The following is a 120,955-nucleotide window of genomic DNA, read 5'->3' as shown; positions in this document are numbered from 1 at the left end:
CCCTCCCTGCCGGACCAAAATTCAAACTTCCCGGATGTAGCATCTTGGGCAAGTTATTTCCTGTCTGTCTGAGTATTCTCAAACATTAAAGAGAAATAGTTATCAGCTACCTCGCGGGGCTCTTTCCACATATCAATGATGTAACCATGAAAAAAAAATAAAGCCTGATGAAGAGGAGACCCTGAGTTTCAAGGTTTCTAACCTAATGTCCCTTTTAAGGACAGGGATTGATTATCCTCGAGATTAAACCATTCTCTCCTGCATTTGAGAGACGGCCAGAAATTATTTAATTACTTGTCAGACTATGCAGAATGTGGTCGCCGGTGAGCTGAGGCTGGTCTGGGCTCCTGCCAGGTGGCAGCCAGAAAGGCACTGGAAGCTGGTGGGGCACAGACGGGCTTACTCGTAAGGGGGCTGCTGTCTCCCCTTTCCACCCCGGGAAGTCTCCCCTCCCTTCCCAGAACGAGCACCTATTAGAAGGGACTGCTGTCCCTGGGGCTGCCCCTCCCGTCACCCAGTTACCACCGCACACCTATTCGTCTGGCCCCGTGGGGAGGAACACTGGTCAGTAGTCATCGAGAGGCCTTCCACCCAAGGTGCGGGCATTGCGTCTGACCGGAAGGCTCCCATTAGAGCTCAGCAGTGAAAAGAAAGGTCTTATGACTCAGCCGCATCAAGCCCCAGCACAGGACCCAGGGTGTTCACCACCAGCAGGTGGCCCAGGAGGGGGTATTCCAGGGCAAGGCTGGGGCAGGGCTGTGTGGGAGTCGAGAGGCCTTGAAGCAAGAGGGACTGAAGATGAGATTCAGCGCCCTGGGGTGAGGAGCACAGGCTCAGCTGCCACGTGCACGCTGCCCGCCTCCAGCAGGCGTCATTTTCCACTTCCCCCAAGCGCAGACTGGAAACAGACAGCTATCTCTTCTGCAAAACTTTTGCTGAGTCTCTTGGTTATTATTCATTCTTCTGCTAAAATTTCAAAACACCTTATGCAATCTCCTGTCATCGCATTTATAAATGCCTATTTTCGTGATTCTCTCCCCTACTTAAACTGACCTACTTGGCACAGTCCAGTAGACTGCTGAACAAATGACTGACGGAGGACTATTCCAATTAGCCGTCAGCCTGGCCCTAAAATGTCAGTAAATAATATAATAACATGAGGGTAACAATAATGGCTACGATAATGGCTACCATTTACGAAGCATCTGCCCTATGCTAAGCCATGGGCAAGGTGTTTTAAAAATATATTATCAAGTTTATGCTTCAAAATAACCCTATGAAAAAGGTATTATTATCCTCATTTTAAAAGGGGTTGAGACTCAGAGAAATGAAGTGACAGAAGCAGGATTCATTCAGCCCAGGTGTCTTTCTCAAGCCCAAATAAGCATGCTGTTAGTCTCTGACTCCAGTCAATAACTGGTGCCCCTCAGAGTCACCTGGAATCCCTTTTGAGATGTTGGAAATAGCCTCCTGCGAGAGCAAAAGGCCTGAGACCATGGCACCACCAACTCCCCACACCATGCACGACCTCCTCCAAACGGTTCCCGAGGAAGACTGCACACCTCGAACAGATCAGGAGTTGGGCTACAGGTGCCTAGTTACAGCGAGAACTACCCTTAGTAGTGAGTTTTACACGTAAGTGCCCTGAGCTTATCCAGTGCCTTTGCCGAAGCATTCCAAGTGCCATTAGCTTATTAATCCTCCCAGTGCCCATGTGAGGCAAATGGGTGGTATTCCTGGCTGATTTTATAGAGCGGAGCCTTAGCCCCTTTATAGCAGGAGCTGTGTGGGCCTGCCACACATAGGAGTTAGAAAAAGAAGTAATGGTGGTGTGACAAAGAAACCAAAATCCTGGGAGAAGTGGTTTGATACAGAAGTGGGGACACAAACCAGCTGCCTGGTTCATACTATGGGGCTCCAGACGGTTCCATCTGGCATCCTGGCATTGCCATTTATTTGCTGGGTAACTTTGGGAAGTTACTTAATCCAGTTTTAATTTCCCCATCTGTAAACTGAAAAAGGAAACACTACTTAGCTCATAATGCAGTTTTGAGTGTGTAACTCAGCACCATACTGGACAGAGTAAATGTTCAATAAATGTTAACTATTAATACAGTTATTAGACTGGTCTCTGGCATTGTGGAATAAATAAATGGGATGAGTTTTGCTACAATTGGCTCTATAGAGTTTATTTCAAAATTGCAGGCTCTGCTACTTACTATTAGTTTTGTGACCTTGGACAGGTAGATTGCTTAACTTCATGAGTGAACCTCTATTCTCCTCTGTGAAATAGGGTTGCTCTGAAATGAAGATCTTCAAAGTGCTTTATAAACTGCCAAGCACTATACAAACATTAACTTGGTTTGTACTATGACTGTACAGGAATTCCAGGTCTGCCCCTTAAATTCCGGACTTCTAAAGTTTCCTCTTGTGTAATATGGGCAAGGTGATCACATCTCTCTCAGGGAGGGTGTTGTGAAAAAAATTAAATAACTAAAGACAGTATATTTAAAGTACCTAGCACCGTGGGAGGTGGTCCATACATGTTACTTCCCTACCCTTGATAAGTGTTGTTTTCCGGTGTCCTAAAGTCAAGGAGGCCACAGGGTGTGGTGGGAAATTAGTGGAACCAATAGAGCAGCGATCACTCCTGGCTCTGCTACTGTGTGACCTTGGGCAAGTTACCTAACATCGCTCATCTTTCAGATTCCTTGCCTCTAACTTGAGACAGGGCATGCCTACATTGCAACGTTTTAGGAAGATAAGACAGACTGACCCAGCGCAGACCTTACCTCACAGTAGGGGCTTGCTCAGTATGTGGGATCCACTCTCAAGGAAAAGAGCCAGTTGGAAGCAACGACCAAAATTCCCCAACCCGAAACCAAATGGGGTCATGAGCTGCAAAATAGGGGATCCAGGCTCTACAAAGTTCAGCTGAGCTTGGAAGGGCCCGACGAGGATCCAACCCAGGACTACTTCGCTTTCCCGGACCCGGCCAGTGGAGTGGTCAAGAGAAGGCCCTGAGCGGACCCAACCCTCCCCAAGTGATAGCTGGAAAGGAGGAGGCAGGGGGGGAGGGGGGGCGGGAAGGAATGTACTGATTCACCGCCCCACCCATCCCCTGCCTCTAATCTCTCTTCCGGCATTTACAGCCCTCTTGCACTGGGTGGAGGCGGAGGGGCAGGGCGTCGGTTACGGCCGGCTGCAGGAAGCCCCCTTGCCAATCAGCTTCTGCGGGAAACCCCTGGGAGTCGTGCACACACCCCGGCAGTTAGCTCCTAGCAACCTCCCTGCACGAAATTGGTGGGGAGCCCAGCGGGGGATGGAGAGGAGCTGTGAATTCCGGGAGACTCCGGGGTGCGGCCGCGGGCGGAGAGTTCCCTCCCCGGGTGCGGGTAGGAGCTGGAATGCTGCGGCTCCATCTCCGATCTCCGAAGGGCCTGAGCGCCGGGAAGGCCGCGACCTCTTTGGAGACGCTTCCCGCGGCCAATCAGCTATTGGGATCCCATCTCCACCGCCGTCAGGTGCAACTGGATTTCAGCCAGAAATCCAGAAGGGAAACGACCTCAGGAACTGGGAGCGAGGGAAGGGGAAAAGTTGAGAAACGTGGCTCCACTTCCTGTTTTACCTCTGTAAAGAGGAGGCAACCGCGGCTCGGAGTGCGGCATCTGCTCTAGGAGGTACTGGGAATTAGCAGCGCACTCCAGTCTGGCTACGCTGCCTTCTGGGTTCAGTTCACAGCATTGTGCGATACCTCCAGACTTAGTTTCCCCATCTGGACGTTGGAAAATATCAGAGAATTTATTAACAACGGAAACAAAAGCTGTTGGAAAATCTCCCTACACAACGAAGGGATTAGGAGGTAATGAGGTTCACAGCTAACATTTTACTAGTGCCAAGCACTGTTCTAAGCACTTTATATGTATTAACTAACAGAATTGTCACAATAATCCTAGGAGGTGGAAATGATTATCCTCATTTTACAAATGGGAAAACAAGTGAATAACAGCAGAGCCAGTTAAGCGAACTTGACCAAGGTCACCCAGATAGTAAGTACATGATAGAGGCAGGATTTGATCCCAGGGAGTATTTATCCAGGACCACCCCCCCACCCTCGCCCCACCCCCCCCCCACACACACACACAAACACACACAGCCTCAACCACTGTGCCCTCTACTTCTCAAATGAGAATGTGGTTACAATCTACCTACATCCTGGATGTTAGTTTAACAGTGTAAGCTCTTTTCATTATGGCAACCTGTTTCAGAGTGACTTAGATTATCTGTTTGTGTATAAATGTTTAATATATGCTCTCTGCCTGTGATAATGTTTCTACACACTGAGACATCAAAGCACCAGGTTAAACGGGGCAATCAAGGTCACGTTGTGAAATTGAGAGCACTCCTTCCCTGGCAGGTGCACAGTTGTCTTAATTCTGTCAGGTGCTATGGCCAGAATCTTGACTTTTCCTCCACAGTGGGTTCCATTTTACCTCACAGAACCTCAAGTACCCATCTCCACACCAGTGATCCTAACTCGCCTACTGCTGTGTTTTTCAAGGATACTGAAAAGATGGCCCTGCCCGCCCTGCCCCCACCCCCCCAAAAAAAACAACATCCTCAGCTTTGTGTGCATATAAAACTGCACAGTTCAAGGTTTCTTTCTTGGTTTAAAGCCAAAAAATATTTCATCTTTTGTTCAAATGTAAACATCATGAGAGAGAAAAAAATAAACTGGGCCTCACCAGTCATTTTTATGGAATGAGAATGAGATGATCAGATCCTCCCTAAAAATGAGGAAGAGCAGAAGGACTATGAACTTACCCAAATTAATGTCTAAGAGAACCTAAGAAGTCAGTTAGTGCAACCCCTCCTTTTATAGGCCCAGGTGAAGCAAAAGAGTTTTCCAGGCCAAGCAGAGCTATTGAGAAGGGGGGAGGGGAAAACCATTGTGGGAAGGGAACAGAAGGCAGGCAGAGGGACGAAAGATTAGATGAGCTTCAATGTCAGAAGGCTTTCCTTCTAGTTGTGTTTTAAAAAATTTCCCCTGCTCCCAGCCTTAAAAATGGTGTGTGCATTTTATGATACGTAAATTATAGTTTAATAAAGCTATTAAAAAATAAGATGAGTTCTTTTTTATTGATTGATTTGAGAGAAATATCAATTTGTGGTTCCACTATTTATGCATTCATTGGTTGATTCTTTTTTATATATATCCTAGAGGCCCGGTGCACGAATTCGTGCATGGGTGCAGTCCTGATGGGGTGGAGGCGGGCCTGGACTTGATAGGCCCTCAGGGCAGGCGGTGGGAAGCCCTTGCTGGCCGGGATTACAATCCATTCCGCTGACATTCGCTCAGGTTGTTGGGAACCACCTGGTGGCCGCTTTTATATTGTTTCTTCCTTGCGGAGTGTCTATGGAGGGGAAGCGGCCATAATGCTCCAGGCTGACTTCCAGGAAGCCTGTGGGCTGTTAAGATCCCTCGGTGCCTGGCCTGTTCTCTGGAGATTGGACTTGCAGGAATACTGAGGGAGTCAGTGGCTGCTGCCGGGCTGGTGGGCCACCAGGACAGGTCTCAGCTGAGTGGCGCTCCTGCTATCAGAGTGCACTGACCACCAGGGAGCAGCTCCTGCATTGAGCGTCTGCCCCCTGGTGGTCAGTGCACATCATAGCGACTGGTCATTCCAGTCATTCTGGTCATTTGGTCACTTAGGCTCATATATATATATATATATATATATATATATATATATATTGATTTCAGAGAGGAAGGGAGAGAGATAGAAACATCAATTATGAGAGAGAATCATTGATTGGTCACTTCCTGCAGGGATGGAGTCTGCAACCAAAGTACATGCCCTTGACCAGAAATGAACCTGGGATCCTTCAGTCTGCAGGCCAACACTGTATCCCCTGAGCCAAACCAGCTAGAGCCATTGGTTGATTCTTGTATATGCCCTGACCAGGGATCGAATCTGCAGCCTTGACATATTGGAAAGACGCTGTAACCAACTGAGCAATCTGGCCAGAGCTAATAAGATGAGTTTCTTATAAATGTTTTTATTTATTTATTTTTTTTAATATATTTTATTGATTTTTCACAGAGAGGAAGGGAGAGAGATAGAGAGAGCTAGAAACATCGATGAGAGAGAAACATCGATCAGCTGCCTCCTGCACATCCCCCACTGGGGATGTGCCCGCAACCCAGGTACATGCCCTTGACCGGAATCGAACCCGGGACCTCTCAGTCCGCAGGCTGACGCTCTATCCACTGAGCCAAACCGGTTTCGGCCTTATAAATGTTTTTAATTAGAGAGATGAATGCTTAATAAAGTAAAAGTCCCTAAGATCATACCCAGAGAAAGAACCACTATTAACAATTTGTATTATATTGTTCCTCCAGACTTTTCTCTGTACATTCATAGGTTTTCTGTGTATTTATATATGTGTGCATGTGTGTGTTGAAAAGAAATGGGTTTCTCTTAATATGTCTTGGACAGTTTTCTATGTCAGTACATTTATATCTACCTTATTCTTTTTTTTTTCTTTTAAATTTATTTATTTATCTAGAAAGAAAGAAGGGAGAGAGAGAAACATTGAATTGTTGCTCAACTTATCATGCACTCATTGTTTTCTTCCTGCATGTGCCTGGACTGGGGATTGAACCCAAAACCCTGGCACATTGAGACAATGCTCCAACCAACTGAACCACCGACCAGAGCTACCTTATGCCTTTAAAGGCTGCCTACATAGTATGGCTGGACTATAATTTATTTAATAGGTTCTCTAGTGATAGATATTTGGATTTTTTCCAATATTTTACTATTATAAGCAATAATGCAGTGGACATTTTTTGCATATACATTATGGAACTCTTTTAGGGGAGTTCTGTAGGATAAGTCCCCAGATAAACTGTTCCTTTTAAAATAACATGCTTCATAAATTATCACTTGCATCCTATTCCAAACGGCCTGACATAAAGCCTGATTCTGATCAAAATCCTATAAAGTGCCTAGAATATAGTACACATTAAATATACAGTATGTTAGTTATTTTCATGATTAGTATGACAGTTATTTCACAATATTATTAGACTGGTGGGTAGAAGTCCATTCCTTCAGTCAACAATGATTGATGAGCTTCTGCTATGTGATGAAGCCTGAGACTCCAACAGTGAAAAGATGTAGACCCTGCCCTCAAGAAGTTGAGAGTCTAATTGTTGATGAATGTATTAACTGGCAATTACAACATTGTGAGATAAGCACTACAAAAGTGATCACCAGAGGGAGATAAGGAAGCAGAGAAAAGGGACCTTAACCAGCCTGAAGGAGGGGGGCAGGCAAGAGAGGGGCAATGAAGAAGAAGCAACAGTCTGAATCATCCCAAGGGATAACTAGTGAGCACCCCAGCCATCAGAGGTCTCCAAACAGAGGCCAAGACATCATCTCAAAGAAATACCGGTAAGAACAGTAAACCAAATCAGTGGTTCTCAAACATTCACCCTCAGACTGGGGAAAGGAGAAGAATAAGGATGCAGAGGCGACTTTTCATATGCTAAGTTTATTCAGTTTACGGGACAGTCTTTCATTCTGAGAGTATACCCTTCTTACTTTTTTTTTGGTATTAAAATGTCCTTCCTTTTATGAAGCAGTGGTTGTAACATGATAGTTGTTTTCTTTCATGGTGTTGTTTGGCCAAACTAAAAGCTGACAACTATATCTCAGTGCCCCTTCCTCATTTTTTGAAGTTTTGACTACTGATGGTGTCTAAAAATCAGAGGACCTCTGAGCCAGGTGGCTTCTAAAGTTCTTTCCATCCCTGTGGCCATAAGATACTTTGCTCAAAAGAGATTAAGACGTCCTGGCCAGTGTGGCTCAGTGGTTGAGCATTGACCCAAGAGGTATCCGGTTCGATTCCCTGCCAGGGCACATGCCATGGTTGTGGGCTCGATCCCCAGTAGGAGTGCATGTAGGAGGCATGTTCCTCTTTCATCCATGTTTCTATTTCTCTATTCCTCTCTTTCTAAAAATGAATAAAAACTTGTTTTTTAAAAAAGTGATTAAGGCTGACGCTAAATTGAGTTTGGAATCTGTGAGCCAAATCCTTTTCAACAGGCCTTGGGGTAAAAATAAATATGTATGACTCTAGCCAGTTTGGCTCAATGGATAGAGTGTCGACCTTCATACTGAAGTGTCCCGGGTTTGATTCCGGTCAAGGGCATGTACTGTGTTCAAGGGCATGTACCGCGGTTGCAGGCTCGATCCCAGCCCTGGTCGGGGTGCGTGTGGGAGGCAACCAATCGATGTGTCTCTCTCACATTGATGTTTCTCTCTGTGTCTCTTCCCCTCCCCTTCACTCTCTCTAAAAAAATCAATGGAAAAATATCCTCTGGTGAGGATTAACCAAAAATAAAATAAATACAAATAAGTATGTATGTATGTGTGTAAGTAAAAGAAAGAAAACAATTTAGTACCCTCTCAAATACTTTTACTTTTTGGTTCCCAAACCACATAAGAGTACCTCAAGTTTCCATATAGACTTGCTCCCCTGCCCCCTGGGAAATGCAGCAGCGAAGGAGAGAAACCACAGAAATAACAGATAGAAGTGATATGGGAAAAATCAATTTGGTGCAGTTTTCACAGACCTTTAAAACAGAGGAGTGATTTCAGCGATGATGGGGTTTCATGACCAGCGGCGGCAGAGCCTCTGATGGGAATGCGGGTGTTTTTTTGGCCTTTCTCTGAGTGGGTTGGAGGGGAAGGAAAATGGTTTTTCCCCTCCCCTTTCACTTATAAGAAGATGGAAGCAATGAAAAGCAAAGTCTCCTGTAATGTCCCATTAAGGAGGAACAAATGAAATGCAGCTCCCTGTAGCCAGAAAATGCAAGTCCTCAAACAGGCTCTGGGCAGGCTTTCCCTGCCCACGGCTGCAGGAACTAAATATTCACCAACACACCTGGTGCTGCTGTTACCATGGCGACTCCTCACCTTTTGCATTCCTTGACTTGGGGGTTGAGACTGGTTGGGGCACCTTTGAGTTTTCATGTTTTCCCTTGGCTTCTGAACAAGAAAAGGGGAGGAGAGGGAAGGACTCTAAATCAGTGTGCCTGCCGCCTCGGCCATTTGCTTCTCAGCTTGTGTAACTAGGCCTCCCTGGGTGAGAGGGCCCTGAAGCAGGTGAGGGAGCGGAAATAGCTCTGGCAGAGCCCAAAAGACCTAGGTTCAAACCCCAGGTCCTATTGAATCCATTTACTCATTCAACTAAGCCCTCCTCTGGGTCAGGCACTAGTGAGTACTGACAGAAGACTGAATAGCCAGCGTTGGCCCTCAGAGGCTGGGACAGCAGATGACCGACCACAGACCGATATGAAAAGTGATTTCACAGAGGCAGGTGCTGATTCTATCACTGCCTAGAGATAGGAGAGGGGAGAAATGATGTGAAACCCACACTGCACTGAGGACATTCTCAGGAAACTCCAGAAAGGATTCCTTCCCCTTGAGCCCACTATAGTTCAGCACGAATGCATCACATTAAAGGTGACAGGAATTGAGACTTGCACTTTGACCTCAGGCAAATCGGTTCACTTTCCTGAGCCTCAGTTTCCCCATCTAAAAACCAAAGCTAATAATAACTACCCTTGTGGAGGAAATTACATTAGTTAATGATGCAAAGAGCAAATCCACCCAGGTCCAAACCCCGACTCTCCAATGCCCAGCTGAGTGATCTTGAATAATTCTGAACTTTAACCCCTCTGAGTCTGAGTTTCCTCACCTGTCAAAGGGTAATCATAATCATACTAACTCTTTTTTTAATTTTTTTTATTGCTTAAGTTATTACATATGTGTCCTTATCCCCACATTACCCCCTATCCCCCCCACTCATGCCCTCACCCCCCTGGTGCCTGTGTCCATTGGTTAGGCCTATATGCTTGCATAGAAGTCTTTTGGTTGATATCTCCCCCTTACCCCCACCCTCCCCTACCTTCCCTCTGAGGTTTGACGGTCTGATCATTGCTTCTCTGTCTCTGCATACTAACTCTTAAGAGTGTTGCTAGAATTAGCTGAGATAATTCATGTAAACCGCATAGCACCAGCGTACAATAAAATGCTAGTTGCTTCTTATTACAGAATGAGAGCTGCTGATCCAGTGCCTAAGGTGTCCTGAGTCAGATATTAATTATTGTTACATGGCGCCTGGTTGGCACTGTGTAAATATTACTTTTTCGCCTTAACCTTAGCCTGTCTCCTAGGCTGAATGAAGGGGAGAGGGCCTGGGCCTGGTCCCATGGGCTCCTCTGGAGACTGAGATGGGGTAAAGGCAATGGGAGTGCGTCAGCCCTGATGCAATCGCAGGCTCATTGCTTGGCCCACTTCCTCCTCTTTGGGTGTTTACGGGAGATTGGATTCCACAGAAACCCTTGGAAGTATGCACTGACAGAAGGTGCGGGCAGCACACCAAATTGTCCCTGCTTTGGAGACAGTTTAGGAAGAAAGTGATACTGTACCTACCTGGGCCTCACGCGCCCTGGGCTCAGGGACAGAAGAAAGAGATACCAGGTGTTGAGTCCAGAAGGAGGGGCAGGGGAAGCAGGCTCAAGGAGGGAGGGACTAACCACTGGCTGATTGGTGCCAGGGCCGGCTTCCAGACCCAGGTCTTGGAGGCCCAATGAATAGGCCCTTTATCACTGAGTTTAGAAGCTCAGGGGAGGGAGCCACGGATGGGGTCTCAGGTAACCAGGAGCCTCAGAACAAGTTCAGAGGATCCTGTCCCTTCCTTTCCAGTAGAAATCCTAACTGGAGAGAGGGTTCTTTTAAGAACCTTGTTTTCCAGCCATTTGCCTGGGATCTTCATCAGTTCCGCAGCCTTGCTAGGTCACCCAGAGACATCCTGAGATGTGCCGTGTCAGTGGTAAAGAACATGGGCTTGTGTCCTGGCCAGATAGCACAGTTGGTTAGAGCATTGCCCCTCTCCACCAAGGTCGTGAGCTCAATCCCCTGATCAGGGCACATACTAAGAACCAACCAATAAATGCATAAATAAGTGGAACAACAAATCGATATTTCTCTCTCTAAGATCAATAAGTAAAAAAATAATAATAAATTTTAAAAATAACATGGGCTTGTGGCAGTCCATTCTCAGCTCTTTCAGGTACTGGGAGTCATGTCACCTCTCTAACTCTCAACTTTCTCATGTCAAATGGGATAATAAGAGTACGTAATGTCAGAGATAAAGCCCCACAGAACAGGGCCTGACAATTATAAAAGAACTCATTAACTATTAGATATTGTTATTTTTATTAAGACTCCGGGAGAGGCAGAGAAGAAAAGCACTCCAGCATCAGCTCCCAGATCCAAGCACTGGAATTCTCTAATGTTTAGAGACCCCCCTTTTTTTTCCCCTAAAGCTGGGGCTAATTGTCCTTCTTGCAATATCTAATGACTGTTTCTTGGTTATCAGGAAAGAATCAGACTTTCCCTCCCCCAGAGCTTTGAAACCCAGTATGCAAAGGTTGCTCAAGCTCCTGAGTCATTCAGCAAAACCGGCCCAAGATAATCAGTGGATCAAGGAAACTAGATGCAGAGTGGGGGAAACCCAGCCACAAAGTCTGGGCCTCCTCTTAGGGTAGTTCCCTTTGCTGGCCCCTAGGATGAGCTTTCATTCTGGTTCCATAAACAAGACAGCACCTGGCAGCTGAGCCCTTCCTAGACCCCCCAACCCCCATATACAAAATAAGACATTAATTATACCTGGGTTCCTACCCGCAGCCAGGCCTTCCCATAGAATCTTATTTGACACACACTCTTTGCCCTTGGACAAGCCCTCTTCTTCCCTCCACACCCCAGTCCTAAGGAGAGTTGACACCCTATCTCCCATCCTCCCTACCCACTCCTTTCTCAGCCCCTGTAACTTCTGCCCAACCGCTCCACTCCCATTACACTCATCAATGATCTTAATTGCCAAATCCAAAAGACTGTCTCCAGGCCTTTCCTCCTTGTCTTCTCTAAACACCTGCTGACACTCTCTTCTTTAAACTCTCCTTCCTGGACTTCTGAAGCCACAGCCCCCTGGCTCTCCTTCTCTCTCTGCGACTGCACTTTTTGGTACTGGCTGCTTTCCATCCCTTAAATGTTGTTCCTCAGCGGTTCTGCTCTTACTCCCCTTCTCTTCCTATTCTTCATGGCCCCTCCCAGGTTTAATCGGTGCCCAGGTCTTTTAACACCCACCTCTTTGCTGTTCCCAGACCATATCTCCAGCCCAGATCTTCCCCCAAAACGTCACCTGCCTACTGAGCAGCTCTTCTTGCATGACCCCAAGCACAACATGCCCAAAACTGAACTCTTTATCTCCCCGCAAAACCTGCTCTTTCTCCTGATCTTGATGAATGACACCACCTTTTACCCTGTTACGTAAGCCAGAGGCTCAAAGGTCACCTTGCCCTCTCCCCGCCCTGCCTACAAATCATGATGCTCTCAACATTGTATAAATCTCCCCCTTTCCCTTCCATCCCTGTTTCTGCTTCAGCTCAGGCCTTCATCATGACTTGAAGCCTAGACTATTACACACCTTAAAAGTGGGCTCTAGGTCTGAACTTTTTCCCCTTTCACTAGACTTACCTTGGAGTGCCTGGCCAACTACAGTCCTTTTCCTGAAAACCCACTGTTGCCCACAGATCTTGCTGAAGAGGTGCCCCTAGATTCCATGTTGACCTTACCAAAGCTTGCCCTGCTATCACCATGGTGTTTTGAACCAGAGGGGTACACTTGACCCAAGCTGGACTGAATTCTATCTCCTGGAACTCTGGGACATAGTGACTCTATTTCATGTTCCCAAGGGTCACATCAGCAGTGAAAATGAATGAAACAGCACAATGAGAGACAATGGGGAATGTGGCAAATGGAGAGTCTGTTCCATGTCTAAAAGTAGCAGCTGCTACTCTGCTTAGCAGATGGTTGCCATGGGAATATAGGTCCAGACTTGACAGATATTCTGACTTTCCAGATTTTTATGTGAAATTTCCCCATTTTTGAATATTGGGCACTAATTCATTCTTTTAAATGCCACAAGCTAAGAATATCTTGTGCATCATATTTGGCCTACAGGGCTGCCAGTTTACAATCGGCATCAGAGTCAGGTTTAGGCACTGGACCCAGAGCTGGGGACAGCCACTTTCTGCCATTTGTATGGAGAAGCAGAGATAGCCCTCTGTGTAGAGGGGAAAAACAAAGCCTAATCCTGAGGCTCCTTGTCCCTCAGGTTTACCACATGCCCACGTTTCCTGACCCCACACCTCCTGCCCTTCTACTTTATAGGCCCAGGACTATGAAATAAAGTTACGGCTCAGAAATCAGACAGACCTAGGTTCAAGTGCTGACTCTGCTGTGTGTTCTTGAGCAAGTCACTTTATCTCTCTGAGGCTCAGTTCCTTCCTCTGTCAAATAGGGTATACACACACACACACACACACACACACGTAAATTTCAGAGAGGAAGGGAGAGGGAGAGAGAGATAGAAACATCAATGATGACAGAGAATCATTGATCAGCTGCCTCCTGCATGCCCACACTGGGGATTGAGCCTGCAACCCAGTCATGTGCCCCGGCCGGGAATCGAACCGTGACCTCATGGTTCATAGGTTGATGCTCAATCACTGAGCCATGCCCGCTGGGCAAATAGGGTACTTTCTTTGTAGGGTTGTTAGTGGTATTAAAGGAGATGCTCAGGAATCTCCCCACAGTTCCTGGCACCCAGGAAGCACTGAATGAATGCTAGCCATTATTATTATTGCCATTAGCAGTGGAAGTAGTATTGTTCCCCAGCCCAGTCCTCTCTCTCAAAGCATCTTCTTGTTTATGTAATTCTCTGGGCATTTACCATTTGCTCTTATTACTTATCATAATTTTATTTGCTTTGGTATATTGTAAGATCCTAGAGGAAAAGGCAACATTTTCTCTCTCTTTATATGGAGAGGGAGGGAAAGGAACTGGAGTTGGAGCACAGTGCTTTATATATAGTAGGCGCTCAGGAAACATTTATTTGTTGGTACACTACTGGAACTTAAGCTCCGTGAGAACAAAGATCCTGCCTCTCTGATTCACTGTTGTATCCTGAGCCTAGTACAATACTGAGCACATATAGGAACCTCAATAAATGTATATTGAATAAAAGAATGAAAAGCATCTCCTCACCCTTCTCCAGGATTATTTACCATATCCTAGGCGGTTATTGGTGCACATTTCAACTCACTGTTGTTTTGGGTTTGTTTGTTTGTTTGTTTGTTTGTTTGTTTAATCAACTGATTTGAGAGAGGGAGAAAGAGGAAGAGAAGAATGGGAAGACAGAGAGAGAGAAATGGATTTGTTGTTCCACTTATCTATGCATTCATTGGTTACTTCTTGTATGTGCTCATTGGAGATTAAATCAGCAAGCTTGCATATGGGGACAATGCGCTAACCAACTGAGCTACCCGGCCAGGGCTCAATTCACTGTGTTAAAATAGTAGTTTCTGGAACATCTGGTAATAGCACCCCATTTTTCCTTTAAGGAACTGTCCTTCCCCCATTCCACTCAATGTGGCTGAATCATGCCAGCTCTAGAAATGGTTGTGTGACCCAGGGCTAGCCAATCAGATGAAACTATCCCCTGGTCACAGTGATTGGTTCAGAATGGGCTTATAAGTCAATCAAACCCAATCAGAGCTGAAATGATTGGAAAGGAGAAATTTGCTTTCCACAGAGGAAGCTAAGTCATGAGAATATAAGCCTCGAGCTACTAGTGGCCATATTATCACCGTGAGGAGAAAGCCTATCTAGGAATGAAGCAAAAACAGAAAAAGATGTAACTAAAAAATGGAAAGAGATAGGTTCCTAATAGTATTTTTTGAGCAAGTGGCTCTAGCGGTGCCTGAAGCCAAACCCTTGACTATTCTCTTGGAGGCAATAAATTCCCGTTTTGTGTTTAAGTCATCTTGAGTTTCTGTCACTTCTATCCCAAAGAGTGCTAATTAATGTTGGGATTTTATAGATAGGGATTTATAGTAGACAGACAGAGACATACACTTTTGTAGGAATCTTCCCAGCCCACAATGATCCCCTTTTTCAAAGATCCGCCCCTGCCCAGACTAACAGCCGTATTTGTACTCCTGAACCCCGAGTCCCAAGGCAACAACTGGTTGAACCAGAAGTGGACACGCATTGCGGCATAATCAGATCAGATTCTCTCTCCTGGGGTTTCAGGTTTAGCACTGAGAGATCCTAGTTCGGCCTGAGCTGCATGCTTAAACTTGTAAATATAAAATGTAAAATTGGAAGCAGGGGGAAGTCACAGTCATGGAGCAGCAGAGAAGCTGATCTGCTGAAGGAGAAGAATGAGGCTGACACATACATGGAAGCAGAGGCTGGAGGCTGTGATTTCCGAGAGAGAGAGAGAGAGAGAGAGAGAGAGAGAGAGAGAGAATAAATAAGAGAGAAGAGATCAACAAAGAGAGTGAGCTACCTCCTTATCCCTCATAAGACTAATTACTTCTCCTCTTGGGTTGCATGAGATTTCTCTGTGTGCATAGAATTCTCTCCCCACCATCACCCTCCCTTTAAAAAAAAAAGCTTTAATGTTTGTGGAGGTTTTGTTTTGTTTTGTCTTGTAACTGAAAGGTTTTTAGACAACTGTCCTAGGAACAAGTCTGCAGCCATGATGTCCTATTCACTAAGCTGACAAAGACCCTGGCTTCCTGCATTGAGACACCCCCACATCTAATTACTAGCTGTGTAACCTTGGCCAGAACACCTGGACTCACTGTGTTGGCTCCCACTCTGTAAAACGGAATAAGAATGCTTACGCTCCCAGGTCGTTGCGAAGACTGGATGGGATAAGGTGGGAAGAAAGGCTTAGCACAGCAAGGGTACCAAGAAGCCAGTATTCAGCACATAATGTAACCAGCATGTGCTAAGTACTGGAGAAGCGTTGGGTCCAGCCCTACAGCCAGTCCACCCTTCAGTCCCAGCCAGGACTAGAAAAGGAAGCTTAAAGGGACAACCCATCAGCACCTTTTTTTCAATTTCATTTGTGTCAATTTTTCAAAAGCATTGAGGAGGAAGAGGATATTTTCATTTTTTTAAAGTGTCCATTCTACGCCTGGCCAGCATGGCTCAGTGGTTGAGCGTTGGCCTGCGAACCAGGAAGTCACGGTTCAATTCCTGGTCTGGACACGTGCCTGGGTTGTGGGCTTGATCCCCAGTGTGGTGCATGCGGAGGCAGCCAATCAATGATTCTCTCTCATCATTGATGTTTCTATCTCTCTCCCTCTCCCTTTCTCTCTAAAATCAATAAAAATGTGTTTTAAAATAACAAAACAATAAAAGTGCCCATTCTAGAACTCTATTCTAATAATTCATGTACTCAGACCAGAGAAAATATCCTATCTAATAAAAGAGAAACATGGTAATTAGCCATACATTCGCTACCCTTCCCATTGGCTAATCAGGGCGATATGCAAATTAACTGCCAGCCAAGATGCGGCCAGCAGCCAGGCAGCTTGAAGTTAATATGAGGCTTGCTTGCTTCAGTGACGGAGGACTCCAACGTTCCCCGCCTGCCTTGCCGGCCTCTGAGCTTGCAGTTTGAAACACTGTTACAAATATAGAAGCTAAACAAAACCCCAGAAACCTGCTTTCAGCCGGCCTGGGATCTCAAAGCTGGAGTTGATACAGTGTTTCGATTATAGAACCCAAACAAACCAGATACCTGCTTTCAGCAGCAGAGGCCTCAGAGCTGGAACCAGAGCTAAAGCTGGCCCAGAATAAAAAAGAAAAAGAAAAAAAGGAGCAGTTGGGAGCTTCAGTCACCCACCAGCCTGAAAACAGCCCTCAGCCCCTCACCCAGACTGGCCAGGCACCCCAGTGGGGACCCCCACCCTGAAGGGTGTGTGACCAGCTGCAAACAGCCATCATCCCCTCACCCAGGCTGGCCATGCACCCCAGTGGGGACCCCCACCCTGATCCAGGACACCCTTCAGGGCAAACCAGCCAGCCCCCACCCGTGTACCAGGCCTCTATCCTATATGGTAATATGCCTCCCAGCACTGGGGTCAGCGGAGCCGCAAGGCCTCCCGGCACCAGGATCAGCGTGACAGGGGGCAGCACCCAAACCCCCTGATCGCCCTGCGGCTCTGTGTGTGACAGGGGGCGGGGCCACAACCTCCCTATCTGCCCTGCTCTGTTTGTGACAGGGGAAGGCGCCCCAAATCCCTGATCAGCCCTCCTCTGTGCCTGATAGGGGGAGCTCCCCAACCCCCTGATCGCCCTGCAGCTCTGTGTGTGACAGGGTGCGGCACCCTAACCCCCACCCCTGCCACGGGCCCTGCTCTGTGTGTGACGGGGTAGAGCCATAACCTCCCCATCGGCCCTGCCCTGAGTGTGACAGTGGCGGCGCCTCAACCCCCTGATCATCCCTGCTCTGTGGATGATAGAGGGCGGTGCCCCAACCCCGCCCCCCCCCCCCACAGGCCCTGCTCTGTGTGTGATGGGGTAGAGCCATAACCTCCCCATTGGCCCTACCCTGAGTGTGACAGGGTGCGGCGCCCCAACCCCTTGATCCACCCTGCTCTGTGCGTGATAGGGTATGGAGCCCCAACCCCCCTGATTGGCCCTGCTCTGTACGTGACAGTTGGTGGCGCCGCAACCTCCCCATCGACCCTGTCTTGAGTGTGATAGGGGGAGGTGCCCCAACCCCCCAATCGACCCTACCCTGAGCGTGACTGAGGGTGGCATTGCAACCTCCGGATCCGCCCTGCTCTGTGCATGACAGGGGGCGGCGCCCCAACTCCCCAATCAGCCTGCTCTGAGCCCGACCAGGGGCTGCACCTAGGGATTGGGCCTTCCCTCTGCCACCTGGGAGCAGGCCTAAGCCAGCAGGTCGTTATCTCCTGAGGGGTCCCAGACTGTGAGAGGGCACAGGCCGGGCTGAGGGAGCCCCCCCCCCACCCCCGAGTGCACAAATTTTTGTGCATCGGGCCTCTAGTATATACATAAGAATGCTCATTGCAATAGTATTTATATTAGAGAAAAATTGGAAATGATTTAAATGTCGAACAGTGCATTTTGCTTAGTAGATTATGGTGCATACACACAATAGAATGTTATAAAAAGATTTGAAAAAGACAATATTTTAAAATAAAAATAAACATGGAATAGAATGCGAAATGTTATGAAGTACCCTGACCGGTGTGCTCAGTGGTTAGAGTTTTGGCACTTAAGGTTCACGGGTTTGATTCCCAGTGAAGGGCACATACCTGGTTGCAGGTTCGATCCCTGGCCCTGGTTGGGGCACATGTGGGAGGCAACCAATTGATGTCTTTCTCTCCAATAGATGTCTCTCTCTCTCTCCTCCTCCTCCCCCTCCTCCCCCTCCTCCTCCTCCCTTCCATTCTCTCTAAAAATCAATGGAAAAAATATCCTTGGGTAAGGATTTTTAAAAATTGTTTTTATGTTATGAGGTATAATACAAAATTTATCTGAATTTTAAAGGTAAAATCCCAATAATTTCAAAGAAGTTTTTCCCTCTGTCTTACATTTCAGCACCACACACTATCTCACACACCGCCCGCCCAGCAATGCATTCATTCATCTTCTCTGCCTTTGGGGTAACACAGGTGGAAAAATTTAAGAAGCATTATGTACCTACAGATCCTGAGGCCTCAAACATTAAAGGTATTGACAAGAATAGATGTCCACATCTTCCAGGTTAAAAAAAAAAAAAAATGCAGGTTACAAAAATACTCCCGAAAATGTGAACAGTGGTTATTTCATGCCATGGGATTCAGGCAGTTTTTCATTTCTGCTTTGTACTTCTTTGTATTGTTTGAAGTTTTTATAGTGTGTGTACATTATATTTACGAGAAAAAAATAAAGCTATTTTCATGGCGGGGGGGAGCTACCTTGATTTTATTTTCTCCTATATTATCCTCAACGCATATTCTACCGAATTTCCTCTAACACATCTTCCTTCCTCAAGAATAAAGGGATTTAGTGGCGCTGCTCCAGGCAGAAACAACTTGTACTGGGAGAAGGGCCTTCCATGAGCCTGGCAGAGTGCTAGGCAGCTTACTACTGCCCTCTCCTGGTCAGAAGACATCAGAGCCTGATACAGCAAAACAGCAGCACCCAGTGCACCCTGACAGCCAAGGTCATCCCAGAGGCATGGCTCTTGGCTACTCCTGCAGTCATCAATGTGCTGCACAGCAGCATCCGTAGCTCAGCACTCCAGACTAAAACAGGCCATGACCTGGGAGCAGCCAGGCTGAATCTAGTAACTGCTGGACAGTGCTGTCCACTCCACGCCAGTGTCCCAGGAGACACTCTATTCCAACTGCTAGAGCCAGTGAGGGAGAGCTTCCTGTCTGCTGAGAGCACTGATGGTCAAGACTGGGGGTGCCAGAAAGGAGAAGGTAGAGCTGCAGAAAGATAACAGCAAACCTCCTAATCAGAAAAACCCTTGTTCTTATATGGTTCTTTTACTTTTCAAAGTTTTTCCCAAAGCAGCGTGCAAATAAATTAATATAAGGATGTTTCTTGCAGAATTGATGGTAATAGTAAAACACTGGAAATAGTTTAAATATCCCTCAGTATGGGAACATTTGGACAAAATGAAATAGTATGCAACTGTTAAAAAGAATGAGGTAGATCTGTATGCGCTGCTATAGAATGATCTTCAAGATTCACAGTTAAGTTTTTAAAAGCAAGTGTTTAACAGTCAGTAAGTCTGACCGTAGAACTAGCATAAGAATAAACATATTTGCCCTGGCAGATTTGGCTCGATGGTTGGAGCATCAGCCTGTGGACTGAAGGGTCCCAGGTTCAATTTCAGTCAAGGGCACATACCTCGGTTGTAGGCTCAATCCCTAACCCCAGTCCAGGCCCATGTGGAAGGCAACCAATTGTTGTGTCTCTCTCACATCAATTTTTCTCTCTCTGTGTCTCTCTCCCTCCCTTCCATTCTCTCTAAAAAAACTAATGGGGGAAAAATATCCTCAGGTGAGGATTAACAACAACAACAAAAAGAATAAACATATTGCCCTGGCCAGCCTGGCACTGGAGTATTGTGGGTTCGATTCTCAGTCAAGGGCACTTACCTGGGTTGCAGGTCCGATCCTCCGCCCCAGTCAATGTGTCTCTGACACATCGATGTTTCTCTCCACCCCCCACCTCCCTTCCACTCTCTAGAATCAATGGAAAAAATATCCTCACTCCTCGCTTGAGGATTTAAAAAATAATAATAAACGTACAGATTCATGAACTAGAAATGATAATCCAGAAATAAACCCTTATATTTATGATCAATTAATTTTAGACAAGAGTGTGGAGACAACAACTGGATATCCACATGCAAAAGAATGAAGTTGGACCCCTACTTACACCATATAAGCAATTTAATTCAAAATGTACCATAGATCTAAATGTAAGAGCTAAAACCATAAAACTCTTAGAAGAAAGCATTGGAGTAAATCTTCCTGACATTGGATTAGGCAATAGTTTCTTAGATATGACACCAAAAGAACAAGCAACAATAGAACAAATAGATAAATTGTACTCTGTAAACATGGAAAACTTTTGTGTTTCAAAGGACATTGGGGCAATAAAACATTCTGGAGTTAAAGTGTGGTGATGATTGCACAACTCTGTGACTATACTAAAAACCACTGGCTTGTATACTTTAAAATTGTGAATTTTATGATATGTGAATTACATATCAATAAAGCTGTTACTTTAAAATAAAAGAGTTGGGGATTGTTAAATAAGAAACATGCATCCTCCGAGTCAGTGCTGTTGGCCTTCCCCTGGTTCCCCTGCATCTCTCCAGCAGTCCCCTCTGGGCCCCGCGATGCCGGTGGGCCTCAGCCAGTGGTCCGGGCCCTTGAGCCTGCAGGAAGTGGACGAGAGGCCAGAGCACCCGCTGCAGGTCAAATACTTCAGGGCGGAGGTCGACGAGCTGGGCAAAGTGCTAACGCCCACCCAGGTTAAGAACCAGCCTGCTGGTATTTCATGGGATGGCCTTGATCCAAGTACTAGTAAACTCTACACCCTGGTCTTGACAGACCCGGATGCTCCAAGCAAAAAGGACCCCAAATTGAGGGAATGGCACCGCTATGCCCAGATTTCAAGATCCCCAAAAGACCACATCAGGGAGCCAGCCAGTCCGATGCAAAAGCAGAGGGTCCTTTATTTGAGCTAGCTCGACTACTCCTCCTGGCCGACCTAGCGACAGGAAGCAGAGTGCTGCCGCCGTAGGAAAAACAGGGTTTTAATAGGGGGTGGAGAGAGGGGAGGGGAGCTGACTGTGGGCCCTGCCGATTGGCCAGGCGCAAGTCGGGTCTTCTTACACAGGATGTGGTCATCTCTATGGCGCGCACGTCCCTTGATTGTCATTGGTTAGTTTAAAGAAATCCCAGGCGTGGCCAGCAGGGGCCTGGGCTTCCGGGAAGAAGGAGCTCTCCTGAGCACATGGCGGCTGCCCCAACATGGAGGGTACGGGGCAAGATGGAGGGCATAGCCCTCGCCCTTTCAGCACCATTTCCTGGTGGTCAACATGAAGGACAAAGACATCAGCAGTGGCACCGTCCTCTCTGATATGTGGACTCTGGGCCTCCCAAGGGCACAGGCCTTCACCACTATTTCTGGCTGGTTTAGGAGCAGGCCAAGCCGCTGAAATGTGACGAGCCCATTCTCAGCAACCGATCTGGAGAGCAGAGTGGCAAATTCAAAGTGGCATCTTTCCACAAAAAGTAGGACCCCCAGTGGCCGGCACGTGTTACCAGGAGGAACGGGATGACTATGTGCCCAAGCTCTATGAGCAGCTGGCTGGGAAGTAGGGGAAAGCCAGGAGACAGACATCGCCCCAGGGGCCCAGGCAGTGTTCTCAAGTTCAGTGATGCATGTTGATTTCTCCACTTCTCCATTCCCACTCTCACAGGCGAGACCTGAGCAGACAGAGCTGTAACGTGTCTTGTCCTTCTACCTGTCCTTTATCATTGTACAGGGTCACACACCCTGGATTTATGTTCTGATCAAATTTGAACTCCATTTGGGGGGGCTTTTTTGGTACTATGATGTGGTCATCAGATTGGTAATATAAGAAGAACAACCCGGAATTTAAAGGTGTGTCCTCTGAAGAGCAGCACTGGAAAAGCAATCTGGAGAGTCCCTTTCCTGCAGCGCTGCAGGGCTGGGTGAGGGGTGATCTGAAATCCGTTAGTCTGTGCCTGTTCAATTTATCACTCTTCCTTGGTGCAACAAAAGCCAGTCTGGAGTTGCTAAATGTTATGTTAATTCTGCTGTTTGCTTACAGTTGAATAAAAACAAAAACATTGTGTGGACAAAAAAAGAAAAAGAAACAGGCATCCTCATTGTTTCCTCCATGGGAAAGGCATCCACAGGCTTCCTTCTGCCTCCAACTCACGCCTGCCCTAAAAAGAGAGACGGGACTTAAACAATCTGCGAGTTTGGGAGGAAGAACAGGAATGCCTATTTCTCTGTGCTTTAGGTCCTGCAGTATGAAGCACTGCCAATGAATGGGTGGTAAAATTTGTCTAATTCTGAGATCGATTTCAGGAAGCACACCAATCCACAGACATAGGCACTATCTTCAAGATAGGTTGTGTGTGTGTGTGTGTGTGTGTGTGTGTGTATGTGTTTTCAATAAAAAGACTGGTATTTTGGTCCCCATATGCCTTATTCCTTTGTCTTATTTCTCAAATGATTCAAAATGTTTTCAAGCAAGGAGGGTGCTATTTATTGATGAGTCCCCAGAAGCCCAGAAGTGCTGGGGCCTGGGATGAGTCCCATCAAACAGCTATTTGTGTATCACAGACATTGAGTTTGGAGAGGTAGGATCGATCAATGGAATGAGTCAGCAGACCTCATTTCTCCTTCTAAATTCACTCAACAAAGAACTAAGTAAACATGTATTCAACAAATATTTATTAAGCACCTAGTATGTGTCAGGCATTGTTATAGGAGATGGAGATTCAGCAGTGAGCAAAACTGACCAGAAATCTGCTATAATGGAGCATACATTTTTGAGTGACATAAACCAGAATAGATATATTATCTTAGATGGTGGTAAGTCCCCAAAAGGAAAAAAAATAACACAGGGAAGGAGAATAGGAATGTTGCATGGGGTATCCAAGAAAAGCTTTACCAAGAAGACGACATTGGAGTAAAGACCTGAAAGAGATCTGGAAGCAAGTCACGTGGGTATGTGGGGGGAGAGATTTCCGGGCAGAGTAAACAACATATGCAAAGTCTCTGAAGTGAGAACGCATGGTCTGAGGAAAAGTGGGTACAGCAGAACGATGGGGATGGGAGAGACTGCAAATGAGGTGAGAGAAGTCTCAGGAAGCCAGCTCAGAATACCATTTGCAGCTCAGAATAAGAACTTCTGCTTTTAGTCATCAATTTACCCATTAAAGGGTTTCCAGCAGAGGTGTGACATATGAATCTGTCATGAATAGATTAAAGAGGGCAAAGGCAGAAGCAGGGAAACCAGTGAGGAGGCAGGCTATCACAATAGTCCGGTGAATGATGACAATGGCTTGGACCCGAAGGCAGCAGTAGAGAGGGGGAGAAGTGGTCAATTCTGGAGTTATTGTGAAGGTAGAGGTTACGGAGTGTGATGATGGATTAGGGCAGGTGTGTGAGGAAGAAGTTAAGGATAACTCAAGATTTCTGTCCTGAGCACCTGACAGATGCAGTTGCAAATAACTGAGCAGGTTGGAGGAGTGGACACCAGGAACTCAGTCCAGGGAATATGTCAAATAGGCAGCTAGAGGTGCCTCACTGGAGTTCAAGAGAGAGTCCCAAGCCACTTACTAGCTTACCATGTAGCTACTTGCTAGCCTTGTGACCTTAGACAAGTCACCTATCTCCTCAGAGCCACTTCCCTCTTCTGTAAGATAGGGATAACAAATATATAGCTACACCATAAGGCTGTGGTGATGATTAAATGTAATGATCAGTAAAGTAGGCTCACAGGAGGCTGTGAATAAATTATCACTATTATTCAGTTTGACTAAACATTAAGCATTTAGTTGCTGGAAACACAAAAAATGAAAGATACAGTCCCTACCCTCAATCCCAAAGGAGAAAAGTTGGTCAAAGATTTCAACAAAGAACCTTTAGATAACAACAATCATTTGGGAGAATCATCTGGTCCTGGCACCTGACAGGACAAAGATGGACAACTAGCCTCAGGGTGAAAGCAGTCAAGGGGATTGAAGTGCAAACCAGAATGTGTATCTGGTCCTTATATCAGCTTTCTGGGGAGCCTTGAACGCATCAACCCTCTACCTCTCACTTACCCAACAGGGTAAACCCCAATCCCCCAGAGATGTTTAAAAATGTCCAGATCTGCTCAGAGGAAAAACACTGATTGGGTGATGCTAACCAATCACTTCACCATGCCTATTTCCCTACCTGCCCTCCTCTGATTGAACCCTGTCCCCCATCAGGACTTCTCCAGTCTCTTCTCAGCTTCTAAGAAGCAGGAAAAAGAGCTCAGAGACCCTGGGCAACCGTGAGGAATCTAGGACGGCCACCGCTGGGAAGATACCTGAACCAACATGAAAAGTCAGGGAGCATCAGGGGAGAGAAGCTGCCATTGAGTTCCTACTGGACCAGGCACTGTGCTAGGTGTTTCCAGGGCTGAGAGAGTTGTTCTAAGGATTAAATCTGAATCCATGTAGAATATTTGGCTCAGGGCCTGGCACACTGTAAGAGCATAATAAATGTTGGCTTTATTATTTTTCTTTTTTTAATATCTTTTTATTGATTTCAGAGAGGAAGGGAGAGGGAGAGAGAGAGAGAGATGGAAACATCAATGATGAGAAAGAATCATTGATCATCTGCCTCCTGCACATCCCCTACTGGGGATCAAGTCTGCAACCCAGGCATGTGCCCTTGACCAGAATCGAACCCGGGACCCTTCAGTCCGCAGGCTGATGCTCTATCCACTGAGCCAAACCAGCTAGGGCTATTATTTTTCTTATATGTCTTTTAATCCTCACAACAACCCTGCTTGGTTTGCTCATCTCTAAATGGGGGGAAATAATGGTACCTACCAAAGATTCACCTAAGCCCTTAGTGCAATACCTGACACACAGTAACTGCTCAGTTATCATTAGATATTCTTCGTACTCTTGGAGAAGAGGGCACAGAAAGAAGTTCAGAGGTCACATCCACATTCACACAGCCAAGTAGAACAGGCTCATGGTTTTGCCCTACTCAGCATTCATGCCACTCTCTTTTTAAACACCTTCCCCTGCTTTCAGGCCATTTGATACAGTGGGGTTGACACCTCTATTTCAAGCTCCAGGGGAGAGTATGTGACCCAGGCCTGGCTAATTGCTTATTCCATCCCTGCAATCACAGGGATTGGCTTAAGAGTGGACTTGAGCCCTAACCGATTTGGCTCAGTGGCCAGAGTGTCAGCCTGCAGACTGAAAGGTCCCAGGTTTGATTCTGGTCAAGGTCGTGTACCTTGGTTGTGGGCACATCCCCAGTAGGAGGTGTGCAGGAGGCAGCTGATCGATGTTTCTCTCTCATCGATGTTTCTAGCTCTCTATCCCTCTCCCTTCCTCTCTGTAAATAATCAATAAAATATATATATTTTTAAAAAGAGTGGATTTGAGACCCATGCCAAGTCAATGATATGCTGGAACTTTGTTGAATCCATTAGGAGAGAGATCAGTCTGTTTTAGACCTGACGTTGAGAGGATATAAGCTTGGAGCTACTATGGTTTCCCGGGTGGAAAGAGTGTCTGAGTGCAAAGCAAATCCAAAGGAAATAGAGCTAAAGGATAGAAAGAAACTGAAGCCTGCAAACTTTGAGCTCTTGCCTAAACACTTGAATAGACATGTCTAATGTCTGTTCCTCAAGTTTCAGGTATATGAGGCAATAACGAGGCACTCGTTTATATTCATTCTCTCTCTCTCTCTCTCTCTCTCTCTCTCCCCCCCCCCCCAAAAGAATCCTTATTACAAATGTATCAGCCAGGGTCCCAGCTTTGAAGGGGGTTCATTGACGATGATACAGGCAGTGTAGGAGAACCACATAGAGCTGTCACCACTCCTCGGCCTGAACAGACAGTGGAAAGCTGGTTCTCTGAACCTGGAGGGAGTTTTGGAGAAGGGGCCTCCTTAAGAAGAGCAGTGGCTGTCAATCAAGGCACACTGCCAGCCTGTGGAGGGAGCCAAGGGAAAAAATATCTTGACCTTTCTCTCCTCTTGTCTCTCTCATCTACAGACTCCCCATTGTCTGATTCCGGTCTCAAGCCAGAAGGCAAAGGGGTCTGCTGATGTATTGAAAGAAGTCAGACCCAGAACAGGGTGAAGTATAGATCTGGAGGGGCAGATAGGACATAGCTTGCCCAACAAGAAAGCAGCAGAGCCTGGTCTGGCTGGCTGTCCCACAGTCCCTTGATGACCTTTTGGAAACCCAGGCCAGAGTTTTAAAACTCTGAGTTCCCTTTAGTCTTCCCTGTGCAGCTCTCTCCTTCCTTCCCTAAAGAAGGGCCCATAGGATGATACCTAGGAAACAGGGGTTCTCAGCATCTGGGAAGAAGCCACTGCACCAGCCCTGCTAACCTGACCAGCTGCCCACATGACCAAGGAGTCTTGGGCTGGTGACTCTCAGGCCCTCACCCTGCCAGCTCCCCGGCTCACACAGAAATCTGTTCACGGTCCGGTTTGGCCCCAATCTTGGGCACCCCCTGACAGCAGCTCCGTGACTTCCCTTTCTCTCGGTGGGAGATGTCTGTTTCCTTCTGCAGCCAAGCCAGAGAAGCTTCTGGGATTCCCCACTACTGGCAGGGGCCCAACAGTGCCCTGAGGATAGGGCTGAGCTGCATCCAAGTACCTCATTCTGGTCACAGAGAGACACCTGCTCGCTCTTCTCAAAACACTCACCCTAATCTTTGCCAAAATAAGTCCCTCCCCTCTTTCCAAATCCAGTTTAAACCTTAGAATCTCCTCAGAAAGCCTTCCTCACTAACTCACCTGACTCTACATTCTCCTGCTATTATGATGATGATTATCAGTACTTCTACATGTAAAATAACTAAGAATAGCAACTCAGATATACTGAGCACCGAGCTGACTTACAGAAACCATCTCATTTAATCTGCACAACCACCTTGTAAAGTCGGTGCTATCAAAGTGTTTATTGGGCCAGGAGACAAACTTCGGAGCAATTACTTTATTCACTTCTACAGAGGAGAAAATAGAGGCTCGATGAGGCTAAATTAATAGTTTAAGTTCACACACGCAAGCAAAAAGCAGTAATGAGACTTACTAGGTAAACCCAGAGATGACCAACTGCAAAGCCCGTGCTCTTAAAACTGCAATGTTTACCTTGTCCCGCCCAGCTATGTGCAGTTGCGGAGTTTGGTAATGGCTGGAGGAGGTCCTCTATCTTCTCTGTAACATGGATATCCATGTGCTGGAATCACAGATCCTAACTTATTATGCAAATGAAATACATACAGTATAAAGAATGCTACTCCCCAAGTTTTTCAGCAAACACCACCACCCCTTAAGGTTACTGGCCACCATTCTGGATCTTGAACCCCAGTGAGATTTCAAACACTTAAAAATAATTTCATTAATAATGTCATTGTGGCTCAGTTGGTTGGAGCATCAGCCCATACACCAAAACGTTGCAGGTTCGATTTCCAGTCAGGGTGCACACATAGGTTGTGGGCTCTATCCCCAATCCCCCAGTCCCTCAGTCAGGGATGTACGGGAGGCAACCAATCAATGTTTCTCTTTCACATCAGTGTTTCTCTCTCTCTCTCTCTCTCTCTCTCTCTCTCTCTCTCTCTCTCTCTCTCATCAATAAACATATCCTTGGGGAAGGATATAAAAAAAGAACACATTACAGATAAAATAAAGACAACAAGGGAACTCATTAGAAGTTACTGGTAAATTACTCAGGCTATAACTCTGTTGCATTTACCACAACCAGCTAAGCCATTGTTAGTCACCTGGAAACCTGGCCTTGTTTTCACTTCCTTTCTGAAATGTCCATGTGGGACTTTTCCCTCAGTGTAACCTTGTCTTTTTACATCATCAATTCACTTAATTCTCACAACAACGCTATAAAGTAAGTACTATTATCATCTCCATTTTATAGATGAGGAAACTGGGGCTCAGAGAGGTTAAGTAATTTTCTAAAAGTCACATAGCTGATGGTGCTGGTATTTGAACCCTGGAGTAGGTCTCCTGAATTGGTGCTTTTAACAACTACTACTCTGGAGTTAGAAAATAAAGCTAAATAAAAATAATTACAAAATCCATCAAAGCACTAAAATTTCAAAAAGGCTGTAGAGGAGTGCTTTTTATAGCATCTATGTGCTCCAGGAATTCATAGGAGAAATCTTCCACCTAGAATGTGTGGCTGGTTGGATTGACCAGCGAAAGGATTCTGGAGAACAGACAGCTGAGGAACAGCCATCAGAATCTTTATTGGAACCGGCAAGTCAACTTAAAAGGAATCAGGGAGCAGAGATCCATGGCTGAGAATGAATGAGCCACCCTCAGAGCAGCAAGGGTAGACTTGAGGATAAATGGCTGGAGTGCCATCTGGCAGGAGAAGTCAGAAGAAAGGATCCAACCAAGTGAAGAGGAGGAATCTTTCCATTTTTCCTTCCTTAAATCCCTATTTGCTGAATTCCTGTTACATGCCAGGCAGTGCTGCCTTTATGGAATTTGCAATCTAGTGGGGGAGTGTATTAGTCAGACGTTTTTTGTTACAAGTGACTGAAACCAATTCAAATTGGCTTAAGTAAAAGGAAATTCATTGGCTCACTTAATTGAGAGTTGACTGGTAGGATGGACTTCAGGCTGGTTGATCCAGGGGCTCAAAATGTCCGTGAGAATCAGTCTCTTCACATATTTTTTTTAAGGAATCTTAATTTTTTAAAAAATGTATTTTTTTTATTGATTTCAGAGAGGAAGGGGGAAGAGAGAGAGAGAGAGAAACATCAATGATGAGAGAGAATGATCGGCTGCCCACTGTACACCCTCCATTGGGGATCGAGCCTGAAACCTGGGCATGTGCCCTTAACCAGAATCGAACCTGGGACCCTTCAGTCTATAAGCCGACTCTTTATCCACTAAGTCAAACCAGCTGGACTAGTCTCTTCACATCTTGACCCTGCTCTTCTCTGGGTTCCTCCATTCTCAGGCAGCCTTTGTCCCTGTGGTGGCACAATGGCTGCCATTGGCTCCAGGCTTTCATCTTAGCCTGCCAGTAACCCCCTCAGAAAAAGCATGTTTCTTTCCCAGTTGTTTCCGTGAAAATCCTAAGATTGGCTCTGATCAACTACTTTAATACCATGCTTAACATTGACCCTGTCATGGGCTTAAGAATGGAATATGCTGATGGACCAAGGCCTGGGTGACATGCACACCCTTCTGTGCAGCCCTCCCCCAGACCACACAGGTTGAGAATGGAGTGATGGTTCCCAGGGAAAATGAGAGTATGAACTAAGGAGCAGGGATGAATGCTGAGTCGGCAAAGACAGCAGATGTCTGATTCGGGGATTCAGGCAATGATGCTGGTAATTACAACACAGCGTGGTAAGTGACATGATGGGGAGGAACGGGTGCTGGAGGAGGGCACAGGAAACACCTAGCTCAGAGGAAGTGGCATGTAAGATGGGACCTGAGAAGGAGGCCTGAGGGCAAGGAGGGGCATGGGGAGGGGGGAGGAAAACCGGTCATGCAAATTTCTTGAGATGTGTGAGATTGTGGACAGGGGCAGTGAGGCTGAAGATGATGGGCCAGATGATGAAGTAGACCTGAGAGGAAAGGAAGGAAAATGGATTTGGGGCGGAAGAGATGAAGATTTCAGTTGGCAAGTGATCTTGAGGGGCATGTGGGTCATCCTGTTAGAGATATAGAAAGCCAGCGGATATGTGGGTGTGGAGTTTAGGAGCAGGATCTCTGGAGGCAGCACAAGGATGTGATCAGCACGAGGATCGACACAAGTGTGGGTGAGGCATCTCTGGGTGGGGAGATCAAGGGTGAACAGACTCTTTGAAAAGGACATCCAAATGACCAATGAGCACATGACATAAGCATATGAAAATAACATCATTACTTATTAGTGTAAACACCTGAAAGCAATAAGATAGCATTACACATCCACCAGAATGGCTGAAATTAAAAGGATTGATGAGCTCTGGCTCAGTGGTTAGAGCAGTGGTTCTCAACCTTGGCTGCACATTAGAATCACCTGGGAATCTTTTTAAAATCCTGATTTCTGGGCCTCGTCCTCCAGAAATTTTGTTTCTTTGTTATGGGGTGAGGCCACAACATTAGTAACAAAGAAACAGAATTTCCGGAGGATGAGGCCCAGAAATCAGGATTTTAAAAAGATTCCCAGGTGATTCTAATGTGCAGCCAAGGTTGAGAACCCCTGGGTTAGAGTGTCAGCTGGAGCACTGAAGGGTCGCAGGTTCATTCCTAGTCAAGGGCACGTACCTGGGCTGTTGTTTGCTCCCCACCCGATTGGGAAGCAACCAGCCCATGCATCCCTCTCATCTCTCTCTCATCTCTCATCTCTCTCTCTCTCTCTCTCTCTCTCTCTCTCTCTCTCTCTCTCTCCCTCCCTCCCTCCCTCCCTCCCACTGTTTCTGAGAAACTGGCAAAAATTTCCACAAGTGAGGATTAACAACAACAACAAAAAGGACAGACGTTATCACCTGTTAGCAAGGAGGTAGAAAAACTGGAACTCCCACATAACACTGATATGAGTGTAAATTGGCACAACCACTTTGGAAAATTGATAGTATTTACTAAGTGAATATATGTATCCTCTATGACTTAGAAATTCTACTCACATATATACTACTATGTAGCCAAGAGAAATAAGCACTTATTTCTCTTGGCTATATAAATGTGTGAAAGAACATTCGTAACAGTATTCAGAAGAGAAAAAAAGCTGGAAAGAAACCAAATGTCTATTGTTATATGTTCATTCAATAGACACTATACTACACACACACACAGAACTAAGTACTGCCATGGATGAATCTTACAGCTATAATGTTGAATGAAAGAAGCCAGACCTAAAAGAATACTTACTGTGTGATTCCATTTATATTGATAACAACATTCTGAGATGTTCTACATTAAATTACAGTGGCCAGAGATTGAACTATCTGTCTGTTAGTGGGTGCCAGCCAACTAACAAAGGACTTCTCACATTCCTGTTTTGCGTGTTGGGATTTCAGATTAATTTCCAGGTGGCTATTTCTGCAGATTATTTTAGCCAGGCACCATCAAACTCCAGGAGCCTCCGCTTGTTTCGAGGTGGGCTTTCCAGACAGCTGCCCACATCTACGCCACAGGAGCAAACATTTCTTTATGGGGACTCTGCTAGCTCAGAGCTGGCCCGCTTCACCGTCTCCCACCCCTTCGCCTATAGCTCGTGCAAACTCTTTCAGGCCCTACTTGATGTATAAAAACGCTGTAAAACTCTGGGGCGATGGACATACCTGGCCATGCTACTGACAGGTTAGACTCCATGCCCCAATCTGGTCTTTTGGCTAGCATGTTTGGCTCAGTAAAACCTTACTTTAAAATTTTTTATTGTGGAAATTAAAGATTTTTAAGTTTAACAATAAAAAGCTCAAAACCTGCCCGGCCAATGTGGTTCAGTTGGTTGGGCATCTTTCCGTGTACCGATAGGTTTCAGTTTGATTCCAGGTCAGGGCACATGCCCAGGTTTGGGGCTAGATCCTGGGTAGGGGGCGTGCAGGAGGCAGCCAATTGAAGTTCTGCTCACACATTGATGTTTCTCTTCCTCTCTTCCTTCTCTCTAAAAATCAATAAAACTATTTTTTAAAGAAACAAATGAAAAACAAAACACCATTTCTGCATTTAAAAACTGCCAACCAAGAGGTGGGTGCTCCAGGATGAAGGATGGGTTCTTGCAGCAGCCAACTCATCCATCAGACCATGTAAATAATAATATTAACAACCAAGCAACCACCATTTGTGAACTGCCAGGTGCTTTATGTAACTCTTTTGTCTTAACTGTTATTTAAAATCACAACTGCCTGCAGCTACCTTGGTCTGTTAGGGAAGTGGCATAATTTTTCTCTGGGTAGATGGCTCTCTATTTAGGAAAACACTTAATAAGTTGCTTTGGCGAGAAGAATGAAACTTTCCAGGGATAGGGCAAGACGAAGGGAACTGACTAGCTTTGCAAATTAGAATGGGAAAAATGTGGCAGCAGGGAGGTGGGGTACGGGGGGGGGGGGGGGGGGGCGCGGTCTGAAAACAGTAGGAAGGGAGACATTAGGAGGTATAGTTAGGGAGATCTTTGTTGTTTTTCTTTTCCTAGACCCTTCCTTAAAGAACCACCTCTTTGCCCTCCTAATCTCACTCATTCTTCATGTTTTACCTCTTAAAAATCATCTCCTCATACCCACATGCAGCCTTAAAAGAGAATGAGGCAAAGTTCTCTTGAGTGACATAAAACAATGCACTGGATATATTGTGAAGTGAAAAAAAGTAACCAGCAAAATGAGTGCACAATACAATCCTATTATTTTAAAAGGAGTGCCATATTTAGCTATTTATTTACTCTTGGCTATCTATGGAAAATTCCTGGGAAAGCACAGAACACTGTATTAACAGCTGTTACCACTAGGGAGGGTGGTAGGGGATAAGCAGAAGCTTCTATTCCCACTTTTGCCCTTTTTACCTTTAAACATTTTACCATGAGGTTTTACCTTTTCAAAAGTCTCTTCCTCCAAGCAGCCTTCCTGGCTTCTATTGTAGATCAGGTGCCCGTGGTATCCTCCCCTTTTTTGTTGTGACATTCAGCACCTTAGTAATTGTCTGCTCATTACCTCTCCCACCCCTCCACCTCCTGCACCCACCGTGCTCTCCTCTGCTCCAAGAAGACAGGGACCGGGAACTCCCAGCAGAGTGCTTGGCCTAGCTGTTAACCAAACAAGTGAATTCTCCCACCTTCCAAAGAGCTTCCTCCTGCCTGGTTTTGAACATTTCAGAGAGAGGAGGGAGCGGCTCAGCTCCATGTGTGTGCTGCCCAGGGGGCCCTCACAGCGTTCCAGTTAATTCCCTGCCCAGGGCAGGGTGCGATGTCCTCTCTGTTGTTCTGGAGAGAAGTATAAAGCAGCACCTACTGCTCTCTTCGCTGAGACCACAACAACCTGTGAGAGGTAAGAGCAGGCCGGGGAGCCAATTACTGGAAGAGGCCGGGGCACCCTGGCTGACCTTGGAAGAAGCAGGGACAGCTCCCCTTCCATCTTCCTTTGCTTTCCAGCAGTAGGGGAGGAGGAGGTGGAGGCCTAATTGCTTTCACCTTGAGAAAAATCTGCCACTGACCAGGCGTGGAGAGAATCACTCAGTTCTACAGCAGGGGGCTGGAAATTAGATCAGGAAAGCTGACATTTTCCCTCGGGCCCTTTGACTAACGACCAAGCAGAAGAGAAGCGCTTGCCCCCACCTGGCTCTGGCCTACCAATCACAGTGTCAACAGAGCTCCTGCTTATTTCTGCCCAGAACCCCGCAGGGACATTTCCACACCTGCCTCCTCTCCACCCAAGCTGCTGTCACAGGAGTGCCTTCCCTGGGTCTTGTCCAGGCCACAGTTAAGGTTGCTGGGAGAGAGTGGGAGCTCAGTCTCTCTGCCAGGCAGATGCCTCTAGCGGCCCAGCCAGCCCCTCTTTCTGCCCAGTTCCGTCAGGAAAAGTGATGCCAGCCCCCCGGACTGCCAGGCAGAGGCACCGGCCAGCCACCAGTGCCTGATTCTGCCCAAACACTTCTGACAATTAAGGCAACGGATAAACTCTCGTGCTTTCTCCAGCCCTGATGAGAAGCAAGTTCAAAAACCACTGTTCTCGATCCCTAGGGTGAAATAAGGAATGTGACAGGAAGCCCTGCTACACAACAGAGCAGCCTCAAGTGACACTGATGCTGTCCAGGGAGTCTGCCACCAGAAGCTCCACATGTGAGCCACTGAAAATCACCCAGGAAGCATGTGATACTGGCCTTACACAATTACTGACTTATAAAGCTTCAGCACACCAGCTAGTGGGTCCCAAGGAGAAATTTCCTTTAAGAAATTATTGAGCCCTGGCTGGTATGGCTCTGTTGGTTGGAGCATCATCCCATGCACCAAAAGATTGCAGGTTTGATTCCCGGTCAGGGTACATTCCTACATTGCAGGTTCATTCTCTGGTCCAGGTGCATACAGAGGCAACCATGTTTCTCTCACATTGATTTTTCTCTTTCTCTTCTCTCTCTCTTTCTCTCTCTCTCTCTCTCTCTCTCAAATCAATGAAAAATATGTCCTCACATGAGGATTAAAAATAAGAGAAATTCTTGAGAGGCAATAGAAGCACACAGCTTCATACAAACCTTACTTCAGCCACTATCCATCTGTGTGACTTTAGGCAGCTCTTAACCCAGGGGTTCTCAACCTTCTGGCCCTTTAAATACAGTTCCTCATGTTGTGACCCAACCATAAAATTATTTTCGTTGCTACTTCATAACTGTCATGTTGCTACTGTTATGAATCGTCATGTAAATATCTGATATGCAGGATGGTCTTAGGCGACCCCTGTGAAAGGGTCGTTCGACCGCCAAAGGGGTCTCAACCCACAGGTTGAGAACCGCTGTACCTCTCTGAGCTTCAATTTCCCCATCTGTAGAATACGATTAATAATACCTACTTCAAAGGGTATCATAAAATAAAATTAATGTACATAAACTATTTAGTACAGTCCTTAGTGCCCAGGAAGAGCTCATGAAATGGTAGCTGCTGATATTATTACGGAGCCCTCAGTGTACACTCCAGCACAAGCACTGAGGTAAGGTGGAAAACGGCGGGGCTTTAGGACCATGCAGACCTGGTCTGAAACCCTAATTCCATTACTTCCATTATGTGGCCTTGGGAAAGTTAATTAACTTCTTTGAGCTTCAGTCTCCCTCTCTAAGAAGACATTGATAATCCCTGCCTGGTCAACAGGATAGAGTCCAGCCATCACCTGAACCTGAGCACATAAAAGGTACTCAGGAAAAATTAGCTGCGTTGGTTCAGAATCATCACTCTCTTTCCAGTATCCTTCACCTTGTTTGTTCGGTAGTTTTTGTTGAGAGAAAAAAGTCTGCTCAGACTGATTTACTCTGGGATAACATATTGATTTTCTCAAAGTGAGTGGGCTCTTTCCTGTTGTGATTCATCTTGCCATCTCTATACTATCTGACCTTGGTCACCTCTGACTTTTTTGAGACTTCCTCCCTCTTTCCCTTGGTTTCCTTGACTCTGATGCCCTGATATCGCTCTCTCCCTCCCTCTCTCATTCTTCCCAGGCTCTTCTCTTCATCCTTCTTCACTTATTTTTCTGTCCTTTGCTCCACATTCTACCTGCTCTCCCTGACAGAAAGGCCACACACAGTCACCAAAAGCAAGTTCAGTCTGATCTCAAAGGCATCATTATTCCTCTGGCCACCCACACATCAAACCCCGGATTCTTGTCCTTTTCCTTTCCTCTCTTTCTGAATGCAATCAGTTGCCAAGCATTTCTAGTGTGTGTGTTTTTCTTCAAAACATTCTCACATCCACTTCCTTCTATTCCATTTTCCCTCTTGCTACTCCAGTCCAATATCAACCAGATCTGATCTAGTTTAAATGACGAGTTCCAATCCATCCTGAATATTGCAGTCTTCCTAAAGATCATTTTAAGCATGCCAAATATTCTCCTTCCACCACCCTCCCATCCCCATTAAAAATCCTATTAAGGGCCCGGCTGGTGTGGCTCAGTGGTTGAGTGTCGACCTATGAACCAGGAAATCACGGTTTGATTCCTGTTCAGGGCACATGTGTGCAGGCTTATGCCTGAGTTGTGGGCTTGGACCCCCAGTGGGGCGTGTGCAGGGGACAGCTGATCAATGATTCTCTCTCATCATTGATGTTTCTTTCTCTCCCTGTCCCTTCCTCTCTGAAATATATATATATAATTTCTATTAAGGCTTTTTGCTTCCTACAGCAGATCTGAGAACATTTCAGGCCTTCCATACTGATTTTCTACTAGTAGATTTGACTTTCTATCCGGCCCCAATGCAGACTTTCTATTCCATGCATGCTTTGCACATGTCCATCTCCTCTTCTTGGCATCTGTAGCCTCCCTGCTTGGAGTGTCCTCCCTCCATTTTCATTCAATTGATTAGAGAGAGAAGAAGAGGAAGGGAGAGGGAGAGAGAATAATCAATGTGAGAAACATTGATCGATTGCCTATGCACTCGCCCTGACCAGGAATCAAACTTCCTGGTGTATGGGATGATGTTCCAACCAAATGAGCCACACCGGGCCAGTGCTGATCCATCTTTCAAGACCTGGCTCAAAACTCAACTTCCTCCTGAAGCCTTCCCTGCCCACTCCAGTCCACAGTTACCACTTTATCTGAGCTTCTTCAGTATGCTGGTGTGGTGGTAGTGATGGAGAGCTGTCTGTCCGAGAGGATGGTCAATGTCTGCTGGCACACATGCCTATGCCTTCAACTTATGTCTGAGGGCAGAGTTGGTATCCCCTACATACAGAAACCGAGGGTCCCTATGACTTTGATTAAATTTCGTTTTTGTGGGGGTTTTATTGATTTTTTACAGAGAGGGAAGAAGGGAGAGCGAGAGGGAGAGGGAGAGAGAGAGATAAACATCAATTTGTTGTTCCACTTATTTATGCATTCATTGGTTGATTCTTGTATGTGCCCTGTCTGGGGATCAAACCCAAAACCTTGGTATAGCAGGATGATGTTCTAACCAACTGAGCTACCAGGCCAGGGCCAAGATTAAATTTAGTTCTAAATCCTAGCTCTAGAACTCATATCTCTCTTTATGTACATACTTCTCAGAAACCTACCCTTTCCCCCAGATAATCAGCAATCTCCCATGCAGCGGAAGACAGTAACCCAGACCTGACTAATTGTCACCTGATCCAGGCCTCTGGCAGGCTAAAGTTATCTTGACCTAAGTTATGTTTCAGTTCCTGAGCCCTAAGGTGGAACCACAACTACCCGCTTGCTATTTTCTCATTAGACCAGACAGAGGAAAAGACCTCATAATGGTCCTCAAGACCTGAAGAAATGATTCATCACCCTTACCTCACCTCCAACCAATCAGTATCCCTAACCCATGGTATCTTGAAAACTTGCCCTATATAATATGTAACCTAGACTCCATTAGGGAGTCAGATTTTTAAAAAACATATTTATTGATTTTTACAGAGAGAGGAATAGCGAGGGAGAGAGAGAAACATCAATGTGAGAGCTGAACATCGATTGGGTGCATCCTCCTCACCTACCAGGGATCGAGCCTGCAACCCGAGTATGTATCCTGATGGGGAATCGAACTGGCAGGCTTTGGTTCATGGAAAGACGCCCAACCAATTGAGCCACACTGGCTAGGGTGGGAGTTGAATTTTTAGAGCATTAACTCCCCACATCTGTATTGACCAATTCAATATTAATCTATTTTTTCTTTTTGTGCTGCAAACTCCTGCTAGTGCATTTCTCAGGGCCAGTGTCTGCAGGCAGGCTGACTCAAGGAGAAAACAGTGGGGTTCCAGTAACAATACTCCTGGATGACAAAGCATAGTGTCATAGTGGCTTGGAGTTGGACAGATTTGTGTTCAAATCCTAATCTGTCACTTTCCCACTGGTTGCAAGGCCTTAGCAAGTGACCTAAACTCTCCAAGTCTCACTTTTCTCATCTAAAAAATAGGTGTCATAATGGCCTCTTAGAGTTGTTAAGATTAAATGATAATGTATACAAAGAACTTTGCACAGTGCCTAGCACTCAGTCTACATTCAATGAAAGGTAGAGATTATTATAGTTCCTGGCACCCTACAGTCCTAAACATCACTTCTGCAGCCCTGCTCATTTGCATAGCCAAAGAGTAATTTACATAGACTGTGATATTTTACTATAGGTATATCTGCTTTCAAAACAGTTCTCTCTTTCCAACTTTCCATTTTTATAAATGGCACCACTGTTCCAAGGCTCCCAGGCTCAAACATTGGCAGCATACTCAGCTTTTCCTGCTCTTTCATGGGCCAAACCCGTTGGCACTTAACCATGGGCTGTCTCTGTTCTGAGAATGTCTTAGCTCCCCATTGGGATTGTAAATGCTTTGACAACAGGAACTCTGACTTACACTGCCTTGGTTTTTGATACACTGACATAGAGCAGGGTCTCGGTGCATATTTGTTTTCTAACAAGATGCTATCAGCAAATTAATATACATGGGCAGGTGTGAAGGAGGTACTATAACTATCTGAAACAAGGATAAGATACTCTGTGATTCTGTTTGATCCTCTCCCCTTTCTCTGCTCCATGATTTCCTCCTACTCTTTCTCTAAGGCCCAAATCAATATCCTCCTCTGTGAGATCTGCCATAAGCATCATTTCCTTTCTTTCATTTATACTATATAGTTAATTGCATAGAGTTTTTACCAATTTTTAAAATTAAAAACTGAAAAAATTAAAATGATACAGAAAGGCATAAAGGTGAGGTGAAATTTTTCTCTTATTCCCACTTCTCAAAGATAACAACTGGGAACCTTTTGGTGAACATCCCTCCAGATCTTTTACTGTCGCATTGGGAATTAATATCCTATACTAAAATAGAATATGAAAATAATCTTTTTAAAAATAATTGTGTTTCTCTTAGATTTTACATGCCATTTTCTGGGCCAGGGGAGGAGGATTATAATAAATCCAAGTTGTAAAATGAATGAGTAAACTTCAAATCTGTCCCATAGCACTCAACAACTCTATTCCAGAGCACTTATCTCACTGCACAGTTTGTGTACATCTCTGCCTCTCAGCTGGTTGTCCATGGGGGTGGCAACTGACATTAATTTTCATATTCCCAACACCTAATTTGCACATAGGAAGCACTCAGTAAATGTTTTTGCAAAGAATGACTTAACTTTCATCTCCCATCCTTCTTAATATGTTTTATGGCTTGATTTATCCTAGCTAATAAAAGAGTGATATGCAAATTGACCATCACTCAAACACACAAGATGGCCGCCCCCATGTGGACACAAGATGGCCAGCAGGGGAGGGCAGTTGGGGGCGACCAAGCCTGCAAGGGAGGGCAGTTGGGGGTGACCAGGCCTGCAGGGGAGGACAGTTAGCGGTGACCAGGCCAGCAGGGGGGGCAGTTAGGGGCAATCGGGCCAGCAGGAGAGCAGTTAGGCATCAATCAGGCTGGCAGGGGAGTGGTTAGGGCAGCCGTGGGCAAACTACACCCCGCGGGCCGGATCCAGCCCGTTCGGCTGTTCTATCCAGCCTGAGGAGCCGAAAGAGTGGAGGGTTCTCTTGCTCTCCCCTCCGCTTCTTCACCAGCAGCAGAGTTAACATGGCAACGTCAGAAAACACTGCCGCAGTTCCTTCTTCTGAGTCCAGTTTAAGAACCCATTGTGGCCCTCGAGTCAAAAAGTTTGCCCACCCCTGGATTAGGGGGTGATCAGGCTGGCAGGCAGAATCAGTTAGGGGCAATCAGGCAGGCAGGCAGATGAGCAATTGGGAGCTAGCAGTCCTGGATTGTGAGAGGGATGTCCGAAACAGGCAGTTGGACATCCCTTGAGGGGTCCCAGATTGGAGAGAGTGCAGGCTGGGCTGAGGGACACACGCACACACACCCTGCATGAATTTTGTGCACCGGGCCTCTAGTTTTTAATAATAAGTAGATTTACTTTGAGAATTTTGCATCTCACCTTTAAATGATTGATCTATCAGTTAGAGCCTCCGCAGGAAATTGAACTAAACCCAGATGACTCCAACTTTAATGAAGGCACTATTCAAGATGTGTAAGCACAGCGAAGGGAACCAAAAATGGAGGGCGAGGTGGCCAGACACTGGCAACACCAGGGAGTTGGGACCATGCTTGTGTGAAAGGCAAGGGGAAGGAAATGGAGTTCCCTGATCCCAGTGAGACCCCCAAGCTGTGGAAAAGGGCTGCTGACAGAAGCTGCTCAGAAGGAAGCAGCCACTGGCAGAAAATAAGAAAATGCAGCCCAGAGCAGGGAAAACCCCAAACTCACTCTCCTTCTGCATGCCCATCTCTTGCTAGTTCCTTCCATTGGTGGAACCCAAGTGAGCAATGAGCCCAGGTGTTAAGTCCATGGAGCTTAGCCTCCTGGGGCACAGGGCAAACACAGTTACCAACCACAATGCAGCTGAGTAATGTCAGGTATTCTTCCACCTGGAACCTAAATTGTGAAGTTAGCCACCACCAATGTTTTTCATGCCAGATAGTCAGGCATGGGGGGAACTAGAGAAGTGGAGAAGAAGAAATAATCAATGAATGTAAGATATCCACAGTAGCTACAGATCCTGCCTCAGTAGGCGATCATGAGCCTAAGCTGGTACTCATAGCTGCCTTCTTCCACCATCTATTCTATATTCTCCTTACCTTCTGCCAGCACATTGGCTGGAGGGGAGTCTTGGCTTGGTGGGATGACCCGAACCTTCATTTCCACAGGATTCACTGCTAGGTGGTCCTGTCTTTTTATTGCTTTGCTATAGTTTTACATTTATGGTTATTGGGTATGGGAGTACTAAGAGACACCCTGGTGAATCCACTGGAAACAGACATAGTTCTCTTTGTCCCATGTGGTAGTAGCAACCTAATTTCCACTTGATAATCACCCTAGCCAATATTGAAAACCTTTTTTCTGCTATTGACTCAATTGCCTGAGAAGGCCAGAATGACCAGAGGGAAGTCAGAGCCTCCAATTTAAAGGGTATAATTTAATGTTTGTATTCTCTGAAGGAAGTGTCCCTTGGGAAATAAGACCTCCACTCACTTAAACCAAAATTACAGGAGAAAAATAAACAAAAAAAATTTAGTGAATTATTAAGTATAAATATGAGAGGGATCACTCCCACTTCCTCCCCGGACCCTTGTATTCTGGCCATGGAGAAGATGGCACCATATATTAGTTTTTTTAAGGCATATACACATCCTTTGACATCACCCCAACTTTGCAGATTGTTGTCTCTTAGATGGCATTCCCAGGAACCACCTGGCTGTGATTTACTAAGCTATTTCTATGCATCCAGAATTTGTCTTAAGGTGTGACATCTTAAGGAAGTTTTTGCTGATGGCTTTACCATCTCTCTATGAAAGGGATATTTTGGTTATTTGAGAACATCTTGCATTTTCATCACCAAAACAAACACAACCAAGAAAACAGGAACCACTCTTGTTCTATAGCGACCTTCTTAGGTTCAACAGGCAGACCCCACCTAAGATACTTGGCTTTTGCCATGCTATTTGATGCCTAATTATCACTCATATTTCAGCTCTTGTTGGCTTACCCCATCTGGTGGAGAATGTGTCCTGTATCAGCCATTTTCACAGAAATGTTTTAGATCTCCTACTAAGAACCATTGCTATTGACAACCTGGTAATTCTGTGGCACTTACAAGTGTGAAAGCTCTGTAACCATCAACAAAGTGTCAAGTGGGCCCTGTGTTGAAGTCCGGAAAAAAAAAAAATACTAGTCCCTAATGCTTCCCAGTTCATATTTTGATCTGATAACTTAGATTAAACTGAAGAGCATTTTGGAATGAGGAGAAGAGTCTGACATGTTTAAAATTGTAGGAGAAACACCCTCATTATAATAATCATCCTCATTCATTTAAATAAGTATGTCTTAGAACAAATCTCTACAATTATTTGTAGTCTAAGAGCCTGGACTTTGAAATCAGGCAACACAGAGCTCCAAATCTTAACTAACCACTTATGTGATCTGGGGAAATTATTTAAACTATCTGAGCTTTGATTTCTTCCTCTTTGTAAAGAGGGCATAACTATAGTCTTTTCTCCTAGTCTTAAAGGCTTATACAACCTGGCATATGCTAAGTCCTTAGAAAATGTTAATAATTATGATTTGTAGTAGTTATTATGTACAAGGAATTATAGATACTGGGCTCTAAGGTGAACAAAAGACTTTGTAAGTTTCTCTTTGTAATAGTGAAATTTACTAAAGGGAAAACACTACAATTTTAATTTCCTTTAGATTGTTTTTTCTTGAGAACAGTGGATTATTGTCCCTCCCTTCCCCCTAAAAGAAAATTAAAAAGACTTAATAAACTTTAAGAAAGCAGCACAATTGCTTAACATGAGCTTTATCATAGCAACTTAATATTGTAATAGTTCAAGAACAAATTAATTCATTTAGGTCAATTTCATGTTACAAAAAAATTCTGTTTTGCCCTGGTGAGGCTGAGACAGCCCTGGTGAGGCTGGGACGGCCCAGGTGAGGTTGAATCGGCCCCAGTGAGGTTGAGATGGCCCTGGTGAGTCTGAGACGGTCCCTGTGAGGCTGAGACGGCCCCTGGGAAGCTGAGAAAAATACCACATGAACTCACTCATTTATGGATAATAAGGACTATTATTGACTGATGAACAAAAATGGATACAGAGGCAGGGCAGCATTGAGCAGACTGTCAAACTACAGTGGGAAGCCTGGGGAGGGTTGGGGGGTGGTGTAGGAGATCAACCGAAGAACTTGTATGCATGCATATGAGAATAACCAATGGACACAAGACACTGGGGGGTGGGGGCGGCCGGGGAACGTCAAGGGGAGAGGGAAGGAGACATGTGTACTCTTTATAATACTTTAAGAAATAAAATTTTTAAAAAAAGAAAAACACTAAAAAATAAAAGGAAATTCTGTTTTTAATGGGTTTTAAATGTTTTTGTAGTCATTGTACTGATTGATTCCATTGTTTAATCACTAAATTCAGTGTGATGATGCCTAATTTTATAGAACTAGAGACCAAAATTTACCAATTTATATAATTTTAAGGGGTTATGGTTGTTTCTTTGCCTTTATATGTCTAAATCAGTTATGCAATGGCAGAGAATTTAAAATTTATCAAGTCAGGTGCTACCTGGGTTCAAATCCCTGGTACCTTTGAGCAAGTGACTTAATCTCCCTGTGCTTTTATTCTTTTTCAACTATAAAACAGGAACAACAGTATCTGTTTTATAGTTGAAAAAAGTAACAACCTCATAGAAAATAGAATCAACTGACTGGTCCCATCCTTTGATAAATGGGATTCGTCCAGGGTCCATCAAACAGCCTAAAGTAGGCCCCAAGTCTATTTTCCACACTATACCCCTGGCTGTGGCGTCATGGATGATGGGATCTCAGTAGTCTCAGGCAGTTTCCCATGTTGGTCTTTTCTGTTACTCAGAGTAGTGATTTTTTTTTCCTCCTCTATTCTTTTTCATCTAGTTAGGGGAGAACAGAGGTGTTCAATCAGCACTTTTTCAGTACTGAGTATGATAACATCAGGTTCAAAGCTACAGCTCAACCAATTATTATCAAGACCAATTTGAGTTCTAGCTGGGTTGGCTCAGTGGATAGAGTATCGGCCTTCAGACTGAAGTTTGATTCTGGTCAAGGGCACTTAACTCGGTTGCAGGCTCCTCCCCAGCCTGGGCCCTGGTCAGGGCGTGTGCAGGAGGCAACCAATTGATGTGTTTTTCTCACATCAATGTTTTCCTTTGTCTTTCTCTCTCTTCCACTCTCCCTAAAAATCAATGGAAAAATATCCTCAGGTGAGGATTTTTAAAAAAAGGACTGATTTGAGCTCTGGCCAGGTTGCTTAGTGGTTAGAGTGTCCATCCAAATAAAGCTTCTTCTTTAAAAAAATATTTTTTATTTTATTTTTATTGATTTCAGAGAGGAAGGGAGAGGGAAGAGAAAGATTTAAATATCAATTTTGAGAGAGAATCATTGATCGGCTGTCTCCTGCACATCCCACACTGGGGATCAAGCCCGCAACCCAGAGCATGTGCCCTGACCGGGAATCCTAAGCGGGAATCGAACCATGACCTCCTGGTTCATAGGTTAATGCTCAACCTCTGAGCCATGCTGGCCAGGCCACCTAAAGCTTCTAATGGTAGAAGTGGGCTTATTCCCCTCCCCCACTCCAAGCCTGAGCCTAACTGACTAAGTCCAGATGTAGTATCTCTTGGGTCTAGGTGTCTCCCCCTTGATTATGACCTTCTCTCCCTGGGTTCCTCTGGCTGCCATTGCCCTTTCCCACCCATTCCAATCTCTTCTCCCATTCCACCACCAGAATGATCCCTCTAGGACTGAGTCACAAATTCAAATGCCTAGACAGTCAGGCTGATAGCAGAAATGCCTTGGAAGTTAGAGGCAGTGCCTTCTAAAGGCTGAAGCTAATTACTTGGAGGAATACGAGCCCAGGCTTCCTAGAATATCTGATCTTTTAAGAAAAACTAGAAATTCAGATTTTTTTTTTAAATGTGAAATCTCCCATTGTTTAAGTACTGGCAACTATTTCAATTTTTTAAAATTAGCCAGGCCAATTAAAACATACACAGGGCAAATATGGCCTGTGAGTCCCTGGTTCCCTTCTCTACTCTAGTGACCATGTCGTCTCAAATAATGACACAGAGAAGCGAATTTAAAATGTGATAGGTGTTAGAAGGGAGCCATGAGAGAGCACATAATGAGAGCTAAGAAGCTGACCTGCCCTGGGGATCGAGGAAGGCTTCCCTGAAGAAGAGACATTTTCATGTACTGTATCTGAAGGATGTGTAGGAATTATAGTATCTAAGGAAAAGAGGAATTGGGGCAGGCAGAGCTTGGGTTGGGGAGAGGCGAGGAGAGCAGTTTTAGGCAAAGGAACCAGAAAGTGTGCAGTCTGGAGGAGGCAAGAGTCTGCCTTGTTTGAGGAACTGAAAAAGGCCAGGGTTGCCAAGACAGGAACTAAGCAGAGAGGCATGAGATGAGGCCGGAAAGCCGGGGAAAGCTAGCCATGCAAGCAGGGCTCAGTCAGACATGGTAAGGGGTCTGGTCTTTATCCTAAGGGCAAAGGGAAGTCACTCAAAAGGTTTACCTAACAACAAGGAGTGTGTGTGTGTGTGTGTGTGTGTGTGTGTGTAAGAGAAACAGACAGGCAGACAGATATGATCAGATTTGCATTTTGAAAATATTATGCTGACTTCTGGGTGGAAAATAGAGAACGAGTGATTAGAAGTAGAGGTAGGGGATCAGTTCAGAGGTGACAGAAGTTCAAAAGTTCAGGTGAAGTAGTAGAACAGAGAAACATGGATGGGAGCCCCAATATTTGTGAAGTAAACAATAATAGGATTTAGGCATAGATTGTATATGGCGGATAGAGCTGTGAGGCCATGGAAAGAAAGATGAGCCCCAGATTTCTAGCTGGCAATGAGCTGGAGGCACTGTTCCTAAGATGGGGGACACTGAAGGAGGAGCAAGTCAGTGGTAAAGGCAACAGGGAGAATGAGAATTTATTATTTTGCTGATATTTACTTGATCAATGTACATTTTTCCAATGCCTGCTCTGTTCCATTTCTGTAAATACAAAGACAAAAATGTTTCCTGCCCACAGCCACTCACCTTCTGGTTGGCAGGACAGGCAGAAAAAAAGATTGCTATGACTCAAATATCATGCAGGTTTACCAGCCTGTGGAATGAAAAAAACACACACATGAACACTCATCATTCTGAGTTTCTGTTATTGCCCCTGCAAAGTCCCCTTCCAGTATTTTGGGGACACTTGTAGGGACTTTTCAAATGGGGCTATAGAACAAAATAACATAGCCAAGTCACTGGACACACCAGCCCTGCTCCAATCCCCTCCATTCTCTGCCCACGGCTACCACCAAAGATGCCTTCTGTGGGATTGCTAAGAGCACCTCCTGACTAGAGTGAGGCGAGAAAGGAGAATGGCCCTGCAAGTGAACACCTCCTTAAGTTCTGCTGGCCTGGGTGTTCTCAAGGTGCTAGAACAGGCGTGGGTTCTTAAAGAGCGGTTTCCCCCAAGCCCTGAGCTATAGTAAGTCATCTGGGTCCTGAAGAAGCACGGCCAATGGCTACTGCTTGAGGTCCATTAGGGACACATTGAGTTTGAGGGGCTTCTGAGACATCCAAATGGGGATGCCAGGGATACACTGGGCATCTGGATTTGGACCTAGGAAGTTTGGGTTAGAGATCTAAATTCCAGCCCTGACCGGTTTGGCTCAGTGGATAGAGCGTCAGCCTGCAGACTGAAGGGTCCCAGGTTCGATTCCGGTCAAGGGCTCATCCCCAGCAGGGGGTGTGCAGGAGGCAGCTGATTGATGTTTCTCTCTCATCAATGTTTCTAACTCTCTATCCCTCTCCCTTCCTCTCTGTAAATATCAATAAAAAATTATATATTAAAAAAAATCTAAATTCCAGAGCCCTGAACTGGAGGAGGAAGTATTGACATGGGACCAAGCTCTGCTGAACTCCCAACATTTAAATGCCCTGGCCCCCCTCCACACCACCTGACAACTTCTCAAAGATCCAGCTTCCCTAATTCATGTCAGCAGTTGGTCAGTCACCCCTTCCTGTGCATTCCCACAACCAGTTGTACTGTGCTCTATTGTAACACTTTCACACTATTACATGGTAACTCTTGGTTTCCATATTTGTCTCCACTAAACAGTGAGCTCCTTGAAGGCATGGACTCTCCTATTCCATGTTGAATCTCATGCTATTTCAGCTACTACATTGATGAAGACTAAAAGAAAAATTGGAAGAGGTCACCCAGAACTGACTGAGGAGGTGGAAGAAGAGGATGCTGCCTGCCCTCCTGCTTGGTGCAGCCTTTTGATGCCATTTCTAGGGATTCTCCTATAGATCTATTGATATTATGCACAAAAATGTTCTGTATAGTGATGCTCATTGCAGTATGGTTTGCAATACTGAAAAATTGGAATCAACCTATAGTTCTATCAGAAGTGAACTAGTTAAAAGAGCTTACTGTAATACTATGTGACCATGACTTACAGACTTATATATACTGACAAGGTGACTAGCATATTTCATTTAAAAACAAATTTTAAAAAAAACTGTATAAAATACTAGTCTGTGTTTGAAGCAAAAAGGATAGACTTGCATATAGATGTGTTAAAATGTCTAGACACACAAGCAACCCCTGAATAGTATCTTTAAAGAATGCCAGTCAAGTGAATGGGTGAGGTTTTGGGGGGAATTTTACTTTTTACTTTATGCCCTTATTATGGTTGGATTTTCTTAAAGCTAAAGGTATATTTTTTGTAATTTAAAAAAAAATCTTGGAAAAACACTTTAAAATGTTGAATCTAAGTCTCCCGTGTCCTTCTCCATCCTCCACATATTTGGCACCAAGTAGGTGTTTAAGATTGAACAGATAAACTACACCCTTGAAACTCTCCTGCCCAGGGCTGGAGCCCTTCTCCTGGGAACTGGTTGCGAAGCAGGGGAGGCAGATCCGTGGTGATCAGACAGGTCAGGCAAACTGCAGTCCTTTCCAGCCTGCATGTTAAGGACTCACATGAAAGTGAAAGTCTGAAATAAGCTACTCAATACACATGTGAAGTAATAATAACAATGGCTTCTTTTGATTGTCAAGCAGCTACTAATTGGCAGCTCCTGGCTTAGTGCTTTACAGAGGCACTCCCATCTAATCCTATCAGTCCTGGGGTAGTCAGGAGCCCTGCCTTATCTAGGAGGAAACGGAGGATGAGCAAGGTTAAGTAATGGAAGAGCCAGCTTTGGCCTTAACTCCATCTGAACCACAATACTCTCAATTGCTCCTGCACTCTATGCCATAGGTCTGGATTATGGAAGGAAATAGGGTCCAAAAAACTTAGTCTTTTTGGAACCTCCCTGCTCCAGAACAAAGTCTAGCTATAGTCCGTGGAAGTGAGAGAGATAAGAGAGCAGGCCTTTCAGATCCACAGCCAGCATGAGCTCCCAAAACTCTTCATTCGGCTCTAAATGGCATCATAATGATTATTAATAACGTCTGCTTACAAGCCCTACTGTCAAGAGGTTTACACTGGCATTTGTTAATGTTCACAGCAATTGTGCAAGGTAGGTGTCATTATCTCCACTTTATAAAGGAGGACACCTAGGCTCAGATAGGTTGTGGTTTTTCCTAATGACACACAGCAAGGACACGGCATTGCTGGATTTGAATTTGTCTGCCTCACTTCAAAGTCAGTGTTTTCACAAGGCCATACTTTTAATACTAGTGGTTTCAGGAGAGCCTGAGACAGCATAGGGTGCTCAACACAAATGAACTCCAGACCTCTCGGCTCTCAGGACAGGAATGATTCTTCCCTACCCCCATGGAAGGGTTCACCCCCACCCCCTCCACCCTCCCTCCACAGTGGAAAGCTGCTGCATCACTAGCAGGTGAGTACACTGCAGCCACATAACCATGGCTTCAGAGATTATCTTTTGTGTGTCTCACTGGAAAGAAGGGCTCAAACCTCCCCTCAACCCAACCCACAGAGAAAGTAAGTAGAAGTTTGGCAGCCATCCTGTAAGAATGTTGATTCTGGTCTAGAAACCCAGCTCCTTCTCAGGCTCTTCTTTATCAAAGTTTTATTAGGCTCAGCTCAGGGTACCTCCATCTGGGCATCTCATTACAGAGCAAGGACACTTCAGCCATTCGTAACACCACCATCCAAATAGAATTTTCAAGGACAGCAGCAGGAATGAATTGCAAGGGAGCTATAAATCCTCTTTGCCCCCTTTCCCCTCCTGCATGTATTTGCTGTCTCAACCCACCTATTTCTTCACAGTCGAAACTGGGTTACTCCTTAAAGGTACCTCTGACAGTCTCATCTCTGCTCATTTTTTCACATTTCCATTTGCCGGAACTCATTCTCCCCGTCTGAAATCTATCTTGTGCTACGAACTGCAATCTCACTTAATATTTGCTTATCTTTTGGCACTTGTCACATTACAGTTTTTTCATTACAATTATTTAAAACATTTTTTATTCTACTTCATTATAAACTACCTTTGTGACCTCAAAGTACTGCACCAGACACTGGAACTATATCTGTATAATATACATAAGATAATTTATGGACTTGTGTTTTGTTCTAATTTCTGTGGGGGACGTCTCTCCCCCACCCATAAGGAGGTAGCCAGGCCTTCATGTTTCCTAGTTGAAGGTGTCTAAGCTTCAGATCCAAAAATCAAGTTTCCAGGCACCCAGAAGACATTTTTGCGTGGGCATATTTGGGAAACTGACCCAGAAGGAAAAGGGGGGTGCTTTGAATGGGGGAAACAAAAAACCTATGGAAAGGTTAGAGAAGGCGCACGTTGGTATATATAGCACCCAGAATGAGAATGATGCGGGAGGCGACCACACACCTTGGCCTCGACAGCAGTGGTAAGGGGCTCCCTGGGCGAGTTTGGAATAACCCATGGCGAGGGGCCCAACAGAGGCAGGAGGCCTAGCACTCCCACCAGGAGGAGTCACCCTAAGGATGCAACCGTCATGGATTCAGGACCTGGCCTCTGCCCCACTCTGTTGCGCATCTCTTAGTTCATGTCTCCCAATGCTCCACCTCCACCCCTCCTCCCGGCGTCAGACTCGCTTAGCTGCCCCTTCTTCCCTTCCCCCCCCAGCCTCCGCTGTGCCCGCTCTGCCCCGCTCCCAGTTCAGGCCGGCTCTCTCCGTCCAGTCTTCCCGCCTGAACAACCTCAATTCTCTCTTCTTCCCGCCACCCCTCCCCCGCACCCTCCACCCGCCGTTCCCCACGCTTGTCTCTTTTCATTTCCACACGCCAGTGACCTCGCCCCAGCCATTGAGCGCAGCCCCCGTCGGCGGCTTGGCCGTTGGGAGGGTGGGGGGGTGGCCCCGCGAGTAACAGGTCTTCCGCCCCGCACTCCGCGCCCCGCGCGCAGACAAAGACATTCCACAGCCCCCGCCCCGTCGGCGCGCTGGGGGCGGAGACGCGTGTCCCGCTAGCGCTGAGTCACGTGGAAAAGAAAACGAACGAAGAAGCCCGCGGCCGCCCGCGCACGCGCACGAGGCTCCGGCCGGGCGGGCTTGGAGGGTAGCGGGGGAGCGGGAAGGCGACGGCGCTGGGTTCCGCGGCCGGTGCGCAGGCGCCGAGGCCGGCTGGGGACTTTGTTCTCCACCGAGAGACCCAAGGGCGGTGCCGGGGCCCGGCTGCGCACGCGCGCCGCCTCATTTCCGGTGCTCTCCTTCGCTGGGTCGCTCGGGTCGGCTTCGGTCGGCGTCGCTCCCGCTCTTCCACCCCCGCCAACCGCCTCCGAGGCCTCCGCCGCCGCCGCGCCGCTTTCTCGCTTTCTCGATCGCACATCCTCCCCGATGCAGCGCCGGGACGACCCCGCCGCGCGCATGAGCCGGTCCTCCGGCCGCAGCGGCTCCATGGACCCCTCGGGTGCCCACCCCTCGGTGCGTCAGGCGCCGTCCCGGCAGCCGCCGCTGCCTCACCGGTCCCGGGGAGGCGGAGGAGGGTCCCGGGGGGCCGCCCGGGCCTCGCCCGCCACGCAGCCGCCACCGCTGCTGCCGCCCTCGGCCACAGGTCCCGACGCGACAGTGGGCGGTCCGGCGCCGACCCCGCTGCTGCCCCCCTCAGCCACTGCCTCGGTCAAGATGGAGCCGGAGAACAAGTACCTGCCCGAACTCATGGCTGAGAAGGACTCGCTCGACCCGTCCTTCACTCACGCCATGCAGCTGCTGACGGCAGGTAAGCGGGCCTCCCCGGTCCTTCCGGGCCGCCCGGCCGCATGGGTGGCCAGCGGCTTTGTTCCCCTTGCTTCCCGCCCCCTGGAGACCGAGGCGGCCGTCGGCTCCCCTTCTCTCGCGCTCATGTCGGGGAGCCTGGATTTCGTGTTCCCGTCCCGCCGCGGGTGCGGAGGAGAACGTCCGGGCTGCAGCGGAGGCCCGCAGGGGGCTCGGGATCTCCTAGCGCCAAGGTGTGGACGGGTCGTGCTCCGCTCCCCGCCCCCTGGCCGACCCTCCCCCGCCCACCTCGCGCAGCTGCCCCGGGCCCCAAGTGTTCAGATTCTTCCAGAAACGCACCTTTAACTCCCCTTCCCGCAAAGGGAGAGCTTTTTTTTTTTTTTTTGCTTTTTTTTTTGACTGTGGGTAGCGGTAGGCACCTCAGCCGAGAGTGTAGGAGGTGAAGACTGCCGGAGCAGGAAGGGGCCATGGGAGGGCAGGCTGGGGAGAGGCCGGAGTGCCCTGTCCAGCGCGCCGGGGCCGCTGGGTCCGGGCCGGACTCCGCGGGAATGAGCTTAAGTTTCTCCCAGGCAGGAGCAACCTGTGGGAATCGACGCTTAAGGTTTTTCCTAATCGGATTTCTGATTTCGGCATATACGATAATGACAGAGCCGGGAGATTGGACACCTTTATTTTTACTACGTGTGTTCGCCATCATTCAAGGAGAAAAGTAACCCTAACACAGTGAAAATGGGGTGGAGGGTGGTAAAGGGTGGTTGCACGACGTTCCCCAACGAGATGGACGGAAATGGAAGAAGTTGCACGATGCACGCACCTGAAAGGCTTGGTCTTTCTGTTTGTTTTTGCTTCGGTAGTGAAATAGAGGAGGGATCGTCGTCTTTGTTCTCTATTGTCCGCAGACGAGTGCTCCTTTCCTTCTCGGCACTGGCCAATTACCTAGTCGCTCTGCTTTCTCCCTAAAGCCGGCCGTTTCGCCCTCACTTGTGGTTGAAACGTTGCTGTAATAAGTATTTCGTATGATACCTAAGTTTTATTAGGTAAAAATTCGCAGCCTTCAACAGTGAATGGTTGGACTCCGGCAAGGTTGATACAATGGACAGGTCGTTAGGAAAACATTTCCCTCCCTTTGTTCTCTATCTCCAAACATTGGTGGGGGGGCGGGGGGGGGGTCTTTAAAAAACGCAAACTAAGAATATTTAAAGTGCTTCATTTTCAACTCAGTGCTTTGCCGTTCTGTAACACAGTTGGATTGTTTGTTCATTGTGTTCTTCCGGCAAGCTTTCTGAGAGCAAGGAATGCTTTTTATCTTTATAGTTTTCAGATTGCCTTGCATATAGCAAACACCAGGTGATTGAATTTGAAAGCAAGTACATGCAGATTTAGGAATGTTAGACTAAGTGGTAAAAGTTGACTTAGTCGTCTGGTTTTTATTTTCTCAAATCTTTAATTAGTCCAAGTAAAATTTGTGAGACTAAAATATCAAACTTTAGGACTTGAAGCTGTTGGTTTAATTCTGACCCTTAAGTAGTTACCTACTCTTGGGAAACACTTCGAACCTCAGCAACCTCAACTGTAAAGTGGGATAGTGAGTTGTGAGGATTAAATGATGTGTAAAGCGCTAGCACAGTTCCCTTTGACCTATAATTATTAGATAACAGTTTGTCACCACCATTTCCTTCTATGTGTAAATTCATGGTTAAATATGGTATGAAAATACAGTGCTCTTTAATTTTTTTTAACGTGGGCTTTTTTATGTGTTGTTATTTTTTAACCAAACAAATTCAATTGGATAAATGAGATTAAGGTAATTCTTGTTTATTAAGAACCAGACTATGTATATTTCTTAGCGTGGGAAATCTTGGTATATGTTGAACCTAACTTTTAAGGTATTTTTGAATGATCTGGGAAAGGGATTGTAGTGAAGGTAATCAACTACAAGAAAGTAAGAGACTGAGAAGACAGAATAGTGGTATTTAAGCTCTGATAATGAAACGGTAAGAAATATACAGCTAACACTTACTGTCCAGGCACTGGTCTAAGCACTTAACATCAAATATTTAGTCTTCAGGACAATACTATGAAGTTACTCTTATTTATCCTCACTTTTACAAATGAGAGAACCATGCATACAGAGATTAAATTAGCCAAGGCAACAAAGTTAGTAAACAGCATAACTAGGATTTGAAATCAGTCTGAGTCTGAATCCACACACTTAACCCTCTCCACGCCTCCACTATAGTACCTGCAACAAATTGTACTTAAGAAAATATTTTGGACCTGGCCTATGTGGCTCAGAGGTTGAGGGGACGACCAGGAGGTTGTGGTTTGATTTCTGGTCAGGGCACATGCCTGGGTTACGGGCTCCATCCCCAGTGTGGGGCATGAAGGAGGCAGCTGATCAGTGACTCTCTTGTTAATTGAGGTTTCTACCTCTCTCTTCCTCTCCTCTCTGTGCAATTAATATAATATATATAGGCCCTGGCTGTGTAGCTCAGTAGAGCATTGTACATACACCAAAAGGTTTCCGGTGCAATCTCCTGTGGGGGTGCATGCTAATAGATGTTTCTCTCTCTTCCCCCCTTTGTCTCTCCCCCTGCCCACCTCCTTCTCCTCTCTCTGAAATCAATGAAAACATATCCTCAGATAAGGATTAAAAATATATATTTTTTGTACTACTTAGACAAAATATTATAAAATCATTTTGAATGCATCAGAGTACTAGAACAGGGCAGTGAAGATGACAAGGCCAAGATATAGAAAAAGAAAACCCATAGAGCAGAGCCTAGCACTTGGGTCAGTGACTGAGGTACCTCTGCCCATTTTCAAAGATCTGCGGCAAGACCCAGACCACTCTTCCTTCACTATTCACATAGCTCTCCCTGTCCCTTACCCGGCTTTACTTTGCACTTCTCAGCATCTGATGCATTATATATTGTAGTTATGTGTTTGTTGACCACCCCTTCTCCTTCATAGCTAGAATGTCAGCTGCACCAGGACAGGGATCTTTTGTCTCCTTTGTTTACACTATATCTCCTGTTCCTTGAAGAATGCCACACACACACAGTGGCTTCTTACTAAATATTTGATGAATGGATATTCATCTTCATTTCATGATGGAAAAATAACACAGTTCTAAGGGATTTGGGTTGTGAATATAGACCTTACTAGACCGGTTGACATTTAACTATGATGACAAATGCATTTGCAGACATGCAAGGACTCGGTATACCCATGCTTGCTTTCTGAGACAAAAATAATTTATAATTTGTGTTAAATGCTTACATAATAAACAGTATGCTTTTAAGCGTATCACTGTTCTTTTTCTACTTTCTACAATTAGGAAAATATAAGTTAGTGTAAATAACTCAGGAATCAGTAAACATTTGATAGAGTAACAATCCCCAGATCTTGAAAGGATACTCAGAAATCTATCTTACAAAAGCACACAGTATAGAACATTTGCAAAGTTTATTGGAATTTCAAATTAGTTAACTCCTTTATTTTATTTATAATACACTATAAAAATATATCTAGATGTTCCTATTTCATTCTATAGGGCTAGAAGAGCTATTTAAACCAGGAAGTGGAATTGCAAAGAAATTATAGACCAAATACAGATATAAGTGTAAATATTAGGAAAGAAAGGCAGAGTTATCACTCACTGTTTGCAACAACATCATGATAGTTTACCTTGAAAAGTGGTCAGTGATGTGGTTGATTGCAAGTTAAAGATGTACAAATCAGTAGGTTTCTACTCTATGAACATTAGAAAAGAATTGACAAAATGATCTCATTTTTAGAATAGTATCAAATGCCTTGGGATAAGCAATGAAAATCAGTTCAAAATGTATGTGAATAATCATAACAACAATAATATTTAACCTTTGTAGAGCATGTAACATGTGCCATGCTACTCATAATTCAACCTTCCTGGCCATTCTCTGAGGCAGAAAGAATTTTTATCTTAATCTTACAGATAAGGAATATTGTGATCATATTGTCAACTTAAAATTTTACTGAAGGTGATGAATAGCTGAATAAAAAGAGAAATATGTCATTTCCTAAAAGGGGGGGAGGGTGTGGAGGAGGAACTAGTGTTACAAAGATTACAGAATTTTTATTTAAAATTTTTTTAAATTGATTTTGAGAGAGAGAAAGGAAGAAAGAGAAAAGCATCAATTTTGTTGTTCCACTAATGCATTCATTGGTTGATTCTTTTTTTTTTTTTTAATATATTTTCATTGATTTCAGAAAGGAAGGGAGAGGGAGAGAGAGGTAGAAACATCAATGATAAGAGAGAATCATTGATTGGCTGTACACCCCACACTGGGGATCAGGCCCGCAACCCAGGCATGTGCCCTGACTGGGAATCAAACTGTGACCTCTGGTTCATAGGTCAACACTCAACCACTGAGCCACGCCAGCCGGGCATCATTGGTTGATTCTTGTATGTGCCCTGAGCAGAGATCAAATACACAACCTTGGTACATCGGGATGATGCTCCAACCAACTAAGCTACCTGGCCAGGACAAGATGACAAAATTTTTTAAAAATATATTTTTATTGATTTAAGAGAGGAAGCGGGAGAGAGAATAATTGATCAGCTGCCTCCTGTATGCTTCCCCACTTGGGATGGAGTCCGTAACCCAGGCATGTGCCCTGACCGGGAATCGAACCTCAACCTCTGAGCCATACCGGCCGAGCAAAATGACAGAATTTTTAAATTAACATGTTGATTTTTTTGCATTTTCCAAACTAATTCAAACTGGATTTACTTTTTTTAATGTGACGTGTTGAATGTAAAGTAGCTTTAAAGAGTAAGTGAAGCCAGCCTGAGAGGAGATTCCATCCACGAATGGGACGACAACGTTCAAGACCCAGTTACAACAGGAGAACTCAAGTGACTCAAGCAAGGGGCATTCCTAGAGCACCCAAATCAGGAGATCTAAGAGACTGCACCACTGGTTCCCACAAAACACCTACTATATAAGACCACCCCACGAAGACTGGGAAGCATAAAAGTTTGACCAAATACAAAGAGTATATGAGCCCTGGCGCGTGGCTCAGTTGGTGGAGTGTCCCATATGCCAAGAGGTTGCAGATTCAATACCTGGTCAGGGCGCATACAGAAGGCAACCTCCCTTTCTCCCTCCCTCTCTCTCTCCCTTCCTTATTCTCTCTAAAAATCAATATATATGTTATCGGGTGAGGATTTTAAAAAGAATAAATGAGAAAAAAAAATTTTCAAGATAGGAAAATGATGAAAACCTGTATTGACAAATTAAGCAACAAGAACGTGAGAGAATGTGAATTACATTGCTGGTGGAAGTATTAGCCACTTTGGATAACAATTTGGCATTTCATTTAAAAGTTGAACATTCAGCCGAAACCGGTTTGGCTCAGTGGATAGAGCGTCGGCCTGCGGACTGAAGGGTCCCAGGTTGGATTCCGGTCAAGGGCATGTACCTCGGTTGCGGGCGCATCCCCAGTGGGAGATGTGCAGGAGGCGGCTGATCGATGTTTCTCTCCCATCAATGTTTCTAACTCTCTATCTCTCTCTTCCTTCCTCTCTGTAAAAAATCAATAAAATATATTTTTAAAAAAATAAAAATAAATAAAAATAAAAATAAAAGTTGAACATTCAAATTCCTTAAAATTCAACCATGCCATTCTAGAAATATGCCCAAAGAAACTTTTGCACATGAATGCTTCATTCATTAAAATAGTGCACCTTGTTCACAAAATGCTACAACTTGTTTCACCATTGATTGGATACTATGAGATTTTCAAAATGAATTACTAGTATACGACAATGAAAATAAAAACTACAGCTACATGCAACAACATGGAGAAATCTTGAAAATGTATCTGATAAAGCAGTTTTTTATAAAACTAAACATGTTTATGACTTAGCAATTGCACTTTTTTAAAAAACATATACTTTATTGATTTTTCACAGAGAGTAAGGGAGAGGGAGAGAGAATTAGAAACATCGATGAGAGAGAAACATCGATCAGCTGCCTCCTGCACACTCCCCACCAGGGTTGTGTCCGCAACCAAAGTACATGCCCTTGACCGGAATCAAACCTGGGACCCTTGAGTCCGCAGGTCAACGCTCTATCCACTGAGCCAAACCAGTTAGGGCAGCAATTGCACTTTTAAGCACTTATCCCAGAAAAATAAAAACTTAGGTTCACCTGTGCATGAATGTTCATAGCAGCTTTATTCATAATAGGCAAAAACAAAACCATATGTCTCCAATAGGTGAATAAAGCATGGTATATCCATACCGTGGAAGACTGCTCAGCAATAAAAAGAAATGACATATTGATGAATGCAACAATTTGTGTATATCTTGAGAGAATTATACGGAGTAAAAATAATCTTCAAAGGTTATATACTGTGTAATTCCACCAATTTAACATTCTACTTGTTTGTTTCTTAAGAGAGAGGGAAAAGGAGAAATATCAATTTTGTTCCACTTATTTATGCATTTATTGGTTGATTCTTGAATGTGACCTGATGGGATGGTACATGTAACCTTGATTTATCAGGATGACTGTCTAACCAACTGAGCTACCTGGCCAGGGTTAATTTTACATTCTTGAAAAGACAAAATAATAAGAGATGGAGAACAGATTAGTGGTTGCTAATGGTGAGGGAGAAATAGAGGGAAGGGACTGTGGCTGTAAAAGTGTATAGCATCCTATATAATAAGAGGCTAATAAGATCATATGTAATACCTTAATCAATAAAGAAAAATAAATAAATAAATGGCTGCTGGTCACTATGAAGCGTACTGACCACCAGGGGGCAGACACTCAGTGCAGGAGCTGCCCCCTGGTGGTCAGTGCACTTCCACAGGGGAGTGCTGCTCAGCCAGAGCCCTGAGCTGGGCTCATGGCTGGCGAGCACAGTGGTGGTGGTGGGGAGCGGGCCTAAGCCGGCAGTCGGACATCCCCCAAGGGCTCCCAGACTGCGAGAGGGTGCAGGCCAGGCTGAGGGGACACACACACACCACCACCACCACCACCCCCTGCACAAATGTTGTGCACTGGACCTCTAGTGGAGAATAATCCTGGTGATGAAACTGCTCTGTACTTTGTGGTGGTGGTTACATGAGTCTGATTAAACTGCATAGAACTAAGGACACACCCAAATAAGTGCATGTAAAACTGGTGAAATTTTAATAAAGTCAACAGATAATGTTAATTTTCTGGTTATGAGATTGTATTGTAGATATGCAAAGTATAGAGAAAACTGGTTGAAGCATACAGAGATCAGTTATATTTTACAACTGCATATAAATCTCTAATTATCTCAGAAGTATTTTTAAGAAATAAGGCCCTAAACTCTAACTTGTGCCCTGAGAAAGAGATTTGGGAGACCATGGGCAATATGCCATAATTTTCTTTAAAAGTAAGAAGGGAAGCCCTAGCCAATTTGGTTCCGTGGATAGAGTCGGCCTGAGGACTGAAGGGTCCCATGTTCCATTCCCGCCAAGAGCACATGCCCGGGTTGCAGGCTTGATCCCAGTGCGGGGGGTGCTGGAGGCAGCCAATCAATGATTCTCTCTCATCATTGATCTTTCTTTCTCTCCCTCTCCCTTCCTCTCTGAAATCAATGAGAAATATTTAAAAAAAAAAGTCAGAAGCGCCTTAACCGGTTTGGCTCAGTGGATAGAGCTGCGGACTGAAAGGTCCCAGGTTCGATTCCAGTCAAGGGCATGTACCTTGGTTGCGGGCACATCCCCATTAGGGGTGTGCAGGAGGCAGCTGATTGATGTTTCTCTCTCTCTCATCGATGTTTCTGACTCTACCCTCTCCCTTTCTCTCTGTAAAAAAACCCCAATAAAATATATTTTAAAAAATAAAATAAAGTAAGAAGGGAAGACTAAGAGGTTTAATGACTTGCTGAAGGTGACACTAAGCTTGTAGCAGAGAGGGGAATCAAACCCAGTTCTATCCAGCTTAAAAACTCATGTTCGCCGAAACCGGTTTGGCTCGGTTTGGCTCTGAATAGAGCGTCGGCCTGCGGACTGAAAGGTCCCAGGTTCGATTCCGGTCAAGGGCATGTACCTGGGTTGCCGGCACATCCCCAGTAGGAGATGTGCAGGAGGCGGCTGATCGATGTTTCTCTCCCATCGATGTTTCTAACTCTCTATCTCTCTCCCTTCCTCTCTGTATAAAATCAATAAAATATATTAAAAAAAAAACAACTCATGTTCTTTCCTTTGAGACATACATTTTAAAAATTGTTCTCATCTGCCAGAGCTACCAAAAAGTTGAAAGATTAAATTATAGTAAAAGAGTAAAAGAAATGCCACACAAGATTAGTTGAATTTGATCTAATGTAAGGAGTGACATGGGGTTAAGTACCTGCTCTGTCACTAATTAGTTTTGTGATCTCTGGCAAGTTACATAACTTTTCTGAGCCCAGGTTTCTCTGATTGTTAAATGCAGATAATCCTAGTTATAAAGACAAGATGAAGTAATACAAAATTCCTGACACACAGAACACATTGGATAAGATATGATTATTGAAAGTGTCTGGCTTGGGAACAAATGGGTCACCTCTCTGTGTTGTTTACACCTTAGCTTTTCTTTCTTTGGCTCATGGGACATCCAAGGTCTCTAGAGGCTCAGGCAAAGATCATTTAAAGGACTTAGTTTCAAAAAGTTTGTCTAGAAAGTACTTCTGCCCGAGGATAAGTCATTTTTAGGAAGCTACTTGAGTTTTCCCCCATTACATCTTGTTCCTAGCTCTCCAAGAGAAGTGAAACTAAGGAGAGAAAAACAGAATTGAAAAAGAAAAAAAGATCAGGTAACTGAACATCAGAGGCACCCACAGAGCCCTTTTATTGCCTTTAGCTGCATAACAGTGTCTGAGGTTAAAAACTGTACTTCCCAAAATTTTACAAAATAAGCTTTTTCTTGTTTAAAAAAACCTACCCCCGACACACACATGCCATTGAGAGGCAATAATAAAAGTATGAGCTTTGGCCCTGACCGGTTTGGCTCAGTGGATAGAGCGTCGACCTGCGGACTGAAGGGTCCCCAGTTCGATTCCAGTCAAGGGCATGTACCTGGGTTGCGGGCACATCCCCAGTAGGGGGTGTGCAGGAGGCAGCTGATCGATGTTTCTCTCTCATCGATATTTCTAACTCTCTATCCCTCTCGTTTCCTCTCTGTAAGAAAATCAAAATATATATATTTTTTAAAAGTATGAGGTTTGAAGTTAGAGAAAGCCTTAGTTTTAATCTTTGGTACTTTAATAGCCTTTATCATTTTTTAAAAAAAAAAATGTTTTTATTGATTTCAGAGAGAGAGGAAAGGTACAGGATAGAGAGAGAGAGAGAAACATCAATGATGAGAGAGAATCATCTGTGGTTGCCTCCTGCAGGCTCCCTCCTGGGGATCAAACCTGAAACCCCGGGCATGTTCCCTGACCGGGAATCAAACCATGACCTCTGGTTTATGGGTTGACGCTCAACCACTGAGCTACACTGGCTGGACTGATTTATCAATTTAACTTCTCTGAGTTTCAGTTTCCTCAGTTGTAAAATGAGGATTGTACCAGCTACTTCACTGAGTTAATTTTTAGGGTAAGTGAGGTAATATTGTCCAGTGTTTGATACAATGTAGACATTGAATACATGTTCAGTTCTTCCCCTTCCATACATGGAAAATAACTCTCTGGAAGACTCAAGTTGCCCCTTAATGTTTTGCTTTCTAGACTAACCTCCCCTGATTATTTTATCCTTATTTTTTAAAAAAATGTCTTTCTTGCCCTAACCGGTTTGGCTCAGTGGATAGAGCGTCAGCCTGCGGACTCAAGGGTCCCAGGTTCGATTCCGGTCAAGGGCATGTACCGTGGTTGCTGGTACATCCCCAGTGGTGGGTGTGCAGGAAGCAGCTGATCGATGTTTCTCTCTCATCGATGTTTCTAACTATCTCCCTTCCTCTCTGTAAAAAAATCAATAAAATCTATTTAAAAAAATGTCTTTCTTTTTATTGATATTAGAGAGAGGGGAAGAGAAAGGAAATAGAAACATCGATGAGAGAGAAAAATCAGCATCAATTGATCGGCTGCCTCCTGCACACCCCCCTGCTGAGGATCAAACCTGCAACCTGGGCATGTGCCCTGACAGGGAATCGAAACAGCGACCTCTTGGTGCATAGGTTGACGCTCAACCACTGAACCACACCAGCCAGGCTCTTTTATCTTTTCAATTCTCTTTTATTTAAATCATTGTTCTCTGAATTTTCAAAAAAATGCTTTCATATTAAAATTTTTGAGATAAATTGGACAAAGGGATTCTCTGAGATCTGAATAGTTCAAAATCTAGCAGAAGGATCTATGTTGTAGGAAAGCTTTAAATTCATAGGCTGCATTACATTGCATATAAACAAACCTTTCTACTGGGTCCAGTTTTTGTAGCCCTGCTTCCTATAAGGCGTACAATAGATTAATTGACTTTGGAGTCTTCCTGCCCTAACCAAGTAAAGTTTCTGGAAAGTGTTATAAAGTATAGCTGAAGGCCCTAGATCAGGGGTGGGCAAACTTTTTGACTCGAGGGCCACAATGGGTTCTTAAACTGGACCGGAGGGCCGGAACAAAAGTATGGATGGAGTGTTTGTGTGAACTAATATAAATTCAAAGTAAACATCATTACATAAAAGGGTACGGTCTTTTTTTTCAATAGTTTTATTCATTTCAAACGGGCGGATTTGGCCCGCGGGCTGTCGTTTGCCCACGGCTGCCCTAGATGGTAGCAATTAAGAAACACTGAGGTACATAGATAAAATGAAGTATGGCATTTATTCCTTTAGAACTTTTTAAAAATATATTTTTATTGATTTCAGAGAGGAAGAATAGAGAGATGGAAACATCAGTGATGAGAGAGAATCATTGATCGGCTGTCTCCTGCACGCCCCCCCGCCCCCCATTGGGGATCGGGCCCACATTGGGGATCGGGCCTATAACCCAGGCATGTGCCCTTGACTGGAATCGAACCTGGGAACCTTAAGTCTGAAGGCTGATGCTCTATCCACTGAGCCAAACCAGCTAGGGCCCTTTAGAACTTTTGAGGATTGAGTACCGAGTTTTCCAGCCTAAAAACTCAAGAAAAGATGTATTCAGAGATGATGGTCGGCTCAAAACTAGTGACTACAAAAAGTTAATATTAGCAGTTGGTGGGAAGGGGTGGAGGTTACCACCAGTAAAATAGCAAACAAATAAGATATTGAATGAAGCATTTAGTCTGTTGATTATAAGGTCAGATTTTTTTATACCAAGCAGTGAAAATAGGCACTGCCATTTACAGTTCCTCTCATAGGAGTAAATGTTTAGTTAAGGATACTTAGAATATGACTAGCAGTTTTAATTGTCAGAAAGGAAGGGAGTATGTGCTCTAGGATATAAGTAGGTCATTTAGCTCACTGTATACTATAACATCTGACATTCGGCTTTTTAGTAAACAGGAAGCTTTCTGTTTGAAATTCTGAACTCTTAGGAAGTCTGTGAGGGTCAAAGTAAATTTCCTTCTTCATCTGTGTACTTCACAATTGGACTTAGTCCAAACACTTTTTAAAACTGTCAGAATTTTAGATTTGCAGAATGTCTTTGAAGTAGTATATATTTTTAAAAAATATATTTTATTGATTTTTTACAGAGAGGAAGGGAGAGGGATAGAGAGTTAGAAACATCGATCACCTGCCTCCTGCACACCTCCTACTGGGGATGTGCCCGCAACCCAGGTACATGCCCCTGACTGGAATCGAACCTGGGACCCTTCAGTACACAGACTGACACTCTATCCACTATGCCAAACCAGGTTTTCAAAGTGTGGTCCCTAGACCAACAATATCAACATACCTGGTAACTTGTTAGAAATGCAGATTCCTAACACAAATCCCAGATTGGGGTTCTGGCCCAGCAGTCTAGTTTAATAAGCAAGCCCTCCAGGTGATTCTGATGCATACTAAAGTTTGAGACCCCTTGCCTTAAAATTACAGAAGATAGAAACTGTGGAAATATTATATAAGGAGAACATTTTGTGTTATTTAGAATGTCACACTGATTTTAGGGAATATAATTATGTATTTTGGGGGGAGAAGTATTGTTTGCTTCTCACATGTGCCCTGACCAGAAATCAAACCAGTGATCTTTCAGTGCACGAGAGGACGCTCAACCAACTGAGCCACACTTGCCGGGGGGGTGGGGGGGGGAATATAAATTTGTTACTGTTCTCAGTACACCATAGAACCTTTTAATTGCTGTTCATTACCTACACACACTACCCCCATCTCATTAGTATTCATATCATAGCACTTAACTATACTTCATTGCTAACGTCATTAACTGAGAACTCCAATATATAAAAATAGTGAAGTTGGGGACTATATTTGACTTGTTCTGTTGTATCTCCTATACTTTATAGCAGGAGTGGGGAACCATTTTTCTGCCAAGGGCCACTTGGATATTTAGAACATCATTTGTGGGCCATATAAAATTATCAGCTTAAAAATTAGCTTGCTATATTTGGTCAAACATTTAATAACTCACCCCTAATGCCTTGGCAGGGCCAGACCAAATGATTTCGTGGGCCAGACATTCCCCACCTCTGCTTTATAGGATAGGTGCCTGGCCTTTAGTAAGTCTCGCATATAGGTTAATGATTATACCTGTTTCTCTCCTTTCATCTGCCTTTTTTTAAAGAAACACTCAAGCCCTAACCAGTTTGGCTCAGTGGAGAGAGCGTCAGTCAGCCTGTGGACTGAAGGGTCCCGGGTTCGATTCCAGTCAAGGGCATGTACCTTAGTTGCGGGCACATCCCCGGTGGGGGGCGTGCAGGAGGCAGCTGATCAATGTTTCTCACCGATGTTTCTGACTCTCTATCCCTCTCCCTACCTCTGTGTAAAAAATCAATAAAATATATATTTTTTAAAAAAAGACATTGACTGAATTTGGGCTAGCTAATGTCGATACGTCTCAAGAAATGGGCTTTAATTAGCATGTGTACATATGTTATTTTATTCTGTTTTTCTAGCAGCCTCATGAAGTAGCTATCACCTCCATTTTATACATGAGGAAGCTAAAATTCAGAGCAATTAAATAACTTGCAAAGCTCACACAATTAGTGAGTAACTGTAAGAACCAGGTCTTTCAAACTCTTAAGGACTACTACTGTCCATAGTACTACTGTCCCTGGAATTTTAACAGGACTTTCCATTGTATATTTAAATTATTGATTTTTATTTTTTCATCAAGATACGACTTTGTACTTTTTCTTGATGCAGATTTTTATTTTTGCTTTTTTAGTTCATTTATCCTTTTTTCCTCATTTCTCCCCATTAATGTTGTTAAATCTCTTTATTCTAAGAAACATTTGAATGTCTCTAATGTAGACATTCAGGTGGGGTTTAAAGAGCAAACTGCTCTTACTAGGAGCAGGCTTTGGGTTTTCTGATCAAGTTAAGCTTTGGTGCTTTTAGTTATAGCACATTCATCTGAACTATTTGGTGTCATTACATGGTACTCCATGTTATTGCTTTATGCAGATTTAGAAATTTACCTTTATTCACCAGAGCAAAACTCAGTTAAATTCTGTTTCTTTTATTCAGAAATTGAGAAGATTCAGAAAGGGCTTTCAAAAAAGGACGATGAGGAAAATTACTTGGATTTATTTTCTCATAAGAACATGAAGCTGAAGGAGCGGGTACTGATACCTGTCAAGCAGTATCCCAAGGTAAGACAAAAAGTGCCTCATTTCTCCGAGTTGTCTTTGTAGGAGTGAGTCATGAGCTCTAATAACGACTTCCAGAGACTGTGGTGCATCAGAAACTTAAGCCTTTGAATCTTCTCTTCCATACTGTGTACTTGTTTCTGGCAATTGAAACAAGTAAGTCCATAACTGATTGCATAGATATAGCCAGGAAAGAAATGCAGTCATCTTATTAAAAAGGGTTTCTCAAATGTTTGTTCCAGCTCAAAGTTCAAAGAAAAAAAAATGAAACCTAAAGAGTTATTCTGTCAAAAGATTTCTTGACATGAAATCAAAATGAAGGAAGTTATAGCATAAATCCTTGAAGAGGTGGTTAACTGTATTTTTTACTCAAAGTTTTACTTTTAAAAAAATGCTTTCTCACCCTAACCGGTTTGGATCAGTGGATAGAGCGTCGGCCTGTGGACTGAAGGGTCCCAGGTTCGATTCCTGACAAGGGCATGTACCTTGGTTGCAGGCACATCCCCAGTAGGGGGTGTGCAGGAGGCAGCTGATGGATGTTTCTCTTTCGTCGATGTTTCTAAAGAGTTTCCCTTCCTCTCTGTAAAAAATCAATAAAATATATTTTTAAAAAAAATTTAAAAGTGCTTTCTCCACCTACTCCTTTTTCCTTTTTTCAGGAAAGCAATTAGTTATATTTAGTTTACCAAAAAAAAAGAAAAAGTACTAAACAAAGATTCCATGTGTGTGTTCTGAGGTGACTTCCTTAAAAATGTTTATGTATGTTAAAGTACTAGGGGTTGCAGTGTGATATTACATCTGAAATCCCAAAATCAACTCTAGGAACTACCACTTTCATAACCTTAGGCTAATCACTTCATCAGTACAACCTCAGTATATCCTTCAGTAAAATGGGAATGAAACTATACCTGTTTTATAGGGTTGTTGAGATCAAATGAGATAGTACATGTGGAAATATTTCATAGGAGTATGAATATTTAGAAATCTCTTTTTATTTTCTGTCAGTTCAATTTTGTGGGGAAGATCCTTGGACCACAAGGGAACACTATCAAAAGACTGCAAGAAGAGACTGGTGCAAAGATCTCTGTGTTGGGCAAAGGCTCAATGAGAGACAAAGCCAAGGTAAGTTCACTTAGTGAAGCAAGAAGACACCCTAATGCAAGCATGTCAAACTCACAGGCTAACATGGGCCAAATAAACAAGGTGTAAGTTTGTGTGCTGCAAAAAAAACACACAAAAGCTTTGATTTTCATAGAAATGTAGGTTTATTTCAATAGAGACATGCTGAATACAAAGAGCTGAAATAAATGAGTAATCATTAACATAAAATAATAGAACATTTTAATAAAAATTAATATTTTTTCTTGAACAGTAACTTACTAGACACAGAATAATTGCTCAAATTAATAAGCGTAACACAAATAAACCTATTTTTCTTGTTCTCTGAAAGCGAAATATTTCCTGTTGCACATACCAAACAACTCAGTACAAGACTAATGACGTGGCAATCGGCTGCTAAAATATTCGCTGCTAGTATTAGTGGAGAGAAATGGTGAGCCTGCATGTGAGGCACATAAGCGAAATGAATGCAACACGATTATAGTAATCAGTCATTAGCCAATGTTGTAGTTCATTAAAAATTACATATAACAGGATATTATAAAAATCAAGTTATGAAATTTTTATTAAAATTGTTCTTACATACTGTTATATTGGCTGGGCTGTAAAAATATTCATTATTGGGCCGCAAGTTTGACATGCTTGCCCTAATGCCGCCTTGTAGCCCAGGGTCCAGTATGAATGCATTATGGAAACTAGCACTTGTATATGTATAGAATGTGACTCCTTTAAATTTGTATTGGATATAAGAGATTATATAGATCAAGTTAGTTTGTAACCCTGAAAGAGTCTAGGTATGCCCAGGTGATTGTTTTTTTTCTGACTTTTGACTGCATAGTAATGGAAACAGCAGTGGCAACTATGGCATTAGAAAGCTTATCTATGAAAATTTGGAAGGGAAACTTACCCAGACTAAAAACACATTCTCTTTCCAGTAGCATGGAAAAGTGAGAGCAGTAGTGTTATACATGCAGGCAACACTGAGGATTAGTTGTTTGGTGTGTTTTTTTTTTATAGCCAGCTCTAATTCGAGGCCTGCTAAAAGAAGGTATTCCAACAGGAGCCATGAGTAATCCTGACAACAAAATCTAACGCTTATTTATTTTTTGTGTCATAGCCCAATACGTGTTGTATTCTTTGTAAGTGCCAAAAAACTTCCCACCAACACAGAATATTCCTAGCCTTCTAGGGTCAGGTTTTAGATGAGACATACATGCTACAGCCTAAAAACTTACTCTTTCAGTCCTCCTTTTATGCAGCCTAATTGATGAACATTGTTCTCTCAGACCCTCTTCTTTTGTCCATTCTCATTTCTCATTAGAAGAATCCAGTTAGGGCTGAAGTATGATATTCTAGCTAATGAAATTTACACGAGATTTTCTTCTCTCTATTCTAATTTCTTTTCTCCCCAGAACACCCCAGGCCATGTAAGCACATAGGAAGGGCTGGTGATTACCAGCTCTACCTGGGATTTAAAAGCACATGCTTGGCAATGAATAAATGAGTCAATCAAGGGTTGGCAAACAGTGTAGAGATTCCTCAAAAAATTAAAAATAGAACTGCCATGCAATATTGTAATTCTGGGTATTTATCCAAAAAAAACAAAAACACTAATTTGAAAAGATATATGCAGTCCTATGTTCAATGTAGCATTACTAATAATAGCCAAGATATGGAAGCAACCTAGATGTACATCAGTAGATGAATGGATAGTGGGTGCGTGCTGGAATATTATTCCTCAATTAAAAAAAAAAATGAAATCTTGCCATTTGAACATGGATGAACAGAGGGTATTATCCTAAATGAAATAAGTCAGACAGAAAAAGACAAATGTTGTATGATCTCATTTATATGATTCTAAAAACACAAAATAAATGAATAAACGAAACAAACACTCATTTAGAGAAGAAGTTGATGGTTGCCAAAGGGAAGGGGTGAGGAATGAGAATAAAAATAAATTAATTAAACTTTATTGTGCTTTTTCTTTTCACTTTTTTTGTTTGTCAAAAAAATTACTAAACATACAGAAATTATTGAATGTGACCCATAGCCAGTGAAGAAAATCAGTTGATAGAAAGAGGTCTGAGCCCTAGCCAGTTTGGCTCAGTGGATAGAATGTCAGTCTGCGGACTGAAAGGTCCTGGGTTGTGGGCTCGATCCCCAGTAGGGGGCGTGCAGGAGGCAGCCGATTAATGATTCTTTCATTGATGTTTCTGTCTCTCTCTCCCTCTTCCTTATTTTCTTCTCTGAAATCAATAAAATATATTTTTTTAAAAACAAGAAAGAAAGAAACCTGGAAATAATAGATTTTGGGATTTGCAGACAAGACTTTAAAATAGTTATTATAAATATAATAAATTTGGCCCTAACCAGTTTGGCTCAGTGGATAGAGCGTCAGCCTGCGGACTGAAAGGTCCCAAGTTCGATTCCAGTCAAGGGCATGTACCTTGGTTGCAGACACATCCCCAGTAGGAGGTGTGTAGGAGGTAGCTGATCGATGTTTCTCTCTCATTGATGTTTCTAACTCTCTATCCCTCTCCCTTCCTCTCTGTAAAAAATCAATAAAATATACTTTAAAATACATATATAATAAATTTGTTCAAAGATGTAGAGAAAAAATAATTAGGGGAGAGATGGAATGTATAGAAAATGAAAATGTAATAGCTGAAATGCAAATTTCACTAGATGAGCATAATACAATGTAAGACACTGAAAAAGGAAAAAGAAGAGGGTTGTAAATCAGAGAACTTAAAGGCAGGACTATTCAGGCCAAAGTAAGAAGATAAAAAGGACTGAAAGAAAACAGAGAGAGCAAGATATTGAAAACCTATTTGAAGAAATAATGACAGAAAAATTCCCCTACCTGGTGAAAGAAATAGACTTACAAGTCCAGGAAGCACAGAGAACCCCAAACAAGAAGAATCCAAAGAGGACCACACCAAGACACATCATAATTAAAATGCCAAGAGCAAAAGACAAAGACAGAATCTTAAAAACAGGAAGAGAAAAACAGTTAGTTACCTACAAGGGAGTACCCATACAATTGTCAGCTGATTTCTCAACAGAAACTTTGCAGGCCAGAAGGGAGTGGCAAGAAATATTCAAAGTGATGAATAGCAAGAACCTACAACCAAGATTACTTTACCCAGCAAAGCTATCATTCAGAATTGAAGGTCAGATAAAGAGCTTCACAGGTAAGAAAAAGCTAAAGGAGTTCATCACCACCAAACCAGTATTATATGAAATGCTGAAAGGTATCCTTTAAGAAGAGGAAGAAGAAGAAAAAGGTTCCATGAAGATTTCTCAGCTGACTCTGTTCGATATTCCAAAAAGAAGAAAATCTGTCAAGTCCAACAAGAAACATGTCAGGACCTCCAGATTTGAGGTCCAGAAATCTGAATTTAAAAAACCTCACAGGTAGGTCTGGAGAAATATACTTTCCTTCTGGTAATCTTAAAGATTTTAGAAATAGAGGGAATCTTTCAAAAATCCATTCCCATGATCTCTGGATGAGGAAACAAAGGCCCAGAAAGTTTTAAATAATTTACTGAAGGTCACATAACCACTTGGTAACAGAACCAGAACTAGATCCCAACTCTTCTACAAATTGCTTTCTTAAACAATAAAAACATAAAGATTATGCTTTTTCAAGATGTTTACAGAAAGGTCTACAGTTTCTAGATTCAGAAACTGAATTTATCTCTACAGGCTAATGACCTGGTTTTGCTGTTGTTTCTGTTCACTTACTTTCTAATTTGTCTACCAAAAATATGTATTAAGTGATCATACAAGAAAATGAAAAAAAAAAAAATCTTAAAAAAAAAGAAAAGAAAATGAACAGAATCTTAGTTGCCTGTGGAACATTATTGTGCAATCTGACATTTGTGCAATTGTAGTTCTAAGAGGGGAGTCAGGCAGAAAACAATTTAAGGAAAAAGTTAAAAAGAAATAAATGTTTGGTAATGAATCAGTGATTGGCAAACACCTGTTATCTGAATGGAGACTGGAATTAATTTGTTTTTTTTTATATCTTTTAATAGCTCCACCAGGGATTTAAAATAATAGTTAACTTATGGCAGCAAGACCAATTGTAGATTTAGCAGATTTGTATAAATTACTATTCTCCAGAGCTTGTTTTACTTTTTTCTTATGCTTTACTGTGTTCCTTAGATGTTATAGTTATTTCTTGCTGTTTCTTTGACCTTGAAGTTAAAGGTGTCATTAAATACCTAGTCTGTGATGTGATGTTTTGTTTTCGTTTTTCCACAGGAGGAAGAGCTGCGCAAAGGTGGAGACCCCAAATATGCCCATTTGAATATGGATCTGCATGTCTTCATTGAAGTCTTTGGACCTCCATGTGAGGCTTATGCTCTTATGGCACATGCTATGGAGGAAGTCAAGAAGTTTCTAGTACCGGTAAGGAAATCTATATCCTGTATCTTTTGAGCAAGAGAGAACTGGATTTTGTGCTGTTGCTAAGGCAGGGTTCTTAACCAGGGTCTCTGCATATTAGTATCTTAGGTCCACAGCATGTCTGGCATTCTAACATCTGGTTAACAAAGATTTAACAGTTTCTTCACTGAGCTAAGTATTTTGGTACTAGTGTGGAACCAGGTGATTATAGGAAAGTGACTTAAGGATTTGTGTTTTAGACTTTTCAGAGTCTAGAGCTGTGGTTGGCAAACTGTGGCTCGTGAGCCACATGCAGCTCTTTGGCCCCTTGAATGTGGCTCTTCCTAAGCCTTAGGAGTACCCTAATTAAGTTAATAACAGTGTACCTACCTATATAGTTTAAGTTTAAAAAATTTGGCTCTCAAAAGAAATTGCAATCATTGTACTGTTGATATTTGGCTCTGTTGACTAATGAGTTTGCCGACCACTGGTCTAGAGGATAACAGCGAGAAGCTTCTAGTATCCAATCTTAATGGATTCAATTTGAACTGAGTGTGTTCAGGGCTTTTTCTCCTGGAGGAGTTTACTCAAGTAGAGTTTGATTAGAAAGAGACCTGATTAATACAGGCTTGACCGTTGATATTAAACAGATCGGTGTGCAGCTCCTTTGAAAATGTAATTGAGGCCCAAGAAGAGTTAGAACAGACCAGGTTACCTGTCTTGCTTAGAGGGTCAATTCTTTGAATAAATAGAAAATGGTGCAATTTTTGCCTTTTAGTAAGGCTCGGTAGTTACTAGAATTAACATACTGTTGAATATTTAATAACCAAGGTTGAATCTGGAACCTTAGGAAGCATTTGCAGTATTATTCAACTAGAAGTGAGTAAGCATCATATTTTCATCATTAAAACTAACGGGGGTGACTACAGTTCTTGGTTTTCTTGGCTGTGTAAAATGAGGGAACTAGAACAAAATGTGGCCCGGCCTGTGTGGTTCAGTGGTTGAGCATTGACCTATGAACCAGGAGGTCACGGTTCGATTCCCAGTCATATTTTGTTTTCATATTTTTGTAGGCTCCTAAAAAGAGCCTACAGCCTTGATAACTATGTTCTTAGATCCCATACAATAAGCAGACACTATGTTGCAGGGTCTATCCCCACTGGGGGGCATGCAGGAAGCAGCCGATCATCATTGACATTTCTATCTCTATCTTCCTCTTAAAATCAATTTTTTAAAAAATTTTTAAGAGAGAACTAAATTGGTGTCCAGAGGATGTGAGGACTGGTAGAGCAAAAATTTATAAGCATTGTGTACCTACAATGCTGAGTTTCAAGGATTCCAACACTGTCTCAAGTATCTCAGCAGCTGCTTTGCTTACAACTACCTTGTCTTCATTAGGATGTTCAACATGAAACAGCCAAATTTAAATATCCTGGAGAAAAACCCAGAGCTGGTCAATTTTTCCTTAAGGGAATTCTTTTGACTCTTTTTGAGGTGTTGTATTGAAGCATCCTGAGCCAATCCAGTTTCTGAACGTGACTACAGGGGAGTGCCCATCTCCTCTTTATCATTGGTCTCAGCATATTTCTCAAAAGGAATAGGCTTACAAGACTTCCATGTAAGTGGATCTTCAACAAAGATTCCTGCCAGGGAGATCTGGGTTTCCTCAGTGTTCATGTGGCATTTGGGAGACTCTAAAGAAATTGGCTGTCAATGGTCACTTGATTCCCCAGTGTGAGTCTTAAGCAGCAATAATGTGTAACGTAGGAGGACGAGGTAAAGAGCTATGGAGGGGCATCTTTGTGGTGACTAGAATTTTCTATTCTTAAAACTTTATCCACCTGGACTGTGTAAAAATGCATGTAGTATTAAGACTGAATGACTCCGGAGGGGGCGGTCAGTTGGGGAAAAAGACATGTAAAACTTTAGACAATAAAAAAGTTATTTAAAAAGACTGAATGGCTCTTATCAGGAAATATGTGAAAAGATTTGCAGATGACACTTGACTCAGTTCTTCCCTCTTGTGAAGGAAAAAGAATGAGCCTGTTTTTGCATCCATTACCAGAGTTGTACATTTTCCCCTTGGAGCCATTAACTATATCAGAGAGACTTCCAGTACAGTAGGAAGAGCACTGGACTGGGAGCTTTATCTGCATCATCTTGAACAAGTTACTATTTCATTTTTTGAGTTTTATTCATCTCAAACATAATGTTAAGTAACTGGTAGGTGCCTTGGGTCTGAAGTTACAAAAAATGGCTCCTGGGAGTTCACAATCTAGTGAGAAAGACAAATCAGCAATTCTAAAATGATGTGGTAACTGCTCTGGTAGAGAAAATAAACATGGTGCCATGGAAAAAGAAGAGAGACTGGGAGGTGGCATCAAGAGAAAGTTTTTCAAAAGAGGTAATGTTTTAGATTGTCTTGTAAGAGTGGGTTAAAGTCCCTCAGGTAGACAAGAAAAGGGTATTAAGTTTAACTAGAGGCCCGGTGCATGACTTTGTGCATGGGGGGGGGGGGCGGTCCCTCAGCCCAGCCTGTGCCCTCTTGCAGTCTGGGACCCCTTGGGGGATGACCACCTGCTGGCTTAGGCCCGCACCTTATCTGGGTGGAGGGGTGATAGGGGGTGGGGTGGGGCCGGCCGGGGGAGGGGCCATGGGTGGTTGGCCCGCCGTCCCCACCCCCTGGTCAAACTCCCAGTTGAGGGGACAATTTGCATATTAGCCTTTTATTATATAGGACTAGAGGCCCGGTGCACAGAAATTTGTGCACTCGTTTTGCGGGGGGGGGGGGTCCCTCAGCCCAGCCTGTGCCCTCTCGCAGTCTGGGGCCCCTCGGGGGATGACCACCTGCTGGCTCAGGCCCGCTCCCGGCGGGGGGGGGGGGGGGGGGATTGGGCCTAAGCTGGCAGTCAGACATCCCTCTGGGAGCCCTCGGGGGATGTCCACTTGCCAGTGGGGAGCAGGCCTAAGCTGCAGTCGGACATCCTTAGCACTGCTGAGGAGGTGGGAGAGGCTCCCACCACCACCACTGTACTGGCAGCTGTCAGCCTGGCTAGTGGTTGAGCAGAGCTCCCACTGTGGGAGCGCACTGACCACCAGGAGGCAGCTCCTGCATTGAGCATCTGCCCCCTGGTGGTCAGTGTGTGTGATAGTGACCAGTCATTCCCAGTTGTTCTGCTGTTAGGGTCAATTTGCATATTACCCTTTTATTATATAGGAGTGCCTGGCCAGCCTGGGTGAGGGGCTTATGGCTGTTTGCAGGCTGGCCACAGCCCCTCAGTGTGAGGGTCCCCACTGGGGTGCCTGGCCAGCCTGGGTGAGGGGCTGATGGCCATTTGCAGGCTAGCCACAGCCCCTTCAGGGTGCGGGGGGGTCCTGCTGGGGTGCCTGGCCAGTCTGGGTGAGGGGCTGAGGGCTGTTTGCAGGCTGGTCACAGCCCCTTCAGGATGGGGGTCCCCCCTAGGGTGCCTGGCCATCCTGAGTGAGGGACTGATGGCTGTTTGCAGGCTGGCCACAGCCCCTCAGTGTGGGGGTCCCCACTGGGGTACCTGGCCAGTCTGGGTGAGGGGCTGAGGGCCGTTTGCAGGCTGCTAAGCCCCCCAGCGGGGATCCTCACCCCATGAGGGTGTGGCCAGCCTGGGTGAGGGACTGATGGCTGTTTGCAGGCTGGCCACAGCCCCTTCAGTGTGGAGGTCCCCACTGGGGTGCCTGGCCATCCTGGGTGAGGGGCTGAGGGCTGTTTGCAGGCTGGCCTTAGCCCCCAGCCACCCAAGCTCCCAGTGGAGGCTGGCTGGAAGCAGGTTTCTGGGATTTATTTAGCTTCTGTAGTTGAAACTTTGTTGCCTTTAGCGGAGGCCACAGTGGGCTCAGGGCTGGCAGGAAGCTTGGCTTCCTCCATCGCCCGGGCAACCAAGCCTCCTGCTTGCTCCAGCTCCATGGCTGTTGGCCGCCATCTTGGTTGGGTTAATTTGAATATAGTCTCTCTGATTGGCTGGTGGGCATGGCTTAGGGCATAGTGAAGGTACGGTCGATTAGCATCTTTGTCTTTTATTAGTGTAGATGACTCAAAGCCTACATTCTGAATTCACATCTGGAGTCTGCCACTTACTATCTCTATGTCTCCTTACTTCAGGGTTGTTTTGAAGATTAAACTGATAAGTTTATATAAAGCTTATTATATAATGCTTAATACATATAGCTTAATTTATGGTTAGTGGCTTTTATTATTCTAGGAAGAGGAAACTATTTGCAAGAATGGATATGTAAGAGTATGCCAGAATCTGAACTACAAGTTGTTCAGCCTGACTAGAAAGGAGGTTATACTTAAGATGGGAGTGATGATCTGGAGAGTTAGGCAAGGACCACATCAACAAGAGCTATGATCTATAATAATAAAAGCATAATATGCAAATCAACCAAACGACCCAACAGCAGAACGACCATCCAGACCACCTTCCAGACGACCACGCTATGACATGCACTGGCACCAGGCCAGCCAAGGCGGGTGCGATGCAACTGGTCAGGGGGCCCCCCGCCATCGCCTCACAAAGGTGAGGCCCAGGCCACTGGCCAGCAACGCTGTGTATACAGGGCCGGCCAGCGATCGCCCTGCAGAGGGAGGCCCAGGCCAGCCAAGCGATCGCACGCCACGCCTGTCGCCCACAGAGAGAGGCGACCAGTGGTCGGGGAGGGAGGACAGCACCGCAAAGATGGCAAGCAGTGACAGTGGCAGGGGTGGGACTAGCTGCCTGCATCCAGAGGAATGAAAGCCCGATAGGCCCTGATCACTGGCCAGGCCTAGGAACCCTACCCGAGTGGTACCGGTTGCAGGAGGGCGCAGGCTGGGCTGAGGGACACCCCATCTCCCCCCGCCGCCCTCCCCCCCCCCCACACACACACACACACACTCCATCCCCCATGCACTAATTTTGTGCACCGGGCCTCTAGTGCAGTGACGGCGAACCTCTGACGCACGTGTCAGAGGCGACATGTAAACTCATTTTTTTTTGGTTGATTTTTCTTTGTTAAATTGTTAAATGGCATTTAAATATATAAAATAAATATCAAAAATATAAGTCTTTGTTTTACTATGGTTGCAAATATCAAAAAATTTCTATATGTGACACGGCACCAGAGTTAAGTTAGGGTTTTTCAAAATGCTGACATGCCGAGCTCAAAAGGTTCGCCATCACTACTCTAGTGTTTTAATAAAGATAAGGTACTTTCCTCAAAGAGGAACAGGCAGGGTGCCATTTGACTTCAGAGAATGAATGATCTCTGATATTTCATCTGGGCTTTCAAATTTGTTCTTAGCATTCAAGGCTCATGTGAGCTAGAAGGCTTCCCAGCAAAAGTTGGAAATGTTATACAACAATCCTATTATCTTTCTTTTGCAGGATATGATGGATGATATCTGTCAGGAGCAGTTTCTAGAGCTGTCCTATTTGAATGGAGTACCAGAGCCCTCTCGAGGACGTGGGGTGCCAGTGAGAGGCCGGGGTGCTGCCCCTCCTCCTCCACCTGTCCCCAGGTAAAAATAATGTAAACAACCAGAAATAGGATGTAAATTTGACCGCTAGTACCATCTCTCTCTTTTTGGTGCTCTTATCTCCAGCTTAGAAGGAGTCATATCCTTCATTGAGTGGAATTCTAGCTCTTGAGCATTTGGCCATAGTCAAGTGTAGCAGTCCTTCTGAAACTTTTGGTCTTTTAATTTTGGACAGTCATAGCATTTTTACTTTTTAAATATGTTTTTATTGATTTCGGAGAGAGATAGAAACATCAATGATGAGAGAGAATCATTGATCTCTTGCCTCCTGAATGCCCCCACTGGGGGGTCGAGCCTGCAACCCAGGCATGTGCCCTGACCGGGAATCGAACCACGACCTCCTAGTTTTCATAGGTCGACGCTCAACTATTGAGTCATGCCAGTCGGGCCAGTTATAGCATTTTTAAATGATCACTGACTTTAGCATTTTACCTTTTGTTACTGATCTTTATGGAGTGTTCCAACTCTCCAAAGCAGTTTATTGTGGGACCTGGGGAATCTTCCATTGTGGGGTTTTTACCTACTCATACTTTCCTCTAGGTTTTAATAATAGTTTTTTTAAGGCATCATAAAATCTGGCTAGTTCCAGAATTTGCACACAAATCTGACCATGTAAGTAGCGTATTTATTTAAAAACCTCTTTCAATAATAAAGATAAATTATAAAAAAGGAAGTAACTAAAAAAAAAAATAATCTCCATTTAAAATAAACTTTCTTAGATGATGTGTTATGGAATCATGCACCTAAAACCTGTATAATTTTGTTAACTAGTGTCACCCCAATAAATTCAATTAAAAGGGGGGAAACTTTCTTTTTATAGGGGCCGTGGTGTTGTACCACCTCGTGGGGCTTTGGTGCGTGGTACGCCAGTGAGAGGAGCCATCACCAGAGGTGCCACCGTGACTCGAGGAGTGCCACCCCCACCTACTGTGAGGGGTGCTCCAACACCAAGGGCACGGACAGCAGGCATCCAGAGAATACCTTTGCCTCCACCCCCTGCACCAGAAACATATGAAGATTATGTAAGAAGTTTGAACAATGTGCCATTTCCCACTACCTAGAAGGTTGCCAAAGGAAGTTGAATGACAGGGCCTTGGTCCTTGATGTAGGTGGCAGGGATTGCCTGTAAGATTCAGAATCTGCTCTTTTCTCTTTCAGTGAATGTTAATGTAGGAGAAGATTTTTCCATTTTAAGCATGGTTTGCTACCATATGTATGTAGATTAAACAGGAAATAAGCTGTTCCTTGATATATAGTATTTTACTAAAGGGATCTCCCACTACTACCAGTTCAACTTTGTACCTTATTTCCTGCTCACACTTGGTTTTTGTTTTTGTTTCTTTTTTGTTCGTTTTGTTGTTTCGTTTCGTGTTTTAAAAATAACCCTTTCTCTCTCGACTATTTCACAATGGGTGTTAACATTTGGGAGGGAAAGTTCATGTTCTGTTAATGTAGAAGCCTGCCATCCTCCCATGGGATATAATTATCATCTCTACTCTCTGTGATTCTGACTTGTTATTTCATTTCATTTGTTCTAGGGATATGATGATACATATGCAGAGCAGAGTTATGAAGGCTACGAGGGCTATTACAGCCAGAGCCAAGGGTAAGTCAGGCAATAGAGGTGCTGTTTCTTGTCCTGGGGATGGATGGCAGGGCGGGGGTTAGGGGGGAGAGGAAGGGACAGAGATTTAGGCAACACAAATCTAGGAAGCAGTATGGCTTACCTTTTGAGGGGATCTACTATGCTTTGGACATCTGTAAGTTTGGATAATTATGAATCTTGAATTATATTGTAGAATCTGAAAGTAGAAAAATTCCTGAGCTGTGACTACATGGAAACAAAGGAGAAATGCCTTTAAATTATTTATTTTTATTTTTATTTTTTTTTAATATATTTTATTGATTTTTTACAGAGAGGAAGGGAGAGAGATAGAGAGTTAGAAACATCGATGAGAGAGAAACATCGATCAGCTGCCTCCTGCACATCTCCTACTGGGGATGTGCCCACAACCCAGGTACATGCCCTTGACCGGAATCGAACCTAGGACCTTTCAGTCCGCAGGCCGACGCTCTATCCACTGAGCCAAACCGGTTTCGGCTAAATTATTCATTTTTAAAAAATATCACAATCACAGTAAAATTGTATAAAAGTTTAAAAGGAAACTAGAATTCCACTGCAATAGCTTGGGTTCTTTTCTGCACTTTTTCTTTTTTTATTTCTTTAAGATTTTTTATTGAATTTGAGAGAGAGAAACATCCATGTGAGGGCAAAACATTAATCACCTGCCTCCTGCACACCCCCTACCCAGAATCAAGCCTGCAACCCAAGGATGTGCCCTGACCGCGAATCAAACTGGCAACTGAGACATAGTGGGCAGGGCTGCGCTTTTCTTTAAAAACATTTTTTGTGTATATGTATTTTAGCTGTGATTGATTGAAAAGATGTCTTATAATTCTACATGGGGGACAAGGTAGTTCTCATGTTTGTTTATTCTCTTCCAGTGAGCACTGTGGTCAATTTTATATTGTGCTTTTCCACTTTAAGTTGTGTGGTATCCATTTTTCTTTGCTACAGTTGTTATCCATTTTCTTATGAGTACATAGTTATACATATGTTGGTAATGTTTTATGGTTTGAAGATGGGGGGGTGAGCATTTTCCTTTATTATACACACAGTAAAATGACTGAAACATGGAAGTATTTGGGAGAAAGGTGAAACTGAAACATAGTTGCTGTATGGCTCTCTAACACTCTGTCTTTGGCTTTTAGGGACTCAGAATATTATGACTATGGACATGGGGAGGTTCAAGATTCTTATGAAGCATATGGTATGTCTTTATTTCTGTGTTGGGGCAGAATGTGTAAGTAAGTGCCTGAGAGACTACTGGATTATTGAGGATCAAACAGTCACACACCTGAGGAGAACCCTTTAAAGGCCAAGTTGTTGGTAGATGTAACAAAGGAATCCTACTCTTAACTTAAATTTTGTGGTGTGCGATAGAGATAGGGGTACTATTACCCTTGGAAGGCTATGAAAATGTCCTAGGGCTCAGCAAACTAGTTTGCCTGGTTGGGACAGCAAACTTTTTTTTAAAATCCTCACCTGAGGATGTTTTTTCTATTAATTTTTAGAGATAGTGGAAGGGGAGGTATGGTGAGAGGGAGGGAGAGAAAGAGAAACATCAATATGAGCGATACATCGATTGACTGCCTCCCACACTCACCCCGACCAGGGGTAGGGAGGTCAATCGCAACCCAGGCCCCATGCCCTTGGACCGGAATGGAACCAGTGACACTTTGGTGCACATACCAGTGCTCTAACCTCTTTGCAACACCAGCCAGGGCTGGGGCAGTAAACTTTTAAGCTGATGTTGATTTTTTTTCCTACTTTAGGCTAGGAGATGGCTAGACCTAGGGTATGTTGCTGGGGCTTTGCTGCTGATACCTAGACCACATTGATGGATAATAAGAATTTCATTATATCCAATTCTGCTCTTCTGCCCTACCTCACTTTTAAAAACAATTTTGTATCTCATCGAACAGAATCCCAATGTAGAGGAAAGAATAGCTGAAAGAAACCGAGATTGCAAGTAGCTAGCCAGAGCAAATTGGGGCAAGAATAACACCTGTTAGACTCAGATTAGAGACAGTGGGGTTGAGCCAATTCAGGGCAGTACTGGCGTCAAGATCCTTACTGTTTTGGAGACATCTCAACTCCTAAGAGAGCTATAGGGGCTGGGATGGCTGCATAACCAAACTGTCTTCCCTGAGGTTTAGTTGAAAATGCATTGCTCAAGAGTGTCTCAAGAGCCAATAAAGGCCTCGCGTTAATGGGCGCCAGAGGGAGTGCCAGGTGGTCACAGGTGCAGAGAGGGAGCAGCCTTTTAAATGTGAGATATTTTAAACATACCTAAAGGAATTCTAGAATCCTTGGCAAGAGGTTCAGCAGTTGACAGATCTTCTTAAGATGCTAGTTGACAATCGCCCTCTTCCCCTAGCTGAAAGAGGGGAGCTTCTTAGGGCCTCCCACAAATGGACAAGCTGAGCTCAACGACTCAGCACAGTATGTAGTAACCACTCAGCTACTTGCCCAGGGAAGCAGTTTTTACTAATTCTAGCTAAATGGCATTGGACATTTGCCATCAGTAACTTCTATTCATATGCCACTATTTAGAAGAGCCGTATGATTGCCCTGGGGTAGTTCCCTCCCTTCAGTGAGGCAGCACAATGGGCCTCTGTATGTGTTGACTATATTGCATTTCTGTTTTACTGGATAAAAGACTGGACTGAAAGAGGCAGACTGCTCCTTATGCCCCTGGTATGATGTTACCATGGTAATCTGTTCTGATTTCTGCCTTTGTAAAGATAATTAGAAAAAATAAACTATCTTGTTGGTACCCAGAAACAATTTGGAAAGTGATGGACATACCTATTATACTAGGCATAAGAAACAGGCTTAGATAGGGTGCTGTGTGACTTTAGATCCATATAAGGGATTTTTTAATATATATTGGGGGGGGGGGATTTCTGTTTCTCCCCCTTATCATCAAGACTCGCTGCCTCCCATCATCAATATTTATTGAGCATTTACAGTGTACTAGGCACAACAGAACATACAAGAAAACATTGTCCCTGCTCTTGGGAAGCTTACATTCTAAAAGAAAAAAATACACTTCTTTCAAAATGGTATTTTTATTTGGTGTTTTTGCAAGGTACTTAGGGATATATTTTTAATTGATTTCATAGAAGAAGGGAGAGGGAGAGAGAGATAGAAACAGCAAGAATGAAAGAGAATCATTGATTGGCTGCCTCCTGCACGTCCCCTACTGAGGCTTGAGCCCGCAACCTGGGCATGTGCCCTTGACCGGAATCAAATCCAGGACCCTTCAGTCTGCAGGCCAACCCTCTATCCACTGAGCCAAACCGGCTAGGGCCATATAGGGGATTTTATTTTTTATTATATATTTTTTATATTTTTTATTTCAGAGAGGGAGAGTGGGGGGGAGAGAGAGAGAAACATCAATGATAAGAGAGAAACATTGATCGGCTGACTCCTGCATGCCCCCCAATGGGAACCGAGCCCACAACCTGAGCATGTGCCCTGACTAGGAATCGAACCGTGACCTCCTGGTTCATAGGTCGATGCTCAACCACTGAGCCATAGAGGGGATTTTAAACCTATAGTGATGGAGGCAGATGTTTGTGAATGCAGGCAGCTGGAGAAATACTTCAGGAATGAACTGGCATGGGTAAAATATGGCAGTGAATGTGAAGAATAAGCTTATAAACACAACTCATTTTTATGAGAGGTCAGCTCTAGAAATAAGTGATCCTCTCCCTCACATTTTTCCATATCACAATGGAAAACCATTTGAAGATATCACCTATGTTGTCTGGCTTCTCTGGACGGGCTTCTCTGGACTAATGGCATCAGGGCGGAAATAATGAATTCTCCTAATTAGTGCTCTAAACACGATTGTACTTTGCTCTACCAGAGCATTGGGCCGCAGCTCTGCTGGTTGGGAGCCTCATGAAAAGTGGTACTTGCTTGCTTCTCCCAGAGAGCCAGGGGACACTTCTCCATGAGGAAGCCTGACTTTCTGTTATATGGAAAGGGAGCTACCTGCTTCACCTTACCTGAGGCTGTCTGGTTGCTTTGGGAACAGATATTGCAAACCCATTGAGATTGATTTCCTCACTGTCTCAGCAAGTGTTGGGTTTATCCAGGTTTGGGGACTGGAGTATAAATCATGTTGCCTGTGGAGACCCTCTTTGCTGGAGATTATTCCAAGCCCTGTTTGGGCTGTTTGCTTGTGTCTATCCACTCAAAACTTCCCTCCAGTTGGGAAATTGCCTAAGCTGCTCAGGAGGGCCAAGTAGAGGGAAAAGCAAGGGCTACTGGGTAGGTAGCAAAGCAGTGTTTCTTTGCCAGGTGACTTACCCGTGCTCATCCTCAGATGCCATTGACACATGGTTTTATAAACTGTTCTTGCTTTCCCCATAGGCCAAGACGACTGGAATGGGACCAGGCCGTCGCTGAAGGCCCCTCCAGCTAGGCCGGTGAAGGGAGCATACAGAGAGCACCCATATGGACGTTATTAAAAACAAACATGAGGGGAAAATATCAGTTATGAGCAAAGTTGTTACTGATTTCTTGTATCTCCCAGGATTCCTGTTGCTTTACCCACAACAGACAAGTAATTGTCTAAGTGTTTTTCTTCGTGGTCCCCTTCTTCTCCCCACCTTACTCCATTCTTAACTCTGCATTCTGGCTTCTGTATGTAGTATTTTAAAATGAGTTAAAATAGATTTAGGAATATCGAATTAATTTTTTTAAGTGTGTAGATGCTTTTTTTTCTTTGTTGTTTAAATATAAACAGAAATGTACCTTTTATAATAAAAAAAAGAAGTTGAGTAAAAAAAACCACCACAAACCTGTTAGTTTCAAAAGTGACATTGCTTGCTTAAAGGTTCTGAAGTTAAGGCTTGTTAACTTTATCTTAGTTTTGATTTGAGGCATCCCGTATAGCTGTAGTTGCAGAATCCCAAACTAGGCTACATTTCAAAATTCAGGGCTGTTTAAGATTTAAAATCACAAACGTTAACGGCAATAGGTGCCACCATGTAAAAGTGAGCTCAGACGTCACTAAAAATGTTTCCTTTAAAAGCACATGGCGGTTGAATCTTAAGGTTAAATTTTAATATGAAAGATCCTCATGAATTAAATAGTTGATGCAATTTTAACATTAATTGACTTAAAAAACAACAACAAGATTAGGTTTGTAAAAATGACTTTTTCATTATGTGGGTTTTGAAATCTAGCCCCAGACATACAGTGTTGAGAGATACTTAGTGGAAAGTAGGCTTTGAAGAGTTTAATTGGGGGAGAGGGGTTTGCCACCTGAATTGAATCTGATGCAGAGCTTTTTAGCCACAGTCTTTAAATAATAGTACTAATAATTAAAATTTCAGTATTTAAAAAGAAAGTGTTTTGTCCATCTGAGATTCTACACTCCATGAAAAGCTCACTTGGACACTGGGGCCAAAAGCTGATAATTTTTTAAGTTTGACAATATTGAACTGTTCCCAAGGTAGTCAGTGAAGTATGTCTCAACACTAGCATGATATAAAAAGGGACACTGCAGCTGAATGAAAAAGGAATCAAAATCCACTTTGTACATAAGTTAAAGTCCTAATTGGATTTGTACCATCCTCCCATTTTGTTCTTGGAAGATTAAATGCTACATGTGTAAGTCTGCCTAAATAGGTAGCTTAAACTTATGTCAAAATGTCTGAAGCAGTTTGTCAATAAAGTTTAGTCCTTTTTTAATCAAAGTAAATGTGATGAATTGTCATTTTTGTGGGTGGACAATAAAATAGTTTTCTCTTTCAAATAAACTTAAATTAATTATAAAGTTAATGGTCTTGTTAAAAGTTGGAGCTTGGAGACATTCTTAAAAGTTGTGGTGGGGATTTTATTTTAAGTTTACCAAAAAAAGTTTATGAGTTGTTAAGTTTTAGTTTAAAAATAACCAAAGCTTTTTCACCCCCTGGAAGTTGTTGAAAACAGTTTTATCTAATCCTATCACAAAATCTAATTTCTGGAGAGAAAAAAACAACTAAACCAAAGCTTGGATTGGTTTCCATACAGAGGTGTCAATATTTAAAGTGCCAGCCACCTTGTTCACATCTACTATAGAGTCCCTTGGTGGTCCTACAAGTGACACCAAATAATCTCTGTGAGATTGGAAAGGGATAGCACCTGCTTTCGAGATGACAGTTCAGCAAACTCTGGGTTCACTTAAGGGTTTCCCTTCTAATCCCAAAAATGCTATTAATAAATCAGCTGGGCTGGGGCAGGATCTGGCATGATAGGCTGGCTCTGTACTCCCTCCTGAGAGATCAAGAGGAAATGATGGAATTGGTTGGCCCTGTTTCTACTCCTCTGTTAATTTTTAGGGTTTGCATGCCTTCTCTAAGTGAGCCACCTAAAACTGCTCGGGGGTGAAAAATCCTCTTGTATGAAGTGCCAAGCTGCCTGCAGCAGTGCATGATGGACATTTTTTTTCTTTTTAAAACACACCAACAAAAAATGTATTTGTAGATTGTGATAAAGTGTAAATAACTGAATTTTCAACCATGGTTTGAAGTCAGCTTTCAGGGCATTATGTCTTGTTTTGATGAAAAGAGATCACTCTATACCCCCCTTTTTAAAGGAAAATTATCGCAAGAGAATCAGGATGTGTAAAGCTAACATGCATCGCAAAAAACCAAAGGTAACCTAAATGTCTGATTTTAATAGCACATATTTCTCTTTTACATAAACTGTGACAGCAACTTGCATAAACAATTCTTTAGCTGTTAATTTTAATGTTAAAACTTTGAAAAACTTGTTTAATAAAAATAGCTGTAAAAAGAAAAACCATATGCTGCCGCATAAATTAGCCATAACTCTTAATAATCCTGCCCATCACAAGTGAACTGTAATGTAACCTGGGCACAAAGTCTGACATCTTAAATGACACAATGTAAAATTTCAATGACTGTAGATTAGATCTTCTCCCCAAAGTAAAGCTTTCTGCTCAGCTATTTTAAAATGTACAAGGATGAGCCCCCATAGGTTCCCATATTGATATTCACAATGAAATGTTACTTAAAATTTCCTTAAAGTTGCATGTTTCTCTCCTGTAATGTATAAATTGCATGCAGGATCTCTATCTTTTATTTTGTATGTCTTTAAACCTTCCTCTTCAAAAGACTGATCTCTTACTTCTCCATTTTCAGGTCATTGAAAACTCAAGACATTTCCTGGAGTAGAATGGGTATTAAAGACCCATGTCAGGTATGTTAAGGTGTCTTTCTATTAAGGATATGGGACTTTTATCTATGTAAAAGGCTAATATACCAAGTGTCTGACCATCCAATAAGTCGCTATGACGCTCAACACAGGAGCTGCCATGATGCACACTGGCCATTTACAGAGAAACAGCACCATGGACCTGGCACCCACAAAGCAACACTCGGCTTCCCCACATGGGACACAGGCCCCACCACCACCCCAGAGCGACAGCCCACCAAATCTCAGCCGACGCTGCCAAGACCCCATGGCGCAAAATGCAGCCGGCTTCCTCTCCCTAGCGACAGGCCATTTAACAATAAACAGTACCACGAACCTGGCAGCCACAAAGCAACACTCGGCTTTCCCCAAGTGGGGCACAGGCCCTGCCACCACCCCAGAGCGACACGCCACCAAATCACAGCCAACGCTGCTGAGACCCATGGCTCAAAATGCAGCCCACAGCCCAGCCCAGCCAGAAAATGGTGACTATGGGCGCCTAGTAATGACATAGCAACGCCCGGCTTCCTCTCCCTAGCAACTAGTCTCCTTGAAGTTTCTTCAGCCCAGGAACATGACTTGCTTTATAGCCAGGTGGAAACATTTTACACTTTAACCAAATGTCTGTGAATTGTTTTCCCGTGCCTCATCTCATTTGATCCTCACAGAAGTCCTGGAGTAGGTAGATAGAAGACTTGGTGGAATCCTATTTTCTTAGCCAGAAAATGGAGATTTAGAAAGTTTAGAAACTTGCCCCCACTGAAAAGAAGAAATGGTGGACCTTGTAAATGACTTCAGGTTTTCTCACTGCTTAGAATATAGTCAAAAACACTGCTGCAGTTAAGTATTTTACCCTTTGTTCTCCCTGAGTGATCTACAGTAATAGTCTACTTCATGTTGATATTTCCAGCCAATTCTAAACCAGTGCTGAAAGAGAAGTTGGGGTGGTTCACTGGGTTGGAAGAAGTTTAGCTAAATCAGAAAGCAGGTATAATTAAGCAAGTTTATTCTATATCTATAAAAGGATATGTTGACTCACACATGGGTGGTACATATAAAGCTCTCGGTGCTGATCGCACACATGTGTTTCAATCTGTCATTGTCGTGAATTTGGTTGACACTTCTATTATAGAGAAAGGGTGAATAGCAATATTAAAATATTTCTTCTAATTTCAATGTGCATGAATTTGTGCACCAGGCCACTAGACTATATATATAAAATTCTAAGCAACCATTTGACTGGTAGCTATGACGCACACTGACCACCAAGGGGCAGACACTCAACACACAGGCATGGAAACATGGAACAGACTGATGAATCTTAGAGGGAAAGGGGGAGAGCAAGGCAAGATTAACTAAAGATCTTATATGAATACTAGAGGCCTAGTGCACACATTCATGCACCAGTGGGTCCCACAGACTGGCCTATGGAGATTGGGTTGAAACCAGCAGTCCGACATCCCCCGAGGGGTCCCAGATTGCAAGAGTGCGCAGCCCAGGCCAAGGGGCCCCACCAGTGCACAAATGAAAAACATTTCCCTCAATGTCCGTTCTTAAGACTACCCTAGGCAGAACTGAGACACTTTTATGAATTCAGGGACTTTATCTTAAATTTACCCATTCATGTGACCAATATCATATTCAGGACTTTCTGGATGCCCCAAACCATGCTCAAGACAAATGGCCTTCCTTAAAGTCTTCAAATCTCAGAGGCTCCTGGCTAAGAGGGAGGCTAAAAAATGGTATCCAAGAAGGAAAATTACTCTGTCAAAGACTATAAAGTGCCTTTGGCTTAAATAGGTAGATCTTGTCTTCTCCGTGCTATCAGAACCCTAACAACTTATTCAGGGCAGAGGGGGGGAAAATCATCCAGTTAGTTCCTGGGTGGCTTTAAACACATCCTTTTGTGCCTCTTGAATGTTTGAAACTAGTACTAGCAAGCATCTGATGAATATTTAATAGCCTTGAGCACACAGGCTGCATACAGCTGTCTTGAGATGGCAGCTGTTGGGGGGAGGGGAGGAAGTGTACTGCACTGCCTAACTATTTCTTTTGTTCCCTGGCCTAGTCCTTTAGGAGCAAAGGCCTATCTATGGTGGGTACTGTATCCTAGTCCTATTGTGGCCTGATTGATGCCCTGTGCTCCCAAGGAGGTTATATTCAAGCAGCAGACCAAACCCCTTTTTTGGGTAATGGGAGCGGATTATGTTCGCTGACATCTAGAACCAATTTTTCAACCCAGGGCTGGAGGTTCTCTACTCTGTGGCCTTTCTCTGCCTCTGAGACAGATAATGTGTTTTCATCCAGTGTTCTGCCAACTTCAGTTCTCTTTTCTAAAAGGAGGGAGACTTGTATCTGGAAGGGACTTGAATTTCATAATCATGCTGCTGGGTTTTAGCCTCTTAGCATTCCTTGACTGCAAGTGCAGTAGTAGCTTCTGGGCAGTAGGTGTCCTACTCATTCCTAGCCTAAGCTGTGGCGATTGGCTGCATCTCAGGCAGGCATTAGGCAGGGGAGTTCTCAGGCAGGCACTCAAGCTATCTTTGTGCTTCCTTCACCTAGACCTAGGGGAGCTTTTTTTTTTTTTTTAATATATTTTTATTGATTTCATAGAGGAAGGAAGAGGGAGAAAGAGATAGAAACATCCATGATGAGAGAGAATCATGGATCGGCTGCCTCTTGCAAGTCTCCCACTGGGGATCGAGCCCACAACCTGGACATGTGCCCTTGACCAGAATTGAACCTGGAACCTTTCAGTTTGCAGGCTGACACTCTATCCACTGAGCTAAACCAGTTAGGGGAAGGGGAGCTTTTTGCTTTAAGAAGACCTTGCTGTTTCCAGCAAGAGAGGTTATGGGGACTCCTGAAAAAAGACAGCCTGTTGGAGTTGTTTCTTGGCAGACTGTGAGCCATGGCCAGAGTATTGCCCCAGATTAATCAGGTAAGTAGAGCACACTACCAGAAACTTGGGCACTGTTTCTGTTTATACTGTTTTAAGATGCCTGAATTAGCTGTTCCCTTGTCAACCTCTAGAGCCCACCTCAGGATAGCCAGTCTCTTCCCCCTAGGCACCATGAGTAAGAACTTGAGATCGAAGTATTTGGATTCAGCCCTGACTAGTATGGCTCAGTTGGAGCATTGTCCCGTATACTGAAAGGTTGCAGTTCAGATACAGGACCAAGTCTTCTCTGGGGTCTTCTGAATCCTGCAGGCTTCATACTTTCTATTCATGGTCCAGCTTTAGCTATAAAATGGGTACTACCCATTTCTCAGGCTCTCTGGGGTTGGAAAATAGGAAACAAATTGCATCAGCCTTTGAGAAAGAAATACCTATGCTCTGATATGATTCTTCATAAACTTCTGTCCAGATATCAGTATACATGGCTCCTATTATTCATTTTCCTTAATGCATTCACTGTTATAAGTAGGAATACCTACTACTAGTATGTGCTAGACACTGGAGAGTCAGTGGCAAGTGAACAAGATAAAATTGGTCTCTGGCCTCATGGAGGTTACAGTATATTTGAGGAGCCCTGGCTGGGTAGCTCAGTTGGTTAGAGCGTCATACCATTACACCAAGGTTTCAGGTTCAATCCCCAATTAGGGCACATACAAGAAAAAACCAAGGAATCTATATAATAAAAGTCTAAGTGACCGCCCTAGCTGGTTTGGCTCAACGGATAGAGCGTCAGCCTGCGGACTGAGGGTCCCAGGTTCAATTCTGGCCAAGGGCACATGCCTGAGTTGCAGGCTCAGTCCCCAGTAGGGGGCATGCAGGAGGCAGCCAGTCAATGATTCTCATCATTGATGTTTCTCTCTCTCTCCCCCTCCCTCTCTGAAGTCAATAAAATACATTAAAAAAAAAAAAGTCTAAGTAACCGTTAACAGCGAAACGATCAGAATCACTGGTTGCTATGATGTGCACTGCCCACCAGGGGCAGACTTTCAATGCAGGAGCTGCCCCCTGGTGGTCAGTGCGCTCCTACAGGGGGAGCACCACTCAGCCATAGGCCAGGCTCATGGCTGACAAGAGCAGCCGTGGTAGCGGGAGCCTCACCTGCCTCTGCGGCAGTGCTAAGGAGCAGCAAGCCCAGCGGTAAGGAGCCTGCCACTAAGGAGCAGCGAGCCGAGCAGTAAGGAGCGAGCGGGTGGGTGGTAAGGACTGAGGACTCCTGGACTGAGAGGGATGTCCAACTGTGAGAGGGCCAGGCCAGGCTGAGGGACCTGCCAGTGCATGCATTTCGTGCACCGGGCCTCTATTGCATAAATAAGTGGAAAAATAAATCTATTTCTCCCTCCCTCAATAAACAATTGTAAAAAAAAAAAAAAGTATATTTGGGGAAACAGACACTAAACAGATAAAACTCATAAATAACATGTTATAGCAGTTGTAATCATCTGTGCTATGACAGAAAAAGCACAGGGTGTTATGAGGGTACACAACAGGGAGCTAACTTGACTGGGGTTTTCCTTGAGGGAATGATGTTTAAGCTGACATCTAAAAGGAAGAGCAGCCTAGCCAGTGTGGCTCAGTGGTTGACTTTTTAAAGAAACCCATATTTAAAAAAATAAAAGGAAGAGTTAGCAAAAAAAATAAAGTAATAAAATAAAAGGAAGAATTACCTAGGTAGAAGGCTTGGGAAAGGGCATGGAGCACATTATAGGCAGAGGGTAGGACTGAGCCAGATTCAAGATGAGGTAAGAATCTGGACCTTATTCTGTGTTCTTCACTGAAGACCATTGAATCCGGGAGTGATGGGAGGGGGAATGACATGATTAGATTTCTGTTTTTTAAACTTCATTTGCTCCCAAGCAGAGAATGGATTATAGTCCAGGCAAGAAAAGACCTCTTTAAGGTGACAGTAGTGAGAATGTAGAGAAGTAAGTGGATTCAAAACTTTTAGGAGAGCCCTACCCAGTTTTGCTCAGTGGATAGAGCATCAACCTGTGGACTGAAGGGGCCCAGGTTTGATTCCAGTCTAGAGCACATTCCCAGGTTGTGATTCCCAGTGGAGGGTGTGCAAGAGGCAGCTGATCAATGACTCATCATTGATGTTTCTCCCTCTCCCTTCCTCTCTGAAATCAATAAAAATATACATATATTTTTAAATGACTTGTAGGAGATTGAATTACTATAATGTGTTGATTGATTAGATGTGGGAGAAGAGGAGGGCTCCTAGGTTACTGGCTTGAACAACTGGGGCAATGGTAGTACCATTTTTTAAAAGGTGGGTAACACTGTTACAGGCTTTGGCATAGGATGTATCTCTCCTGTGGTTAACCCTGATCATTTGAGGCTGGGATTAAACACCTCAAGGCCAGGAAATATAGACCCCTGAATCTAGGATTGCGGTACTAGAAGATCCCTATTTCCCCAATCCCTTTCTTCCAAAGTCTTTTTCTCCTCCTCCTCGCTCTTCTTCTTCTTCTTGTGGTTTGAAGTTCTTTGTTCATTTGGATCTTCATATCTCTGGGAGAGCAGGAAGCATTTCCCCTTTTGTATAATTGTGGGTCCTAAAGCTTGTATAACTAAAAACCCCAAAGATTTAGTTGATTTTGCCCTGGATCACTCAGCTGAGGCCAAGGCTGGAGTATAAGGTGTGAGGGTCCATATGTTTGACTGACATGAAAAGAGAGCTCATAGGCTGTGGACTTGTATTTTCTACTCATCTGTGCACCTAGAAATCTTGTACTGAATGAAACAACTGCAGTTTTCCTGTCTGTTGGGGAGACTGTAAGGGAGGCAGCCTGGCCATCTGGGTGGCAGGGAAGCCCCTGATAGGGCAGTTTCATGTTTCTTAATTTTCTGCTTGTGTCTTTGCAGCTATCAGAGGACTCCAGAAACTGGGAGAGCTGCCTGCTGTCAAGGCTGGCCTGAGGGCATTTGCTGAGCACAGAGAAACACCAGAGAGATCAACATGTTCTCACCCGCTTCTTTGATATGTCTGATTTACACACAAAAAGCCAGTTAGGATCCCCTAAGAGTCTCTAGGCCCAAAATGAAGTCCTCAGGGTTGCAGGGGATTGTGATACTAACAGTTAAACATGCTCAGAACTTGAAAAAAATTGAAGGGGAGCCCAGCCAGTGTGGCTCAGTGGTTGAGCATTGACCCATGAGCCAGGAGGTTCAGGTTCGATTCCTGGTCAGGGCACATGCCCAGGTTGCAGGCTCGGTCCCCAGTGAGGGATGTGCAGGAGACAGCCAATCAATGTTTCTCTCTCATTAATGTTTCTATCTCTCCCTTCCTCTCTCTCTAAAAATCAATAAAAAACATTTTTTTAAATGTTGAAGGGGACTAACAGTATCCTCATCATGGCCTAAATCTGAATAAACTGGCACCTCCTGTGTCATTCCCAGTTTGCCTGCTTCACCTTAGCCTCCAACAGAACTGGCTAGAACACCTACCTATTCCTCACCACTTATTTCCCTCCCTGCCACATTTGTGTTGTGGGTGCCAACCTGGGGGCCCTTGGACGCTTCCAGAGGGCTCCTAGAGAGAAGCTGCTCACCAACTCCATAACAGCCTGAGGAAAGCCAAGTGAGAAGGTTCGTTTATTTTGGGCAAGTTATTTAACCTCTGCACCTGTTTTTCTCTTCCTTGTTGATTACTAAAATTACTCAAAAAGTTCTTTAAGGGTAGGGCTTTACCTCCTGTACTGTATCCCTTCCCCAGCATATATCTGGCAATGAGGGGCTCAATAAAAGTTTAGTCAAGTGATGAATGGTCCCACTCTGGTAGCTTCTATCAACTTTGAGAGAGAACCAAAGCTTCCCTTTAGAGCTCCCAATTACCTTCTAGTTATATTAGGCTAGCTATTTGCCCTAACATTTCTCTTGAAGGATTGGAAAGTCAACCTTTGATACAGACTTCCGGTTTCCTGTGACCTAAAGTCTAGGCTGGTTTTACAATGAGGTTCTAACAAGGGATCAAGAAGGGCTGAGTTTGGGAGAGAGCCTGTCTGCCTTTTAACTGAGCTTAGGACATTGTAATAAGCTTAGATTTATTCTTAGCAGGAAAAGGATATTGAAATCAGTTGCTTTACTTTGGGCAAGTTATTTAACCTCTGAGCACATTTTTATATTTTGATTACTATAAATAACAGATGATTTATTGAATGCTTAGTTGTACCAGGTACTATATCAAGCATTTATATGCACTGTTTCACTTAATCCCCCATTTCATTATACTCATTTTGCATATGAGAAAACAAAATAACAGTACCTAAAGTTAAAAATAGGGGCTATCAGCCCTGGCTGGTGTTGCTCAGCATTTAGACAAGGGCTTGTACCTGGATTGCAGGTTTCGATCCCCAGCCCCCAGTGGGGCACATGCAGAAGGCAACCAATCAATGTGTCTCTCTTATATGGATGTTTCTCTCCCCCTCCCTGCCCTCCCTTCCACTCTGTCTACAAAACTATGGAAAAAATATCCTCGAGTGAGGATTTACCAAAAGATAAATAAAAAGGGGGACTATTAGATTTTCATAGTCCCTGCTTTTGACCTGTTTGTACCTCTTCCAACCACAACCATTTTGAAGCAGTAAAGCATTGTAAGGATGACAAACCATCGGGTTTACCCAGAACTGAGAATTCCTGGGATGTGAAGGAGCTAGGGAATCATATAACATCCTGGTCACTGGTAAATGAAGCCATGGAGCTGGTGTCACTGTCTGAGAAGCAGCTAGGTTCCTAGGCAGCCATATGCTCAACCCCAAATACAGGATATCTACTTGAGAGCCATGAAATCTTGCAGAAAGCTCACAGGGTTAAAGCCAAACAGGTCTGGATTCAAATCCTAGCTCATCACTCATCGTGTGCTTTTCAGGGCTTATTTACTCCGTAAAAGTAGGATAATCCTTATCCACTGAATGGGATCTGAGAAGCAAATGGAATGTGTGTGAAATACCTAGCACAGAGTTCCTTCCTCCTTTTATCTGGCTTGTGTTTCCTACCCAGTCTTGTCACCTATCACATACAGACTCCTCCCTCCTTTCATTAACACTTGCAGCCGTAGGGAGCTAGCTTCCTGTGAGAACCCTGACCTATTGGGTTTGGCCCACACACCCAGCTGCCCTTCATGTCAGTCACTTTCCTGGACAAGCAGAGAAGGGATGACATCAGCTTTTTCCCTCCCCCATCGGAAGCCTCTGGACTGTTTTGAGCCATAAATATTTTAGCTGGGTTTTTCTCTGGCTGTTGCCAGGGTGATGGTCTCTCAGGGGACTAGGGTAGGAGTGTGGCATCTGGGCTGGCAACCTGGGGCCTAGCAGCAGAGCTGGCCCAGAGCAATGGGTATGAAACCTGGCCTAGAGCCAGTGCTTGCTGAGGCAGTTCTGAAGGCTCTTGCTCTGTTGGCCCGCCTTCCCTTTTCTGGGCCCCTCAGAGCCACTCCTACTGCTTCGGGCCCAACTCTGCCCTTGAGTGCTTTTAGATCTTGGGTAAATTGCTAAATGTCTAGGCTTTCACTGTAATATCTGCAACACAAAAATCCCCACTTTTCTCACTGGGTTAGTGGAGAAGACAAAGGAGGTTTTGTAAAAATTGTATGAAGCACTAAGCTAGACTCCATAACCCAGCAGTTCTCAACCTGTGGGTCGCGACCCCTTTGGGGGTCAAAAGACCCTTTCACAGGAGTTACCTAAGACTATCGGAAAACATAATTATATATTGTTTTTGTGATTAATCACTATGCTTTAATTATGTTCAATTTGTAACAATGAAATTGGGGGTCACCACAACATGAGGAACTGTATTAAAGGGTCACGGCATTAGGAAGGTTGAGAACCACTGCTGATAGACCTAAAGGTTAGAGTCCTGAGGCCATGTAGATGCCACTATAATGACTGATTGTCAGATATGGCACTCCTTATCCTCACACTGCAGCCCAGCTTCTTTTCTACAGTTCCCAGATCTAGATAGACTGCCTGCCTGGCACCCGTAGCCTAAGCAGTTGGACTCCGTATAAGCAGAGTTGGTGAAAAGCCCTTTATACCTGCGACACAGAAATTCAGGCCCCCAAACTAGATCTGGCCCTCATCCTCTACCCTTATCCCAGATATCTTACATCTGGCTAGCTGCTAAGCTCTAGGAGGTTGTAGCAGCATGTCCAACCCCTGTCCTTAAGATGGGTCTAAGAAGAAGGAGCCAGAGAGGGGGCACCTAGATCCATGCCCCCTCCTATCATTGAGACTCTGGATTGGGTTCAGGATTCCACACCCCTGCCCAGACTTGCTCACCACAATTTTCCTGTGGAGCTGGGAGCTCTGATTCCTTTGTATGAGCTCCCTCTGGTGGTGGTTGATATGTGCCTTGCCAAAATAGATCTCAAAAGTGAGACCATTTGAATTATAGGCCACCCTGAGAGGTGGGATGGTTTGCTCTATCCCACCTCTTCGTCTTCAACTTGTAAGACAGCCATTCCGTTTCTTCTATAGGATATCTTGCCCATCTGTTTGCTTCTCTCCGTCGTTAATCCTCACAATTCAGTGAGATAGAAATTATCCTAATTTTACAGATGAAACAGGCTTAGAGAGTTTAAATCAACTTCAAACTCTTCAATGTATGTAACATTTAAGATCCTCGAGTGATACAAACTTAATCTATTTTGCCAGCCTCATCTTCAATTACTCTCAAGCCAAAATGGACTTGCTCTTCTGAAACATAACCTCTGGACCTTTGCTCATGCTGTTCCTTCTATCTTCATTGCCCACTCCCCACCAAGTACATTAACTAACAAAATCCTATTTTTAAAAAACTGAAGAAATTGTTATTTTTTAAAGCTTGCATACATTATCTTTGTAATAATCAAATGGAAGGCAAATGTCTGGATGACAAAGGGTGGGTGGCCCTAAGATGTGGAAGGTGGATGGGGGAGACTAATGCATACATGAAGTGAAAATGGCCCCGGAAATTAGAAGAACCTGGATTCTCACTTGTGGGCTCTTATAGTAACAATCACATGTAAGTATTATTTTTTAAAGAATATAGTTGAGCCCTGGCTGGGTGGCTCAGTTGATTGGAGCACTGTCCCATACACCAAAAGGTTGCGGGTTCAATTCCTGGTCAGGGCACATACCTAGGTCGCAGGTTCAATCCCCAATCAGGGTGTGTATGGGAGGCAACCAATCAATGTTTATCCTTCTCTCTCTATCCCTCTTTAAAATTAATAAAAACAGCCCTAGTCAATTTGGCTCAGTGGATAGAGCATTGGCCTACAGACCAAAAGGTCCCAGGTTTGATTCCGGTCAAGGGCACATATCTCAGTTGCAGGCTCCTCCCTGGGCCAGGCCCTGGTCAGGGCGTGTGCAGAAGGCAACCAATTGATGTGTTTCTCTTACATCGATATTTCTCTCTGTCTTTGCCTCTCTCTTCCACTCCCTCTAAATATCAATGGGAAAAATATCCTTAGGTGAGGATTAAATAAAAATATATAAATAAAATGAATAAAAACATATCCTTGGGTGAGGATTTAAAAAAAAAAAGAATATAGTCAAATACAATATTAGTTTCAGGTGTACAACATAGTGATTCAACATTTAAATACCTTATAAAATAATCACATTAAGTATAGTACTATCTGTAACCCTACAAAGTTATTACAATATTATTGAATAGCCTTGGCCAGTGTGGCTCAGTTGGCTGAAAGTCATCCCATGCACCAAAAGGTCAAAGGTTCAATTCTTGGTCAGAGCACATGCCTAGGTTGCAGGCTCAATCCCCAGGAGGGGGTGTGTAGGAGACAGCCAATCAATGTATCACTCTCACATTGATGTTTCTATCTCTCCCTCTTTATCTAAAATCAATAAAAACATTTAAAAACAATATTATTATTGACTATATTCCCTATACTGTACACATCCCTGTGACATTTTATTTTTTTAAATGCCTTTCTATTTCTATAGCATTATATATATACACACACACACACACACATTCTTACTGATTTCAGAGAGGAAAGGAGAGGGAGAGAGACATAGAAACATCAATGATGAGAGAGAGACATTGATTGGCTGCCTCCTGCATGCCCCACATTGGGGATCGAGCCTGAAACCCAGGCATGTGCCCTTGACCAGAATCGAACCTGGGATCCTTCAGTCCGCAGAACAACACTTTCTTTATCCACTGAGCCAAACCAGCTAGGGCAGAGTCTTGGATTTTTTAAGTTACACTAGTTTGTGTGCGTTTGTTTTTTTGTTTGTTTGTTTTTTGTGCTTCATAATATATTCATGTTTTAACAACAATAGCTAACACTTATGATGCACTGGGCATTGTTCTATTAAGTCATTTACACGGATTAAATTTTTACCATAATCTCATAAGATATGAATGATATATTACCCTTATAGAGGAAACGGAAGTACAGAGAGGTTAAGTAATCCTAAGGTCATGCAGCTAATAAATGGTGGACCCAGGATTTAATTCATCTAAGTGTGGCTCAGAGAAGGTGCTATGAATAACTACACTTTAATATTGAAAAACATTTTCATGAATAAAACTGACACTCCAGAAAGCAGCACTGTGTTTTGCCCTGTGGTTTCAGCATCCCCACTGTATACCATCAGAGGTCTGCATATTCCAAGTCGAAAACTACTGATACTGAGATCAGATGTGCATGACCAAGAAAGAGATTCCGACTCCCGACACCCAATAATAACACAGGACTGGCCTAGAGCCAGTGGCATTTCCTCAAAAACTCAAGACTCCTGGACGAGCCAATAGAGAGCAAGTTAATCAGGAAATGACACAGAGAAGCAAAGTGAGGGCTTTAGGGTCACTAAAGAGCTGAAATGTGTGGCTGCAGATCTGGAAGACAGAACCTAACCAGCATCTTACCTTCTTACAATTATTTCCCCCAGAGAGCCCGTAGGAGGCAGATGTGAAAGGACTAAGACCCTAGATGTTACTGCTAGAGACTAGGATAGAAGTGTATATTCTGGATTATTTCAGATGCAGTTGTCAGACACCAAATGTAAACTAGAGTTTTGTAATAGAAAAGTCCATAATGGCTTCAGGTATGGCTGTGTTTCCTTCATTGTCAGTTTAGCTCCTCCCAACAGTAGCAAGATACCAACAACTCTGTTTATGACCAATTTGCTTAGCCATCCCAGAAGTTAAAATTATTTCCCAATACTTCTAGCAAAGATCCTAGGGTTATGTCGCATTTGGCTGCATTAGGCACTAACACCATTACCCCGCAAACACACACACACACAAACACACACACAACCAGTCACTGTCTGGAGTGGTAGGAATGGAATGTTTTGATCCAACAGGACAGGGCATCTGCCCACACTGGAACTTCAGAGTGAAGCAGCCCCACAAAACCTCAAACTGAGTGGTAGAAAGGGTAGTTCCCCAAAGAAAATAATAGGTTTCTTACCAGAAGAAGGAATGAATAGATGCTGGGCAGGCAAAATCAATAGTCAACCTGTACAAGATGGGCAGGAGCCACAGATAATGGGTCACATGCAAAACAGTTAATTTGAGCAAACTCTTACCCTGGATTGTTTGAATGCCCTAAAAGCAATTTGGCAAACATTTACTGAGTATTTGCCATGTACAAGGTGTAGCACCTTCCACATAAGTGCACAGCAAGACAGTCCTCTGCTGCCATCCCCAGTAAGACAATTACCAGACTCAAGCTATTCCTCCCATCCTACATAATAAAAGGCTAATATGCAAATCGACCAAACATCAAAATGATGGGTCGCTATGACAAGCACGTGACACCAGGGGGCAGATGCTCAACACAGGAGCACTGCTCAGCCAGAAGCCACAGCAGCAGCGCTAAGGATGTCCAACTGTCGGATGTCCCCTGAGGGCTCCTGGACTGCGAGAGGGTGTAGGCAGGGCTGAGGGACAACCCCCCAGTGCACAAATTTCATGCACTGGGCCTTTAGTAGGAGTATAACAGGTAAACTGCTATTCATCTCTCAGAAACCAGCTCTGATGTCATCTCCCAGGAAGCCTTCCCTTGCCTACCATCCCTGTCAGAGTTAGTCACCTTCCATCCACCTCTGAACTTGATACATACTGATATTATCACATTGTACCATAATTTATTGATTCTTCTGTCTCCCCAAATAATGAGTGGCATCTCTGTATCTCTAGTGCCCAGGATATAATAGATGCTCCAAAAAGTTTATTGACCTGAGTTAAAATGAGTTCCCAGGTATGGCTTGTCCTCAGGCTTCTATGGAATATTCCTGAAACTATTTAGCTTCCCTTCTCAATAGGCATTCCTTTCAAGAGTCATTTTGGCATTATCTCAATTCAACTGAATTAATACTTACTTTGAATGCCTATCATATGCCAGGTAGTATTAGGCTTTAAGGATTCAGAAATTAATGAGATACATTTCAATTGTAGTGCTCTAAAGAGGCCAGAATAGCTCTCCTACCAGAATTTCTTTCTTTTTTTTAATTTCTTTATTGGTTAAGGTATTACAAATGTGTCCTCATCCCCCCATTAACCCCCAACCTCCCTGCCCCGCCCCCCCCCCACCTCCCTCCCCCCACCAGAATTTCTTTAGCTGGGAAAACAAATATCTGCCCTGGTTTCTACTCTGTTTTGTGACCTGGTCATTCTCCTCCCCCACACCCCAACCCCACCATTTCCAGGCCTTTTTCCTCCAGAAGGAAAGGCCTGACTTGTTGTAAAATCTATAACAAATGTGTATGTGTGGAATTAAACTCCACATTTCCATTTGTCTAGATTAAAAACCTTGGAATAATCCTTTATCTTCTTTCCCACACATCTATCCATCAGTCAACAAATTCTGTTGACTTTCACTTCAAATCCAAAATCCAACCATATCTCATCACCTCCCTCAATCTGATACCAACCATTAACACAGTAGTTCTCAACCTGTGGGTCGTGACCCCTTTGGGGGTCAACTGACCCTTTCACAGGGGTCGCCTAAGACCATCGGAAAACACATATATAATTACATATTGTTTTTGTGATTAATCACTATGCTTTAATTATGTTCAATTTGTAACAATGAAAATACATCCTGCATACCAGATATTTACATTACGATTCATAACAGTAGCAACATTACAGTTATGAAGTAGCAATAAAAATAATTTTATGGTTGGGGGTCACCACAACATGAGGAACTGTATTAAAGGGTCGCGGCATTAGCAAGGTTGAGAACCACTGCATTAACATCTCTTGCTAAGGTCATTGCCATATAGGTTCATGTCTGGTCTCCCTGCTTCCACCCTTGTGACCCTACAGTCTATTCTCACAGAGCAGGCCAGAGTGATTCTTTAAAAATGGAAGTTCAGCCCTGGCCAGGTAGCTCAGTTAGTTAGAATGTTGTCTGATACACCAAGAGTGCGGGTTAGGTCTTGGTCAGGGCACATAAAAGACTCAACCAATGAATGCATAAGTAATCAGAACAATAAATAGTTGTTTCTCTCCCTTCCTCTCTCTCTCTAAAAATCAATAAAAATGGAAGTTCAAACCCTCCAATTACTCCCCATCTCATTCAGAATAAAGCTAAACAGTCCTTTATGTTTCCTCCTTTCTCTTATCCTGATCTCTTGTCTATTCCGTCCAAGCCACACTGGCCTCCTTGCTGTTTCTTTTTTTAAAAAATATATTTTACTGACTTTTTACAGAGAAGAAGGGAGAGGGATAGAGAGCCAGAAACATCGATGAGAGAGAAACATCAATCAGCTGCCTTCTACACACCCCCTACTGGGGATGTGCCCACAACCAAGGTACATGCCCTTGACCGGAATCGAACCTGGGACCCCTGAGTCCACAGGCCGATGCTCTATCCACTGAGCCAAACCGGTTCGGCTCCTTGCTGTTTCTTAAACACACCAGACATGCATGCTTGTGCCTGAGGGCCTTTCCACTGACTTCCTCTGCCTGGAATGCCCCCTTTCTCTGGATATATGCCTGACTAATTCACTCATTTCCTTCATGTGTTTGCTCAAAAGTCACCTCAGTGAAGCTACCCTAATTGCCTGGTATATAATTGCCACCTGCCCTCCCCTTTCTTGTTTCCTCCACAGCAATCATTCCTTTCCAACATACTACCGAATTTACTCATTTAATGTCCATCTCCAGGACTGTAAGCTCTGAATATCAATTAAAGATCTACTAAATCCTAACTGCAGCCTTGGTGTATGGGACCATGCTCTAACCAACCGCGCTGCCTGGCCAGGTTTGAACTTCCATTAGGAGCCAAGCACTGTGCTAAGCGATGGAGCTACCCGGTGATTAACACAGCTTATAAGTCTTATGAGGGAAGAAACCATCACAAATGTAGCTCATTTATTGAATGCGTCCTCTGCATGAAGTGCTTGCCATAATAATGTTAACATGTATAAAACAGACTCTGTTCTACATGCATTATCTCATGTAGCCCTCACCAAGACCTATCACATGAATATTACCAGCCTCATCGGAAAGGACAAGAAACAGGATTTCAAAGCTGGGAACCGGCAGAGTCAGGGTTTGAACAGGTGGTGTCAGGGGAGTAGGGTCAGATGTAAGAAATACTTCCAGCGGTTCTCAACCTGTGGGTCGCGACCCCTTTGGCGGTCGAACGACCCTTTCACAGGGGTCGCCTAAGACCATCCTGCATATCAGATATTTACATTACGATTCATAACAGTAGCAACATTACAGTTATGAAGTAGCAACTAAAATAATTTTATGGTTGGGTCACAACATGAGGAACTGTATTTAAAGGGCCAGAAAGTTGAGAACCACTGATAGATCTTAGGATTGGCAAGACTACGTACCTACGTAAAAGATTAGCTGTGGTGCCGAGGGAGGCGGGAAATAACTCCCAGGTTTTGACTGGAGTGGACCAAAGAGCAACAAGGCCGCAGAGAAAGGTGACAGCCCAGTTTGAAAGGGGTTGAGTTTGGGGAGCCTGGGAGCCACTCAAGGATGCAGTCCATCCCCGGCAGGAACTGAGACGGGAGGCGGGTTCCGGGCCCCGCCCTCGGGCCTGAGAGATGCGGGGAGAAGGCACGCACGGAGCAGCAGAACGTGGGCTCCCCTGCCTCTCGGGTTTCTTCCGCAGCAGCGGCAGGAAGGGCGTGGGGGACTGCGAGACAAAGACCCCGCAGGCCCCGCCTCTGTCCAGGCGGCCCCTTTAAGAAGCGCGCCCCCAGCCTCTAGCCCGGCCTCGTATGCAAATCTAGCGGCGAGGCGGGAGCGCGCGGCCGATCCCCGGGACCGGGCTGCGGCGGTTAGTCCTCTCCCGGCTGCCGTCGCCTCCGACATATTGCCCGCAGGAGCTGCGGCGGCGAAGCAGAGCGCGCCGGGGGGAGGAGATGGGTGAGCAGAGCGGGCCCGGCTCGGCCCGGGAACGGGCGGCGCGGAGATTGGGGTGGCCAGGCTGCTCATGGCTCCCCACGCGGACCGGATCCCGGCAAGGGGCGGGGGAGGGGATTCGGGCGCAGAGGGACCCCGCCCCCTCCGGTCGCTTTGCGGGGTGGGGCCTCTTGTGGGGGCGGGGCAGCTGGGGCGGGGCTTCTCGTGCGGGGTGGGGTCTTGTGGAGGATTGGGCTCTGGTGAGGATGGGCTAGGCGTGGGCGGGGCCTTGGCCTAGGGGCGGGGGCGTCCTTCCGGGCTGGGGGGCTTTCTGCTGGAAGCGGTGGGGCGGGAAGGAGACCTAGACTAAGGGAACCCCATTCTGGAGCGAGGCTTCTGGGTACACGCAGCTTTTATGGGCTCGTGGGCGGGTTTTCTGGGCTGACAATTGTGTGAAGGCGGGACTTCTGGGCTGAGGGTGCTTGTGTGGGTGCAGAGCTTCTAGAGAGGAGACTAGGTATGGGCAGAGCTTTTGGGGTGAAGGTATTTGTGTGGGATCTTCTAAGCCGAGTATAGTAGTGTGTGAACAGAGCTTCTGGGCTGGGGGCTGGCTGAGGGGCAGAGTTCGAGGACAAGTGCTTTGTAGAGGCTTGTGGGAAAAGCTTCCAAACTGAGGAACTAGGGCAAAAGGCGTGTGTTGTGTAAGCTGCCGTGTTGCCCTGAAGGGATATAAACAAAGCTATAACCTTGACTAGAACTGGGGTGGTGCTTGTAAGCAGGATGGAGCCTGGGAGCTCGGGCTAGACTGCTAAGGCAAGAGAAATAGATGGTGGGTCCAAGTTTGGGTCCACAAACACATCATTCTCCCAAAGCCACATCCTTGGCCCTGTGCTCAGGCCCAGGGTCTTGACCATAAGACACCAGGATGCCCCTCGAGCTGGATCTCAGGCCCTGGAGGGAAAAACTTCACGACTGCCCAGAATTGTCAGCCTATAGAAACTGGGTAGTATCTGAATGGACCAGCATACACCAGAGCTAAGAGCACAGGACCCAGCCCCCAAACTGCCTGTGACACAGTATAAACTCAGTTTCCGAATCTATGGAAAACCTACCCTGCAGGTTTCATCACTCATCAATATATACTTATTGGGCATTTACTTAATGCTGGGCACTGTGGTAGGGGGAGGGGATACAGCGGAAGAAGACGTAAATGTAGTGACCTCACTGACCTTCCATACTAGTGGGTAAGACAGACAATAAATATGTTAACAAATGAATAAGAAAAATTCCAAGAGTGAATTGTTGTGGGGGTGGGGACGAATTATGAAGCAGATACTTCCCAAATGGCAATCAGGGAAGGGCTCTCGGAACAGAGGATACAGCAAGTACAAGAGGTAGCAGTAAGCTTGGTTTGCTTATGGAGAGAGAGGCCAGGATGGCTGAAGCATGGGGGCAGGCAGAGAACGGTAGATGAGGTTGGAGAGGTAGGCAGGAGCCAGATCATAGGTCTTTGTGATTAAATGGTAAAGTGAGACAGCAGGTGAACTGGTAGGCAGGATCACTGCTGTTATCCTTGATATACGCCCTTTGGCTTGAGGATTTACCTTATTTGAGTCCCACAGGAGGACGAAGAGGTCCCAACAGGACATCCTACTGTCGCAATCCGCTGTGTGAGCCAGGGTCCTCCGGGGGCTCTGGTGGGGGCCACACTTCCAGTGCCTCAGTCACCAGTGTCCGTTCCCGCACCAGGTAAACTGCCTTTCTGTGTCTTGCCCCTCACTGTGGGCTCACAGGGATAGTAAGGACAAAGCTGTCCCTGACTGAGCTCTAGGATGTGATAGCCCAGATGCCAGAGGGGGCTCAGAAGGCAGCAGAAAAGACCCAGAGGATGTTCATTTGTACAGTTGCAGTGGGACATCCTATATAATAAAAGGCTATAATGCAAATCAACCGAATGGCGGAATGACTGGTCGCTATGACGTGCACTGACCACCAGGGGGCTCAACGCAGCAGCTGCCCCTGGTGGTCAGTGCGCTTCCACAGGGGAGCACCACTCAGCCAGAAGCCCTGAGCCAGGCAGTCGGACATCCCCTGAGGGCTCCCAGACTGTGAGAGGGCACAGGCCAGCCGAGGGACTCCTCCCTCCCACGGAGTGCATGCATTTCATGCACCAGGCCTCTAGTAGTGTAATAAATCCAAAGGCCTGGATTCTAGTTACAGTTCTGCTGCTGATTTGCTGGTGGCTTGGACAAGTTATCTCCCCTCTTTGGGCCTCCTATTTTCCTTGTCTGTAAAATGGACCTAATAAATTTTTACTTCCTGGGGGATGTTGGGAAGCCTGAACAAGATTAGGGATAGGAAAAGGCTCTGTCAACCCCTATGTCTGACATGTAGGATCAGGACCCCATTCTTGCCATGAACGGCTTTTCTGATCCTACCCCACCATCCTGTGCCTCAGAAGGCCTTCTTGGTAGGGTTCTCAGGTCAGCTCCTGATGTTTTCCTTTCCTGTCCCCAGGAGCAGTTCTGGGACGGGCCTCTCCAGCCCCCCACTGGCCACCCAGACAGTCGTTCCCCTACAACACTGCAAGATCCCGGAGCTGCCAGTTCAAGCCAGCATTCTATTTGAGCTGCAGCTCTTCTTCTGCCAGCTCATAGCCCTCTTCGTTCACTACATCAATATCTACAAGACAGTGTGGTGGTACCCACCTTCCCACCCGCCTTCCCACACCTCCCTGGTAGGTGTCCAGCTAGGACCAGCCGTGTATGTGTGTGTGAGTGTGTGTATGGTTTCAGTTTAGCACAGCTTACCTAGCACCCTGTAGGCTTGGACTCATGCTGGGCAAGGGAAATGTAGAAAGAACAGGAAACTGGTGATTCCTGAATTCTCACCCCTAATGTGCCCAGCGCCACACCAGGCATTGTAAAGGTGGAGATGAATCTGACAGATTTTGCCTAAAGGAGCGTAGTCTTAAGTCCTGTGGGGGAGATGAAGCATAGACATCTGTGAGTGTTTCAAGGAGTGGAAAGATCTCCGTGCAGAACGAGAGGTTCAGGGACAGGGGCAGGGTGACTAGGGCAAGGGGGCTCACACACCACTCTCTTATCTCCAGGGACGTTCCCACTTCCCTCCTCTGGGTCCTGTTCTACTCTAGGTAATTTCCTGTCCTGACTCAGCTGGAGGCCTGTGAAGGTCAGAGAGTGGGGATAGTCCCTATGGAAAGGACTGGGCAGGGGGAGGTGGATCTGAGAATAGATTGTATTGGGCAGGGGGCCCCACGTGACCCCCAGGCCTCTGCCCCCGACAGAATTTCCACCTGATCGACTTCAACTTGCTGATGGTGACCACCATCGTACTGGGCCGCCGCTTCATTGGGTCCATCGTGAAGGAGGTGACTGGGCCCTAGAGGCTGGGGACTTTGGGACGCCCTTTCCCCCGGGGGTGCCGAGGAGAAACGTGGAGCCCTTCAATCCTGAGGCCTTTCCTTGGGGCTCCCTTCGGACTTGGTTGAAGAACATTACTCACATCCCTTTGGCCGTTGGAGTTTCCTGGGTGTCGAGGAGGGCTCCCCTTGCCAGGTTCTGCCGCGGCTGCTGCCCCGTGTTTCCCTGGGTGGGACACAGGCCGTGCTGGGAGGGATTTGGGCACAGCCTCTGTGGCCTTCATCCAAGGCCCCATCCCGTCCTGTCTCACCCTGACCCAGGCTTCTCAGAGGGGGAAGGTCTCCCTCTTTCGCTCCATCCTGCTGTTCCTCACCCGCTTCACCGTTCTCACGGCAACAGGCTGGAGTCTGTGCCGCTCCCTCATCCACCTCTTCAGGACCTACTCCTTCCTGAACCTCCTGTTCCTCTGCTACCCGTGAGTACCCCTCCTTCACCCCTCACTGCCTGACACCTGGTTCTTGACCTTTGCCCTGAGTGTAGCTGGGTCAGCAGGCCCCACACCTGGAAGACTCCCAGGCAAGACAGCAACAATGTTCTCTCACATTGTCAGACAGTATCCCCCTGCGATCAGAGCGATTAGCCTTTCACAGGAGCAGAAACTGAGATGGCATCATTCACCCAAGGTGCCACCAAGGGGAAGGCAGAATAGGACTCAGATCTGAGTGTATCCCAAAGAAGGTTCCTGAGGGAAGTGCATGTACTTTGTCTCCTTCTCTCTTCTTTCCTTTCTCTCTGGTTCTCTGTCTGTCTCTGTACATGTCAGTGTTTATGTAAGCTCTTGGTGCCTCCCTTAGGTCTGTGTGCATGCAAGCACCTGTGTGTGTCTATGCATGAAGCATGTGTGTGTGTATGTCTGCACATGCATGTGTATATGTCTGTCTTTGTCTGTTTTGGTCACTCTCCCTCCATCTTGCCAGAACCCAAATTGTCGAAGATGGAGAGATAGTGTCTGAGAGGAGCCCAGGACTGCCCCTTTCTGGCCTAGGATTGGGGAGGGCTTTGGCAAGGTGTCTACTCTGGCTGTTCGTGGGACAGGTTCCTGGCTGCCTAGGCATTAACAGTTATTTCCCAACCCCTGAGCTTTCTGGTTCATGAGCTTCTCCAGGTTGGACCAGCCCTGTTCCCTGGGAAGCTTCATAGCTGGGCACTTCTCCCTCTCTACCCTGGTTAACCAAAAGGGCACTGTCATGGGAGGAGCCCCATCACTATTGCTTCAGTTATATCTAGTTTATAATTAAAAGAGTGACACATGTCATATACAAACATTAAACTTTATAGGAGCTTTTAACATAGAAAATGAAAGTCCACATAATCTCAGTCCCCTAGAAAACCATTACTTACTGCAAGCATGTCAAACTCGAGTTTGATTGGTTGGTTTTTATTTACACACATACTTTTTTAAAAAAAAAAATGGGATTGTACTATGCATGTTGTTGTAAAATTGATTACATTTTCCACATAATCATATAACTTGGATATTTTTTCATGGCAATACATATGGTCTACCTCACTTTTTTTAATGGCCTGATAGCATTCTATTGTATAGATTTTTCACAATTTGTTTTGTCTTCTATTAGTAGATTTGTTTAGTTATTCCTAGTTTCTCCCTACTTAATGAGGCAGGGCACATTCTTTTGCATACATCTTTGCACACTTGCTCAGTGTTTTTGTAAAACAGATTTGCAGAAGTAGAATTACTGCATCAAAAGTTATGTCCATGTTTTTAAAAATTGACTTGAGAGAGAGAGAAAAAACAACAACATTGATGTGAAAGAGAAACATTGATAGGTTGCTTCACCTGGACCTGGAACCAAACCCACAACCTGGGCTTTGCCCTGACTGGGAATTGAACCAGGGACCCTTCAGTGCAAGCGACGATGCTCAACCAATTGAGCCACACCAGCTTTGATAGCTATTAGCAATTGACCCTCCAAAATGGTTGTATTGGTTTAAATTTTCAACGATTGCCTAAATTTGACCCTTTCTAGTTATTCTCCAGTGAGTCCATTCTCCTTGGATACAGACATCATCCAGTGTTTATATCTTGCATTATTTTTTATTTTTTTGCAAACATAATAAAAAAATCCGCATAAAAAAATCAAGTCCAGTACTCTAAAACCTTATAATGAAAAATAGCCTCCAACTCCACCCCCCAGAGTAGTCCCACTTCTCAAAAACAATCCCTGTCACTGTTTCTGGTGTTAAATGTTTTTCAGGTCACTTCCATAATTCTAGTATTTTTATACCTTTATTTACTCTTTTTAAAAATTTATTGATATTATAGTTGGGATAACAGGTTTACATAGTTCAAATTCAGCAGGTATAAATACTGCACACTAACTGCGGCACATACCAGAGTTGTGGGTTTGATCCCCAGCAGGGGTCGTGCAGAAGGCAGCCAATGGATGTTTTTCTCTCTGTTTCTCTCTCTAAAATTAATAAAAACAAAAATTCAACAGATATGAAAGAATATGAATGAAAAAGTCTTCTCTTGACTCCTTTTTCCCAGCTACACAGTTTCCCTCCCCAGAGGTAGCCACCAATATTTCTGGTTTCTTGTATATCCAGGAAATAAATATCCTTTACATATACATGCATACCACACACTCATATATGCACATGCATACAGGTGCACATGCAATAACAAAATACTTAGTTCACCCTTCCATCCCTACTGTTCCCAGTGTTTGATAAGTTATTATTTTTAGTTTCCTATTGGTTATCATTTTCAGTAATATGAGAATGCCTGTCTTTCTTATTCCATCAATAGTAGTCAGTGTCTTAATTCCTTTTATGAAAAAGAGGAATATTAGGAACCCTGCCATTCCATTTTTTCACCCTCTTCCTCCTCTCACTTCCTGGCAACTATACTCTTATACTGTCAAGCTTGACATTCACACTCTTGTATATAAACACATTAAAGTCTTTCATTCTTTGTCTAAGTCTAATTCTAAAAATTAAAAATTAATAAGTAGACTTGATGTTATAAATATGAAAACATCATTTAGTGTAGGGCCAAGTAGTATGCATAGATGACATTCCTTCTCTATAGTTAACTGAATTATAATCTTGAGCCTCTTAAAAAAAGAATGTTCTAGTGTCTAGGTCAAATGGTTTCTCTTTTCTTACATTCCATCAAATGCTTACAATCATTATCATAGTTTAGTTTGCTTCATATTTAGATTGTAACTTTCTTATACAGCTTTTTTTTTCATCTTGGAGTTTCTAATTGCCTTTTCTTTTCTTGTTGACAAAAGAATGATGGGCCTTCAACATATCCTCAAGTTTATCCAGCCTCTCAATCATGCTACCTGTTGCCTGGAGTTCATTTCCCCCCCAAAAGACATCCCTCCTGGATCTCTCCATCCTCCTGCTCCAGTCTGGAGTGGTTGCTCTTTAGGCCTGATGTACAGCTCTCAGCCTGGGACTTCCCTACGCTGCTCTCCTGGGTTGGATCCACTGTTTCCTGGATCCCATGTCTTCCTCTTTCTTGGTTTTTCTCCCTTATTTTGCTGGAATGCATAATCAGGTAATTTTCTTAACAATGGGTACATGGGAGTTACGTACATTCTGAGTCCTTTCATGTCTAAAATTGTCTTTATTCTGCCCTTATACTTAATTGATGATTCAGCTAAATGTAGATTTCTAAATTCATATTCTCAGAATTTTGAAGATATTGGTCCATTGTCTCTGGTATCCCATGTTCCTAAAGAGAAGACTAATACCAGTTTGATTCCAATTATTTGTAGATGACTTGTTTTTTTTCTTTTGAAGGCTTTTAGGGATATTCTGTTTAACTTTTGATTATTTGAAATTTCACCAGGGTGTGTCTGGTGTGGAACTTTTCTCATTCATCTTATTAGTACTCTAGGATTTTTTTTACCACGAGATTTAGGTATTCAGCTCAAGGAAATTTTCTTCTATTATTTCTTTGATAATATTTTTCCTTTCATGTTTTCTTTTTTTTATATATTTTATTGATTTTTTTACAGAGAGGAAGGGAGAGGGCTAGAGAGTTAGAAACACCGATGAGAGAGAGAGACATCGATTAACTGCCTCCTGCACACCCCCCACTGGGGATGTGCCCGCAACCAAGATGCATGCCCTTGACCGGAATCAAACCTGGGACCCTTCAGTCCACAGGCTGACACTCTATCCACTGAGCCAAACCAGTCAGGGCTCCTTTCATGTTTTCTTTTTTTTTTTTTTTTCTTTTTTTTTTTTAATATATTTTATTGATTTTTTACAGAGAGGAAGGGAGAGAGATAGAGAGCCAGAAACATCGATGAGAGAGAAACACCGACCAGCTGCCTCCTGCACATCTCCCACTGGGGATGTGCCCGCAACCCAGGCACATGCCCCTGACCGGAATCGAACCCAGGACCCCTCAGTCCGCAGGCCGACGCTCCATCCACTGAGCCAAACCGGTTTTGGCTCTTTCATGTTTTCTATTCTCTCTGGGACTTCAGTTCATCATATGGTAGACCTCATAGGTTGGTTATCTCTTCCCCTTATATTTTCTCATCTCTCTCCCTTTCTTCTCTCCCTTCCTTCAGTCTTTCTTTCTGTGTATCTCTCTCTTTTCACTTTGCCTTAGGAAAATTCCCTCAACTATATCGTCCAGCTTTTTTATTGAGAATTTTTTTCAGCAATCATATTTTTAGTATCTAAGACCTCTTTCTTATTTTGATTATTCTTTTTCATGGCATTTCTGTTCTTGTTTTTAAAATCTCTTATGTTCCCTCAATTTTGTCTTTCCTCCTGGGTCAATTTTTCTATTAAATGCTGCTAGTTTTCTAAATATAGTTGGTTTCTTCGGTTGTCTATTTCTATTTAAGAACAAAGAGCCTGGTAGCTTGGAGTGCATTTTGACTGGAAGTTCTGAGTACATGGGCAGGGCAAACTTTGCTTTAGGATGATTGGAGTAAGGTCCTTGTTGTCAGGCTGTGGCCCCCTTTGGCCAGAAGAAGGGGGGTAGGTGTTACTCTAGGATGCCTAGAATGGGGACCTCGGTTCTCAAACACTTTGTTCAGTTTCTTTACAGAAAAATCCTTCAGGGTGCATTGTGTGAGGTGTGTAAGAGATTAAGGGACTGATTCTTATTCATAAATACAGGTCTTTGTTTAATCCCTTTTGTTCAGCCCTGGTTCTCACTTCTGCCCTCTATCGTATTTGCTGACATCAAGCCAGAGCCTTTCTTGGATCACTCTAGGCAGAGAGGCTCCCACCCTCAGTCCAGCCCTCTCATATCCTGACCTAGACCTATGTCGCCCAGTTTAGTAGTTTCTAGCCACCTGTTGCTGTTGAACATTTGAAATAGGCTAATTTGAATTGAGATGTGCTATAAGTGTAAAATATACACGGGATTCTGAAGATTTAGTACAAAAAAAGAAAGTAAGTAAAACATATTCATAGTAATGATTATATGTTGCAATGATAATATTTTGCATATATTGAGTTAAATAAAATAGAGTATTAACATTAATTTTATCTACTTTTTAATGTGGCTATTAGAAATTTTTAATCTTTATTGTTGACAGTATTACAGATGTCCCCTTTTTGCCCCCATTGACCTCTTTTAGCCTGCCCCCTACAGAAATTTAAATAACATGTGTGCTTCTCATATTCCTATTAGACAATTCTGCTCTAGGCCATGGCTTCCTTCCTCATCTGTCAACATGTTTCCGTCCGCTTTCTAAATTTGTCAGAATCGCTGTGCACTCCTCCCATTTGTTTTGCTGATATGGATTTACTTCCTACTGTCATGTCTTAGGTGGGAAGGATGGGAGGGAATCTGCCATCTTGCATGTGAAGCTGCTTCTAACTTGTGACCTGTCAGAGCAGTCACTTGCTGTTACCACGTAATTTAGTTGATCTGTAGTTCTTCTTAGAGGCAAAACCAGGGAGATTTTAAGTACTTGCCCTTAGTTTGACTCTGAATCCCTTGTATATTCATGTAAGTGCCCACCCCCTTATTCCCACAGGGATCCTGAAGAGTGCTTTGGGAATTCCATTTCAGTCTTCTTTCCTGTCTGATAGAGTCACTGGCCTATTTCTTTTTCTAACAAAATTATATTGATATATTCTGAGACAGGCACCATGCTGGGGGTTGTTGGAAAAATTAAGAGAGCACTTATGAAAACACTAGCATAATGCCTGGTTGAACATAGGGAATCAATATAAGCTATGTAACTTAAGGCAAGTTAAGGATACTGAGGCTCATAGAGATTAAGTAACTTGCCCTAAATAATAGCATTAGTAAGTGGCAGAGCTGGGATTTTAAAACTGGCCTATTTGATCCCAGAGGTTATTTTCTCAACCAAATTCTCTAAGTTGTTTTACTTAACCTTACCCCAGGAAGAATGGTAGCATCCCCACTTCATTTTATCTATCTATCTATCTATCTATCTATCTATCTATCTATATAAAAGCCTAAATGACCGAATGACCTGTCACTATGATGTGCACTGACCACCAGGGGGTAGGTGTGCTCCCACAGCGGGAGTGCTGCTCAGCTGACGGACCTGGTCTGGGCAGCCCACCAGCCCAGTGGCAGCCACTCACTCCCTCAGTAGTCCTGCAGGTCCAATATCCAGAGAATGGGCCAGGCTCTGATGGACCACCGGCCTCCTGGGAGTCGGCTTGGGGCACCGTGGCCACTTCCCCTCTTCAGATGCTCCGCTAGGAAGAAACGATATAAAAGTACAAATGTTCCCCATGTGGCTCCCGACAACCAGTGCAAATGTCAGTGGGATGGATCTGGATCCCTGGCTGCAAGGGCGTCCCACCACCCGCCCGGGAGGGCCAATCGCATCCCGTCCCCCTCTCCCCCCACTCCCCCCCTCTCCCCCCTGCACCAGCATCCCTCAGGATGGGCGCCAGATGCAGGGCTCACAGCTGGCAAGTGCAGCTGCGGTGGTGGAGCTTCTCCCAACTAGGACTGACTGGACACAAACCCACAGCAGGTGCAGCGGGACTGGGATGAGTGGGAGCAGCAGGGAGCATTGGACTGCCAGTTTTGGCCCAATCCCTGCAGGCCATGCCGAAGGATCCCACCCGTGCACGAATTCATGCACCGGGCCTCTAGTTTTTAAATATAATAAATACTCATAGTATTTATTGATCTCAGAGGGAGGGAGGGAGGGAGGGAGAGAGAGAGAGAGAGAGAGAGAGAGAGAGAGAGAAACATCAATGATGAGAATCTTTGATCAGCTGCCTCCTGCATGCCCCCTACTGGGGATCAAGCCTGAAACCCAGGCATGTGCCCTGACTGGTAATGGAACCGTGACCTCCTGTTTCATGGGTCAATACCCAGAGTCACACCGACTGAGCAGCATCCCCATTTTATAGAACAGAAAGCAAAAACCCAAAGAAGCACATTGCCCAAGGACACTCATTTCCCTTGGAACCTCAGAAAACAGGAAGTTGATAAGAAAATGTAGCATTCTCATTGAACCTGACTTCTGGGGGCAGCCCAGGAACCCTTCTGGGTCTGGGTCTGAGGACCTGGGGAAATTGAGAGGGCCCAAGCTAAAAAAAGAAATGCTTGTAAAGAACACTTACATGATGTTCCATGTACTGTGCTAGGCATTTACCCACTTTTTATAACTATATACCCTTCTTGGCTATGGGTTCGTCTAGTTTTCTCCTCAAGTGATAGGAGCCAGATACTCCAAACACCCCTTGACTAATTAGCTCCAGCCGTAACCTAAGAGCACTGCTCAGGGGAAGAGATTTGTACTTTTCAAGGGCCCATTTCAGCGCATGGCACATAAGAGACACACAAATATTGTTCCTGAGCTGCCCTAAGAGCTGTCTAACATATGTACTCAGCAACTTATACCTCCGTGCCATGTACATTTAAAATGAATTACTTGTGGTATTTATTGAGTATCTCTCCTGATCTTTGGTATCAGATTATTCTGGGATAAATCCCAGCTCTGTTACTTCCTTACTAATTGTGAACCTTGGGGAATCCACGTTACCTCTCTGAGCCACAGCTTCTTCATCTGAAAGGGCACGAAACAACGGGACCTAATGCACAGTGTTCTTAGGAGGAAAAGAGAAGCGAATGCGCGTCAAGGACTTAAGACAGTGTCTGGAGTATAGGTGGTGCCCAGTTACTGTGGGCTGTTAGGAATGCTGTTAGTTGTCAATAGAGTGTGAAGGCAGGGACTCATCTCTTGCTTCCTGCTATACCCCTGATGCTCAGCACACACTCAATGCTAATACATGTGTTGAACAACTGATCATTGGATGGGAGGATGGAGGGTTAGAAGGACGAGTGAATTCTCCCTTCAGAATAGCCAAGAGAGCTAAGGCCCAGGGAGGAAAGAAGGACTCTCAGTGGCTGAGGGCTGGGATCCTGGCCCACGGGCAGGCCTGCCCTCACCACCGTCTTCCCCCGCAGGTTTGGGATGTACATTCCGTTCCTGCAGCTGAACTGTGACATCCGCAAGACAAATCTCTTCAGCCACATGGCTTCCATGGGTCCCCGGGAGGCTGTCAGTGGCCTGGCACGGAGCCGGGACTACCTGCTGACTCTGCGGGAGACGTGGAAGCAGCACACGCGGCAGCTGTACGGCCCAGACTCCATGCCCACCCATGCCTGCTGCCTGTCGCCCAGCCTCATCCGCAGCGAGGTGGAGTTCCTCAAGATGGACTTCAACTGGCGCATGAAGGAAGTGCTGGTCAGCTCCATGCTGAGCGCCTATTACGTGGCCTTCGTGCCTGTCTGGTTCGTGAAGGTGTGTAGCTCAACCCAGGGAGGCGAAGGGCCTGCCCAGGGCCTCACCCTGCTGCCTGCCCCCCAGACCTCCTGCTTGCATAAATAACTACTATTTTTTTTATGAGATTCTGTATGTTCTCTCAAGGGCTGGAGTGACTGCTGCCTCTATTTTTAGAGCGGAAAGAACAAGGCTCATTGAAAGGAAGTGGTCTGCACAGGGCCACCCAGCCAGTGAGGAGGACATGCATTGTTGTTCATAATACTTGATAACAGAGAGCAGTGACTTGTATTTTAATTTGGCTGTTTTGGTACAGGCATGTCACAGTGTCCTGCTTTACCGTTAAATAGGAAAGCAGGATCCATCCAGATCGGAGTGACAGCGAAAGCCTGTGCTCTCTCTCTAGCTTGTGTGGCCTTCTGGGAAAGTATTTTCCCAGCCGACTGTAGGCTGGAAACATGTATCCAAGAGCGGGCCCTACTGAGTAATTTGAGGTCGAGGTTTTAAAGTGTGTTGAGCACCTCCATGTGATCGAGCTTTCGTGGGTATTCCAGTCCTTCAAGTGCCTCTCAGCGGTGGTTGGTGGTTCCTCTTATCTTCATTTTACAGATGAGGAAACTGGAGCAGAGAGCAGTGAGGTGACTTGCCCAGGGTCACACAGTTAATAAGCAGCAGAGCCAAGATTTGAACTCATGTCAGTTGGATGCCAGAGTCTGTGCCTGAACTTGGGAGCCAGTGTTCTGGCTCAGAGTGGTGGGCACTGGGAGCAGTTTTTCTTTGTAAAAGACTAAGCAGTGGGCCCAGGGTCTAAGCCAGGGATGGCGAACCTATGACACACGTGTCAGAGGTGACACGTGAACTCATTTTTTTTGGTTGATTTTTCTTTGTTAAATGGCATTTAAATATATAAAATAAATATCAAAAATATAAGTCTTTGTTTTACTATGGTTGCAGATATCAAAAAATTTCTACATGTGACACGGCACCAGAGTTAAGTTAGGGTTTTTCAAAATGCTGACACGCCGAGCTCCAAAGGTTCGCCATCACTGGTCTAAGCCCATGATTAAGCCTTCTTTGTTAGGTGTTAGATCCTTGGTTTCACGTCACCCTGAGTTCTCTCCAGGTTTGATCTTCAAGGTACATAGAATCAGGGAAGGGGGAAGGAGTGAGGACATTACGGGCATCCCAGGCCTTTCCCACCTCTTCCTGCCCCCAGAACACTCATTACTACGACAAGCGCTGGTCCTGCGAGCTCTTCCTCCTGGTGTCCATCAGCACCTCAGTGATCCTCATGCAGCACCTGCTGCCTGCCAGCTACTGTGACCTACTGCACAAGGCCGCTGCCCACCTTGGCTGCTGGCAGAAAGTGGACCCAGCGCTGTGCTCCAACGTGCTGCAGCACCCGTGAGTTGCCCTACCCTTCTCTGCCCAACCCTAACCCTCCTGGTCAGTGTCTGGAGTCACTCACCTCTTTGCTCATCAACGCATTCATTCAGTCAGCAAAAGGTTATTGAGCATATCTTGTTTGCTAGACCTTGTGGCCAGAATGGGGTTTGGCAGGGCCCGAGACGGACATGTTCCCTGTCCCTAGGTAACTTGTAGTGTACTAGAGATGGGAGGGGGCAGGCAGTAAATTCATAGACTCGTGGATTTTCTCATTCACTGTCTACTATTTATTCACCCATTGACTGACTTGCTCATGCATTCATTCCTCGCTTCACTCCCTCTATCAACTGCTTACTCATCCATTCAGTCATGAGGTCACCTACTCTTCCAGCAGACATTTATTTCTACCTCATCCATACCAGGCTTAGTGCTATATATTGGACAAAGAAGCTTGGCTTTGACCTATAGGCAAAGGAGAGCTATGAAGGATTTTGAGTAGTGGAGGGACCAGTTCCAAGGCGTATCTTAGAGACGTCAAACTGATAACAAGATATGGTGTTATGGTGTTGGTGCTGATGGTGAATCTTGGACAGGGAAGAAAAAAAAACAGGGAGGAAATTACTGAAACAAGATCCTTAAGGAGTTCAGTCTGGTGGGGATGATAGCTGTGTACGTAAATAGGATGAGTGGTGTGACAGAGGCCCAGCTCTAGGATATTATTGCATCCAGAACAGAGGCAGAAGTTACCCTACTTGGGAACCCTGAGGTGCTAGGCTGTCTTTCCCCAGCCTGGCTCATTCTTCATGGTGCCTAGCATTTCACCACAGTGCGTTTCACCCAGGTTATATGGGTTTTCCTGCCTGTATTGCCCCAATAGACTGAAAGCTTCTCAAGGTGGAGGCCACTTCTGTATCACATCTGAGTCATGGGCCAAGCACTAGGCCTGGCAGAGAAGAGGCACTAGGACAGGGTTGTAGCGGTAGGCCCACCTAGAAGCAGAGATGCAAAGGGAGGCCACAGAGACCACGCCTCCTGGTGTTGGCCCCCTGTGCCAGTCAGGGCCTTTCCAGCCTCTGCCCAGGTGGTCCAGGAAAGGGGATGGGCATTGCCAAATGGGCCAAAGGGGGCTCTGTAGGGAGGGAGGAGTAGAAAGATAGAACATAGCAGAATATGAGGCTAAATCTGTCCGTAGGTCACCACAATCTGCAGATAACATCCGGGATCTTTCACACGGCTTCCCAGCTGATGAGCTGGGTCCTGCCAGCCTTTTCTACCTTATCTCTTACCATGCCCCAACTCATACTCTGCTCTAGCCAGACCAAACCTCTTCAAATCCTTAAACTGTATGCATTTTTATATCTAGGTTTTTGCACATGCTGCATGTTTTGCCAGCCACATCCTTCCCGACTTTCTTTTCCTGATTAATTCCTCTCCATTCTTTAGCACTTGAATTCCTCCAGAAACACTTTCCTGTCCATCCAAGTGCTCCCCTATGCTCCTACAATCCCATAATACCATGATCATTGCACCTAGCACTTTCTGCTCTGTTTGCTTAGTGACTTGCCTGTCATTCCAGGACTAAAGCTCCTGGAGATCAGGGTCCTTACCTATCAAGCTCTCAGCCATCTCCTCATTCCTAGTTGAGCACCTGGCTTATAATAGGTCCACAGTAAATTTTTTGTATATAGTCCTTTTTTTTTTTAATTTAAACATATTTTTATTGACTTGAGAGAAGAAGGAAGAGGGAGAGAGAGATAGAAACATCAATGATGAGAGAGAATCATTAGCTGCCTCCTGCACATCCCACACTGGAGACCGAGCCTGCAACCCGGACTTGTGCCCCAACCGGAAACGAACTGTGACCTCCTGGTTCATAGGTTGTCGTTCAACCACTGAGCCATGCTGGCTGGGCAGTCTTTTTTTTTTTTTTTTAATATATTTTTATTGATTTCAGAGAGGAAGGAAGAAGGAGAAAGAGATAGAAACATCAATGATGAGAGAAGCAGGAAGGTGATGTAATAACAAGAGAGCTATTTTTAGGTATTTCCCAAATCGAAAGGAAGACAATGCACACACGCAGAAGAAGGACAGCCGTGCCAACATCAATCGGCTGCCTTTTGCACACGCCCTACTTGGGATCGAGCCTGCAACCCTGGCATGTGCCCTGACCAGGAGTCCATCCATGATCTCCTGGTTCATATGTCAATGCTCAACCTCTGAGCAGGGCTATCCTCTTTTTTTTTTTTTTTTTAAGGAAAAATTTATATACAATTAAATGTATAAATCTTTAAGATTTTTAAAATTGATTTTTCAAGAGAAAGGGGGAGGGAGGGAGGGAGGGAGGGAGGGAGGGAGGAAGGAAGGAAGGAAGGAAGGAAGGAAGGAAGGAAGGAAGGAAGGAAGGAAGATAGAAAGATCTACGTGAATGCAAAACATCAATCGGCTGCCTCCTCCATGCCTCCCACCAGGGATTGAGTACCCAACCTGGGCGAGTGCTCTGACTGGGAATCAAACCAGCAGCCACCCTTTCAGTGCATGGAATGATGCCCAACCAACTGAGCCACACCAGCCAGAGCTGAAAAGTATAAATCTTAAAATGTATAATTTTTTGAGTTTTGATAAAGGCATGTACACCCATGTAATCTAGCCTCCATCAAGCTACAGAACATTTCCAGCCCCTCAGAAAATTTCCTCGTGATCCTTCCCAATGACCACCCCAACTATCTTTTCACTTGCTTTCACCATAGGTTAGTTTTCTGTTCTGCAACTTCATATAAATGAAATCTTGAGTCCAGATTCTTTAATTCAGCATATTGTCTGTGAGATTCATTCGCGTTATCACATGTAACACAACTTTTTTAAATGAATGAATCAGCAAGACAGGAGCTTGAGATTGAGCTTCTTGCAGACAGTGAGTCTCAGTCCTCTGGCCCGGCACCCTTGGAGTTCCTGAGAGATTTCACAGAACGTCGGAAGAAAGCGCACTGGTTCCACCACCTCGTTCACATGGTCACTGGGGCCTCTATGTGCCAGCCCTTGTGGCGTGCTGCGAGGACAGAGGTGCATTGGACACCATCCCTTCCCTTAAGGTCTCCCAACCCTTGAGACAGAGAAATAAATAAGTGGCAAAACATTGGGGAATGTAGATCAGTAGTAGGGGTTTGGGGGAGAGTGAAAGGATGCTGAATTCTGTGAGGAGTTGGAGGAAAGCTTTCTGGAGGAGTCTGGGTTTTAAGATGACAAAGAGCTTGGCCGGTGTGGTTCAGTTGGTTGTAGCACCGTCCTATACACCAAAAGGTAGCAGGTTTCATTCTGGTCAGGGCACATGCCCAGGTTGCAGGTTCGATCCCCAGTTGGGGCACGTGTGGGAGGCAACTAATCAATGTTTCTCCCTCCCTTCCTCTCTCCCTCCCACTCCCCTCCCTTTTCTCTCTGAGATCATTTTTTTTAAAAGTTGACAAATTGCTTGCCAGAAGGATAAGGCATCAGGAAGGGCAGTCTAATTGGAGGGGGCAGCTTGTACAGAGACATGAAGCAGTAAGGCAGGGGTCCTCAAACTTTTTAAACAGGGGGCCAGTTCACTGTCCCTCAGACTATAGTTTAAAAAAAAACTATGAACAAATTCCTATGCACACTGCACATATCTTATTTTGAAGTAAAAAAACAAAACGGGAACAAATACAATATTTGTATTTGCATGTGGCCCGCGGGCCGTAGTAAGGTATGCTGGAGGAACTAGAAACTGAGCTACATGGTGGCAGTCATGGAAGGCCACACAGGGCCTCAGAGGACTTGACCCAAGAGCACTGGACAGGCTTCAGAGGGTTTTGAGCAGGAAACAGTCGGGCTCAGTTTGGTATTTTACAGAGACCACTTAGGCAACTTGTGATGGACCAATTGGAGGCTACAGGTAAGACCAGATGAAGAAGATTCACCTAGAGAGGGAAAAAGATTTTCTTGACCCTCCCTCGGGCGTTAACGTCAGCCCCAGACCTTGCGACTGCCAGCACAGTGAATTTCTCATGGTTCTTACCCCATTTTACAGAGGAGACAACTGACACCCAGAAAGGGAAAGTCACTATGCTGAGTCGTAGAAATGAGAGTAGAGCCCTGGTGGTTTCTCCTCATGCCCAGTCTTCTGGTCACCCCTGTTGTGGGTGAGCTGGGCATAAAGCGCACTGTTGGGCTCTGCCTCCAGGTGGACTGAAGAATGCATGTGGCCGCAGGGCGTGCTGGTGAAGCACAGCAAGAACGTCTACAAAGCAGTGGGTCACTACAATGTGGCCATCCCCTCTGATGTCTCCCACTTCCGGTTCCACGTGAGTCTCCTCCCCGGGAAGGAGGGTTGGAGCCTGATCTAGAGGGCAGGGGGACCAGAGGGGCAGGAAGGTGATCTCATAACAAGAGAGTTACTTTTAGGTATTTCCCAAATCCAAAGGCAGACAGTGTACACTTGCAGAACAAGGACAGCCATGTCAGCCACTTCATAACTGCATCTTGCCTGGTAGCAGATCATTGAAATACTGGGTGGAGGTGGGAAAGATGATACAATAAAAGGAAAGGTTCTTAGTGATAAAAATAATAACTATCATCATTCCTATTGTGTGCCAGGCAAGCACTTCCCATGCACTCTTCCATCAGTCTTTACCAGAACTTTGTGTGTAGGGGAGAAATGCCAGGGCTCTCCCCGTTTTTAGATACTAAAATCAGCATAGAGAGTTTAAGTTGTTCAAGGGTGCCTTCCTAGGAAATTTGAAAACTGGAGGTAATGATACTATGGAAAAGGGATGCTCAAAATCATCTAGGCTAGTGGTCTGCATTTTGTTTATTTATTTTGCTATCAAAATCCTTTGTCCAATACAGTCATAGACTGAAGTCCAATGTATAGGACCTCATGGCTCTGCTCTGTTTGCAAGGGTTGGGACTCCTTGCACTCCCACTCACCGCTGCTATAGTCCCTAAAATAACCTCCTCGGAACCTGGGGCTCCAAGGAACACAGTCTGAGAAATCATAGATCTGGGTAATCACTTCGTTTCACTGTAGAGAAACCTAAGGCCAAGACAAGGAAGGGTCTTGCCCGAGGTCCCAGAAGCCTCTCAGCTGCAGAGCTGAACCTGGCATGCTGGTCTCTTGGACTCCCATTTCCTACAACTTCTCCTATCCTGTAAGCAGCTTTTGAAGTTTAGGTACCTTGCCTCTTGCAGAATCTGGATCCCTAGACATTGATCACTCTTTTGAATTGATCAGAAATTTTTTGTACACTCTACCTTGCCTGGTAAACACTAAGTAAGAGTGAGGAGTCACCAGGTCCCCTGGAAGCTTCTGGCCTAGCTGGCAAGTGCTATACATTAAGTAATTGGTGACTCAGGCTGTAGAGTCTGTAACTCCGCCTATATAATAAAAGCCTAATATGCTAAGTATCCGGTCGTCTGGTCGACCATTCAACCAACCAAAGCGTAATATGCTAATGATATGGTAAGGCCACTCAACCACGTGCTATGACATGCACTGACCACCAGGGGGCAGACATTCCAACTGGTAGGTTAGCTTGCTGCTGGGTTCCAGCTGATTGGGACTGAGCAAGACAGGCCGGACACGCCTTGAAGCTCTCCCACAGTCCCTCGCTGGCTGGCCAACCTCCCATATCCCTCCCTGGACCCGATCGTGCACCGGTGGGGTCCTTCGGCCTGGCCTGCACCCTCTTGCAATCCGGGGCCCCATTGGGGGATCTCAGAGAGCCGGTTTCATCCCGATCCCGCAGTCCAGGCAGAGGGACCCCGCTCGTGCACCGGGCCTCTAATATATCGTAAGATTCTAATTGGTTCAGGTCTTACAGTACCCAGGAAGATCACATATATAATCTGGTCTGATTTTAGACCAGAAAAAAGTTTGAGAGAGCAAGCAAGACTTCTTAAGAAAAGCTTCCTGGAGGAAGTACAAGTTGAAAAGGATCTTAAACAACATTATGCGGAGAGCAGTAGTCTTGACAGAAGGAATACCACAAGCAAAGGCAGAGAGGCAGCAAAGTCAGTGCCCAACCCTCTGAAGTTTTCCTTCCCAGCCCACTGCATGGGGCCCCAAGAGCTTGTTCCCTTCACTGGCCCACCCAGCCCCCCAAGAGGCAGGTTTCCGGAGAGTACATTCCAGTCCATCCTGCTCTTTCCTGGGCAGTTCTTTTTCAGCAAACCTCTGCGGATCCTCAACATCCTCCTGCTGCTGGAGGGTGCTGTCATTGTCTACCAGCTGTACTCCTTAATGTCTTCTGAAAAGTGGCACCAGACCATCTCACTGGCGCTCATCCTCTTCAGCAACTACTACGCCTTCTTCAAGCTGCTGCGGGACCGCCTGGTACTGGGCAAGGCCTACTCATACTCGGCCAGCCCCCAGAGGGACCTGGACCACCGGTTCTCCTGAGCCCAGGGCAACCCCAGGGACCGCATCCAGGCTTCAGCCAGCGGATCCCTGGGAAGGGGCTGGGGGGGGGGGGGGGGTAAAAAACCCCAAAAACTGACAAAAAAAATCCACCAGAGCTTTGTATTTTTGTTACATACTGTTTTTTTCTTTGATAATTGATATGATTATGAGGAAAAAAGTCCTATTTTTATACTCCTAATAAGCTTGTGTCCTGACTTTCTTTCCCTTCTTGCCTGCCAGGCAGAGTGCAGTGGTGTGTGATTCTGGGCCAGGAACCCCACGTGTGTCTTCTGGGGCCTGTGGGCTCTGCCTTCTCCGGTGGAGGGGAGACAAGGCACGGGAGGTCACAGTAACAATGAAAACTGCTGCTAGCTGAATGCTCACTGTGTACCAGGTGCTGCTTTCTGTGTATTACAAGCCTTGTCTTAATC

The 120,955-nt window shown here is 44.7% G+C and overlaps 2 protein-coding genes and 1 pseudogene across 7 annotated transcripts; all 3 read left to right on the top strand.

Annotated features, from left to right (window-relative positions):
- The first annotated feature begins 20,871 nt into the window (after nt 1-20,871).
- LOC308516828 (phosphatidylethanolamine-binding protein 1-like) lies at nt 20,872-21,859 on the top strand (annotated as a pseudogene). Its single transcript has 2 exons — nt 20,872-21,129; nt 21,556-21,859. The product of its transcript is annotated as a phosphatidylethanolamine-binding protein 1-like (transcript).
- Nucleotides 21,860-49,895: 28,036 nt separating this feature from the next.
- On the top strand, nt 49,896-91,681 carry KHDRBS1 (KH RNA binding domain containing, signal transduction associated 1). 2 transcript variants are annotated; one of them, XR_013995724.1, is made up of 11 exons: nt 49,896-50,628; nt 64,250-64,374; nt 65,377-65,493; nt 69,760-69,906; nt 75,279-75,412; nt 76,251-76,452; nt 76,969-77,036; nt 78,203-78,261; nt 81,438-81,630; nt 84,218-84,275; nt 90,094-91,681. XR_013995724.1 is itself a non-coding variant. In XM_081087085.1 (9 exons), the coding sequence occupies exons 1-9, from the start codon at nt 50,247-50,249 to the stop codon at nt 81,533-81,535; spliced, it is 1,332 nt and encodes a 443-aa protein (XP_080943211.1). In that variant the 5' UTR covers nt 49,896-50,246; the 3' UTR covers nt 81,536-82,770. The 2 variants fall into 2 exon arrangements, 1 of the variants encoding a protein (XP_080943211.1); XM_081087085.1 differs by lacking the exons at nt 84,218-84,275; nt 90,094-91,681 and having other exon boundaries at nt 81,438-82,770.
- Nucleotides 91,682-100,248: 8,567 nt separating this feature from the next.
- On the top strand, nt 100,249-120,722 carry TMEM39B (transmembrane protein 39B). Of its 4 annotated transcripts, none has more exons than XM_081085738.1 (10): nt 100,249-100,578; nt 102,177-102,303; nt 103,072-103,291; nt 103,667-103,746; nt 103,862-103,945; nt 104,258-104,412; nt 112,408-112,744; nt 113,940-114,127; nt 118,308-118,428; nt 120,282-120,721. In XM_081085738.1, the coding sequence occupies exons 5-10, from the start codon at nt 103,892-103,894 to the stop codon at nt 120,522-120,524; spliced, it is 1,098 nt and encodes a 365-aa protein (XP_080941864.1). In that variant the 5' UTR covers nt 100,249-100,578; nt 102,177-102,303; nt 103,072-103,291; nt 103,667-103,746; nt 103,862-103,891; the 3' UTR covers nt 120,525-120,721. The 4 variants fall into 4 exon arrangements, with proteins under 4 accessions (XP_080941864.1, XP_080941862.1, XP_080941863.1 ...); XM_081085737.1 differs by having other exon boundaries at nt 100,528-100,578; nt 103,667-103,708; XM_081085736.1 differs by lacking the exon at nt 103,667-103,746 and having other exon boundaries at nt 100,253-100,578; nt 120,282-120,722.
- Nucleotides 120,723-120,955: the final 233 nt, after the last annotated feature.

This window comes from Myotis nattereri (assembly GCF_964212035.1).
Source record: "Myotis nattereri genome assembly, chromosome: 3".
Classification (NCBI taxonomy): domain Eukaryota; kingdom Metazoa; phylum Chordata; class Mammalia; order Chiroptera; family Vespertilionidae; genus Myotis; species Myotis nattereri.
This window is presented reverse-complemented; position numbering and strand designations above follow the sequence as displayed.

Bases quoted from the DNA above. Each gene is read 5' to 3' on its own strand.
- TMEM39B (XM_081085736.1), top strand. The intron at 114,128-118,307 runs GTGAGTTGCCCT...CTCTGCCTCCAG, and splicing joins TCCAACGTGCTGCAGCACCC to GTGGACTGAAGAATGCATGT. The intron at 118,429-120,281 runs GTGAGTCTCCTC...TTTCCTGGGCAG, and splicing joins TCTCCCACTTCCGGTTCCAC to TTCTTTTTCAGCAAACCTCT.
- KHDRBS1 (XM_081087085.1), top strand. From the start codon at position 50,247: ATGCAGCGCCGGGACGACCCCGCCGCGCGCATGAGCCGGTCCTCCGGC. The intron at 50,629-64,249 runs GTAAGCGGGCCT...TCTTTTATTCAG, and splicing joins CATGCAGCTGCTGACGGCAG to AAATTGAGAAGATTCAGAAA. The intron at 77,037-78,202 runs GTAAGTCAGGCA...TTTGGCTTTTAG, and splicing joins TATTACAGCCAGAGCCAAGG to GGACTCAGAATATTATGACT.